Here is a 144,179-nt window from a genome sequence, read left to right as displayed (position 1 = left end):
GCACAACAAGCCCTTCACCCAGAGAATCATCCTCCCTCTTTCGACAAAACTGCTTGTGTTGAACTCTGTTTCTAGGTAAAATGAAGAGATGTTAGTCAGGAAGAGAAAATGAAAAGGCTAATTTTCTTTTCTAACACTCATTACCAATTTGGTAACAGATAAACCTGTGGTTTGCCTCCATTCTTTTCAGAATGATTCATCCAGCTCGGTTCCTCAACCCACCTGCTTAGAAACAGGGCTTCCTTTCCTGTTCTTACAGCGTGACAGCCATGTTTGAAACCATGAGGAAGGCCCGATACCAGGAGAAGGGTGACGGGCAGATATCCTGCTCATGATCTACACAATGTGGTCATCCTTTAAGGCCATTCACTGCACAGAGAGCTCAGGTAGATTTGTGATATAAAGCACCCCCCCACACACACACACACACACATACTCCCAAGAGAACAATTCCTTATGCCCAAGGGTCTTGAGCCGGCTAGGTAAGAACTTAGTGGTCCCTTCCCTGAAGACTGCAATGAGTTTGAGGTTTTTCTTTCCTTTCAAGTTTTTCAGAGCAGCCCAACATTGAAAGGGAAGCTTCACCCAGCAAAATGCACATGAAATGGAAATCGGCCTGCTTTTCCCAAGTTCCCTCGTGTGCGGGACCACCTTCGCTGGCTCCCACTTCCCTCATGTGCGGGACTACCTTCGCTCTCTCCCACTTCCCTCGTGTGAGGGACACCACCTTCGCTCGCACCCACTTCCCTCATGTGCGGGACCACCTTCGCTGGCTCCCACTTCCCTCGTGTGCGGGACCACCTTTGCTCGCTCCCACTTCCCTCGTGTGCGGGACCACCTTCCCTCGCTCCCACTTCCCTCCTTCCCTCGTGTGCGGGACCACCTTCGCTCGCTCCCACTTCCCTCGTGTGCGGGACCACCTTCCCTCGCTCCCACTTCCCTCCTTCCCTCGTGTGCGGGACCACCTTCGCTCGCTCCCACTTCCCTCGTGTGCGGGACCACCTTCGCTCGCTCCCACTTCCCTTCTTGCCCATTGCCTCGGTCTCACTTTTTTCTTTAAGTTCCCCATGAGTTAATTCACATTTCCTGATTGGCAAACCCCCGACTCCCACCTCCTTTTTCTTGGGTAAAACTTCCTGAGTTGACATTAAAGAGAACTCTTACCTCACCAGAGCTGTAAGGCCTAAAACAGCATTTAGGTTTAATTACACAAAGGCCTATGGCAGTTACCACTTTGTAAAAGTCAGGGAACGTTCTCCCCGCCCCACACTCCTTGCCTTCCAAAGTTGGCTGGAGACCTTAGGTAGCAACCAGCAGAGCAAAAGAGGGCCTTCTGTCCTTGGCTGGAAGCAGGAGCATGATGAGTCTTTTCCGGCCTCGGAAAAGAAGCCTATAGCAGAGAGAGGCCGAGATCTCCGAGGCCATTTCGGAAGTTAAGAAAAAGAGGGCCTAAGCAACATTGATCCAGGGTTCTAGTTCCATTTCTGTTGCTGTGATAAAGCCAGCTTAGGGGGAAAGGTATTTGTAGCTCACAATTTGAAGTCACCACCTATCACTGCGATGAAGTCAAAGCGGCAGGGACTTCAAACAACTAGCCATAGAACATCCACAGCCAAAGATGAAGAGAAAGGACCTGCTCACTGGCTTGTTTGTGCTCAACCTGATCTCTCCACTCCTATGTGATCTGGTACCTCTGGTCTAGGGAATGGTGCCACCCACAGTGGTCTAGGTCTTCCCATATCTATTAACTTAATTAAAACAAGCTCCTAGCTGTGTGGCAGTGGCACAAGCCTTTAATCCCAGCACTCGGGAGGCAGAGACAGGTGGATCTTTGTGAGTTCGAAGCCAGCCTGGTCTACAAGAGGTAGTTCCATGACAGCCAGAGCCACTACACAGAGAAACCCTGTCTTGGAAAATCAATCAATCAATCAAACAATAAGCTCTCTACCCCAGACACACCCACAGGCCAAGCCAATGTAGACAGCCCCTCACTGAGACGCTGTTCCCTACACTGTTGACAATGAAAGCTAAGTTCAGGGAAGAAGTACCCTGGAGTCCATCTGTTCCCAGAATGGTCCATATCTTTTACAGAAAACTTGCACAGTCTATGCTGGCAGCTCTTCATACAGTTGTCACCCCACCTCCTAGGCTCTCGGGGAGACTGGAAAGTGGGAAAGATGTTCTCGAGAGTCAGACCACAGCCTGTCAGAGCTCAGGTCACCAACAGTTCTCACCTCTGTGAAAACCAAGCACAGCCCAGACACAAGATTTCCACTTGTATATTCCTGCGACTCTGTCCGGCCTTTCCTTCTCTTGGCCGTGCTATGTCGTCTGTGGTTGAGGGAATGCGTTTGTTCATGGTCCACTCCCCCACCACCCAGGGGTCTTTACTTAGATGTAGTTCTCCTACTCACACACAGATCCATCCCAGTTGTTCACTCCTCCTTTTCTCTGGCTTATTTCCCTGGAGTCTTTGTCATCTCCTAACCTTCTTTCTACATTCATTTACAGGTTTCTTTGTGGCTTCTACGCACTGCCCTTTCCCATACGCAAACTCAGCTTTTAAAAAAGCAGCCCCCAAGAGCAGGAATGTGGATCGCTTTGCCCATTGCTGTATTCTTAGCGCCTAGAAAAAGTGTGCAATAGTGTTCTGTAGGTATTTGTTGGACAATGGGGGAAACTGGAAACAGAACTGTGTTCTAATCCCAGCTCTGCTGGGACAGAATGGCAGGATGGGAGTAGACAGGATTCTGTTTTCCCTGGAGGTAACATCGAGCATTCTGGAGCTATTTCCTCCTTCCCCCAGCCTGGTAAGGTTGTTAAGAGAACAGTGTTCATGATGCTGAAGAAGAGATTAAAACCAGTAGGATGAGGATTCGTCATGAGGTTAAACTACAAGGCAAGACAGTGGCCGGGAGGAAAACCACCCCGGCAGGAGGTGTCATGACAGATGACAGATGCCACCTCCTCTTCTGACCACAGTTCCTATGACCCCAAAGAGATGCTAAGAATGACACACTAATGTGAATGCTGTTGTTAATTTGAAAAGTTGACTTTGGGGTCTGGGTGCATGTAGCTTAGTAGTAGGTGTATGCTTAGCCCAGCATTCGTAAGGGCCTGGGTTCAAGTCCCAGCACTATTAATAATGTCAACAACTCCTAAAGTCCTGCACTTAAAAACACCTTTCCTTCAGGTGACAGAAACGAAGCTCTAGGGAACAGGAGTTGCCACCCGGGCTCTGGAGGTTCTGTGTCCTTGCACAGGCTGGGCTGTCTGGGTGTGAGTATGGATACTACATCTTTTAGTGAAACTACCTCCCTGAAGCAACACAATCTACAGGAATCTATAAAGACTATCTGTGAAGCAACACAATCTACAGGAATCTATAAAGACTATCTGTGGGAAGCCTACTGTGACGGAGGTTCCAGATACACACTTGCTTTGCTTTTAACATGTCAAAACTCCTTTGATTTCCCACCCATGGACTTGCTGACTTGCAGAATAGAGTAATTTAAATGAGATAAAAATACTTATCTTTGACTCATCATAACTTCTTATATATAGCAAGTATTTGATTGGTGTTTAAATGTGGTGGTTTGAATGAGAATGGCCCCCATAGGCTTATAGACTTAACTACTTGGTCATCAGGGTGTGGCACTATTTGAAAAGATTAGGAGGTGTGTCCTTGCTGAAGTAGGTGTGGCCTTTTTAGAAGACAGAGGGCATTGGGAGTGGACTTTGGGATTTCAGAAACCTAAGACAGGACCGATCCAAATGTAGAACTCTCAGTTCCTTCTCCAGCATCATGTCTACCTGCAGCTGCCATGCTTCCTGCCAATCTGATGATGGACTAAACCTCTGAAACTGTAAGCAAGCCCTAATTGAATGCTTTCAATGATAAGGGTTGCAGTGATTACGGTGTCTCTTCACAGCAATAAAACCCTGACTAAGACAACCGAGTGCACTATATTAAAGGGAGGGAAAAACAACCTTGGGGGCTAGGGATGGATGTAGCTCAGTGTTAGTAGAGTGCTTGGCTAGCATGCCTTAGTACCTGGGTTCCATCCACAGCACCCCATAAGCTATACATGGTGATATATTATCTGTGATGCTGGCACTATGGAGGTGAAAGTAGGAGAATCACATGTTGAAGGCCATCCTGGGTTATATAGCAAGATTAAGACCAGCCTGGTCTACATAAAACTCTAGTAAAACAAAAATCAATCAAAATAACAACAACAAAAACCTTGTCAGGCTTCGTGTCCCTGTTAGTGCCTTTAGAGAGTCCCCTTTTCCTTTGTGACAAAGGTGGTTGGATAGCCCTGTCCTTCAGTCTATGAAGCTGCATATGATTTTGCCTTACTAGTTGGTACAGTGTATTTGTTGGTACATCATTTTCTGCAAGAAACCATACTTGACAAAATTTTGTTCTAGCCCCCCTCTGTAAGGCTAACAGCCATGAAAACCAAACACAAACACTGATGGAATTGACAAGTTTATGATTTAGGGATTTCTGCCAGGCTGCCTACCCCAACCAGACACGAGCCTCTCTCCTCTCCTGGGACCAGTCTTGGGCTCTAAGCCTGAAGGCTGTGGGCCAGGGCTTGCCAATAGCTGGCCTTTGTGGGTTTCCCCTGGGAGTAGGGAAGGTCAAGTACCAGCCTGGCCAAGCCATGAGTTCCCAAGAAAGTCAGGCCCACGCCGTGGAAAATGTGATGTGTGAGCACGTGCACCCTTAAAGGACGCAGAAGGCCTGCCCTCCTCCCCAGGAGGACAGTGATGAAGGAGGGACCAGCCAGTCACTGTTGGTGTGCTGTTTATCCTTACCAGCTCTTGCTTCTCCCCTCAGAGACGTACCCTCATGACCTCGCTCACAAAGCCGGGAGGAAGGGCTATGCAGGCCTCGTTAGTCTTTATTTCCCCAAAGCCATCAATCGGGCTTTTAAAAGTTGGACTCAGAGCTGTGTTAACTTTCCAAGTTATTTTCATGTGATGTCTTCATGTTTTCCTCTTAGCGCAGAGAGAGAGAGAGAGAGAGAGAGAGAGAGAGAGAGAGAGAGAGAGGAGTGTGTGTGTGTGTGTGTGTGTGTGTGTGTGTTTGTCTGTGTGTCTTGGTTTCCAACTGAGCGCCTTTGCAGAGTATCTACTAAGCACCTGCTGCATGCTAGGGACTATATATAAATAAGACTGCCACAACACCAACCCTCTAAACAGGAATTCCAAAAAAATCCCCAGGTTTTTTTAAAATCACAACTTCAGGTTCATCTTCAATTTTTCACCGAAAGATAGGCTACTAAATGTAACTTTCTAGAAGCAAAAATCACAAGTCTCGCCGGGCGGTGGTGGCGCACGCCTTTAATCCCAGCACTCGGGAGGCAGAGGCAGGCGGATCTCTGAGTTCGAGGCCAGCCTGGTCTACAAGAGCTAGTTCCAGGACAGGCTCTAGAAACTACAGGGAAACCCTTTCTCGAAAAAAAAAAAAAATCACAAGTCTCCCCCAAATATGAAAATGGACTTGCCCAAAAGAATTCATTCAACTCACTAATTCATGAGCAGCCCAGTGATTCTGGGGACATTGTGAAGAACAGATGCAAACGCATGAAATCAGCCATGCTGAAAGGAATTACAGTGATACATGAACCGCTGGCTAATAGCACGCCGAGCCAAATGGGTAATGTTTCAAGTTGTCTACCCAAAACAATGAGATGAATTGCATGTGTGTTTCCAGAGCAAGAGTCATGGGAGCTGCCACGGACAGGACATGCCTGTACCGCTAGCAGTTTTCTACAGTCTGATATTTGTCCCTCTAAAAATGATAAAAACAAGGCAGTCTGACCCAGACAGTCAGAGGGGTACACCCTCATAGGCTCAAAATTTTCCCAGGAAGTCTGTGCCATAGCACCTATGATTCCAGTGAAGGATCTTCAAGGTCTTTTTCCCAACTCTTGGTTATTTTCCCCAATGGACTTTACAAGAGAAAATTCCACTCTGTTCCTATTCCTGTCTCCAGGAGCTTGTGTGTATTAGGCATGCACCCCATCACCGAGCTATAACCCCCAGCTCTCTCTCTCTTATAACTCCTCCCTCCCTCCCTCCCTCCCTCCCTCCCTCCCTCCCTCCTACCCTCCCTTCCTCCCTTCCTTCTTTCCTTTCTTCCTTTTTTCTATTTACCTTTGAGGCAGATTCCCAGTAAATTTTTTGGGACTAGATCTGAGTTTAGTCTTAAATCTGGCCCAGACTTGAATTTAGGATCCTTCCAGCTGAAGCCTCCTGTAGCTAGGGCTATAGGCTTGTGCACCAGGTCTAGCTGGTTTGTATCATTAAAGAGACTCTTTTGGGAGCTTCGCTTACGTGACAACTGATGGACGTCAAGAAGTTTGGTGGGTGGGAGGAGTATATAATCTCCACAATAGAACTCTGGTTTTAGGGACCCCAGGTGGTAGTGGCACACACCTTTTTCATCCCAGCACACAGGGGGGCAGAGGCGGGCAGATTTCTGAATTCGAAACCAGTCTACACAGAGAGTTCCAGGACAGCCAGGGCTACACAGAGAAGCCCTGTCTTGAGAAACAAACACAAACAACAATAACAGAAAAGGAGTGAGGGGAGAGAGAGGGGAGAGGAGAGAGAAGTATGGGGTGTGTGTGTACCCATGGTGGCCATCAGAGATGGGTCTCTCCCCTTCCACTACGTGTGTTCTGGAGACCAAATTCAGGTAGTCAGGCTTGGTGGCAAATGCCTTTACCAGATGAGTCACCTCAGCGGCCCCCACTGATGGGCTCTTATGCAAACTTCACACACGGTTTCATCAAGCAAGAGTTCTACAAGATGTAACTAATTATCTTCCTCCTAACCTTCCTCTCCCCGCACTACCCAATGCAATCTCTACTATGAATCATCTATAAAGGAGTTGGCAGTGGGCAGGATCATGTCACTGGGACAAATAAAGCCTTGAGAAGAAACACGTCTGAGTCTGGTGAGTTTCTTTCTAGAATAACCTTTCCAGCCTGGGTCAAAATCCTCCTACCACTGAGGTCACACTTGAATTTTAAGTTCCATCTTTAAGTAAGGAGATGTAAATTTTTCTTAATCTGTTAAAAAAAAAAAAAGGTGAGAGACGGAGGACGGACGTATTCCAATTCAAATAAGCATTTAAGAAATGTAAGTTATCCTGGGCGTGGTGGTCCACACCTTTGATCCTAGAACTCTTTGGGAGGCAGAGGCAGGTGAATCTCTGAGAGTTTGAGACCAGCCTGATTTACATAGTGAGTTCCAAGACAGGCAAAGCTGTGTAGAGGCCCTGTTTCAAACCATCCTCCCCCACGCCAAAAAATATTTCAAATTATGACATATAAAATCAACTTTATTTAACATGTTTTATATTAGAATAGAAGTAAAGATTTGGCTGTTTTCTTTCTTTTTTTATTTTGGCTGTTTTCAGAATATAAATTTTTCTTTTTTGTTTTGTTTTGTTTTTCAGACAAGGTTTCTGCGTGTAACCTTGGCTGTCCTGGAACTCACTCTTTAAACCAGGCTGGCCTCAGACTCCCAGATATCCACCTGCTTCTGCCTCCCCAGTGCTGAGATTAAAGGCATGTACTACCATTGCTTTCTTTTTCTTCTTTTTAAAGACATGCTTTTTATACACAGATGGATGGTCTTTGTACATTTGTGTGTGTGTGTGTGTGTCCATGCATGTGGGCGGTCAGAGGACAACTTGCGGGAGGTGGTTCTCGGTACTCTCTGCTAGTCAGAAACTTGCCAGCATCCTGCCTCAGCTTCATAGGCTGCTGGATTACAGCCTGTGCCTCTAATTCTAGTTTGCTTTACATTGCTACGATAAAATACCAGGGCCAAATGTGGGGAGGAAAGGGTTTACAGCTTACACTTCCATATCACAGTGTGTGTGAAAGAGACCTAACCTACTCCTTCATTCATTGTGTGTTGTTTAGATTGGGTCAACCTTACCACAGAGTATCTGGAATACCGGCACTAACAATTCCGGAGCAATCCTGCTTAGCCATTATTTCCCTATTTAGGGAATCAACAGCATTAACATCTCTATTAAGAAAGAGGAAATGGGATCAGGTGGCTTTTGTCAGGATATTCAGCAAATTCTTTCTTAAGGCAGGGTCTCACTGTAGCCCAAGCTGACTTGGAATTTACTACCCATTCCTCACTAGACTGGAACTTGTGGCATCTGCTTCCCAAATGTTGGCTCGTAGGTAAGAACTACCACATCTTTATAGTGTGAATTTTATTTTCAACTTCTCAAACAGAGGTTCTCAATCTGGGGATTGTGACCTCTTTGGGGGTGGGGGTTCCTATATCTGATATCCTGCATATCAGATAATGTACATTACAATTCATAACAGTTGCGAATTTACAGCGATTAGTGGCGATGAAAATAATTTTATGGTTGGGGTCAGCACAACACGAGGAACTGAAGGGTTGCGGCGTTAGGAAGGTGGAAAGCCACTGCGCTAAAACTACTCGGGACAGTCTATAAGCTTTTCCGTAAAAAGCGGGAAGACGGGCGGTGGTGGCACACGCCTTTAATCCCAGCACTCGGGAGGCAGAGGCAGGTGGATCTCTGTGAGTTTGAGACCAGCCTGGTCTACAAGAGCTAGCTCCAGGACAGGCTCTAAAGCTGCAGAGAAACCCTGTCTCGAAAAACCAAAAAAAAAAAAAAAAAAAAAAAAAAAAAAACGGGAAGAGTTTCCAGGCATGTGAGTTGATCGGATTACAACACCTGACCATGAATTTGGTTCCTTTTTTTTTTCCCCTGGGGGAGAAGGTGGAGAAAGAAACAGTGGTAGGTGACAGGGATTTCCCGTTCTTACAAGCGTGAGCAGCCAACGGTCCTTGTCTGGATCCGGAGTCAATAGGAGCCCTTAGTCAGCATCTGCAGTCAAGCTTACCGCCGCATTCTTTCTTATCTTTTAATTTTCTATTCATTTAAAAACCAACCACAGTTCCCCCTCTCTCCCCTCCACCTGCTCCCCCCACACACCTTTCTTACCACCCTGCCCATCATCCACTCCACAGAAAGGGTTAGTAAGGTCTCCCATGGGGAGTCAACAAAGCCTAGCACATCAAATTAAGGCAGGATCAAGGCCCTCCCCACTGCATCAAGGTTGAGCAAGACATTCCACCGTAGGGAATGGGCTCCAAAAGCCCAGCTCATGCACCAGGGATGCATCGTGGTCCCACTGCCAGGAACCCTACAAACAGACCAAGCCGTACAATTGTCACCCACATGCGGACAGCCTAGTTAGGTCCCATGCAGGCTCCCCAGCTGTTGGTCCAGAGTCCATGAGCTGCCACGAGTTCGGGTCAGCTGTCTGGGTGGATTTCCCCGTTATGATCTTGATGATTCCCTGCTTATATAAGCCTTTTTCCTTCTCTTCATCTGGACTCCCGGAGCTTGGCCTAGTTATAGCAGGCATTCCTATACCAACCTGAAATAATACCAAAGAGGATGTGCTTTGCCTATCATTTGGTAGGTAAATTTGAACAAGAGATTGAGGAAATACAGCCTGGGCCCCTTGTCTTCTAATTGCTTTCTAAACTGAGAAATAGTTTGAGAGGATACATCTGAATGAGTGGCTAATCTAGCTGCTGGGCCATCCCAAGTAACAAAGAACTGTTAGGTCTTATTTAACTTGGCATCCTCTATTAAGAATTTCTAATTCAAATGTTCTTTATCACCCCTTTAATTGAGGGCTTTGGATATCTAGTCTCATGGAACAAGGAAGACTAGTGTAATGTTATAGGAAAATGTCAAATTATAAGTTGAACCACAAAAATTCTAATATATATATATGCTACAATTTTGCAACTTTACGAACGAGACACCAATATGCTCCTTTACTTCAGCCTACTTTGGCCTCCTGTGAGAAGCAATGTTATACCAAAGCCTTGCCCAACATTTTCCCCTTAAAAGGAATTTCAAATATACTCAAGCTTCTGTGATGACTTGAAACCAAAGCTTTATATCCCATGTTATAGGATCCTGGGATGGATAACGATAGCCTGAAAATGAAGGGAAGGCAGATGCAAACAGCTGTCCTTTTGGCCAGAAGAAAACTCAAATGGAGCCCCACAAACAATATGCCCTCTCTGGAGCACCCACATTCTGTCAGCTTCACAGTTCGCCAAAAAGTACACCCTAGACAGTCCCCAGCAGTAGATGGTTTAATATATTTTCTCTTAGATTTATAGTGACTACAAATGTTCCTATTTATTTTGGAATCTCCTTTGTTCAGAATAGAATTCTAAATGAAAAAAACATACGCTAGCTCTTTTATTTGTTTGAGGCCAGTTGGTCATCTTTCAAGGATACAGGCAGATAGTAAAGAAAATAACCCTTCATGAAAAAAACAGAAGAAATCCCCTTGAACACAGTTTGTCTTAAGCAAATAAGTATTTGTTTAAAATGTTTTTGCTTTCTGCTGATGACTTCTATGTTGGTAATTTATGATTGAGAAGAGTTGCAGAGAAGCAAATGAATGCATATGGAAAAGGCAGAAAATGAACATGAATCTTTCTGGAATAATCCAGAGTCCAGAAGCAATCAGGGTTGAAGAAGCTGATGTGGAGAGGCATTGTATCCCTGTTCTTGTCTGGGATGTGGGTTAAGGTGCCGCTAATAGACTTGTTCAATATGACCTTTTAAAAATGATTTATTTTTTCGTAATTTTACTCATGTACTTTGATCAAACACGCACCTTACCCTCTCTTATTTCTTTCTCCCTCCAACTGAACCCCTTTGCTCCCCCAACAAATCTCTCCTAATTTGATACCTTTCTGCTTTGTGCCCCACTGTACTTAATCAGGGTGGCTTGATGACTTGAGCATGGGGCTATTGACTTGAGCAAGAGCAACTTACCAGTGACTATACCAAGAAGCCCCAGTCTCCTAGCAACCATTAAACCATTAATTGCCTGTATAGCTCCTCAAGGAAGGGAGGGGTTTCATGAGCCTTCCTTCCATCCATGGTAAATGTTGATGCTCCCAGTCTTATGCAGTAACAACTGCTGCCCTGAGTTCATATTTGAAAATCTATGTCATGTCTAGAAGACAGTCTCATAGAATTCCCCTCAGGCTTATACCTTCTTTCTGCCCCCTCTTCAGTGATGTTCCCTGGCTTTTGATGGGTTGATACTGATGTCCCATTTAGAGCTGAGCACTCAAAAGCCATTTATTCTCAACACTTTGACCAGTTATGAGTCTTCGCATTAAAACTGCCACCCACTGCACACAGGAGTTTCTCTGACCAAATCTGAGAGCAGCACTAATCTGTGGATCACCTCCCAACACACTCTCACACACACACACACACACACACACACACACACAGAGAGAGAGAGAGAGAGAGAGAGAGAGAGAGAGAGAGAGAGAGAGAATTAAGGGAGAATTAAGAACTTCAAATGGGGTGGGGAAATATATTCTGAGGAATTGCATGAATTGAATAGTCGCTGGGAGGACACCCTGGCTATGGTCCTCCATTCAGAGGAAATAGATGGTAGAACATGTAGGTACCCCTAAATTTATGGTTGGTGGAAGTTTTATGCTTCTTTTGTTTGGTTGGTTTGGATTTTTTTCTCTGAGTAGCCCTGGCTGCCCTGAAACTCTGTAGACCAGGCTGGAAATCCACTTGCCTTTGACTCCTGGGTGCAGGGATCAAAGAAGTGTATCACCCCCACCCCTCCCACACCTCCCCCAATCCCCTCTTGCTTTGTTTGTTTTTTAAGGTTTTACTTTTTTTTTCCCCTAGCCTTGTTTAGAGAGAATTGTCAATTTGTGCAGTTTTGATGTATACCATTTGATGGTTTATTGTGCATGTATATTATGAAATAATCACCAAAATCACATTAGTTATCAGATCTGTCACCTCACAGTGGCACTGAGGACAACTTCTCCCTATTCCCTTAGCAAACTTCAAATGCACAACACAGCCTGTTTAGCTCTGGTTACTACGCTACACCTTGCGCCCAAAAAACTTGCTCATTTTCTTTTCTGTTTTTGCTGTATCTTTTGAGACAGTAATATTTTTGGGGGGGAGGGACAGGGTTTTTCTGGGTAGTCCTGGCTGGCCTGGTACTCACTCTGTAGACCAGGCTGGCTTCAAAATCACAGAGATTCACTTGCCTCTGCCTCCTGAGTGCTAGGCTTAAAGGCATGCACCACCACTGCCCTGCTGAGATTGTAATTTAATTAAAGCATTTCTCCATTTCTTTCCTCCCTCCAAACCTTTCCGTATCCACCCACTCCCCCATCCACCCATTCCCACCTCACCCCTTCTCCTGCAAATGCATTAATTCTTGTTTGTTGTCTTAGGGAAAGTGTGTACCTTCGATAACGTCTGCCAGGGCCCTCAGCCCTTCCCACTGCCTCTTTACCCTCTGTGTCTCTGAGTCCAGCCTTTATGAGCCCCCAGGTAAATGTTGGACAGTATTTGCTTCCCTCTGCCTGTATTATTTGTGTATTATTGTGGTTTTAGATGTAGGGTCTCAAGTAGGTTGGCCTTCAGTGTTGGGATTATAGGTGTGTGCCACCAATCACTTAGTATAATGCTTTCAAGGTTCATCTTTGCCATTTCTTTCTGTTTGTTTGTTTGTTTTGAGGCAGTGTTTCTCTTTGTAGCCCTGGCTGTCCTGGAACTAGCTCTGTAGACCATGCTGGCTTCAAACTCACATAAAGCTGCCTGCCTCTGCCTCCTGAGGACTGGAATTAAAGGTATATGCCACCACCACCCTGCCATCTTTGTTGTTTCAAGTATTAGGATCTACTGATTGTTTTGTTTGTTAGGGTCTATTTGTTTATTTTTTGGTTTGGTTTTTATACAAGGTCTCACTATGTATTCCAGTCTTACTATGTAGCTCAGGCTGGCCTGGAGCTTCGAATAATGCTTTTACTTCTTCTACCTTCTAAGGGCTAGGATTACAGGCTTGAGCCCCTCATGTCCTGAGTTTTATAGAGAAATAATATTCTGGCTGTGTGTGTCCTATCTCTCCCTGTATGAAGACTTACATAGTAATATAGACAGAGAAATGGTGTACAGTTGTTTGGTCTGGGGTGTGTCTGAGTATTGCTGTGGGTTGGACCTAGAGCTTCATGTGTGTTAGGTAAACTCTCTCACCAGCTACATCCCCATACAAATGGCACAATTCCTTTCTCTCAGCTTCCACCGCACTGCTCGTATGTCTTAACTACCATGGACTAAACAGCAGTAAACTCAGAGGAGCAGCTGCCTCTTTGAAATATTGGTTTTCTTTCCTCGGAATACACAATCAGGAATGGAAAAGTTGGGTCCTACGGCACACAGCACATTTGAATTTGTTCCTGGGTATTTGGTGGGGTCAGAGCATAAATTACAAGGAGGAGAGTGGACAAGAAACCCGAGGCTGAAGAGAAGGCCAGAAACCACACCTCCAAGGGTCTCACAGGCCTCTTAAGGTCTTCTATAAGGGACCCTCAGGAATCAATTGGGTCTGAGCAATCTCCCTGTCTTCCCTGGCCACAGATGCCCAGGCTGCTCAGTCTTCGCTCAGCCAGCTGTCGTGATCTACCCTATCTCTGGCATCTGGAAATGTGCCCTGGACTTCCAGCCTCCTTGTTTCCTGTAAAACACATGGTCTTTTTGTTAACAGATTCTCAATGCTAATTATGTGGCGGCACAATGCTTGGGAAATGACAAAATAATAGACACATGTATGGGAAGTTTTAAATTTAAGAGTAACATGAAATCTTATGTTTCTCTCTTTCTGTGTGTGCATGGGGGCGTTAGATTTTACTGTGAAGTCAGGCATACCTTAAACCCTTCATTTCTGGGGTAGAACCAGAAGGAAAGGGAGATTCTCGTCTGTTGAGATCCTTTGGGGAGAAGGGAATGACCACAGCTGAGAACATCTTCTTTCAAGCTTCTTCTGGGGCTGGTGGTCCAGGCAGTGAAGCTCCTTGGAGGTCAGGCCAGTCATAAACTCTATTTCCCTATCTGTATAACCAAATTCATTGTCAAGCCTGGAAATATGAAGGGCAGTGCCCATCCCATCATCAGAACAAAAGAAGAGTGGAAGTCACTGCTAAATTCTCAAGACATAGCCTGGTTCTCAGTGTAGACCAGTGTGCCCTTTAGGAGACCTTTTCATGCTGTCTTCACTACCCACCACCAACAGATTTATTTTTATTTCATGTGCGTGTGAGTCTTACCCGTATGTGTAGGTGTCACATGAATGCCTGGAGCTCAAGGAAGCCAGAAGAGGGCATCAGGTTCCCTGGAACTGTAGCTATAGTTGATTGTGAATCACCATTGGGTGTTGGAAATCAAACCCAGGTCTTCTGGAAGAGCAGGCAGTGCTCTTAACTTCTGTACTACTGCTATACCCCCAAGAGACTCTCAGGAATCTGAGTTTATATACAAAAGCAAAGAGTCCTTATTGCAACCTCAAGCTTGGGATCTCTATCCATTCCAACACAGCAGTTGGGTCAGGGAGGGCCTTGAGCTCAGCTATGGCAGTGTTTTTAAGGAGTAAAGGATGGGGGTGGGTGGATTTCAGATTCATAAGAGGGTTGAACTCCTGACCGGGTAGGAGTGTGGTAATGGAAGTCTTGTCAAACAGGGATTGGTCCTGGCATTGCTGTAAGAAAATTAGCAACCTATATACAAGTTAGGTAAGCTATTTTTAATGTTCTGGAACATTTAGTGCTTGTTTGTCTCAGCTCTGATTGGTCTCCCCAAAGGTAAAGTCTGTGGCTTTTCCTGGTTATTGTAATGGCGAGGCCTAGTCTCAGTATCATTAGTTTGTAGCCTGTCATGGCTGAACCGACATTAAGTTAGGCCTCTTTAGCCACTACTCCAGTCTCTTCACTACCTCCTTTGGAGACTTTGTCTAAATGTCAGGTCAGATACACAACGGACCCTATTGGGGCAGACACATAATTGGCCATACCAGGGAGTTTACCAGTGAGCTCAGTTTTACTACCTAGCCCTCAGCCTAATCAGTACCAGCAGCTACCAGAATGACAGTCCAGTCATTTCCACAGTGCCACCAGCAGTCTTCTAAGGGACAGTGATATCTTAGACCATGGTTATGAATTCCTTCATGATGCCAAAATTGTCATGGATGACTGGCTGGGAATGCTGAGAAACTGGCGGTACAAAATGCACCGTTGGTGACCATGAGGAATTGATCACAACTTGCACGCATCTCCAACACGGACATCAGCAAAGGGACAAAATGTTGGATATTTGGCTCCACACTTTCAAATGAATGCAGCTTTCTCCATGGTAGTAGAAATGCCAGAGAGATTTCCCCAATGTATTCAGCACCATTATCTCCTCCCCACCCCATTGTTTGATGAAGGCAGGGCCTTATTTCTTAAGATGCATGTGAGTTTCCCCTTGAAGACAGGCTTCCTGTTCTCAGCCTTGGCTGTGCCATTATACACATTATACCATCGGTGGAATCACATTAGAGTATTATATCATGCAGTTGAGGTTAATTAAGGGTCACTGACGGCCACAATGTCCCCTTTGCTGTAGTCACACAGTGCTGGTGGTGACCAGCTCCCCTTCTGGACAAATCTGCTACTCTGAGCTTGGGAGCTGCTCAAAAGAAGAAGATATGATTGTCAAACAGGGAGTGGTGATTAGACAGTTCACATTTTTCAAAGATCATTCCAGATGTCCTGGAGAGCTGGGGGTAGTGACACACACCCGTAATCTCAGAACTGAGAAGTTATACTATATTTTGTTTGTTTGTTTTGAGACAGGGTTTCTCTGTGTAGCTTTGGAGCCTGTCCTGGCACTAGCTCTTGTAGACCAGGCTGGCCTCGGACTCACGGAGATCCACCTGCCTTCCGGTGCTGGGATTAACGCTGTGAGCCACCAACACCCAGTGAGAACTGGGAAGTTAAAGCAGGAAAACTGAATTTGTGGTTAGTCTGGGCCTAGTGAGACCCTGTTTCCAAAAGGCTAAAGCAAACAAGCAAAAACAGACATACTGTGGAAGACGGGCTGTAGAAGCAGGAGAAAGTGGAAAGGTCAGAACTCCCTAGTAGGTCTACTTGAGTTGCCCATGGGGTGAAACTAGAGGACCGGTATAATTAGATAATGACGGTAACACCTTTCACTACTGCAGTGCTTATCAGACAAGGATAATTGAGAAAATGGGTTCTTCCCACTTAGACCCATTATCAGAGCGCCTGAATTAATGAGCCCGGTAAGTCCAGAAAGACAAATGGAGGCGGTGCTCCTTCCTTCACAGAGGTCTTTTCCTTCGGATGTGGATGTGTTAAAAGCTGAGTTTACAGGAACTGTTTGAGCCCTAGAACTGGCAGTTTCAGTAACTGCACCTTTAGAACAGAAAATGTGAGTAATACTTAGCATAGCGATCTCCCACTGTAGTTACAGGAACGCAAGGCCATCACATCCTACCTACCTCAATTCTGTCAGTGCCCCCCTTTGTTTTTTTTTTTTTTTCAGCATTAAGTAGTTGGGAGGATAATTTAGCATGGAGCTCCACTGTTGAAGCCTGCAGCTGTGGATGGTGTTCTTATTTGGGGACTGTGTTAAGTTCAAAACTAGTCAATAGTTTAGCAAATAAGGGTAAGTAGTATTTCTTTTCTAATGCTTTATAAAAGCTTTAAGGAGGTTTGCCATAGAGAACAGTTAAATATCTCCATCCGATACCAATTTTTAAAATGTTTTTAATCCTATTTTTCCCTAAGTAGAGTATTTTCCTTTGCACCTATGATAAACTTGGTATTTGCAGTTGGTTCCCTACCACACCCTCTCTGATGATTAAGGTCAACAATAAAATAAACCCTTAATTCGGAGGCTGCAGCTCATTCTGTTAACAAGAAACAGCCATTGAAAGGAGCCCTGGTGCCTTCCAGATTGGGTTGTTATTCAAGCAGCGACTGAATGCGATCGCTTTCTTGGCGGACTCCTCAGCCCGAATGTAAGATGTGTTGTGGGCAACTGTCTGCTTATTTTCTTTCCTAGACAAGTGGTTAGCCATGTTGGATATCCTGTGTTTATGGAATTCCAGAAAGGCTATGTCATAGAAATCACTGGTGTGCGCGTGCGAGCGTGCGGACGATTTATGGAGAGAGAGTATAGGGAAACAGCTTGCGGAGAAATCCACCCGAGAGTGGTGCCGCCGGCCCGAGGTGTTCGCCAGAGACGCTGGCCCGCATTCCCAAGTTGTCTACTTCTCAAGTAGCAGAAAGCAAACAATAGATCCAAGTGTCAAAAGCTGAGGAGCCAGGACAGAAAAGTCATGAAAGCCAGACACGCCAGTTTATTGTCTATCATTTGAAACATTAAAAAAAAAAATCTTGAAGCTGTAATTAAATGCAAGGAACCTTAACTTATATTTAAAAGTTCACTGTTTCCCATAAAGTCTCAGAGGGTTCCCAAATTAGCATCATCATAGAAAATAAACAAAGACCACAAGGGAAAAGCCTAGAATTTAATAGAAAGAAAGAGTCCTATAAAAGCTTTTATATATTTTTTTTAACTTTTAAAAAAGTTCTGCTGCCCTGTTCATTTCGGTGAACTTGACTTTGTGTGAGGAAGGAGACAGTCTTAATGGTCCAGGGTTTTGTCTGTGATTTTAACATAATGATTCACACGAGCACTAAAGAAACTGTTTCTTCTGGTTTCCATAAACCCGCTTACTGCCTTAATTCACCTGAACCAACCACTGACTGCTACAGGCCATTTTGGAACAACTTTCCCTAATTATTAAAGGTAGCATGTGCTTCTCATTCTTTCAAATGCTGATCCTTGGAACAAAAACAAAAACATACCTTTCTCCTGTTTTCTATCCACTGCTGACTGTTGTAATGTAAGCAGGGCCTCTTTGGGGGAAAATGAAAATGGAGTTTAACCCACAATTGAGTTTTACATCCTGTGGTCTTGGAATTTTAAAATTTCATTCAAAACACACATTATAAACAAACTCTCCCAAATGACCATCTAGAGAAGAATGTGGCAGAAGTCCAGAAACAATTGTAATATTTGGACCAAGCATGAGCACAAATAGCCAGTGTGAGTTTTCATGAGGGGATTATGGTTTGCTGTTTCACGAACCCTACAGGGGATTTGTAGATGGGCAGAGCTAAATTTCATGTCGGCTGAGTGTCTCCAGAAGAAAACAATCCCTTGACAGTTACTGAAGAAAAGCTCATAAAAGGATCTTCTTTGTTAGAAGCTGTGCTGGGGTGTGCGTGCGTGCGTGCGTGCGTGCGTGCGTGCGTGCGTGCGTGTGTGCGTGCCTGTGTGTGTGTGCGTGTGCGTGTGTGTGTGTGTGTGTGCGCGCGCGCGCGCGCATGAAACTCAGTGTAATGGTCTGTCCTGTCCCTTTAAGAGACAAATCACGCCCCCCTCAGCTGAGGCAAGCTGATCTTCAGTTTGAAACATCAGAGGAAACTTCCTGGCTTTTAAATGCCCATCAAGCAAGCTCAAAACTGTATGACCTGACACCCCATATTTAGCACAACAGTGGAAGACTGATTCAGGGGAGAAGGGTGATGGTGAAAGGACCACAGACATTGTTACATCATTGAAGCAGGAACATAGCTGCAGAAGCAGAGACACAAGTAGTGTCATTGAGAGCCCTCCTAGCAGTATTCAGGAGGGCGGGTGCTGAAGATGGTTTCAATGAAGATGAAGTCCAGCCGTGTAGCAGGGTCAGGCCACAAAGATCAAAGGTGGAACGAAGAAGCTGTAGAGAACCTTTTAAGTGTGCACACTGCCCTACGGGAGCAGTTCATCTCTAACCCAGAAAAGGACTGGAAAGAAACACTAAAATACTTTCACACACACACACACACACACACACACACACACACACACACACACACGCACACGCACGCACGCACGCGCACTCCAGCAGCAGCATGAGAGAGGGAAGAGCAAGAAGCCAGAATCATTTCAAAATGGCTCCTCCTCTTTACCACCCTAGCAGAGTTTAATGTGACGATACCTTGTGATTTCTCATTTTAGCCCCCAGTAAAATTTAGTGGTCTGTGAATTCATCAGCTCTTCACGATTTGTTCGGCAGAACAGCATTATAGAGATTGACCCCAAATCTCATGCCTGTTTTTAATAGCATCAACACTCAGAATAGCTCTACAGCAACTGATAGGATCGTCTACTCTATAGTGAACAGCCTGTGAGTCGACCTTCCCACCTCCATAAAGCTTCGGTTTCGATTTTAATACACGATTCTGAGAAGCCTGGGTGGACTAATATAGCATCATAGGCCGTTTGGGTTTTAATCATCATGAAAATGCATCATATCACCGGGAGGGACGAAGGAAAATAGAGGTGGTTCTTAGGAGCCCTATGAAGCTCGCCAGGCACAAGCAGGAAACAGTGAGCGTCTTCTCAGAAGACAGAGCCAAGGCTGCCTTAGAGTGATCTGGTACTTATCATGAAAACGATAATTATCTCTGAATATTAGCACTGATGATGTGTGACCTACGAGGCAAATATGAGGCAAAAGGGAGTGGGTTACAGTACTGTCGCGCCTGAACCAGCGCGGAGCAGTTCTGCCATAACTCACATGACCCGCTCCTCGGACTGCATTTCTTCATTTAGTCTTATGTAGGTTATTTAATGCAAAGGCAGGCTTTGGGAAGCAGTGAAATGGCACAAAGGGGTTTTGGACTCAGAAGATGGTTTCAAATTGTCTCTCTGTCTCTGTCCTTCCCTCTCCTCTCTCCTCTCTGAAATCCTGGACCTTATCTTTTACCAAGGAGCTAGCTCTGCACAGGTCCTTTATATGTCTACATCTGACCTGGGTAGCCTGGGGCAGATCAGTTGAATTTTGGATTTTATTTACCTTTCAGATAGTGATAAAAATTATCCCACTTGCAGAGCAGGGGTTGTTTGTATTACAAATTCAAGGGAGTGTGTATTACAAATGCTAATGGTTGGTACTGAGGCAAATAACATTTCTTTCCCTTTCCTGCATAGCTTACAACCAAAGAACAGCAAAAATATTTGAATCTATACTCCTGAAAGAGTCTCGTATCTACTGAGTGCGGAGTTTGCCAGGGGACCCGAAAACTGAGGGCTATTGTTTTCTGCTTGTGGATTTGACAGCTTTCCTATTGGAATTCAGACTTTGTTCATATTAACTGAGTCAGATTCACTGTTAAGTAAAAGAAATTTTTATGATGAAGCCAGTGGCCGATGTGAAGTGGGTTTCCCTCTCTCCTGAGCATTTACCATTGCTGTTTAATTTTTGCAAGGCTTTTTTTTTTATCACTACTGAAAATCCCTTACATTTGCTGTTCTTGATTTTCTGTCTTCATATTTGAATTCTTAATGCAAGTTCCCCAAGGACAGCCTCACCTCTGGTTCGGCCCTGTCCTCCCTAGTTCCTGACTCATAGTAGATATTCAGCAAATATTTTTTTCGAGTTTATGAATGGCAGGGGGAGGTTTAATAAGATGAAAGGGAGGTAAGCTAAATGAAGCCATAAGGTTCTTGAATGAGGTGCATATTTGGTAAAACTGCCTAATGGTAACTTCAGAAGGTTGTGCTGAGATACAGTGAGTTTATCTGGTCCATGATCCTAGGAAGATATCTTCACCACTAACCTTTAGAGAAAGTCACCCTAAAACATCCAGACAGAAAGGGATCACTGATCTACTGACTGCTTTGTACCAGACGTGTGAGCTATGTATAATTGTTACTATCCCAGCTTACACATGATCTCAGGAGTTACAGCATATAAGCAAAGTTCCCAACAGCCATCAACTAAAATCTGACTTTCTTCCCTGCATCACAACCTTCTGTTGGGTTCCATGACTAAAAACAGCATCATTGCAATTTTCAGGTGTGTTGCGTGCACGTGCACGGTTTTATTTTGTTTTCTCTTTGGATTCTTTGATTGCTGTAGGTGAAAGTTGCCTATTCTGTCCTGGGACTGATTGCTAGAAACCAAATTGCTTATAGAATACGCCTGGAAGCAGAGTATTATTGCTTATGGCCTTTAATCCCAGCACTCAAGAGACAGAGGAAGGCGAATCTCTGAGTTCAAAGTCAGCCTCATCTACAGAGTTAGTGCCAGGATGTCTAGGACTATACAGAGAAACCCTGTTGTGAAAAACAAAACAAAACAAACAAAACTATTCCTGGAATGCTATTTACAAAACTCATACTAGGATTTTCTTCTTCTGGGGCAGAACATGGCGAGAGAGAGTCTGACTTTTCTGTGCATTGAATGTGGCCCAGATAAAAAACAATATTAAACTTTCCTTTCAACTGCAGGGAGCTGTAACTCAGGGCTAGGGTACTTGACCAACTTGTGAGATCTTAGGTTTAAACCTTGGTTGTGAAATACACAAATGAATAAGTAAATAAATAATTGAGACAAAGAGCAAAATATTCTTAGTGTAAGTGTCAATAAAACATGGGACAAATGTAGACTATCAAGAAAAAATAATTTAAAATGAAATAACATTGATTCTGGGCACTTGAAGTTAAGAAGCCATTGTTAACCAGATCCCAGAGACTTTTCTGCACATGAACCTTTGAACTGAGCTAAAGAAAACTCCTTGCAGGCCAGTTGATCTTTGACATGTGTTAGCCTCTCTAGACCACCTGCACGAGGAACTCTGTCTGCAACCCTCAAAGCCTATGACCACGTATGTTCAAACCCTTATTTAGAAGGCAGCTTAACTTCTGCCAGCACCAAACACGCTTTCTCAGCAGAAAGCAATGTAGTCACAAGCACCATGACCAACAGATGTAAGCTTCGCTACTGCTTTGGAAAGCCTCACGCACATTTTAAAGCAGTCTTGAGTCTGTGTTTTTCTATATTACAATCCCAATTGATCCCAAAGTGAAGAAAATGTCTTTGATCTCAACTAGGCTGTGGTCTTGTTCTAGAAAAAAAAAAAAACACAACAAAAACAAATCATTCAATTCCAGTGACCAAAAAAAAAAAAAAAAAAACAAAACCTCACTAAAGGTGCACATGACATTTCAATATTCAAATGTAAATCTTGTGCTTTTGTTAAATCTAGCAAATATGAATGTTCTCTTCTATAAATTTAAATTTTCCATGTGCACATATTGCCCATTTAAATGTAATTGAGATTTAAAAAGTAAAGTTTTGTGTGTGTGTGTGTGTGTATGTGTGTTTACTGTAATCGTGGCATTGTTAGAAGCAACATTGTCATAAGACTGGAACTCTATGGAATGAACGGAAGTTAAAGGATACTTAAAAAAAATAATCATTAGGGCTGGAGAGATGGCTCAGAGGTTAAGAGCACTGGCTGCTCTTTAGAGGTCCTGAGTTCAATTCCCAGCAACCACACAATAGCTCAAAATACCTATGATGAGATCTGGTACCCTCTTCCAGTGTGCAGGCACACAAGCATGCAGAATTCTTTTTTTTTTTTTTTTTTTTTTTTTTTTTTTTGGTTTTTCGAGACAGGGTTTCTCTGTGGCTTTGGAGCCTGTCCTGGAACTAGCTCTGTAGACCAGGCTGGTCTTGAACTCACAGAGATCCGCCTGCCTCTGCCTCCAGAGTGCTGGGATTAAAGGCGTGCGCCACCATCGCCCGGCCTGTAGAATTCTGTATACATAATAAATAAATCTAAAAAAAAATCATTAAAGGGCTAAGTTTGCAAAGACAACTTTGACATGTGCACTGGTGGAGGGTACAGTAAAGAGGAGAAAGTTGGAAAATATATTTCCTAAGAAAATTGTAGTCAAGGGAACTCTCAGAGTTCTCTTTGGGCCTGGAGCCTCAAGAGAAGAAAACAAAGGTCTCTGGAATCCAGAATATTTAACTTCCAGGCTGAACCTTAAAGGCACTGTTGACTCCATCTTCCCCTTCTTACCTTCCACATTTAAAAATATAAGAATTCCGTGTCCCCTCCATTTCCGCTGTCATTCCTTTTTTTTGTTCTTTCCCAGAAGCAACAGCTTCCAGAAGTAGCCTAGACTGGTCTTCAAGGGAACTTTAGCACAGCCTGTGTAATTCCCCTTCAAATCACCCCTCCCCCAGTCCTCTGGGCTATACTAAAAGGTGACAAAGAGAAAGGACAGTAGTAGGCCACCCATTGGGCTACAGAGAAAGGTTAGAACACAGCATTCAAACTGGAGCTATCCGGAACCATTTGTGAGTGTTTAGGAAATGTTACTTCATTTCTCTGGGTCATAGCTTCCTTCCTTAATTTCTCTGAGCCATAACTTCCTTAAAAGGGTTGCAGAAGTCTTAGGGATGAAGAAGGAGCCACAAAGATTACGTCGATTAAAACTACTAGAATTAAGGTGGTAATTTATACTCCCACCCATTAATTTTTCTTCTTATGATAAGCTGAGGAGGTGGTTCAGTCAATAAAGTCCTGGCCAAGAGAGCTTGAGGTCTTGAATTCTATCCCAAGCACCCACATAAAACAGCCAGGTGCCATGGTGTGTGGCCAACACCTGTAATTTCAGGGCTGGGGAGGCAGCAAGGAAGGATCCCTGGGGTTTGATAAGCAGCAGGTCTCTCCAGAGCTGTGATCTCCGTGTTCAGAGAGAGACTGTCTCAGAAAATCACGGCGAACAGTCGAGGAAGATGCCTGAAGTCTACCTCCAACTCCACCTGTACGCGCGTGCACAGGCATCGCACAAGTAAGACCATGCCACTTCTGAAGGGGTAAAGAATCTGTCTGGAAAACAATCTCAATTTTAGTGTGAGGATCAGGGACAGATCAACAAAGTGATGGCTGTGTTCTGGGTTTTCTGTGGAGTTCCTTTTATTATTTATTGTCCCTACTTGGATATTTGTATCAGCGCACACCTCACCTAGGCAAAGCCTATGATGACACCGGAAACAATTTAGTTGAATGAAATATAATCTCCCCTCCCCCTCTTCTCCCTTCCTCTTTTTTTGCCTGTCCTCTTAACAACTTTATTAAGATGTATAAGCTGTATAACTGAATGATTTAAAGTGCATATTCAGGGCTAGGACATAGCTCAGTTGGTAGAATACTCACTGAGCATGCACAAGCTCAAAGTTCAGTCCCAGCACTGCAAACTGGGTGTGGTGGCACATGCTCGTAACTCCAGGGCTCTGAAGACGAGGCAGGGGGATCAGGAGCTGAAGTCAGGTTCAGGCACAGAGTGAGTTCCAGGCCAGCCTGGGGTTTGTGAAACACTGTTTCACAAGACAAAACAAACAAACCAGCAAGCGTGCACATTCAGGGACTCTTAGTGTGTTCCCACAGTTGTGCACTAGTCATCACAGATGATGTTCACTTCTCCCCCCCCCCCTCACACCCTGCACCCTTTGGCAATTACTTTCTTTGCATACATCCTCAGGTCGAGACAGCCAGTCTCCTGTCTCTTTATCAATCTACTGTCTTTACAGACTTCTCTTTTTCTAGACATTTGAATCACAGTATACAGTATCTTGTGATTTGCTTCTTACTCTAGAGCATAGGTTTTGAAGTTTGTAATGACTAGCAGTAATCACTTTTTTTTTTTAAGTAGCATCGTAGTCTATTTCTGGACACACTGAGCTTCGTTTGTGGATTCATCGGTTGGTGTGCATTTTCAGTTTCACACATTTAGATATCACCAGTCAGGCTGCCATGAACATTTATGCTTTTTGTATGGACAAACATTTCATGTTTTCAGTTCTCCTTGGTTACATACCTGAGCGTGAACTCCGTGAGTCATTTAGAAAGTCTGCCTTAGCCTTTTGAGGAACTGCCAGTGTTTTTCAAAATGGCGCATCACTTTCCATCCCTATCAGCTGGGTATGGGGGTTTCAATCCTTGTCAGTCTTTGGTCCTTGTTATTATCTCTTTTTTCTTTGGTTGCTTTCTTAGTAGGTATGAGGGGGGTGTGGTTTTGATTTCTGTCTCACTGATGTTGCCAATGGCATTAAACACTTAAAAAATATGTTTAATAGTTATTTACATATTTTTGGAAGAATTTCTAGTCATGTCTTTTCTTTTGGGATGCTAGGAATTGAACCCAAGGCCTGGCACACACCAAGCAAGGGTGCTATCACCAGTCATAGCTCCAACTCCACTTCCTCTTCCTTCTTTCTCCTCTCCGCCTTCCTTCTGCATAGGGATTAAACCTAGGGCTTCCTGCACACTAGGCAAATACTCAACCGACTAAGCTGTATTCCCTAAGCTCTCTTTGCCCACTTTTAAATTGAATTGTCTTTTTCAAATGTGTGTGTGTGTGTGTGTGTGTGCATGCGTGTGTGCGCACGCGTGTGTGTGCCACGGCACAAATGTAGAGGTCAGAGGACAGCTTGAGGGAGTCAGTTCACTGCTTTTACCAGGTGAGCACTGGAAACTTAACTCAGGTCTTTGGGCTTGGTGGCAGGTGCCTTTCCTCACTGGGCTATCTCACCAGTGTGAGTGAGAGTTGTCTTTTTATTATTCACTTTTAAGAACCCTTTACTTATTTTCTATACTAGGCTCATATCAAAAAATGTTTTGTGTTTTCACTTTCTATTTATTTTTTTTTTGTGTGTAGTATATGCATCTGTGTGGGAGCACTGGTGTGTGAAGACCAGAGAGAATCACGTGTTTTCTTCAATCTTGCTCCTTTTTCTTTCTTAATGTGTAACTAAAAATGTTGACACATTTATTTTGTGCTGGTATAGTTCTTAGAGTAAAAATTGAATAAGTAACACTGGTATTATTTTGGCATACTATAAATCTAAGTTTTTTTCTTTTTCTCCTTTTTTTGTTTTCTTTGAGACAGAGTTTTTCTGTAGCTTTGGAGCTTCTCCTGGAACTCTCTGTAGACCAGACTAGCCTTGAACTCACAAAGATCTACCTGCTTCTGCCTCCTGTGTACTGGGATTGAATGTGTGCTCCATCACCGTCCGGCTCAGTTTATATATTTGTATGGATATGATTTCAGAGCTGACCACTTGGTATTAAATCACCAACCAGAAGGCTCTTACCTAGGGAAGACTATTTGTCCCTCTCTATTCTCACTAATCCAGGGCATTCCTTAGTGCCCTGGAGTTCTTAGTAGAGGACTGAGGCCTTATGAGCCTTCCCCCTCCATGTTAACATGTCTGTTACTGGTGCCATCCTTGTTCACATCTTGTTTAAACAGTCAAGTTGATGAAACTTCATGAGTGTGGCTTCTACCTTACTTTGTGGACAGGTTTTCACTAACATTGGAGCTTACTAATTCTCAGCTAGACTGGCTGGCCAGGGAGCCTTCAGAAACAGCTTGTTCTTCATTGTCCCTGTCCTGGGATGGAATCACAGACTCCTGGCTTTTCACATGGGTGCCATGTCTGGAGCTGGGTCTTAGGCTTGCCACAGGAAGCACAGTACCCACCGAGCTTTCTACCTAGTCCCCGTTTTCCTGTCTTGAGAGCATCCTCTGAAGCATAAAAGGTTCTAATTTGGATGAAATCCAATCTGATTTTGCTTTTCATTGTTGTTGCTTGGCTTTTGTTTTTGGGATAGGTTCTCACATAGCACAGGCTGGTGTGTTATGTAGCCCAGGTTGGACTGAAATTCCTGGGTAACATCATCAAACCATCGCTAATCCAGAGTCCTGAGGGTTTTCCAAATGATTTCTTTTATGAGTGTGTGAGTTTGAGAATGTATGTTCACATATGGTCCAATTTTTAAGACTTATTTTTACTTATGTGTATATGTTTATGAATGCTGTGTGTGTGTGTGTGTGTGTGTGTGTGACTGAAGATGCTAGAAGGAGGGCTTTAAGTCCCCTAGAGTTGGAGTTAAAGGTGGTTATAAGTCGGCCAGCATGAAAGCTAGGAACCGAACTTGATCCTCCTCAAGAACAGTTGAGTTGTCTCTCCAGCCCCCAGTTTCACCCTTTTGTATATAGATATCCACATAATATTCCTGTTCATTTATAATAAAATAACTTACGTGTCTATAGTCCCTAAATAAAGGATTGTCTTTGAGTCATAGATTCTACTTCTAAGAGTAGAATGAGCATGAGTTATATTTTCTGAGAGTAATCTCTGAAAAAGAAGAAAGTTCCTTACTCTTGGTATTGTCCTGAGGATTGAACGTGATGACTGGTATCCTTGAGAAGGCCTCAGACAATGAAGATGCAATGATGTTTATTAAGTTCACAAATTATATAACAAAGCATGCATTTATTATTTACTGCAGTGTTCGGGATTGAGCCCAGGGCCTCATACATAACCACCCATGTACTCTACCACCACCCAGTCACATGCCCAGCCCTGGCATCTTTTAGAACAGAAAGCAGTTGCAGGTTTGGCACACATCCTTTTGGAAACCCTGTACTGCGTAAAACGAAATACTTCTGCATGTAACCTGTTCTTTAGAAGTTATCTTTCGGTTTTTACGTCCTACTCTTTTTGCCTAGATTCTATGATTATTGTTTATTTTGGGAACTTGGAAAGTACCATGCAAATATAGATATAGCTACGCTAGTTAAAAATAAAAGGCTTAGATTTGCTGCTGAAGGAAAATATGATGCTCTCTGTAGGTATAACTGCTTGATGAACACCAGATTTGCATTTCATAAGAACATTTCTGGAGAAATTGAGAGTACATTGAAAACTAGGAGCCAAATGCTTTTCCCAGACAGTAATTTATAACTCTCAGTGAAGTCAAAAGTAATTCTGAGGGTAGAGTTTAGGCCACGTGTTTGGAAAACTGGAAGAAAAAAAAAGCATGAATAAATTTCCAAATCTTTCCAAAGTACTTAGAAGGGAGGCAATTTGTAGTTATGAGCTTGAGAAATGTTTTTTCCACTGGTGGAATATTCCTTCCATTTCGGTATAATTTATTTTACCTTTTACAGGATGCTAATCATGATAAAATTTAAAGAATCACTTAAGCAGCAAAAATTACATAGGATCATACCAGTTACAAATCCTAACACAGTCCTTAATGATTCTTTTAAATCAATTCTCTAATGCATTTTCCAATGTCCTTATCATTAGAAGTAGCTGAAGGTTTTCAAACATGCCTACTATATGTCAGGATGTCTGTGCTCATGGTTTATCCATAGTTCAATCGGAAATTACCAGAGACTTTTCCTTTTCTTCTTTTGCCTTCTGTTTTTACAAAAGTTTAAAGAACTCAAAAAAAAAAAACAAAAACAAAAACAAAAAACCTTATTTCCCCAAAACTTTGGAGGCAGCGGCATGTGGATCTCTGAGTTTGAGGCCAGCCTGGTCTACAAAGTGAGTTTCCAGGATAGCTAGGGCCACTCAGAGAAACCCCATCTTAAAAACCAAACCCAACCAAACAAACAAATATCCCTACATGTTGGAGCTGGAGCGATGGCTCAGATGTTAAGAGCATTTGTTCTCCTATGGGCACTGGGCATGTTTGTGGTACACACACACACACATACACACGCGCGCGCGCGCGCGTCCATGTACATAAAGTAAAAATAAACTAAATATAGTGGGGTCGTGGTGGCACACACATTTAATCCCAGCAGTCAGGAGGCTGAGGCAGGTAAATCTCTAAGTTTGAGGCCAGGCTGGTCTACAGAGTGAGTTCCAGGATGCCAGAGCTACACAGAGTAACCATGTCTTGAAAAACAAAAAACAAATCAAATCTAAAAATAATTTTAAAAAATCCCTACATGTTGATGTCATGACAGTTTAAAGTAGTTAATATCTAAAACTAGCATAGTGTCAACAGCAACTATTGAAGGTGACAATACACAACTCTGATAGTGATGTTTGAGGGGGGGGGGCGATAGATTACTGAGCTAACTTTGACAGTGAGAATTTCAGAGGAATTATTTGAAAAGTCACTATTTGTTATTGCTTAAATAGATGGTTTCCAAAGCTAAGCTTATTTACTCAGTCTGTTTGGACAAAGATGTTAGCCACAATATCTGCAGGTTGATGCTTATCATTAACTACACAATATACACGCACGCATAGAACCTTTCTGGTGGGCTTGCCTTGACACTTTAACAGAGACCACTCTATGTTCAAGATAGAAGCTTAATAGTGACACAGTCCATAGAAGAAAATGGAAGGTTTGTTTTTTATTATAATGAGTAACTTTATAACCACAGGTAACCTTTCAAAAACCCTTTTTTTTCTGTGTGTGTAAGTGATTGTCTGTGTGTTGGAGGTGTTTGTGCATGTTTGTGTTTGCATGTGCATTGGGAGGCCCCAGGTTTATGTCAGGGATCGCCCACTATTGCTCTTCCACAATCTTCCTTGAAGCAGCCTATGGGTCAAACCCAGGGCTCACCGACATGGCCAGGCTCCTGGCCAGCTTGTTCTGGGGATCCCCCTGCTCTGCTGTCAGAAGCTAGAATTACAGATGGGACACTAGGCCTCCCTGGCATTTATTTGCATGGGTTTATGGGGGATCCAAACTCTGATTCTCATACTGTACTGACAAGCACTTAACCGCTAAGCCAATGTCCTAGCCCCAGAGTCGACTTTTCAAAAGCAAATGTGCCAATTGAGAAATTAAGTGCCATGACCTTACCTAAGGTCAATTGTTTCTATTAAATTGCTTACAATTATCTAACTTGATGCATGCTACAGAACACTAATGCAGGTGATAGTTCATCTAAGGGTTCAGAAAACAGAATGTGGAGAAATTCCCAGGGTTAGAAGCTTCCTGTGTACCTGGTAAATTCATAAACAATTTCAAACCCTATGTTCCCTGTTTGCAGATTAGGAAAAAATGAATCTGTTCACAGTGGGCCAGCTGGTTAGTGTGAAGGCCTTGATTCCAGATTTCTTTCCCTCTCTCTCCCTCTCTGTCTCTCTCTGTCTCTCTCTGTCTCTCTCTCTGTCTCTCTCTCTGTCTCTCTCTCTCTCTCTGTCTCTCTCTCTGTCTCTCTCTCTCTTTCTCTCTCTTTGGTTTTTCGAGACAGGGTTTCTCTGCAGCTTTTTTAGAGCCTGTCCTGGAACTAGCTCTTGTAGACCAGGCTGGCCTCAAACTCACAGAGATCCGCCTGCCTCTGCCTCCCGAGTGCTGGGATTAAAGGCGTGCGCCACCACCGCCCGGCTTCTCTCTCTCTTTTTGTTTGGTTTTTAGAGCAGGGTTTCTCTGTGGCTTTGAAGCCTGAACAGCTCTTGTAGACCAGGCTGGTCTTGAACTCACAGAGATCCACCTGCCTCTGCCTCCCGAGTGCCACCACTGCCCGGCTCCAGCTGTTTCTTCATACTGGATATTTAACACTGACATAATGCAAATACCTTAACTAGTGCAATATATGATACATGACAAAGGGGGAACGTCTGTGAAGTTAGAATTTTAATATATGCCTCTATGAATGAGAAACTGGAATTTTATGATTCCCATGGTATGATTTTTTTGTTTAGTGTTAACTGCCTTTATATTACTTATATTAAAAAAATGAAAAAACGGGGGCTGGAGAGATGGCTCAGTGGTTAAAAGCATTGACTGTTCCTTTCAGAGGACTCAGGTTCAATTCCCAATACCCACATGACAGCTCACAACTGTCTGTAATTTCAGTTCCAGGGGACCTGACACCCATGACAAGATACTAATACATAAAAAAAAAAAAACTAAACACATCAACCACACATGGAAACATTTTATTCCTATTAATTTGCTGTTGAAAGCTCTGGCAGATTTTGAGATTTGTACATACACTTTACATACATTTGATCCATTCATGCTGCACTTAGCTAGAGCAAATGACCTGCTTTCCTACTTGGCCTCCCAGTATTGCTGCACCTTAACAAGCTGAGCAAAAAATGCAAACCAGGCCCACAAAAAAAGTCAAATTGCTAGGGTCAAAGAATCTTGTAAAAACTCAAATATAACTTGAAAGAAAGCATGGGCATTTGCTTTCCTTTCTCAGACTCACCTGAAGCCTTTTTCTCAAGCTCATTTCGTGACTCGCTTCCAGTGTTCCAGTACTCTCCTTATGGTTTTCTTTTATCCAAAACAGGGTTTTTGTGTGTAGTCCTGGCTGTCCTTGAACTCACTCTGTAGATGAGGCTGGCCATGAGCTCAGAGATCCACCTGCCTCTGCCTCCTTCAGTGCTGGGATCAAAGGTGTGCTCCACCACTGCCTGGCTTCCTTATTCTTTTTTAATCTTGGAGTTAAAACTCATGTTCCTTATAGACTTGCACAGTTTAATACCATCTACCACGCTCTTGCAACCTTCTGAGAATCTGATTAACATACACTAGGACACAACAGAGATGCTGCTATAAACACAAGGGTAAAGGATGAGGGAAAAATAGGATATGTGTACATACGTGTGTGTGTGTGTGTGTGTGTGTGTGTGTGTGCGTGCATATATGCACACTTGGAAGCCAGTGCTTGACATTAGGTGACCTTCTCAGTTGCTTCCCATCTCAGGGTCTCTTTCTGAATGTGGAACTTGCTGATTCCCATAGACTCACTGGCTAGCATTCATGTTGTTCCTTCCTTCCCAGCTGGGATTACCTGTGTGTGGGGGAGCATGCTCTACCTTTACACGGGTACTGTGGTATTGAACTCAGATCCTCGTGATGTCTGGCAAACTAACTGAGCTATCCCCTAGCCCCAGGGAGTCTTCTTTTATGCATGTTGTCACCATCCCATGTGATTGATGGCAGAATGCCGTTTTATGTATATACTCAGAAGTACCCCCTGGCTACAAGGGTTTTTTTCTCAATTACTTGAGGTATGTGAGTCTTTTTGAAATACTAAACAACTGTCATTTCTGAATGGGCTGTGCTAAAGAAAGAAACTACCACTTATCTGGATAGTTAGCTATGTTAAAATGGGTTTTTGAGACGCTCAAGCGACACTTTGTGCTTAAGAAGGATTTCGGCAAGAAAGCGAGTCGTGGACTTGCTGATGAATAGTGACTTGCTCTCATGGCATTGCTCACGTACAGGGACACTGAATCTCCCGAACAACTCTACGAGTTGGGCACTATCACCTACATTTTACAGGTGAGAGAGAGGTCTTGGAGGTTAAACCCATTCTCTAAGAGCTCAGTGTTGGGGGTAAGGTTCGTTAATGTGGGAATCTTAATTCGAATCTTAATTCGACTTGATTTTAGGTTAAAAGCTCCATCAGCCTTGTTGGGAGGCAAAAGGAGACTTGTTAGAAGTTCAGAGGAGGCTTGGTTCACACAGTGAGCCCCAGCCAGTCAGGACTCTGTAGTGACACCCTGCTGAGACAGAGAAGGCATAAAAGCAGTACTGAAGGTGATCTGTGTTAGTAAGCTACACCTGCTTCAACTGCTCACTGGGTGTGTGCTCTTCCTAACTCATTCCTTTCTTATTTAAATGTTTCATTTATTGGGTTAAAAAAAAGAAATGATATACAATCACTCCTGGAATGAAAACCTCTGGGGGAAAGGTGGTGCTCACGCTTTGTTAGAAATACCTTTTTAAGGTATTTAATCCCAGCTCTCGGAAGGCAGAGTCAGGCAGATCTCTGTGAGTTTGAGACCAGCCTGGTCTACAAGAGCTAGTTCCAGGACAGGCTCCAAAGCTTCAGAGAAGCTCTGCCTCAAAAAATAAAGAAAGGAAGGAAGAAAGGAAGGAAGGAAGGAAGGAAGGAAGGAAGAAGAAATACTTTTTTCCTTTTCTTTTTTCCTTTTTTTTGAGGCAGGGTTTCTCAGTGTAGCCTTGACTGTCCTAGAATTCACTCTAACTCAGAGATTTGCCTGCCTCTGCCTCCTGAGTGCTGGGATTAAAGGTGTGCGCTACCACTGCCCAGTTAGAATTACTTTCAAGCTGGAGTCAGCCACTACATCAGCATGCCTGGCATCTCTGGTACAGTCTGTTCAGTTTGCTATATACACCTGTTCCATGACACAGGCTACTAAACTCACATTTAGAGTTTCAGCAATGCACACTAAACATTTTTTTAACGTGTGTAGGTAGTTTGCCTGTATGTATGTATGTACACCATCTGTGAGCTTTGTGCCTGAGGAGGCTAGACGAGGGCATTCTCTTCTAGACATGCAATTGCAGAGAGAGCATTGGGAACTGAACCCAGGGCCTCTGGAAGAACATCCAGTGCTCTTAAGCCCTGAGACATCTCTCCAGCCCCCTTCCCACCCCTTTACAATTAAAACCTTCTAACTTTGGGATAGATAATACTGGATTTCATTATGGTGATTTCAAATAAAATTTATTTTTGCTAACTCTTCTCCTCCCTCCTCTGGCCTCCCAGTCCCCATGATCTGTGCTTCTCAACTACCTTCTCACTTTGATATTATGGGTATCTTACTGCCTGCCCCTCCTCTGCCTCTTCAACGTCTCCTTTTCTCATCACCTGGTCTCCTTTCTAATTTCATCTTGTATGCCCACACTCATACCCAGTGATATGCATATGTATAAATATAAGCTAGGAGCCACATAGGAAAATTTCAATATTTGTCTTTGAGTTTGGGTTGCCTCATGTAATCTATTTTCTAGACCCAGGAAGAGGTTCCCAGTATTTATCATCAGAAGTGTTGTAATATATAGGTAGCCTAACAAACGGGTTTATACTTGTAGCATAAACAACACAGAGTTATATGATTAACACATAGGGGCAAATATACCCAAACAGTTTCCACAGAGACTGTATTTTTAATCCCACAAGCCACCCATGAAAACATCTATTTCTTTATTATCCATTTACAGCATTTTCCTTTCCTGAGGGGCTCACATCGAGAGCAGGAAACTCTTAAGTAACGTTTCATTTACTGGTCTACGTCAAAATGGTTTTCTTTCCTCCCCTCTCAAACACCTTCCTCCCATCACTTACAGTCGTCTCCACTCTGCCCTGTGAGAGACGCGTTATCTCTCCTCCATCCCCCTGCACATACTGAGTATCAGGCGAAGTTCCAGGAGCTGAGGCTTGAAGAATGACTAGAAGTGATCAAAGTCCTTATTTCCAACAGTCGTTATCACTGGGAGAGTCGGACCATAAACAACACACCAAGTGTCATCGGTGGGGCTTCAGATTGTGATGCCTTGAGGAAAACAAAGGACGTGAGAAGCAAGAACCATGGCAGCCACTCTAGTGAAGGGCGGCCAAAAAAGACCAGGGTACGACATTTACCTAAAGAGTTCAAAGGAGTCTTTCTTCCTCCTGTGTGCGTAAGGGGAGAGCATTGCAGGTCATGGAAAGGGCACAGGACTGGAGCTGAGGGTGTTTAATATGCCCCGAGAGTTTCAAGGAGGGCAGCAGGCTAGGGCTTCCACTAAAGGAAGAGAGTACCGGCTGGAGTCAAGGAGGTCGAAGGATTGGGCAGTGAGCCAAATGCTAAATTCTCACAGTCAAATGGGAAAACCACTGGAGTCCTTAGAGGATGATGAGGATTAACCCACTGAGAAGAGTGGGAGGGAAGCATGCATGGAAGAAAAGGAGGGTCCCTTAGGAGACAGCCTGTAAACCATGTGGGGAAACACGAGTGAGGCAAGGCCCTAGCTAAGGAGCTAAGGAGGTCGAGGAGGTTAGGATCTAGGTCTGTTTTGAAGATACAGCACTGTGCTTTGAACATAGCTCACCTGTGATCCCAAGTTCATTTGTAGTCTTGGTCTCCTGTAGTAATTTGAGAAGTGGTTGAACTTTTATGAAGTTGGGTAATTAGGGCATCGAGTCTGGCAACCAAAGAATGATCCCTGGAACCCACATACTAGGAGAGAATGGGTTCAGCAAGTTGTCCTCTGACCTCCACATGTATGCTATGACTTGTGCACACCCACACACATAAAAAGGTTACCTTACTAAAAAAAAAGTCATTCTAGAGACAAGCGTTGGTCCTTCTGTCTTTGGTTTCCAGTCTCCCAGTTGATGTGACCTCTTCTGTAGGCACATACTCCTGCTGTTGTGACACCATCTGTTAAGGAGGACTGTTCACAGCCAAGCAGATGTTAGCATCACGCTCCTGCACCCTCCAAAGCTGGAGCAATTGCCTTCCTTTCCTTACATATTGCTGATTTGAAAATAGACTAATAGATGTAACTAGCATGATTTTTCTTGCTGACTCAATTCTGGGTGAGCGATAAAAGGTAAAAGTAATTTCAAGGTCCTCCCCTTAAGTGAGAGCTAAGGAGTTGCCTTTATTGAGAAAGGAAAACACGGTAGGTGGAGCTGATGGGTTGAGATTAGGTTTATGACTAACAGGGTTTTCCAGCATTAGTGTCACAGACCTCACTATGTCTGCACATCCTTGGGAAGATGGCTCAGAGGACATGTTTATAGGCTTTTCCTTCTGTTCTAGATGAGGCTTCCTCTGACACAGCACATTAAAAAGCTATACATTCCTTTTTACGCGAATAAGCAAAGAAATAGGCAAACCCACACCGCACACCCCCACAAGCCTTCAAAACGCAAAAGCTTGATTTTTCCATCCATAGTATAACCAGGAGACATTAGCTATTGGGGGCTCGCTGTCCTTTAAATGTCAAAACGCAGTTCAAGTCCGTATTTGTGAGTCTATGATGCCTGTAAGACACTAGTCCTACACAGTGCCAATTTGAAAAGTGACTAACTGAAGAATATTCTGACACCTTGGGCAGATAAATAATCTTGAAAGAAAGGATGCATGGAAAACAGCAGCCACTAACGTAACTGATGAAACTACCTAAAATAGGATGCTCACTACAAATGCATAGAAAGCTGAAGGAAACAAAGCCGGCATCTTAAGTCGTATGGAGGAGAGAGGCGGTAGAAACTGGCTTGTAGGGATTCCTTTAAAGGGTTAGGAACAGACTAAAGGAAAGATACTTCAGATCGTGTCCTAGTAAGACAATGCAAACATAGCCAAGTTCAGTTTTCCCGGAGCCTTGCCCGGCTCACAAAGCCAAAAAGACAACTGTACAGAAAAACCACCCATTGGTAGTTAAGGGAATCTAAAGTTGTTGTAAAGCAAGTGGAGTGGAGGCCAGACTAGGTGACTCAGATGCATGACTCAAAGCCGACACGGGGGCTGTCTGTCAGCTCCCAGAGGCGGGGGGCACTGCGTCTGGCACATTTCAGGAAAGTACCAGGCTCGGGAGGGCGGCAGGAAGCCTGCCCGGCGCGTGCGTGAGTGTGCCAGGGCGGCCTCCGCCCGCCTCTCCCCGCCACGCGCCCACCGCCCCGCCTTACGGGCCAGCCCGACCCTGCCTTCCACGCCCGGGCACGAGCGCTGGAGTCGCACGAGACGGACACCTGTCGGGCCCCGCTTGGCGAGATTTAGGGCGCACCCCGAGCCGCCCGAGGATGGGGAGAGATGTTGGGGGGGAGCCCGTTCTCGCGAGGTTTGGGAAATTTCCCACGGCCAGTGTTGTGTCTGAGCCGAGCGCTGGAAGGCGGTCGGAAGGAGGTGTAGCGTGAGACTCGGCTGCCCGCATTGCGCACATGCGCAGTGGCTCAGGCGCGCGCCGCGCCAATCCTGCGGCGCCTCGGAGCGGGTTTCGGGCAGCGGAGTCCAGTTGTCCGGGTTTTGCGGCTCCCTGCGGGAGGCAGCCCTGGAACTGGGAATCTCTAGGAAAGGGAGGGCGGGGGATGGGGGGGGGGGAGGGAGCGGGGAGGACAGCAGGTAGGGGAGGGGCGGGGCTCGGGCCTGCACCCGGCTGGGAGCAGTCGCGAGCTCGCTGCGGGGGACAGTGCCAGGCCACCGGCGGAGAGGCTGCTCCGCAGTCCCCAGCGCGCCGCAGCTCCCGCGAGCTGGCCAGGCAGCCTGAGCTCGGCGGGAAGCTCCCTCCCGACTGCTGGGGCTTGAAGTGTGGCTCGGAGCGGTGGCTCTGGGGAGAAACATTCGGGGACTCTGATGTGTGGCCGCGCGGTGGACGTCTGGTGGCGCCTTTGCCCGAGGCTGACCTCCTATTGCATCGGGGAGAAGCGGCTAAGACCACAGAGCTGACTCCCCGAAGCTTTCAGTCAGCAGAGCACGGGCAAGGGTCGGGCCAGGCTGTAACCATGCCCGTGTCCCCAAGTGTGCGGGGAGCGCAGGGGCAAATGAATGGAGACTGCTACTGGCTGGTCACTGGATCCGGATCTCGGTCCGGTCTCCGCCGCTCTGGCACCTGATCCTGACATTAGCATAAAGGAGGTGTCCAATGAACGGCTGAATGAATGAATAGGGATGGGAACCCGCCGCGAGCGGGAAGCCACTTGGAAAACACCCACTTGAGGAGGCGTCTCGTCTAGGCCTGTGAAACGCTCACATTTTCCCAGGACCCCTCCTCCCGGCCCCGGGGCCCCGCCTCCTGACCCCTCCAGTCCTTGTCCCCGTAGTAATCCCCTCCGGTTTTCCTCAGTCTCCACGTACGTCCCCCGATGGCGCGTCTCAAAACCCGGATAACCGGAGCGCTCCCCATGGACTACACGGAGGGCTCGCCTGCGGAGGAGCGGCCTGCGCATGCTCCATCGCCGGGGTAGGTTTCCAGGGAAGGCAGCGAACAGGATCCCCTAGTCCGCGGGCGGCGCGAGGTGGCAGGCTCCCGGCGGCGGCGGAGCGGGGAAAGGCGGCGCGGGGGCCGGGTGGCAGCGATCCGCGAGGCCGAGGGAAGGGGCGGGGGAGAGGAGCAGGGAAAGGCGGCGGGGGGAATCTCGCGAGGGTTGGAGTTTTGGCGAGAGTTTGTGGAAGATGGCGCCTGTTGTGACAGGGTAAGTCTGAGGGGGCAGCGAGTGCTGGGAACCGGGAAAGTTGCGGGCGTCTGACTGCCCGTGGCAGGCGGCGGGCCCGGGCTGCGCGGCGCGCCTCGGCTCGGGAGGGGGGCGCGGACGGCGACGCGGTGTCGTGGGCCGGTGCGGGACTCGCCGTGCGCCGCGGTGGAGCGGGCTCCGGCGCGTGAGGACGGGCGGTGACGAGGCCGGCGGCTGCGGGCGGACTGCGGTCGGCGCGCGGGGCCGTGGGCGCCGTGCCCGCCGCGCGCCCCCTCGGCGGGCCTGGCGGGGAGCCAGCGCAGCTTTGTTCCCGGCGGCCCGCGTCGCCTGTCCGCACCGCCGCTGTCCCCGGAGCCCGGGCGCTTTGTCTCCGCGCGCTGCCCCCCGCGACTCTGCCCCCGGCCCTTTGTTCCGCCGCCTTAGGCGCTCGGTGGGAGCCGCTGCGCGCCCCGCATCCCGTCTGCATCTCCACTTCGCTGTCCTTCCTCCCGTGCCCCTTTGTTGTCTCCCTCTCCTTCGTAGCCGGGTGACCTGCCACAGCCCAGGCACCAGATTCCTGCCCCTCTTTCTTCCATTGTCTTTCTCCTGTATCCCTTCTCACCTTTTTCTGTTTGGTCCTTAGTCACCCCCAGAGGCTTTGTCTCCCCTATCTAGTGGCTCACTCGCCTAGCATCCCCTTCCTCTCGCGTCACTGCTTGCTTGATTTATCCACTGCCCACTGTGTCTGTTGAACTGTCTCAGCCCCGGGGACTCCATCTGGTGCTTCGAAGTGCGCACAGACTCTACGGTTTGCTTTTGTTGTTGGAGTCTGGTAGATGCTTGGGGAATAACTTAAGTTTGTTCCTCCGCGCCCCTCCTTTGCTTCGCACCCCTTTCTTTCGGGATCACCCCAACACCACTCCCACGCTCCCTCCCCCTCTCCCCCGTGCGCCGTTCTCCTGGGATTAAAAAGACTCCGATTTTCTTTGCCATCTTTCTGGACCCGTGATTGTTTTGCTTGGTAGCAGTAGTGCTGGAAAAAGAGCTAGATTCTTGATGGTTATTGCCTTTCATTATTGCTTCTGCTGGCTCAGGCCAAGGGCATCCGTAGTAGCGTTGCACTTGGGTTACCCGAGGATTGATGAAGGGTATATTGTAAGACTGTTAGAAGTAGACGCAAAGGTATTCCTTTTTTTTCTTCTCCTGCTGGTGTTCGAGAATAGTTCAAATATTCACAATGGATATTCATTTGGTGTGAGTAGGAGGTGAGTGAATTTTGATGTTGAAAACTTGTGAATGTTGGGGTGGAGAATTGTATCCCACCCACCACCTACCACCCCCGGAATCTGGATCTACAGTTTAATTGTTTTCTTACTCCTTTATAAGGAAGAGACATCTCGCTTTTGGTAAATGGCTTGCTTCTTAATTTAAATTAGAGTTTACCATTTATTATTGTTTGACTTTGCAGTTCTTGATTTTTTTTACTTCTGAATGTGTGGCACCTTGGGATCAGGTGCGGGAGAGCAGAGGGCAGTTTTGGTTTGATGAATACTGACTGCTTTTAGGATCTTTGTGGAATACATTAATTGTTGGTAGTCAAAAGACAGTGATAGCTTTTAGTTTGGTTATCTTAAAGGTACTTCCTTCAGTTACAGGAGCTTTAAGTTGTTTTCAGCTCTTATTGTTATGGTGATGTTAAAAGCTTGGGGTGATGCCTAGGGGGTGTGGTGTAGGTTATTGTATACTAATGGCCTGAATTATTGTGCTAAGATTAATGTATCAGGGTTGTTAATACTGAATGTATTGTTCAGGAATTTTTTTTTCCTGCTAGTTGGATCACTACTTTTAGAAGATACATTGCCCATAGAGCCATAGGCAGCTTCATCTCTTTAAAGTTGTACACAAAGGGCTGTTGATGAGGTTGTAGAAGATGAGGTCTAAGGAATGTTGGCACTTTTTAAAAACGTGGTGATTAGAATTGGTAGGCTGAAGTTTTTTCAGGGGAAGTCATTTTTTTTTTATGAATGATACATGAAGTTTTCTTGTGAGAATTTTCATTTGTCTCCTATTTAGTGCATAACTATGGAGGTTAAAATCAGGCACACACTGGTTCTGACCTAAAGCACAGTGTAAATGCTATGTAATAACGGAATGTAGTTTGCTCTGATTTGTGCATTTAAGAATGATCACATACAGCCTGGTCTACAAGAGAGTTCCAAGACTGGCTCCAGGCTCCAGAGAAACCCTGTCTCAGAAAAAGAATGATCACATAAAGACACCATAACGTGAGTTTTACATTAGAGTTGTGTTGTTTCTAAGCATGGGAAACTTTATCTTAGCCAAAAGGCTGAGAGAAGTGATCATTTAAGAATTTTAATAAAATAAAAAACAGCACCTTAACTTAGCAGTATATTTAGAAATATTCAGGATGGACTGTGGCTGAGTATTGACAATTTTAGCTTTAAATTTATTATCCCCAATGTTTGTAGGGAAACTGAGACTGGTTTGTAGTGTTTTTTAGATTTATTGCACACTTCTAGAGCAGTCACAGTTAAATTTATGTAAAAACCACTTCTTGTCATATACTCACAGATTTCTCCTATTAAATGGATAAGGTAAAAAAAGGGTATACTGATATTGCCAGATGTAATTCATTAGATAACCCTTGGTATCATGGATGAGTAAGGCATTAGAAGAAAATGATTGTTTTAAAGTTCTTATATGTTTTAATTCTGAGGTTCACTTCATTTTTAGAAATAAAACTTGGCTTGAAAGCATTATTTTGCATTTTGCTTCCTCCCAATACTACATTCATGTTGTTTCAGCTAGGGGCAGTATTTTCTCATGGATTGACTAAAAGTTGTTATTTTTGGCATCTGGCTTTGTGATTATTTCCAAGTTATTCTATTTCCTCTGCCAGTTTCCTAACTCTGTAGAATGGGAATGGAATAACTTGCCACATCTGCAGAGATGCACCCTGGGGTTTTCAGAACCCCCTTGGATGAACAGTGTGCTTAAGATCTAGGAACTGTTATTGAAATGAGCTGATGTGAAGTAGGTCATATTTTATAGGAAGTCAAGTAGGAGGTTATGAACTAAGTTCTTGGCAAGTTATAGGAGTGACAGTAGAATGAAAAGAAAACCCAACCATGTATTACAGTTTGTATAAAAGATACATCTTTCTTATAAATTTAGAGGGAGAGGGTCAAGCAAAATAAACTTGTGTAAGAGATTGAAGCTCTATTAAACCAAAGTGTAATGACACATTGTAAAATCATGGGGTGCCTTTTTTGATTTCTGCATGTAGTAATACTTTTTAAAAGATAGTAAAGAATGTTTTCACTGTACTCTTAGCCAAGTCTGTTAATAGTAATGACAACTTTTATATTTGGCCTACATTTTTTGATGTTTTGTCATGCTTTCAAGAATATTTTCTGACCACTAAGACGTAAGTTTAGACTTGACTCTTGGTTTTAGGGAAGGTTTGTTTCTTTTTTTGCACTTGAAACCCATTGCTCCTTTTGACAGCTCCTTTTGTCAGTCAGGTGTCATCTGGTCCCCCTAGCAAAGTTAGGCTTCCACTTAAGATGGAAGGTTTTTAGTAAGCTAAAAACCTTTACTTCTGAACCAGTGAGAGAAGGTTGCACCATTCAGCCTAGGCTGGCCTGGTGGTTAAGATACTCCTGCCTAAACCTCCCCAGTGCTGGAATTACATGTGTGCACACAGCTGAGCCTTTCCTTCTTTCTAATTACTAAGAACTGATAGTTTTACAGCCTAAACAGGCCCTTTACTCTGTCTTGTCCTTAATGCCACAATGCATGCTGACATCACTTCTCACCTATTTTTACCACAGGCCTCTTTCCCCTTCTAGATTTACCTCTAGATTCTCTAGCTTCTCCATGGCCAGAGCAGTGTTTCTGAACAGTAAATCAATCACTCTAGTTTAAAAAGCTTTCAATAGCTCCCCCTACAGCCTTCACTAGGAGAGGCAGCTCTCTCTGTGTTGGGTTCCAATTCTGCTTTTCTTTTCCCTTAAATCTCTGTAATAGAATCTGGCCTATCCTTTCCTCGACCATCAGTTGCAAGGTAATTATTCCTAATTCAGAGGGTTGTGAAGGTTAAGTGAGATAATAGGTGAAAGCATTTATACAATTCAAGGTATATACTTAAATCTTTGCAAGTGTTTCATAGCAGGATCTCTATAGCTATTTATTTCATAGATGCCTTCTTCATCTTCAAAGCTCATATTTAAGAACATGGAGTGTTCCTGCATAGGCTCAACCGTTTAATGCCTCCCTAAACTTGAAAAATAGGTTATTCTTTGAGACTGAGGTCAAGAGACTAGTCTAACGAAGATATATCGGGCTAAGTTCCTTCCATTCCCCTGCTGTGTTGTTAAAAGATGGATGTAATTCATTTGGAAGTATATTACTAAATTGTGATGTAATTATATTCAGATACTGTTAGTTACTTGGTGACAGATACCATTTTCTCTTAATCATTTATATATCTCAGGACTTGATAGGGAGTAGCCGAAAAAAATTTCAAACAGAAGACTTACATTACTTTGAAACATGAATATACTGTGACTATATAATCTAAAGTTAGTATATATAAATTTCTCATATAATAAAGATACTTATGTATCTCTCACTTATAATTCTGTTAAGAAACTGTTGCTGATGAACCTAAAGGAATTTTTAGCCTCGGGCTGTCACATAGTATTAGAGAACATGGTGAGGAGCTGGGCAGTGGTGGCACATGCCTTTAATCAGTACTGGGGCGGTAAAGGCAGGCGGATCTCTGTGAGTTTGAGGCCAGCCTGGTCTACAAGAGCTAGTTTCAGGATAGGCCCTAAAGCTACAGAGAAACCCTGTCTTGAAAAAACAGAACAAAATCCAGAAAAGGCCTGCTGCTGCTTTAGTGAATGAAATGATAGTCTTTTTTTTTTTTTTTTTTTTTTTTTTTTTTGGTTTTTCGAGACAGGGTTTCTCTGTAGCTTTGGAGCCTGTCCTGGAACTAGCTCTTGTAGACCAGGCTACAATAGTGAGGCTTATGGAAGGACATTGTATGTACACTGCTGTAAATTGTTCAAGAATGACAAATATAAATTTCACATTGTGTTTTTATATGGTTGGTTATCAAGTAGCTCTCTCAATAGGTTATTTAGGTTATTTATTTAAAGACGAGATTTTTGGCCTGGGAGAGATAGCTTAGGTTTTAGTGCTTAGGATGTGAATTTGAGTCCCAAATGCTGACATCCCAAGTCTGGGGAGGTTGAGACAGTGGATCTTTGGAGCCTGTAGTAAGGCTCCCCACTAGGTCATCCTAACCTCCTTGGTGAGTTCCAGGCCCCAGAGAGAGAGACCTTGTCTCCAAAAAAGAAAGAAAAAGAAAAATGGACAGTGACTGAAGAATGACACCAGATGTCCTCAGGCCTCCACACATGTATCCACATAGAACACACTCTCTCTGTGCCCAGGCTGGCCTCAAAGTCGCAATATTCAATCTCTGTGAGTTCGAGGCCAACCTGGTTTATACCCAGGACTGTAACAGAGAAACCCTGACTCGAAAATAAACAAAACCCATGATAATCCATGGGATTATGAATATGTAACCACCATGTCCAGCTGGTTTCATTATTTTTAAGTGTTTCAATTACTTCTCAGATGCATAAAAATGTTCATGAAACCTTAGGGCATTGTATACTGCTTTGTTTTTGATCCATGCAAGGAATCAAATTAATGATTTACAGGAAAACTCATTTTTAGGAAGGATTATTTACTGGTTACTTATAGTTTCTTCATCAGATTCTGTCTTTATAAAAAGTAGGGAGTAATGCTTTCATTGTATGTATCTGCCAGGAACATTGTGACTATGTTACATGTGAAATTATAAAGGTCCAATAAAACAAGGTGTGAGTGATTTGTAAATAGTAAAATATGGAGCTATTTTACTGTCAGTTCCCTTGGTAACCTCTCATGGACAAGGCTCAAGATACACTTTTCTATTGCATCCTGTGGTTTGTGGGTCATGTTTTAGGAAGGCAGCAGTGTGTTTAGTACATAGGACCGCAGCCCTTGAGATACATGCTTTGACATTTTGAGCAGGCATATTTGGTAAATTACTGATTCACCAGGGATGTTGTCATTGAGTCATTCCCAACTTTGGGATTTACTTCTTGCTGCTCATGGATCTGCTTGGACAACCACAATAATAAAGGAATGTTGACTGCCCAGCTGCTGCTATCTTTCAGACACTGTTGGCATTTTGGATGCCTCTTACAGTCTGACATTACATCATGATGTTGCTTATGCCTCATTAGGCCTGCTGCTGCTTTAGTGAATGAAATGATAGTCTTTTTTTTTTTTTTTTTGGTTTTTCGAGACAGGGTTTTTCTGTAGCTTTGGAGCCCGTCCTGGAACTAGCTCTTGTAGACCAGGCTGGTCTCGAACTCACAGAGATCCGCCTGCCTCTGCCTCCCGAGTGCTGGGATTAAAGGCGTGCGCCACCGCCGCCCGGCGATAGTCTTAATGTGTTTTTCAAACATACACAACAGATTTATGGGGGTGGAGGAAGTATAAGTGATGGTAATTGTCTATCTCTATAAATATTTTTGTTTGTTTGTTTTGGTTTTTTGAGACAGGGTTTCTCTGTGTAATAGCTCTGACTGCCCTGGAACTCAATGTGTAGACCAGGCTGCCCTCGAACTCACAGAGGTCCCCCTGCGTCTTCTTCCTGAGTGCTTCAATTAAAGGCATATGTTACCACTGCCTCGCCTGTATAAATATTTGTGTAAATTTGTTGGGTTGAGAAAACGCACAGAGGTACACACAGCATCTGTTGAGTCAGATTGGTGAGGTCTCTGGCATTATTGGGGACAGTTAAACTGTTTTAGGCTTATATATGAAAAGAAAAGACAGAAACCATTTTTAGGCATCGTAAGTTACAAAGACTTGAACTGAACATGCTGCCTGCATCTGATGGATGTGAGAAAATACACTAGAAAATCCCTCTGCCATGATTCCTATTTCCTTTAGTATGTTTAGTTGACACTAGAGCTAATTTGCACTCTTAGTTTGATGATACTCTGAATTGTTAGAATAGTTTCTAACAGTTGTTGAGCACTCCTCAGTAAAGAACTCCACTGTGACAGTCTCTTAAAAGTATCCAGCGTGCTGTGTTGGATATGATATAGTGGAAAGTGTTCAGATAACTAAAGTTTAAGAGAAAAAGTGGTGAGTGCTGAGACACATGGATAGTGTTGGTAGGCACACTGGCATCATTGATTATGTTCAATTGAAGGGGTGTTTCTATAAAGATGGGTGGTAAAGGGGAGTTTTAGTTAAGCCAGAAATGTGGTTTAGGACTCTTTGGAGAAACTTAATCAAACTAAGTCAGGGATGCATAGAATACCAGCAGGTTTTAGTTGATCCAAGGTTTGTTGTAAAGTAGATTGAAATTGGTGGTGATCATAAGAGAAACATAATAGAGGTCCATTTTGGGGATAGGCCTAGGAATGGAAAGTCAAAACAGTGTAGTATTGGGAACTGTGGAGTCAGTGTTCTCTCTGTTACTAAAGTAGATCTTTGGTAATGAGCATGTTAGTTAATTTCAGTTCTCATGGTATTTATTTGAGGATTGAATACAGTAAGGGATATAAAATAACCTTTCTCAGTTTTGGAAGTAGTAGACACTTAAGAAATAGTTCAGTCCCTATCAGACTAGGAATGAGCAGTGAATGCAGCAGCTGGTGACCCGTTTCAGATTCATTCCCCATACTTTTCTTGTGATATCTGTGCACTGATTTTGCTTTATAATAAATGTGAAGTATCCTTTAGGGTGTGGTGGAAAGAAATGGTTCAGTATCTACCCCTCCCACCCCCCCTTTTTGTACTGTGGAATTTTCAGGTAATGAGAAGGGGATATGGAAAAGAAGGGAGGAAAAAATCTACATGTTTAAGACATATATGTTGACATAATGGAAGAGTGAATGAAGTGAAAAAATTTAAGAGAACCTATATATAAAAGTGTTATTTAATTGATATCAGAATACTTATGCATATTTCTGCTGTGACAGTTAACCCTGCTCTACAGATGTTGATTTGTCTGAGTTACATCTCTCTACTCTTTCTGTGAACTCTTAAAGCCATTTTATTTGTAATCATCACATAGACCATCTCCCAGATTACTACTTGCTGGATGAGTGACTGTGCCTGAAAAGGATTTAATAATATGTAACACTTGCCACTAGGTGGCATTTGTTTTAAGTGATAAATCTGGCATTCTGCATAGAGTGGATTTTCTACTAATATAATCCATATAGAAATTGACTCATTAGATTCACCATTCTGCATTTCTGTACTGTATTTTTGAAGTAGAATATGAAAATATAATATAGAAAATCCAGAGTGTTAAAAATTAGAAAACTAAACAGTGTTAGACTATATCCCGTAGATACAGACTTATTGTAGGAGAATTTTTTTTTTTTTTTTTTTTTTTTTTTTTTTTTTTTTTTTTGTAAAACAACATTAGTAAGATTTCTTTAGAGGAGAGTGTGGCAGTGTGTTTCTTAGAGGATTTGTTGACAGATGGTGAAGTGTAGTCTGTCCTGGGTTTTTTGTTTTTTGTTTTTTTTTGACTCACCAGTTCTGAATTCTCATTACTGTTCTAGTAGTCTCTGTGTTGCTCAGCAGTATGCCATTTGATGGTAGCTGTATCCTGGGCGGTATACATTATCTATAGAATCCATTAGATTCAGGGAACTTAAGAGCTGCTGAAGACCTTACTAATTTCAGGTTCTAAAATACTCATTTTAAAAGTCATAGGCAGTTAGATAGTTCACAGGTGGTTAGGCAGAGGTTCAGTGACTGAGATCTTTTTGTTTGTTTTTTTGGGGGGGGGCATATGCTTGTGTTGCTTTCACTCTTTTCTCGTTATTTATGCCACTGAGCCATCTGTTACTGTCTCCAGCTCTTTCTTTGTGTAGACCAAGAATGCAAGCAAGGTCTCTAGCCCCCCAGGCCCAGTGGAGTGCCACTGCCAGCTGTCAGGTCTTTCTCCTTTGCTGCCGTCCTATTTCGTGTTTTCTTTTTTGAAACAGGGTCTCAATGTATAGTTCAAGTTGGCCTTGAATTGATTTTTAGCCCAGGCTGCCTCAAATTCACTGCAGTCCTTCCTCAGCCTCCCACTTACTGGGATTACAGTCCTTTACCTCTATACCTTCTGTTTGTATTGTGACAGAATTTACTATATAGCTTTGGCTGGCTTTGAGTTGCTACTGTAGTGTAGTCTGATCTTTTACTTTTCCTCCTGCCTTACTTAGTTTGTCCAGTATCAGTTTATAAGCGCTAATCACCATATCCAAGCGATCTTTTATTCTTGATACTACTTACAATGCATTGTCTATTTCTCACTGAATAGGCAGCCTCCTAGGAGGGGCATGGTCTCCTTACTGCATACCTTCTTACCCACTGAGGACATAGTTACTCATGCCTCATTCCCCTCCTCTCTATCATTTTACTTAGTTTGCACCTGGCTTTTCTTGGGAGAAGATGGAAGGGCAGAGGGTGACAAGAAAGATTTGCACATGGGAAAAAATGCTACAACTTTAAATTTCATGCTGAAAGGATGATTGCTTATAGACTTGATAATGAGTATGTAGTCATTAATCTGATGTATATGCTAAGACAATACTCTTAATTACGGAGTTATTAAATCTTTTGTGTCTGTCATTTCTGCTTATGCAGATGTCAAGGAAGTGAAAAATTCATTTTGACATTCAAAGAGTGGTGATAAGATTTTCTCATTCACTTACAGCTTAATAATGAATGCCTTTATTTGATTAAATAGATTGCTAGTTCACTGGAGTAATTTTTTTTAAACAATCAGACTTGCAGGGGTTATTTATTCCATGAATATTGGCAATTCATTCTAACCTAGCCTTATCTGTTATATTCAGTGTACATTTTGCACACAGAGTTTAGTGGCATGTCATTTATTTAAATCTATAGTTTCTCAATTTTATACCTAAAGTTTCTCAATCTTATCTCCTGGAAATTGTCAGTTGGTAAATTAGGTGCTTGTTAAATTCTATAAGAACTCACTGTAGACCAGACTGGCCTGGAACTCAGATCCTCCTGCCTCTGAAGGCGTGCACCACCACCGCCCACCACCACCTGGCTGATTTTAAACCTAAATTATTTGATAGTTGTGCCTTGGCTTTTTCCATAGTTACTTTGTGTTGCAGAACCTTTTCCTTCCTTTCAAACGCCTGGCCTTGTGACTGTGAGGCAAGCATTCTACAAGCTACATTCCTAGCCATAGATGTTTTTCTTAAGGATTAATGTCACATCAGTATGTACTTGATTCATTCTGATTGAAAAAAGTTACAAAAGTGTAAAAACTTATATAAATGTATCTTATAAAGAGAGCCATTACAGTTTTATAGCAAGAAATAACTATTGTTAATATTTGAGTATTCTTATTTATTTTTATAAATACAAATGTTAACATTATGTTTTATATTAACTTGTCAACAGATGTTGGAGGAGGCCGTTAGTTGTTCCTGACCGTTTAGCCCTGAAATAATCACACAGAAACTATATTATTTAAACTACTGTTTGGCCCATTAGTTCTAACTTCTTATTGGCTAATTTATATCTTAATTTTGCTCCATTAATCTGTGTCACCACGAGATCGTTGCCTACCAGCAAAGTTTCAGCATGTCTGTCTGCAGTGGCAGCTCCATGGCTTCCTCCTTCTCCCAGCATTCAGTTAGTCCCCCACCCCCGCCTACCTAAGTTCTGCCCTATCAACAGGCCAAGGCAGTTCTTTTATTAACCAATGATATTCACAGCATATAGAGGAGACTCTCACATCAAACAGATACTAAAAAAGATGGGGTTGGGGGACTGGAGAGATGGCTCAGTTATTAAGAGCGCCTGTTACTGCTTTGGACCGGGATTTGATTTCCAGCAACTACAGGTGGCTCACAAACATCTTTAAATCCAGTTCCAGGGGTGCTTGCCCTCTTCTGACCTTCATTTGCAGCAGGAACAAGTGATGTACAGATGTACCTACTGGCAACACACCCATACAGTACAATACAGTAATGATAATAAAAGGATCAGGGACTTGTTGAAGAGTCTTCAAATAAAGTCAGTCCTTAAGTACAGGTTGTATCTCTGTCTCATGGAAGTTTAAGGTCAGAGTTGTTTAACTTCACCCTCTGCTTTGCTTCTACATTTGGGTTGCACTTCCCCACCCTGTACGGACTGGCTTTGTATTTGTTTTTCCACTTGAATGTTTTCATGCTGCTACGAGGGATAAGGCAGTTCCGGGTTTAAGTAAATGTGGTAGAAAACTTTAAGGAAGGGTGATAGTATTTTCTATTAGATTGCTGTAAAATTAACCTTTCTAGAAATGCATTTAAAGTTTAGATTAGTGTTTATACTAGAAAAGTTCTGAGTAACAGAGCTGATCTTTAAATTTTCTATTTAAAAAGTTTAAGATAAGTGTTAAGCATTCTTGACATCCTGTTTCATTAGCTAATGCTTTTCTATTTTGTTTTCAGATCCACCCCTCCTCCCAAATAACTCATTTTCTGCAGATAGATCAGTTTCTGGACTTGTAACTATTGTGTATAGATAGAGGGTGGTCTTGGGTAAGAATGACTGACTTGCTTTGTGACTAAAATTTCTGCACTTGAGAAATGGAGAAAAAGCAGTTCTTGCAAGGACCGAACACACTGTGAAGGGCCTGCAGCAAGAGGCTGGCCCTGCGGAACTGCTTATGTCCATCTTCTTTTCATCCCCTTATTTGAGGGGAAGCAGTTGCTGCCTCCTCTTTCTGGTACCTTGTGACATTGTGGTCTCCTCTTTATACTCCTTAACTTGATAAGTGTTAAAATCCAGTTTTTGTGTGTTGTGTGTGTGTATATATGTGTGTGGCGGCAGCGGTTGTGTGTGTGGAGGAGTGTTGGTTAGCTTTTATATCTTTGACTGCAGAAGACTCTACTGCTTGTATATAATCTTTCCTTTGGTACTCCTCTATTTTCAAAAATATTATTAATTTTCCTTGTTCCCTCTTTGCTTTGTTACTTTGTGTCTTACTGCTTTTGGTGTTAGATCTGTATTTCTAAAACTCCTGTTGTCTTCTCTGCAAACCAAGTTTGTTGAATACACTTCATGCATCCATGTCTACCATCTAGTAAACTGCATACCTCATAATAGTAATGTTGTCCTGACTGTTCCCTGGCTGGGGACTGCTTCCTGGGAAGCATTATCTCCTGTCTCTATGTGTAACTTCCTTCTGTTCTCATTTTTCCTTTTTTTGTTGATGGCCAAATCTTGTTGTAGCCTTCAGGTGTTTCTTACTTTTGTAAGAGTAAGCATATTTTTTTTCTCGCTACTGCAGCTGCCTTATTAATGAGGTTTGCCTCATCCTGCAGTTAGTTAACTGTCACTTTCTTAACTACCTCCGCCATCCCTACTGTCACCCCAAGTTATTTCATTCTATAGTCTGTGGCTATGGACAGCTTTTCTCCATTTAGCATTTTGGGGGTGATAGTGATACTTTTTAACCTAGTTTTGTTGTAGACTGTGTCCATGAATTTTGGCTTGGCCATCTAGTTGTTGCCTTGTATGGTGAGAGATGGCAAAATTATGTGACTGCTATTTTCATTCTGAAGTTTTGAGTTTTTAAAAAGGTATGAGGGGGAGGTGTGACTAGAGAGATGGCTTAGAGGTTAAGAGCACTCACTTCCAGAGGTCCTGAGTTCAATTCCCAGCAACCACATGGTAGCTCACAACCATCTATAGTGAGATCTGGTGCCCTCTTCTGTTGTGCAGGTAGAACACTGCACATATAACAAACAAACAAATATTTTAAAAAATAAAAAGGTATCAGATATGTGTATTAACTATAAACCAAGTCGTGAAATATATAAAGTTGTTTCTCTACACAGTGTAAGTCCCAACCCTCAGAAGACAGCATGCTAAATGTAGGTGGGATAACTTTCTTTCCAACTTAGAAATTATTTTCTTGACATGTCTAGTGTCGAGTTATAGGTTTTATAATTATTCTTACTTTTTAATTTTTATTTCAAGACAGGATTCTTTAGCTCAGGCTGACCTGAAGCTAATGGTTGCCCTAGGGGTGGTTTCGAACTGGCATCCTTCCGCATTGCTGTGGTTACAATGTGAGCCACTGTGTCTGAGTGTTTTTTGACTTAGAGGTTTGAGTAAACTGTATGTGTTGAATAAATTCAACACATCTGGTATTAAAAACTAATAAAATATAAAAAGAAAAATTCATAATCTTAAGTTAAACACAAGTAACATATATATATTATATATTATAATACATATTATATATATATGTGTATATATATATATATATATATATATGGCAATTGTAGAGCCAAGGAAGGTTTCCCTTGTCTCTGCCCTGTAGATGGCCCTTGTTTACAGTTTGAAGTAGTTTTCTAGACTTCTGTGGCATGTATTGACTTGTATAAGTTATCTTCTCAAATTATGTGTTCTGTTGGTCCTTGCTCTGTTTCTTAAATTGTAGAGTATTAATTAGGCAGCACATTGTTCTTCCACTTGGGTCATTAAGCAGTAGTCTATGTTGATGTTGGCTGTCTGGGAGGTGTGGTTTCCCATCATTCTTAATGGCTGCTTGGAATTACTTTCTAGCTATCTTATTTCTTTTATTTATTATATATACAACATTCTGCCTCCATGTATGCCCGCATACCGGAGGAGGGTGTCAGATCTCATTACAGATGGTTGTGAGCTACCATGTGGTTGCTGGGAATTGAACTCAGGACCTCTGGAAGAGCAGCCAGTGCTCTTAACCACTGAACCATCTCTCCAGCCCTAGCTATCTTATTTCTTTACATCTGTGCATGCATGGAAATGAAAAGCATGGATTTTTTTAAGGTATTTAATGTCCATTTACATTTTATTTATGAATTACATTTATAACTGTATTTTTCTTTTGAAGTCTTTTTTTCCTCAATTTGTTTGAGAACTTTTCTTTTTCCAAGTGTAACTGTTTTTCTAGAAAGTTTTTCTGTGTAGTCTTGGCTGGCCTTGAATTCTAGACTAGGCTGGCCTTGAACTCAGATCCTCCTCCTTCTGCCTCCTGATTAAAGGTGTGTGCCTTTACCTGGCTGCTTTCTTTTAGCTTTTTACTTAACTGATTTTATTTTTGTAAGATGTTTTTATGTAGTCAGGAGTTTTGTGTTTTATCTCCTTTACCCTAGGATTATGAAAGCATTCTTTTCTTACTGCCCCCATGCCTTTTCACAGTTAAAGAAATCCATCCCTTGAAACTGTTTGGGGAGGCATTTATTGATTGATTGTTTGGTTTATTTAGATAGGTATTACAGGGTTTAGGATCTAACTTCTTTTTTATTTTATATGCATTGATGGTTTGCCCAAATGTATGTCTGTGTGAGGGTATTGGATCCCCTGGAATTGGAGCTGCCATGTGGGTGCTGGGAATTGAACCTGGGTCCTCTGGAAGAGCAAACTGCTCTGAGCCACTAGACCATCTCTTCACCCCAGGATCTAACTTTTTAAGAGGATAATCAGGTATACAGCATTTCTAGGTCAGGGTCATTTAGAAACTTGACAGAAATGCAAACTTTGAATTTTACCCTATACTTCTTGTATCAGAAACTTGAGGGTCTACTGCCTGCTTCAGCAGATCCTCAAGAAGACGCAATACATGCTGCAGTTTGCAGACTCTTGGAGAGCTTCAAAGATTAAGTTGATTTTGTGCCCTAGAAGCCTTGTCTACCTTGTCTAGGTTAAGACATTGGTCTCAGCAGCTCCTTCCTGCTTTCTCCATCCCAGTTTTTACCTTCTTGATGAAGTAGTCTTTACCGTGTCTACTTCTGCTGCTGTTCTGTGCACCCTCCTCTCTGGTTCCCACCACTCCTCCAGAAATGACCAGTTTTCCAGTTCTCTTCACGTGGTGGCACTTCAGTAGCGGACATGCTCTCCGATCTGGTTTAACTTATCTTTTGTACTTGGAGTCTTGGGTCAATTGGGGGGCAGGGATATTGGGAGATTGATTTTTGAGAAATTGAGATTCCTTCTTCCATGTGGGTTTTGGGGCTTGAACTCAGGTTTGGTAGCAAGTGCCCTCACCCACTGAGTTGTCTTGCCTGTATACCTTGTGGGGTTTAGTTACTTATTTTTCATTTCTTTTTTTAAAGACTTTAAAAATTTTTGTGTCTTGTACATTTAACAAATTCTTATTATTTTATTTAGAAATTAGGACTCATTCTTAGTCTGATCTGCTAAAATCTTTTTTTTTTTTTTTTGTTTTTTGTTTTCCGAGATGAGGTTTCTCTGTGTAGCTTTGGAGCCTATGCTGGAACTTGCTCTGTAGGTCAGGCTGGCCTTGAAGTCACAGAGATCTACCTGTCTCTGTATCCAGAGTGCTGGAATTAAAAAGCGTGCATCACCATAACCACCATCACCTGGTGACTCGCTAAATTCTTTTTTTTCTGACTCGCTAAATTCTATAATATAATTTGTAATATATAAAATGAAAATTTTCTGATCTTTTGAATGTAGCTGTTTTCATTTTTTAAACTTTTTATTGACTTTTTTCATATTATACTTTTTGTGTTTTCCTCTTCAAGTCTTTTCCAGATCCTCCCCACATCCCTACCTACCCAACTTTATGCTCTTTCTCTCTTTAAAGCAAATCTAAAACAAATAAGAATCCCCCCAAATGAAAATCAAAATGAGAAAAACATTGATAAGAAAAAAGTCAAAACAAGAAATGAAATGAAACAAAAACAAATATGGAATAAAATGCCCACAAAAATACCATTGAGTTCTTATGTTGGCCAGCATGAGTCCTGTCCTGAGGTGTAGCTAATGCCCACTTGAGAAAACTGCTTTTTCCTTTTCCTGTGGGTATTAGTTGTAGATAGCCTCTTGGTTAGATGTGGGAGCCCATGTCTACGTCCCCTTCCCAGTGCTGGGACCCCTTCTGTCTTGAACCTGTGCAGATGCTGTGCCTGCTGCCTCAGGTTTTTGAGTTCATCTGTATATAGCCCTAGTTTGTCATCCATCACTTCTGGCTCTTTCCAGTCTTCCTTTTTTATAGGTCTCTGAGCCTTGAGGGGAAGGAGTTTGATGAAGACATCCCATTTAGGGACCAGGTGCTCCAAAGACTTTTTGCATATTGTGCAGTTGTGGGTCTTAGTGTTAGTTTTATTTTTATTAGTTTTATTTATTTAGATTTATTTTTAATTATATGTACATGTGCGTGGAGAGAGGATACATGCACACATATACACATATGTATATGTGATGAGCTGAGCCCGGTAGTGATAAGCCTTTGTGGAATGCAAATGCCTGAGGAGTCCAGAAGAGGGTGTTGGATTTCCTGGACCTGGAGTTATAGGCAGCGTTAGCAATCTGACATGGGTGCTGGGAACTGAATTTGGGTCCTTTGCAGGAGCAGTGCATGCCCTTAACCACTGAACCATTGCTCCAACTTCTTTGTTTATTAATTTTTTTTTATTTTTGCATTTCAGTATGAGTTTTAGAGTCCATTTTGTGGCAAGAACATAAGTGTATAGTCATGAGAAACATTTTGCACCCAACTATTGGTTAAGGCATGATAAGGAGCTTCTATAGAAAGTACTTCGAATAGCATCTAAGTTAACGGTATTACTATGAAGAGTCATTCAGTGTTTGATACTGTACGTATCATTAATGACTTCTATTGCTGTTTAGAGATGTGTGTGTGTGTGCATGTGTGTTTAAGTTAGTTCAGGCTAGCCACAGATTTATGTGCCACTATGCCTGTCTACCATTGATTCTCTCAGTTACTGAAGTGTTTTTAATTTTAGTTGTATCTAAAACTGTTTTATACATGTCATTTTAAAGTCTTTGTTTTTATAAGACAGCAGCTGTGGATGTGGCTTCAAAACTGCTGAGCCCGGTAGTGATAAGCCTTTGTGGAGCAGTGAAAGGCTCCTTACAAACTAGCCACAGCTGCAGTGAATGCTGTGCCTGTGGTTTTGGAGGGAGGGGGGAAGACACTAATCAAGTGAGTGTTTCTGCCTTGGTCATCATAATGCTGCGTTTTTCTTTCTTTGCCTTGGAAAGAATTTGGAACATTTTTTTCTTGATTATTTTAATGATTTTTTTTTTCTATCCAGACATACATATATTGTATGTGTAAAACATTTTGCGGGTATTCTTTCTGTCATCTAGTGGTGATACTCAATAGCTGTGTGTGGTATATAGCATTATGAGTGACAAACACTACCTGTGTCCACTATGCAGTTATAAACATTGAGTTATTTGGAACTGTTTTTCTATTTGAAAAGAAAAATCACTGTGATGGCTAATATGACTTCTTAGACCTCAGGGATTGAAAGATTGGGGTTTCACCATGAATTTTTTTAATCAAAGTAGTTGCTGTTACTTTTATTATATATATTTTATATTTATGTCAAAATAGGATACAATTTTCCCAAATTAAAAGAATCATAGAATTTATTTATTATCTGTTTGTTTATTTATAATCATACATCTGTTTTTGAGACAGGGCCTCATTGTGTAGACCTGACTGGTTTGGAACTCACCATGTAGATCAGGCTGGCCTTGAATTTACAAAGATCTGTGTTTCTGCCTCCAGAGTGCTGGGATCAAAAGATTTTGCTGCCATACGTATCCACCCTTCCTCTAGAACACACACACACACACACACACACACACACACACACACGACTGTGTTTACTGTTTGTGAAAACCTTAGATTATATGCAGAGCCAGAGCTTAACATGACTTCAAACTGTAAAAATACTCAGTACTGAACATATTCTGGAAATAGATTATAAAGGAAAATAGAGGTTATAATTATTTAAATGTCTAACTTAATTTAATTTTTGGTGTGTTAGTCTCGAACCCAGGATGTTGCACATGCTAGGCAAGCACTCTGTTATTGAACTGTACCATAAAACCTCCTCCCTTCCTTTCTTTTTAAATAAATAAAATTAGTCTTATCTTTCCTAGTAATTACAATGACTGACATTTATGTTACATTGTGTGAGATAGGTTTACAGAAGGATTATGGTGGAGGGGCAGTTGAGACAGGGTTTCTCTGTGTAACAGCCCTGGCTGTCCTGGAACTAGCTCTTGTAGACCAGGCTGGCCTTGAACTCACAAAGATCCACCTGTCTTTGCCTGGGAGTGCTGGAATTAAAGGTGTGTATCACCACTGCCTGGCTACAGAAGGGTTTTTAAATTCCTTATAAAATGAACAATTTTGTGACTTGTATTTGTTAACCATACTTTTAGATACAAAAGCATTCCCAGTGAGTTACTTGTCATTCATTATCAAATTTTAACAACGGCAGTAGACTAGAAATGAGAATAATTAGCCAGAAAATATTAACAGGGTAGAGATTCCTTTGTGTAACATTTAACTTTAATTTCCTGGCCAGATTATGTGAATATTTAAAAATTTTGAAGCAGTTAAGATTGTGCTGTTGTGGTTGATTCCCTGCTCTCACCAGGGAAGTTGAAATACTATTTCCATCAAGCAGATGACTTTCCTTCTGCTGTTTCTGAGAAATACCTCCTCGAGTTCATGTTTGTGTCGGTGATTTCCCAGCCATACACTCAGTGTTCTTTGGGGTGACTATGCACGGTAACAGAATATGATGCAGCTGTGTGCTTCCACAGTTGGAATTGTGCACACTTAATCATGCTCCAGGGGAAGGAAGGCCACTCCTTCCCCTAATGGACAAACATCTTCTTCATCCCAGGTTACTCTTCCTTCCTCTCGTCATCCTTTATAAACCCCTTCGCTCCTTGTTCCAGCGTTTTACTTTCGTCATCAACCTCCTTGTCAGCCTCAGCTGGGCTTTGAGTTTGGGGTCCTCTCGCCTCGGCGCCCTGAGTGCTAGGATTATAGGCCTATTGCTGTCACTGTGCTATTTTCATTTTCTGCTTAATCAGATAACAACTTCTGTTTAGTGTTCTGAGGGTGTCTTGCAATAGAATTAAGATAGGTTTCAGTGTGCTGTGGGAAGGCTTTCAGCATGCAGCCATACTAAAGTTTACAATTACAAAACCTTCTCAGTTCGTAGGAAACTTTGGTAGAAATTTTACTTTAATAAGGTTACTTTACCTAGTTTTCAATGTGCTTGACTTTCTTTTCCTGTGGGAAAACTTTAAAAAAAATTGTAATTTAATCTCAGTACTTGAGACAGGCAGATCTCTGGGAGTTCAAGGCCAGCCTGGTCTGCAAGAGCTAGTTCCAGGACAGGCTCCAAAGCTACAGAGAAACCCTTTCTCAAAAAACCAAAAATAAATAAATAAAATTTAAAAACAAAGTCATTTACGAAGGTTCTAAATCTTGGAGACTAGTTGAAGTAGCAAGAAATGTTGGTTAAACTCCTTTCCTGATGATACCTAAAAGCAATGCAGTGACATTTTGAGATAATATGAAGATGAATTGTATTTTGGGGAGAGATGGTAAGGTTTTATTTCTTTGATATAACTAGTTGGGCCAGTTCTAAGAGTACTCATTAAAGAACTCTTAAAACTTTGTCAAGAAGGAGGAAAATTTTAATGCTTTACATGTGTTCCAAGGGAACACTGGTAATAATATTTACTAGGGTGAGGTGGCACTGAAGTAAGTGGACTGAGTTCAGTTATGTTGGGAGAAGTTTTGGGTTAGTTGACCAAGCGCTTGTTGTTTTGAAGGCTGATTTAAGGGATGTAGGTTTGTGTTCATGGGAAAGAGCGGACAACCCCCCCCCCCCACACACACACATACACAATCATGCAGTGTTGCTCCTCAGGTAACATTTGTAGTTTTTTGTTTGTTTTGGAAGTTTCTCTTGCTGGCCTGGTACTAGCCAAGTAGTCTAAACTGGCTGGCCAGCGATCCCCAAGGATCTATCTGCCTATCACCATTTCCTCAGCAGTAGGATTGCAAGCCTGTGCCACCATGCTTAGCTTTTAGTTTCTTGTATGACATACTTACTGAACTGTCTCCCCAGCCCTGATTTCTATGTTTACGACTTCTTAATGAAACTCTTAAAGGTGGTTTTTGCTCTCATTGCTTAATAGTCGACTGGCCTATAGCTTGACAGAGTAATACATATTTACAGTGTACAAAGATAGTAGTTACACAGCAATGGTGTTTCATAATAGCAGTAGTAAACTAAGACACACCCATCCACATAAAATAAAATTTTAAAAAAAGAACCTTTATGGAGTAACATGTTTTATGTACTGATTTTTAGTTACTTAGGTAAATTATTTAAATTTTTCTTTGCACAATGTTTCCTGCCATTCTGTTGATTAAAAAGTAAAATATTAGCATTTATGTAGATCAATAAATCACAATATTTAGGTAGGGAAAGTGGTTAGAGGGCTGTGAAGTAAAAGACCAATATTATTATGGTAATGGTAAAAATCCAAACAACCTTAGATCTCTGGGAATTGCTTGAGTCAGTTTGTTTGAAAATGCTCTCTGTTGAAAACAGTTAATACTGGATAACAGTCTTTCAAAATCTGTGCTTTCTGTAGCTTTCTCCACTAACTATATGTTTCTTTCTATATGGGCTTCTGGTGTTTTTTTAATGCAAATGTGATGTGTGCACACATGTTCATGTGTGTGTGTGAGGGGTTATGCTTGCCAATATTTATGTGTATTAAGGCAAGAGGTAGACATAGGGTGTCCTCCTCTCTCTCTGCACCTGATTTCTTGAGACAGTCTTTCACAGAGCTCGGAGCTCACTTTTCCCACTAGACTGGCTTGTGAGCTTCTAGAATCCTCCTGTTTCTTCCTCCACCAGCACTCCTGTTTCTGTGCCCATTTCTCACATGAGTGCCGGGATCCACACCGAGGTTCACATTCTTGGGCAGCAAGTAATTTACCTGCTAGCTTCAGCCCCAGCCCCCAGCTCCCACTAGCTCCTTGTTTTGGTAGTGTGTTTATATATTTAAGACACACATGCTTATAGGCCCATTGACTTAAATAGATTATGGATAGATCACTTTAGTATTAACTCTTCTTGTTCTATTAGGAGATGGCATATATTAAGAACTGCCTTATGTATGTGAGTAGAGTGGGCGAGTTCTTCATACTTTGTTAGGGTCACAAGTTATTTTGAATTCAGAGTAACTGAATTTGTCTTAATGGTAGACATTTTAATGTATTTTCTAAGTAGAGTTGGAGTTTGCCACACTGTCCCAATCTACTGGGGCTACCATAACAAAACTCCATAAACAAAGTGCTCTAAAATCAACAGGCACTTGTCATAGTTGCTGTGTCTGGAAATTCCAAGGTCAGGGAGCTAGCAGATTCAGTGTCTGATGAGGGCTCCGTATCTAGTTCAGACCACGCTTGCAGTGCAAAGGCTCTAGGACCTCTCTTGTAAGGGCTCCAATTTATTCTTGAGAGCTCTATCCTTAGGACTTAAAGAGTTCTCAACATCCCACTCCCCACCCCACTTCAGCACCTCCCTTAACCTTTACCACTACCCTGCCTTGTTGGTGAGGATTTCACTAATACATTTTGAGGAAATATTTAGACCAAAGCATTCACACCATATAAAGAAAAAAAAAAAAGCAGAACTGTGAATAAAACAAAAGCAAAAGACGTTTTCCTGCCATGGTAGTTATATTATAGAAACTAACACTTGTTTTATCTAATGGAGTATGTAGTGCTATTTTATTTGTATTTTAATAAATAAAGCTTACTTGAAGATCAGAGTGCAAAATTAAGCCACTAGAAGCCAGGAAATGGTTGCACACACAACTTTAATCCCAGTACTAGTGAGGGAGATGGATCTCTGACTTCAAGGCTATCCTGGGTTATACAAAATCAATCCAGAAACAGATCCAGATGGTGATGGCGCACACCTTTAATCCCAGCACTCGGGAGTAGAAGCAGGCGAATCTGTGAGTTTGAAGCCAACTTTGTCTATAAGAGCTAGTTCCAGGATAGGCTCCAAAGCTACAGCGAAACCCTGTCCCAAAAAACCAATAATAAATAATTAAATAGAATAAAAGAAAAATGTCCTAAAATGGGCATGCTATAGACACCATAGTGGTCAGAGGTGCAGTGTAAAGTTAGCTGGACTTGGGAGACCTGGAATTTTTTACTCACTCTGTATCCTCTCGTGAGGAGTATTTCTGGTGAAGTGCCTGCTTGTTCCTGATTAGTGTTACCTATACCAATTGTGAAATGCTCGAACCCTAATACTCTGGTGGTTAGATGTTTCTCTTTTAATTTACAATGAAAACGGTGACCTAAGAAGAGGAATCCAGCAGATATTCTTTTCTTAAATTTGTCCCTACCTGGAAGTCACACGCACTTTTAGAGTGAGTTTAAGGCCAGACTCAACAATTAACTGAGACACTGATTTTTGTTTTGTTCTAAGAAGATTGGAGATACAGCTCATTGGTAGAGAACCTGCTTAGTGTGCCCCAGATTCATTAGCACTGCATGGGGGATGTGTATATTTGGTTTCGATTTTTTGAGACAGCATCTGAGTAGCCCAAGCTGGCCTAGAACATAATTAGCTGAGGCTAGCCTTGAGTTTATGTGATTGCCTTGTTCACCTTCTGAGTCCCAAAATTACAGGCATTCTTATTTTTATTTTTTATCATATGATTTTTGTATTACTTTTTGGCAGGGGTGGTGGTGGTGATGATGTTCATATTCTTGCTATGTAACCTAGGCAGCCTTCAGACATAAAAACCTTTTTCTTCAACTTACGTATTGCTGAGATTATAGTAATGTGCCACCATGGCCAACTCTGTCACCTTTTAATGGTCTCTAAAGAATGTTTTATATTGAGATTCATGGAGGATGAAGATTGAAGAAAATTTGAAAGACTAACAAAACTTAGAGGCAAGTTATTGTGTAGTATTTTCTGACTTTATTTGCTTGCTTTAGTGGTTAAATTTTCTTTTCCTTTCTGTTTTTTATTAGTGGTTAAATTTTTCTTGCCCGTTATAAAGAAAAATATAATCAAAGGTCATAGGCTTACACAGTCTACATTTAAATAAGTCCATGCTGTGCTAGAGTAAGGTACATACATCAGTATAGTGTAGATTGGGGTGTGATGCACATTTAGAACTTCTGAGCTATAGTAGTCAGAGTTTGAAAAATCCTGTTTTGTGCTTTTTTCCCCTTAATTCTCACTGACATTTCTATGTGTATGTAAGAACAGTCCCGTCACTTCTGACCTTCCCTGCTGGCTGACTTCTGTCTCGTACTCTGCTACTACTCTGTGCCGGGGGTATAATGCTGTCTGTGGAATCCTGTTTTTCTCTGCTGCTCTGTGAATACTGCCCTCACCCCAGGTTTTCAGGAGAAAGTATGGTACCTAAAAGGTGACTAAAGTACTAGAGGCTCATTAGTTTAGGACAGCCTTGTGTGAAAGACCTGGGATTTAGTCGCAGGCTGCTCTTGAGAGGCTATTCTTGTAGCTACTTTTACTGCCACTCTGACACTTTTTGGAGTGCTGGAGGTACAGGAATAAATATAACTGATACGCTTCTTGATTTTACGGGACTTAAATGTATTTATAATTTTGTATTCTGGATAGTCTAATAAACAATATGCACTTTGGAAAAACATGATATATAGCTAGGTAATCTTGTATCTAGCATAACATGATATATAGCATGTTAATGTCATTATTACTTAAAAGCTGCTTTCATTTTGGGTGTACCATAATTCAACCAACTCCCCTTTGCTGGCAAGAATTTCTCAGGTCTATTCTAGTCAGTTTGAAGTCCAGAGAGGATTTTAGTGCTCTGGCAAAGTTGGTAATTTTGTTCTTGGTGGAAGAGTTATGACTTTATTTTAAGAAATTTGGAGTCTGTTTTCCTAAGTTTTGTATTGAGTTTTCTTTATCTTGACAGGTTGTAAGAATAACATGGGAAACAGAAAAGCTATATAGTATAATTTATATTTGATAGTTAAATAATTGCATTCAAATGAAGGGTTTGGCAATAAAAATCATTGGTAGATAGACAGTGACAATGACAATTATTAAATTAGGACCCTTGGGGTATAGTTATCTGTTTTATCCTGAAATTGTCACTTTTCCCAGTGATCTTACAGCTAAAACTCGTCATAGGATTGGTATTTTCAGTTCCAGCTTTTGTTCTGGCTCTTCTGTTTTATAGCCACAAAGTCCTTATGAGTGGTATTGGTTTTGCTTTGCTGGAAAAGAAATGACCAGAGTATGTTTGTCTGCTTGTGATTTTTATTGTTATGTATACTATATCCTCAATATCGCTTGCAGGGATCTCCTTACACACACGCATGTACATGCGCATACATACGTTAATAAGTTATAGGAGTCTATGGGGAGTAGAAGAGAATGGGAACACAGTGCAACAGTGCTTGATGTTAACCAGGCTGTCTTAGGTACCATTCTCTCTCTTTCCTCCCCTGCCCCTGCCAGTCTCAGTCTCTCTCTCTCTCTCTCTCTCTCTCTCTCTCTCTCTCTCTCTCTCTCTCTCTCTCTCTCTCTCACACACACACACACACACACACACACACAGTGAGAGAGAACTTGCATGCAGAGATCAGAGAGAGAGAGAACATTTGAACACTTGCATGCAGAGATCAGAGGGCAACTTTATAGAGTCAGTCCTTCCCTTCTGTCATGTGGGTCCAGGAGATGCAACTCAAATCATCAAGCTTGTCACAGCAAGCACCTTTATCTCCTGAGCCACCTCACTGGCTCTTGGCTCTTGTCAGACTTTTGTTTCAAGGACATATGTAGGTACTGGATTATAGAAACCTAAGTTCTAATAATGTCAAGCTGGGAAGCCGATGAAAGTCTGTGTATTTGTTGCCAAGCTGCTGTCAGGCTCCAAAGCTTGCAGGTAGCTCAGACAGGTATTAGTGAATGCACTGTCTTATCTGGAAAGAGTTAGATATTAACTAGAAGATCATGTTTTCTTGTTTCATTTTTGTCTGCTGTTATGTATTTTGTCTGTTGTTATGTTTGCCCTAATAAATATTCAGAGATACATCATTATAAGACATTTGTAACATTTACTAGTTATAATTTGCTCTTTCATTTATGTAAATGGAACATAGAGTTAAATTTTCAAGGAAACCCTCATTTATTTTTTCTTTTGATATATAAGGAATGGTTCATTTAACAAGTGTTTCTTTAATTCAAAAGGTAAAGCTCAGTGTTTAAAAAAATGTCAGTGTTAAAGGTGTTTGAGAAGTTAGAATTTCTGTTTCCATAAAGATTTATATAGCATTTACACATTTTCCTTGGATTAGTAAGTACCTGTGCTTCATAAAAGCACATACTTACTTTATAGACTTATTGAGAATGTTGGTAAATATTTCTAAGTAAATAAAGCTTCAAAGTAGGAAAGTGTCAGGGTAAGTATATTTTACTTTTTATCTAAAATAAAATTATGCTTCCTAGAAAGCAGTAAACAGTAAAGGTTGAAGACTTCTGATGTTGTTTCACAGGAGTGCATTTGTTTTCTATACTAGAGAGTTGGAAAAAAGGGAAGGATTCTTTGTCAGGAGACAGAGATAACCAACATAACTCATCTTTCTCTGCAAGTTCTTAGAAATTGAGCTGAAAGATAGGGTTTCTTCTCTGAGTTGTGTATGATGTACCCCTTAGGAGTACTGTTTTGAAATTGTAGACGAATAAGTAATTTCCCAGCCAGTGGATTAGTTGCCCTGTTAATGGTGGTGGTTGTGGAATGCTGGCCTCTGAGCACTAATAACTATCATCTTCATCAAACAGCTGTGACTACTTTCAAGCCTCAAGATGGGGCTTCCTGATGTTTCTTTATAGAAGAACGGAGGGAAGATCATCAGAAACTTACTTGGGATTCCAGCCGTTCCTTCCTCCATCTCAGTCCCAGCTGCATGTGTCTTAAAGCCTGGGAGCTAGAGTATATAAAGGTGGAAGGCTGTCTAAAGGGGAGACACCATCTCTCTGTGCTGCTATGGAGAAGTTATTATGCATGCTGGCATTGGACTTTACTATTGTACAGCTGTTTAGGGGTTATCCTCATTCTTGTAAGTCACTGCGTGCCCATCCTTTATAAGTAAGTCCAAGAAACTCACTGGTTTGCCAATTTGGACTTTGGAGTCATGCTTTAGACTACCATTGGTTGACTTTCTGGTGGAATAGACATTTGTTCAAATTTCTCCTCAGCTGTTGCCTACACAGGAGTGTGCAAACATTGTTAGTAGGGAGATAGTGAGATAGTGAATGCTGAGAGCATATGTGTTTGGGGTTTGGAAGAGTTCAGTTTGTTTCTTCTTTTCCTCCAAATTTCTCCATAGTCTAGCTGTCTCTTGTCTCCAGATGATGCCCCCTTTCAGTAGCATTGCTTAGCTTTTCAACATGAAGATCACCATGTTCTGCTTCATGATACTGGAAGCTATGGCATTTGCATCTTCAGAAATATGTCCCTTTTCTTTGGTATCATCTTGTGTATTATTTCAGTGAGCGTGTCCTTTCTGGCACACAGCTGAAGACAATAAAGTATAGTCTAACTTAATGGGTTCGGTGATTAAACTCAACAGAACTCCGTCATCTTTAAGATAAAAAGAGCATACTCCTACTGGGCAGTGGTGGTGCACGCTCTTAATCCCATTAGAGATTCCACAGAGATCTACCTGTCTCTGCCTCCCTAGTGTACCACCACCACCACCTGGCCTAATTTTTTTATAATTTATTTATCATTATTTTATGTGTTTTGCCTGCAGGTGTGTCAATGTGAGTGAGCCAGATCCCCTAGAATGGAGTTATAGACAGTTGTGAGCGCCCATGTAGGTGCTGGGAATTGAACACAGTCCTCTAGAGCAGACAGTGCTCTTAACCTCTAAGCCATCTCTACAGCCCCTAAAAATACCTTAAAAATATTTATTTTTGCTTATTCAATTTTTTTTGTTTTTACATCCCAACCAAAGTTTGCAGTTCTCTTTCCAGTTCCTTCCCTTCCTCCCTTCTACCCCTCTCTACAAAAGAAATTTTAAGATAACACAACTTTTAAAGTGTTCTGAGTAAGTGATGATGTTGTCATTAAGGCACAGTTTTAACTATGCTGGATTTAATTTCTTTTAAAGATAGTACTGTTTTAGATGTTTGGATATAGGATAACTCAAAAAGGACTTATTCACAGAACCCAGTTGATAAGTGGAATATGTTGGGTCAGGTCACTTTCTGTGAAGGAAATAAGGGAACAAGAAAAATTGGCACTTCTGAAAAATTCAGTGATGAAGCATGATTAATAAAAACTCGAGAGAGAAATTGGAGTTCAACTTGAAGATCTGAAAAACAAAACAGCCAGCCACTGACTCTTACCTTGACCACAGTTCGAAATGGTGATTCTGCCCCCAGGAATCTCAGAATGATACTGTGTGTTGAGAGCTGTTTCCTCCCGTTTTATAATCCTCACTAGGGCTGGGATTAAAGGTGTGTACTATTGGGATTAAAGTCATGCCCCACTTGGTTTCTACGGCAACTAGTGTGGCTACTGGGATTACAGGTGTGTGTCACCACTGCCTGGTAGTAAGCCTGATCAGTGGGGCTGTTTTACTCTCTGATCTGCAAGCTTTGTTTATTAAAATAAAAATAAAATGCCACTATGCAGTGAAGCTGCTCTTTTGTGAGCTGTCAAACTGCTAGGACATGAGGAAAGGACAGATAAACAGGAAGTAGATGAGCTTGTGTTCTTCACAGTGCCAAACTCCTAGCTAAGATGAGCAAGTACAGTTTTCATTGGTGATGAAGCCAAGTTCTCATACAGCCAGAGGGGCTCAAGTGCCATGAGCCCATTATGGGGAAGCTGCAAAGAAATACCATGAAACGTCAGGTGACATTGCTATTCTGTTAATACAGAATCTTTAAAAACTGTGACTGTAAGAATGCAACATTGGAAAATAGTCGTTAGGGAGAGCACAGCTGCCCCTCCCCCCCTCTCTGTACTCATGATTATTGTAAATTGGGAATCCTGGGGCAGAACTGTAGGGTGGCAAGACGAGATAGAATTCTTTTTCTATCTATCACAGTAGTGGGGATGAAGGTGATGGTAGCAGTTGAGCAACTAAATTAACTAAAATTATTACTTTAGCTTTATTAAGATTTCTATGTTCATATTCCTGTGAAAAAGCCTGTGGGTGAGTGACAGAATAGAGTCACTGGGGTCAGTGACTGAATAGAGGCAGACAGCATCCATAGCACGTCCACAAGAGGGTGAGGGGCAAATCTATCCATTTGAAAATTTCACTAGCTCCCTCTTCAAAAGTTTTTAATCCTAGCCCTAGTTCCCAAACTTATTCTGTACCCATTAACAGATCTTATTCTGTTAATTCCCATGGTCCTGTTCCTGGTGAATAAGTGTTTACAAAATAAGTACATTTTTAATGATGGGTAAATTTTTATAATAAACACCTATCTTATCATGGGGTAAGAGTCCATTCTCTTATTTGATCAATGTTTGATTTTCAGATTGAATGACAAAATATTTGAAAAGGTTTCTTGTTTTTGAAACAGTCTTTGTTTCTACAGATGCATTATTCTTATGAGTTAGATGCTGGTGGTCTGAAACAGCAGTTCTCAACCTGGGGGTCGGACAGCCCTTTCACAGGGGCCACCTAAGGCCATTGGAAAACACAGATATTTGCATTACCATTCATAGCAGTTATGAAGTAACAGTGAAAATAATTTTATGGCTGGGGATCATCACAGCATGAGTATTAAAGGATTACGGAGAACCACTGGTCTGAAGGCTAGAAAGTCTTCAGTCCTGACAGAAAGTGCTGCGCTCCTTGCTATGCATGTGCTTTGCTTATGTTAACCCATGCATCACACTGATTCAGCATCCCATTTTACAAAAATGGAGACTGAAATTATAGAATAACTGAAAACACTGGGAAAACAAGGTCTTTGCAGCAAAATGTAGTAACTGGAGCTTTTTTTCACAGTGAAAAGATAGCCAAGTATGAGATTATTTATAGGGAAACTGATCTTTTTTTCACATCCCACAGAAGAAAAACTAAACTAAAACATTTCCATATTTGGTATGGACAGTTGTCATTTTTATGGCTACTGGATTCTCCATTACTTTTCTGCTTCCTTTGACTTAGTGGCTCTGGCACTCCCCAAAGCAGTCCTTTTCTCCTGTCTTTTGTTGTTGCTCTCTTGGCTCTAGTGCCTCTGTTTCTTTTCCTGTATCTTCTCTTTGTACTCTCTAGCCCCACCCATCCCATTACTTACAATTTAAACAAACAAAAGACTTTGCTCTAAATTCTTCCTGTAGATGAATACTGTGAACATAACTGAGGTCACAGAACCAGGCAGGTCAAATGAGAAGTGAGTATACCAACAAGAGGCGGTCATGAGGATGCTAGGAAAATACCATAAATCTTTAATGCTAGAAGATTGACCCACGACAGAACATCTCCCATTTGTTTGTTTGTTTGTTTGTTTTTGCCGGTCTGTCTTGGTGTGTCTTTTGCAACTTTGGGTGCAGAAAGAGGAAGCTGAAACTCCTGTCTCCTCCAAGGTCTTGTGTCTGGTGTTTTGATGGGAAGAAGGCAAATGGCCTTGGGTTCTTGGACTAATAGGATTATTCTCAGCTGTACAAGAACCAAACCAAGGACCAGTGGAATGTCTTATTCTATTTTATATGTATTTCAGTCAGAGTTTAATGTGGCTAAGACAAGCTTATAATACTGTTAGTTTGTCTCAGTGTACATGTCTGCTTTAAAACTTGGGCAGCTTAAAAGGATAGCCTATGGTTCCATGTCTGGCTTATTGTGGAGACAGTATTGTCTTTGTTTCTAGGCTTCTTGCAGTTATTTAGAATTTGTATTTGACTAACTATTAAAGCCAGTACCACAGTCATTCCTCTCCCCCCCCCTCCCCATTTATTTAACCAGATGCCAGTCTTCATATTTTCCAACTGAATTACTATAATTGATCCTTGGAATGCAGTTTTCATTTACTGACAAATGCTTTATTGGTTAAGAAGAGCTCCCCTCCCCCCAAAAAATATTGAACAAGATACACGGGGTGGTTGATACAATGGGAAAAGCAAATGAACATTATCACAAAGAGAAAAAAAGAACATTTTGGGGCAGAAAAACTAAAGAGAAACAAAGAACATGGCTTCCTTATAGACTTTATGTGGGACTTTCTCATTGTCTATGCATGATTTGTAAGTAGAAGTTGGGGGATAGCTGGGCTGGAGAGATGTCTCAGTAGTTAGGAGCACTTGCTGCCACATTTGGTGACTCACAACTGCCTATAACTCTAGTGATAGGGGATTTGATTCCCTCTTCTGGCCTCTTTGAGAGCCAGGTGTACATGGTGCGCATACATGCACATATACAAAACACTCACACATAAATTAAAAATAATCTTTAAAAAGATGTAGGGGAAAGTTCTGCTTTGTAAGTTAAAAATACTACCAACTTTGAGGAGTGTTGATGAAGCTTAAATGAAAGTCCATGTAAAGATAGATTCTCTCTGTTGCTTTTCTTTCTGTTTACTCTGCTGTAAGAGGCCAAGTTAGGAAACAGTGGGAGGAGATAACAAGGAGAAATTCATCTAATCTTAAAGCGGCAAAGAATGGAGATAAAGAATTAATAATGGCCTTTGTCAGTAAATTGCTGTTGTAGAAGTGTTGGGTGTTCTTGTTCGTTCTTTTCATGTACTAACCATGTGAATTTTTGCAAAAAATCCTGTTTAGAAGTACTTCCTTTTATGTCTTCATTTGAGAACACTGAACCTGTAGTTGCTTTCTTTTGTTTTTTGTTTCTTTTTTGAGACAGGGTTTCTCTGTTTATTTTGCCTGCCCTGGAGCTTTTTTAGACCAGGTTCGCCTGGAACGGAAGTTGCTTTCTTGTTCTAGGTCATGCTACTAGTTTGTACTGGAGTTAGCACAGAGCCCTTTCCATGACCAACAATACCACATCAGATGGCACTTTCAGGTCTGCACACTGACTGCCCTACTCTCCCACAGAGATTATCTTTCTTCTGTCCAGAGAGTGAGAGGATAGGAAAAGGCAAGTTTTTAGATTAGCAAACCATGGCCAAAATTCCTAGAGGCACATGGAAAAAAGCAGTTCATAAGATGAAGTAAATTTTCTGAAGAAGTTATTAACAAGTTTATGAGCAGAATCTCTTTAATTTTTTTATTTAACATGTTTCTTTATTGAATCTTGGGAATCTCACATCAGTCACCCCAATTCTGCTCACTTCTAGTCTCTCCATGTCCCCCCCACCACAGCCCCCCAATTGAAAATTTAAAAAAAAAACCGAACAAGCAAGGAAGCAAACAAAAAAACAAAAGAAAACAACAACAACAAAATCTCTTCTCCATCTTTCCCACCTTCTCCAACACCTCTTCATTCATCCTGGTGGCATTAGGAGCTTTGGTGTGTCACATCATATACCCTTTTGCAGTCAGCTTTATTTGCATGTTCATCACAACGTGTCACTGGTTTGGCCTTTGGTTTCTGGAACAGTCTCATTGCTGTATTCTCACCAAAACTCCTCTCGGATATCTGGCGGCTGCCCCAAGTCATGGAGATCCTGTGTCTTTAATGCTTAAGTTGTATTGTATTTCTACTTATGGAAATGTTAAAGTTTTCCATGAATAAGGACTTGAATAATGTTTTTGTAGTCTGGCAAAATTCTTTCAAGAATGGTTTGAGTACCTTTCGTCTTGCTGGATACCTCCATCAAACTGAAGATAGACAAAAAGAAAATCTCACATCCTTTGTAATACATTGTAGAACAAATGGGATTTTTATTGTTGACACTGATAATTGTGTGTAAGTCTTATGTAGGTGTGTTATGTCTATACTCATAGAATGATTTAAAAATGTGTACCTCATTCGGGATTAATGCTCCATATTGTGTATGTGTACAATCATACATGGGAACTGCTATGTAACCAGTGGATTTCTCACTATACATGCAGTTTGGAGATTCTTTTATTGATGTAGATAATGTTTCATTGGATATCTTTATGAATGTCTTTACATGGACCAAATAAAACTACCTGGATGTAAATTTTTAGCATCGAAAGTCTAGGTCAAAGATACACATCTTGAATTAGAATAGATACTGCCAAAGTGTCTTTCAAAAGATTACCCATATTTAAACGCTTAACTGTATGATAGTTTGCTTCTCTGCATATATCCCAGGCCTGGGTATTAAGCTCTGTACCTACAGCAGTTACTATGTAATTGAACTAATAATATAAAAGTTGTGGCAAGAAACTGTCCACAAAGCCTGTTATGTACCATCTCCACGAATAGTTTCTGACAGTTTTCACAACCAAATTATGCAGTCAGCAGAGTCAGGCCAACAACTTGATGAAACGGTGATTACCTCTCTGGGCCTGGCCTTTTGTTCTGCTGTGATACCAGTTCTCTGAATAGTCTAACGATTATTACAGTAGTCACCTGGATACCTCAAATGAAAACATTGGGTATATATATATGTGTGTGTATATATATATATCTGTGTGTGCCTATCATATGTATGTGGATCCATACATACATATGATAGGCACACACAGATGATCCTTGAATCATATGAAGATTAGATGTCAGCATCTTATTTTTCTCTTAAACACTACGGTGAGTAGTTCTAGAAGTGAGAACATTCCTCTACATGGTTACTGTATAGTAATCAAAATTCAGAAATTAAAATTGATTTTATCTGTTTTGCAGATACTGTTAATTTTCTAAAGTTTTCTATTGTTGAAATACATTGCAAACTATATGTTTCATGCTCCTGTTTTTTGTGTCTTTAACTGGGTCAGTTTCTTATTTTGTCTATTTCAGAATTTGAATTTGTTCCTCATGTTTGGATTCAAGCTCTACATTTTCACCATAGTAGTATAAAAATGATAGTTTCTTAGTGCTTTCTATAAGTGGCATTCAGCATGATTTTTTTGTTGTTGTTTATTTTTTGTTTTTAACTCAGTCTCATTCAGTCTTTCTCTTTCCTTTATGGGGAACTGGCTTTCTGGGCATGAACCCAGGGTTTCATACATGCTAAGTACACATCCTGCCACTGAGCTACACTCTGCTTCATTCAGTGATATAATTGGAGGAGTTTTCCTAGATTATGATAAATACTTCTTTTTGAGGCTACAAATTTGAAGATTTTCATTGTAAGGGCATACTTTTTTTTAAGCCCCCACCTATCCACCCCTGCCACAAGAACTTTCACTAACCTCCTGTAGAGATACTTGCAGAGTGCAGTTGAGGATGATGGTCTTAAGCATATATCTCTTTCCACTCCAGTGCATTGACACAGATTGCTGGCAAGTTGTTAAAAGATGTTTGTAGTTGTTTTAAATTCAAAGAGCAAAAGTAGAAGAGTTTTTTGTTTTGTTTTAAAAATATTTATTTACTTATTTATTATGTATACAATATTCTGTCTGTGTGTATGCCTACAGGCCAGAAGAGGGCACCAGACCTCATTACAGATGGTTATGAGCCACCATGTGGTTGCTGGGAATTGAACTCAGGACCTTTGGAAGAGCAGACAATGCTCTTAACCACTGAGCCATCTCTCCAGCCCCAGTAGAAGAGTTTTTAAAAATTAAGAAAAAAGTGCCTTTTAAGTGTTCTGCACAGTCTGCATAATAAGAAGGGTGGCATGCCTTCATCTGTTGGATTCTTCTTCCTGTCTTTGTCATCAACCCAAGGGATGCTTGTTCTATTAGGAATGTTCTTAGTAAACATGATGGTTCAGGAGGACCTTGATCGTCTTGATCATATTTGTTATATTACCCAGAACCAGTGGTTATACTGAGCCAAATTCTAGCACTGTTGCTTTTAAATTGACTTTTAAGGTAAGACCTGATTCAAAGTAAGTTTGAAAGAGGCTAACACACCCTTCTCTAGTTGGAGCCTAGGATCAGATAGCCAGGGTATTGAGATCTCTCTATACTATAGCTCTCCATGAGTATCTTTCTCAAAGGATACATGACTTAATAGGCTGTTTTTTGCACCTTTAGGTAAAAAAAAAAATGAGTAAACTGTTTAAAGATAAATCACATGTTTACTTAAAATGTATTTTTAAGGCCGGGGATATTACCAGTTGGTAGAGTATACACAAAGAAACTTTTGCTTTTATGAATTATGAATATGAATACATTAACATATCTCACTGTCCATTTGCCCTGATTTTGCCAAAGTTCCATAAGGGCATGAGTTTGTTTAGTACCTTGTGTCCATTGATGTTTGGGCATACCTGTACTTGGTCCCTAGTAGCTGCTCAATAAATAACTGGTGATGGACAAATCTGGTGCAAACATTACATGTGCTGATGCTGGTGACCTGTGGTTTCCCATCAGTTACCGAGCACCTTCCCAGTCGGTACTGGCCTCATTTGTGTTTTATGCCATTTGTTATCACAGAATGTATACTGATGTATATCATGTAGTCAGTTTCTCTTACTGGTTGTTGGTCAATGCCTTGAAGATGTGAATTAGGCATCCCTGTCCAGCACTTTCTTTCTCTTAAGTCATTGTTCAGAAACCCCAGTGCTTTATTATAATTTAATACTGTTTATAGAAGTTTGGGTTGTAATGTTTTCTACTTTCTCCTGCAAGTAATTTGTTGGTATTAGTTGCATTGAATTCTTTTTAATCCCATTTCAACATGAAGCAAACAGTAAAATTAATAAAAATAGAATTACTTTAAGCCCTAGGATCCCATTGAGAGATTTCCCCATGTTTTACGCCTGTTTTTTAATTCATTAATATTCTTCCAAAACCATAGTGCTATTGCCCAACATTGGCTTAGTGGTATGATTACTAAATTGTTCTGTACGCATAGCATTTTTTCTTGTTTTTTGTTTTTTTCTCCTTTCTTGTTTTGATATTTGAATTGGTTTGGTTTTGCTTTTGTTGTTGTTTTTAATGGGCATTATCTTTAGGCCAGAAAAGATGTTAAGATGCTGAGATTCGGTAACTTTTACCCTTTTTGTACATTTGTGGTTGTACATTACCTTAAAACATTGGTGAATATAGAAAGAAGGGGATCTGGTGTGGGAGGAAACTTCTTACCTCTCTCAGCAGAAAGGAAGTATGTGCAAATGGAATGGGTTTACAGGTTTCTCTATTAGAAATTCTAAAGGATTGGAGGCTATACAAGAAAAACTTAGCACTTCGTGCCCAACCCCCTTGGGTTTTGTGTGGCTTAACGTTATACAAATCTTATGCCTGCTGTCAACTCTGCAAGGTTGTATATGAGTCAGTTCTTTTATGTATGGAAGAGACTTTTTTCCTTTGAGTTATCGTCTATGTTTTTACAATAATTCCTCCTCTTTGGCGTAGATCCCTGAGCTTTGAGGGGAGGGAGTTCATAAAGACATTGCATTTAGGGTTGAGTGCTGCACATTGTCTAATTTGTGAGTCACTGTGTTAATTACCATCTAGAAGAAGCTTCTTGTCCCTAAACAAGAAGCTATTTGTAAGTGATATCTCCTGGGAGAGGAAAAATCAGTGTTCTCTAGTGGAGTCTTCCGGAGTATATCATGTAGCTTGGGCTACATGAGAAGCGGGTACGTGTGAACTTCAGAGTTAGAAATGTGAACTGTTATATATTTTATTGGATTTTTTCAGAAAACCCTCTCCAATAAATGCAGCAGTGGCATATCCATTAAAGAAGATCATGGTTGCATGCAACTATGATTGGATCTTTATTTTATACCAAGCATAACAGCAAGGTTGAATGATGTGTGTTTTTTGTGTAAAATGTTACCAGGCCCATCAGGCTCCTTTTTTGTTTGTTTGTTTGTTTGTTTGGTTGGTTGGTTGGTTGGTTGGTTGGTTGGTTTTTCAAAACAGGGTATCTCTTAGTAGCCTTGACTGTCCTGGAATTCTCCTTCTCTCTGGCCTTCAGCTCAGAGATCCTCCTTCCTCTGCCTCCTGAATGCTGGGATTCGAGGTGTGTTAAACCACTGCTGCCCATAAAATATATTTTTAGTTAAGATATAATTATATCACTTCCCTACCCTCCCAATTCCTCTCCCTCCAACTTCTTCCTTGTCCCCTTCCTCACTCTCAAATTAGCAGACTCAAATTTCCCTGATTATTTATGGTTTACACACATACATACACATCTCTACACATGTATGTATGAATGTATGTATGTATGTATGTCTATAATGTAAATACGTGTGCAAGTATATAAATGCAACCTTCTGAGTTGTTTTTGTTGATTGTGAATATATGTTTTCAGGGCCTGACACTTTGCACTGGACAACCAGTTAGGAGTCTCAGCCCCTGGGAGAAGCTAATTCTCCCAATCAACAGTCATCAGTTGCTTGTGGTTCCTTCTCTAGGAGTGTGATCCCATAAGATTTCCCCCCTTTGGTGTTGTCATGTCTTGATATTGTCATTATTTAGGCCTTGTTTATGCATCCATTTCTGTGAGAGACTTTCACAGAAGGCTTCCTGGTGTCTGACTCTTAAAAAATCTTTCTGCCCCATTTTCTGAAATGATCTTTGAACCATAGATAGAGGAGCTGTGACATAGATGTGTCCTTCAGGACTAGGTTCCCTACAATCTGTGATATGGTTTTCTGTGATAGTCTCTATGGTGAGAGATGCTATATGCTTATCTGTGGGTATATACTTATAAGTGTAAGGATAAAATTTAGAATATAGTTACTGATTATTCAGCAGGCAATTGTATTGCATGATCTTTTTTCACATTTCTTATGGGGAGCAGGCGTGATGTTATATTAGCATGCTATATTGATATTGTCATTGACATGATCTAGTGAGTATTTATAGAAGGGGTGGGTTAAGTACTCTGACTGATATTTACTTGTTAATCTAGTTTCGGCAGAATTACATTGTACCTAGGAATAAAATTAGAATTAGAATTTTTAGTGCAGTGATTCTCTTACTACTTTATCATATAATTAACTTTTGTTAGATCCCGAAGAGTACTTGCTGGTTTAGAATATTAGATTTGGTACACGGTGGTTATTAAAATATTTTATTTTATTCCCCATTTTTTCTATTTATAAAGTTTTTACTATTTTAATATATCAGTAGACTTTGGTAATTTCTCACTTGTTTCTGTAAGCTATATAAACTTTGTGGTTTTTGCAGCGTGCCCTGTCTGAATCAGCTCCCATTTATTGCACCGACATGACATAATGGTGCATTTGATTACAATCTTTGGTTTAAAAAAAATCCTCTGTGGAAAAGAATCCAGGAGCATATTTTTGCCTTATACTCTGTAGCTGTAATTCATGAGTAGTAATCAACAAAAATAATTCTATTTACGAAATCTTGGAGTTCTAATGTACAGCTTATGACTTGGTTCTCTCTTTCCACTATGTGGGTTCCAGGGATTGAACTCAGCCCATCAGGCTTGGTAGCAGGTGCTTTAATCCATTTCACCTCAGGTCTGAGTTGTTTTTCTGTAAGATGCTTCTAAAGTTTGATGTTGACCTCATTTGATCATGACTCAGTAGATTTGTAAAGTGTGCCATTAGTTTTTTGTTTTGTCTTTAGATTTATTATATGTGTATGAGTGTTTGCCTGCACATATGTATTAGTACCACATTTATGCCTGGTAGCTAAGGAGGTCAGAAGACTTTGGACTCCCTGGAACTAGACTTACTGTTGATTGTGAGCTGATGTGTAGGTGCTAGGTATTGAATCATGTCTTCTGCAAGAGCAGTAAGAGTTTTAACTGCTTTGCTAATCTCTCTGGCCCCACTGACTGCTATTGTTTTTAAGAACCTTGTATTGTGTGTTTGTTATTTCTGGGCACAGATGATAGTTGGGATTTCTCTATTCACTGTTCATCGAGATTGTTAAGTCATAAGGGACACTTTCTGGTGCCTTATAACTTACTGTGGTATCTATCAGACAGCTTATTTACTTTATTTCTTTAATTGTTTTCCAGGAAGTTTGGTGAGCGGCCTCCACCTAAGCGACTCACTAGGTAAGCATTATACTAGCATTTAAACATTGTGTTTGGAGATTCTGTCATTTTAAACACTAATATGAATAGCTCTTAGAAATCATCCAGATATTGGTAATTACATCTTGATCTTATTTCCACCCCTCTACTTCCTTCTCTCTTAAGGGGAGAAAAATAAGACTAAAAGAATATACTTTAAAAATGAAAAGGTGAAGTCTTTTTAGAAACCTATGTAATAGATTGTGAAAATAACAGCTGCAGCTGTGTTTTACCAATCACACTTTGATATTTAAGGCGAGAGTTGAGAGATTGCATAGATGCTTTTTGAAATGAATATTTCTTTTTCCCATTTTAAAGAAAACCTAAGATTCACTAATGTTCATGATATACAGTGTTTTAGCTATGTAACTTAATTTCTCAATCATATTTCAAAGAATTAATTTAAAACTCATAAAAAATTTATTGGGTTGATAAATAAGGAAACCCAGTGGTCTTAGACCCAGTGTTGGCCTTTTCTTCCTTCTAATTAATCTTTTAAGACAGAGGTGTTTGTGTGTGTATGTGTGTTTTCTTTTGAACCTAAACTGGGCCCCATTTCATTATTGCTCTGCATCCTTTCATCTTCATAATGCATCATGTCACTGTAGACTTCGGAGTTCTAGCCACATCCTTCTGGTTCACAGTGATGACTGTTAAGGCTGTTTATTACCAAATAATTACTACTATTAACATATTTATTAAAAACAATTGTGGGCCGTACACTGTGGTGCACACTTTTATTCCATATTGTACTCAGGAGGCAGAGGCAGCCAGATCTCTGTGAGTTCAAGGCCAAACTAAGGCAAGGCCAATCACCTAAGTCCCACACCAGCCAAGGCTTTATAGTGAGGCCCTGTCTCAAGAAAGAAGGAAGGAAAGAAGGAAAAAGGGAGGAAGGGAAAGGAAATTGTATTTAAGAATGATGAACATTGGGCTAGTGATGGAGGACTCTCATTGGTTAATAAAGAAACTGCCTTGGCTTTTTGATAGGGCAGGATTTAGGTGGGTGGAGTAGACAGAACAGAATGCTGGGAAGAAGGGAAGTTAGTCTGACTCCATGCCTCTCCTCTCTGAGACAGTCGCCATGAAGTCAGCCACCAGGTCAGGCATGCTGAATCTTTCCTGGTAAGACACCACTTCGTGGTGCTACACAGATATTAGAATGGGTTAATCAAGATGTGAGAATTAGACAGTAAGAGGCTGGAACTAATGGGCAAGGCAGTGTTTAAATGAATACAGTTTGTGTGTTGTTATTTTGGGGCATAAGCTAGCCAGGTGGCTGGGATCCGGGCAGCAGGAATGCTGCCCGCAGCTCCTCACTACAGGCTAGATGGCTCAGAGGTCTTGTAAGAGCACTAACTGCTCTTCCAGAGGTCCTGAGTTCAATTCCCAGCAACCACATGGTGGCTCACAACCATCCATAATAAGATCTGGCACCCAGTTCTGGCCTGCAGGTGTAGATGCAGACAGAACACTGTATACATAATAAATAAATAAATAAATCTTTTTTTCTCTCATTTTTTTATTAAAAATTTCCATCTCCTCCCCTCCTCCTCCCCCTTCCCTCCCCTCCCTTCCACCCATACCCCCACTCCACCCCTCTCCAGGTCAAAGAGCCATCAGGGTTCCCTTCACTATGTTAAGTCCAAGGTCCTCCCAGCACCCCCTAAGTCCAGGAAGGTGAGCAACCAAACTGACAAGGCTCACAGTTGAGCCCGTCCATGCTGTAGAGTTCATGCTCATCACCGTTGTCCTTGGTTTCTCAGTCCTCCTCCACCGTCAGCCACACTCAGAGAGTCCGGTTTGGTCCCCTGTTCCATCAGTCCCATTCCAACTGGACTTGGTGGTCTCCCGTTAGATCTGTCCCACCGTCTCAATGGGTAAATGCACTCCTCACATTCCTGACTTCCTTGCTCATGATCTCCCTCCTTTTGCTCCTCATCAGGACCTTGGGAGCTCAGTCCGGTGCTCCTGTGTGGGGCTCTGTCATTTTCTCCATCCAATGCCAGGTGGAGGTTCTATGGTGATATGCAAGATATTCATGAGTATGGCAATAGGATATGGACATTTCTGGCACCCTCTCCTCAGCTGCCCAAGAAACTAGCTGGGGGCGTCTTCCTGGACACCTGGGAACCCCTCTAGAGTCAAGTCTCTGCCAACCCTAGAATGGCTCCCTTAATTAAGATATATAATTCCTTGTTCCCATATCCACCCTTCCTATATCCCAACCATCCTATTCCCCCAAGCTCTTCCCATCCTCCACTTCACACTTTTCTCTCCCCATCCCACCCCACCCCCGTGTTCCCATTTTTTTGTCCGGCAATCTTGTCTACTTCCAATATCCAGGAGGATAACTATATGTTTTTCTTTGGGTTCACCTTCTTATATAGCTTCTCTAGGATTTTTTACGAATTATAGGCTCGATGTCCTTTATTTATGGCTAAAAACCAATTATGAGTGAGTACATCCCATGTTCATCTTTTTGGGCCTGGGTTACCTCACTCAGGATGGTGTTTTCTATTTCCATCCATTTGCATGCAAAATTCAAGATGTCATTGTTTTTTACTGCCGAGTAGTACTCTAATACGTATATATTCCACACTTTCTTCATCCATTCTTCCACTGAAGGGCATCTAGGTTGTTTCCAGGTTCTGGCTATTACAAATAATGTTGCTATAAACATAGTTGAACAAATGCTTTTGTAATATGATTGGGCATCTCTTGGGTAAATTCCCAAGAGTGGGATTGCTAGGTCCTGGGGTAGGTTGATCCCATATTTCCTGAGAAACCTCCACACTGCTTTCCAAAGCGGTTGCATAAGTTTGCATTCCCACCAGCAATGGATGAGTGTACCCCTTAACTCCACATCCTCTCCAGCAAAGGCTATCATTGGTGTTTTGATTTTAGCCAATCTGACAGGTGTAAGATGGTATCTCAACGTTGTTTTGATTTGCATTTCCCTGATTGCTAAGGAGGTTGAGCATGCCCTTAAGTGTCTTTTGGCCATTCGGACTTCTTCTGTTGAGAATTCTCTGTTCAGTTCAGTGCTCCATTTTTAAATTAGGTTAATTAGCATTTTAAAGTCTAGTCTCTCGAGTTCCATATATATTTTGGAGATCAGACCTTTGTCTGTTGCGGGGTTGGTGAAGATCTTTTCCCAGTCAGTAGGCTGCCTTTTTGTCTTAGTGACAGTGTTCTTTGCTTTACAGAAGCTGTTCAGCTTCAGGAGGTCCCATTTATTCAATGTTGCCCTTAATGTCTGTGCTGCTGGCACAGACATTAAGATCTGGCACCCAGTTCTGGCCTGCAGGTGTAGATGCAGACAGAACACTGTATACATAATAAATAAATAAATCTTTTAAAGAAAAAAGTTCTAGAAAATGCAGGCTGCCCTTACTGACAGAATACAGATGAGTTGTTCTTTCTAACTGGGGAAGAGCAGAAAGGATTTCAGACTCTGAAGGACGACTTTGGGGAACTGAGAATTTCTGGTGGTGGTGGTGGTGGTGTGGCGCACTCAGGCTAACACCACCATAAGGTATGCCGATTAGATCTCAGTAAAACTTTTGACATTTTAGTAACCTTTTTACATATTAAGATATCCTGGGAGAGAAGCATATCTGCTGTGGGAGAATTCCACTAAGCTTTATTTCTCTTAAAAACAAACAAACTGCAGATATCTTCATTGCTGATACAAACTTAGCAAAACCCTCTAATGGCAAATGCAAATTGAAAACCAGTAACCAATTCTGTGGTAAATTAGTTTATATTGAGTACAAACTTGGAATTGGGTTTTTTGTTGTTAATTTCTTTCTTTTTTTTTTTTTTTTTTTTTTTTTTTTTTTTTTTTTTGGTTTTTCGAGACAGGGTTTCTCTGTAGCTTTGGAGCCTGTCCTGGAACTAGCTCTTGTAGACCAGGCTGGTCTCGAACTCACAGAGATCCGCCTGCCTCTGCCTCCCGAGTGCTGGGATTAAAGGCGTGCGCCACCGCCGCCCGGCTTGTTGTTAATTTCTATACTAAAATTAGAGCCATCTGATACTTGGAAATTGTATTTTTTTTGTTTCTCCTTTGAAGTAATTCTGCTTTAGGAAAACAGTGTCTTATTTGGGTAAAAATATTTTAAGGAGTTGTCTCCACTGGGTATAAAGAGTATAATGTGGGGGCCATGTCTTCTCTTATAAGGAACTTCCTAAGCCTATCCTGGGCTGTTCTTTTGTTTACCAATGTAAACAGTTTTGGTGGGAGAATCTCTCATTGGCGACGGGGGAGTTCTTCCTATAAAATTTAAATTTTTAATTAAAAGCATAAATAAATGGAGTTAAGGACTATGGCACTATTCAGCATGACTAAATTTGCCTTTTTAAGAATTAAATTTACTGTGTGTGTGTGTGTGTGTGTGTGTGTGTGTGTACGTGCGTATGTGCTTGTGTGTGTGCATGCATATGTTACACTGTACTTGTGGAAGTGAGAAGTCAACTTGAGAAAGGAGTATCTTCTCACCTTCCTTAGGAGGGTCCCAGGGATAGAAAGCTACACAATTCTTTCAGAGATAGTTTTGCTAGTTTTTCCTCCTATAGCTGCAGACTAGTAGCTGCTAACTCATTCTTGCTAGAGTTTAACAGAGGGTCTCCTTTGTACGATTTGCCATGATTTTAAAAGTTATGTAATTGTTAGAATGACTGTTTGTTATTCTCTTGCTCAGAATATCTTTTGTTTTTATTTAATACTTTTTAGAGAGCCTATCTCCTTTTGCTCTTACAGTAACATTGCTCTGTTCTTAAAAATCCTATGTGTGAGACATACAAACTGTGTATTTTTGTTGACTCAAGCTAAGTCGATACCTGTTTTGAACAGTTTCTTAGTAGTCACTATTCTCTTTGTCTATTTAGTTTGTTATTGGGAAGGGGATGTCATGCATCAGTGGCACATGTCTGGAGATGAGAGGACAGCTTTCAGGAGTAGGTTAATCTTTTGTTAGGCTTGCAAGGCAGTCTCTATTTACTGAGTCATTTCCTTCACTTTCTCTATATTTTTACATAGTAAGATGCTACTCTTTTATATTTTTACATCGTAGGATGTTTTAATCCATTCTTTCTCCTAGTAAGACAATCTTGTACAAATGTGATTATAAACTTGATAAATATGCCGTGTGTGGCTGGATGAAACAGCTCTCACTTTGAAGGAATAACAGACAAGTTATACATATATAAATTTATGAATATATAAAGTTATAAAATATAAATGACCATGACTCAGAACATTAATATAGGTCTTTCCAAATACAACATTCCAATGTGTTCCCCGCAACCATCTCTAATGAGATCTGTTGCCCTCTTCTGGCCTGCAGGCATACATGGAGCAGAACACTGTATTCATTAAAGAAAAATAGTAGGGAGCTTCATTTTGTGAGTGCAAAATGGAGCTCGAGGTACCCATCTTGGATCAGTACAATCTCAACTTTTCTTTCTTCAAGTCCAATTTTGAGAACAACAGAAAAAACAAAAAAGTTGTTAAGGTTATTGTCAAGTATATAATATAATTTGCTGATTTAAGGTATATATCTCGTGTGTGTGTGTGTGTATAGACACACATACACATACATTGTTTTGTGACTTCTGTTTTGAAATGTTTAATTGTTTTATTGCTTAATAGATCAGCAAACTTTTAAGTGCTCTTGGTGAAAATTTCATAGACCATGTACTGGCCTTCAGCAGATAGTTCTTTCATTTAAATGTTTTTATTTTTCAAGAATTTCATGTGTACATAGAATGTATTTTGATCATTTTCCCTACCTGATTCTTCCCAGATCCTTCACTCACTCCAGAGTTTGTTTTTAAATGAAGAATAATCCATCCCCTCTTATCCATGAGGATGATTCCAAGACCCCCTCCCCCCAGTGGATTCCTGAACCTAAGGATACTACTGCATCCTCATGTGCTGTTTTTCCTGCATGCACACACTTAGGAAGAGACTAAAGGGGACAATTACAGTCAGTGTTTTAATAAGCTGTGGAAATTCTCGTCTTCTTAAAGAGTTGATGAGTACTAGTATTTTGAGATCTCAATGAAGGTGTACTGGTAAAATTGCAGAAAGCAGACCTAGATACAAGTAGACTGATTCTGGTCTTGAGCTCCTGTAGCAAGGTTTTCAGTTGACTTGACCTCCTTTTCTCCCTAAAAGACAGTAGGTGGTAGGTAACCTTTTATTGGAATATTTTTGACTTGTGGTTTTCAGCCTAGGTGACAGCCTCATTCCCCACCCTCTACCTCAGTCTTTGTGAGTATTAGGAGATCTTTTATTGGCATCTGCTGAGTAGAAGAAGGCAGATGTGGTGTCTTTAAGCATCCTTAAATGCAGGGCCTAAGTCTGCACAGCTGAGGTGTCTAGGATGTCAGTAGTGCAAGATAGAATCCCTGCTATATTTGGTGAACTATGTGTGGATTTTACTATGTGTGTTTCTTTGGAGTACACCATCACTTTTTTAAATGGCTTAATTTACAGAAAATAAGTTACTAAGCATTAATTGCCAGATAGCATTAATATTAATGATTAACATTCAGTTAGTACATTTTAATACTCAATACTCTTTTCTGTTGCTGTGGTGAACACCATGACAAGCAACTTGGGAAAGAAAGATTTGTTTTATTTTACATGTTTAGGAAGTTAGGGCAGGAGCTCAAGGCAGAAACCTGGCGACAGGAAATGAAGCAGAGACCATGGAGGAACTGACTTGCTTCTCATGACTTACTGAGCTACTTTTCTTACACAGCCTGGCCCACCCACATGATCTGAACTCTGAAGGATTAATAAAATACCCCACAGACATTCCCTCAGACCAGTCTAATGAGGCCTTTCCTAAATTTGAGGTTCCCTCTTTCTAGGCATGGCTAAGTTTGTGTCAAGTTGACAAAAAGTAACTGACATATTTTATTTATTATTATTGTTGTTGTTTTTGTGAAAGCTGTTTGGCAAATCCCTGTTGCAGACAACTGTTACTAATGATTACTACTAGACTCTAGTTACTATTCTGTTTGTGTTCTAAGTACTCAATGAAGGGAAAAAAGAAAAACTTAAGCTGCCTCATGCAGCCATAACACCGAGGTACTAATAGTCGCTTTTAGTACTAAACAGTTGTACAATGCCAAGCGCCTAGATGCAGGAGCTCTTAGTACGTCCTAGATGAAAAGATGGATAGGTGTGCTATCAGAAATAATTCTGTTCAAGTTTGATAAAATGCTCAGTAACACAACACTCCTAAGTCCTTTATCCACCATGCCTGCAAAGCTTTTGTGGAAGTCCCCATCCTGATTCTCTCCTGCAGCCTGTATAGTTAAGAGCTTGGAATGGCTTTTAAAAAAGAAAACAGTACTGATATCTGTAACTTGCTTATATGAATTGCTTGTCAGTAAGGAGTTAACTTACTTTGAGGTATGTTTTCCCTTCTTCCAGTAGCTTCACAGAGGAGAAAAACCTCAGATTCATTAAGTGGCAAAGTAAAGATTCAGACCCTGTTCTGTTTCATAGCAAAAGCTATTTCTTAGCCAGTTTACTACCTGTAAATAGTACAGCTTTGTCTTTGAGGTAGCTAAACTACCCAGCTTTGAGTCCTGACTCTTCTGTATCAATTCAGGAAAGTTACTCAACTTTTCCTCATTTCTAAGATGTGCTTGGTCATATATCATCCTCAAGGTTGTTGGTTATATTATTAATACTTGCTTAGAAAATTAACTAGCGCAGCCTCACTGCTCAGTGTTTGTCTTTTTCTCTGTGTAACAGTCCTAGCTGTCCTGGAACTAGTTCTTGTAGACCAGGCTGGCCTCGAACTCACAGAGATCCACCTGCTTCTGCCTCCCTAATGCTGGTATTAAAAAGGTGTGGGCCACTACCGCCCAGCTCAGTGTCAGGCTTTTAACAATGATATCTTTGTAGAAAGAATCTGTACCTCTCAAGTTCTTTTACTTGAAGCTTTTATAGTCTGTCTGAGAAGATAGGAAACCACAGCCTCATAAGCATTAGCAAATAACCATTGTGATATAACTGAGACTGTAAATATTAATAGAATTAATAGAATTCCCAAATTAATAGTTTGGGAAAATAGACTTGTAGTCAAAACTTTCCAAGAATATAGCTGCTTTTCAAGTTTCCTGCTTGAAACGTTTGTACAAATTTTGATAAGATGTTGGCTTTGTCTTGACTTTATGTTTTTATCTTGTTTTGTTTGTTTATGTTTTTGCCTTTTTTCATGTATGTTAGGAAATCTTCCTCAGTCTTCCACTTTATTCGTTTAGGCCAGGGTCCTTTAATCAAACCTCAAACTTGCTAGTATGACTGGTCTTACTCCAAGGATCTCTTGGTTCTGCCTTCAAGGTTGGAATTCTAGGTGGGTTATCATACTTACCTGGCATTTAAATGAATTCTGGGAATCCAACCCTCTTGCAAAGGTTTTAATCACTGAGCCACATTTCCAGCCCCCTTGTTTTATTTTTTGCCGCCCCCTCCCCCCCCAGTCTTACTCTCTGAACTATCAGTCACCTGCAATTGCAACATCTTTAATCCCTTGCTATGGCCAGCTTGTCCAGCCCCTGGTCATTTAAGGGCTTACTTCAGTGCATGATCTTTGATTCCCCTACTCCTTGACCTAGGTAGACACCATGTTTCAGCAATAGAGATCCATTCTCTTTGCCTACACTGTGGTATCACTTGCCATGCCTTGCAATCTAAAAGATTTTTTTCTCAGTAAGAATACATCATTAAGGTTATCTCATTTGACCCCTTTAGCCACCCAGAGCTAAGTGGGTTGTGTTAGCTCCTCTTTTCAGATATGAAAATAAAAGCTGGGTGAGGCTCGGTGGCATATCCAGGCAATTTCATATGCAAGTGACAGAAATATATAATTCCCTACATTTAATAACTTTTGACAGTTGACAGCTTAGTATTATCATTTGGGTATCCATCTGTTTGGAATGTAAGTAGAATAATTAAAATTAAGTAAGAATATTTGATTTTCCTGACTTTATTTGTTTTGTTTTTTGAGACAGGGTTTCTCTCTATAGCCCTGTCTGTCCTAGAACTAGCTCTGTAGACCAGTGTCTTAGTTAGGGCTTCTTATGGCAACTCTTATAAAGGAAAATTGGGGGGGGGGGCAATTACATTTTCAGAGGTTTAGTCCATTATCCTTATGGTGTGTTGTAAAGGGCCGCTTGTTTGTTTCCCGGCTGCCTGGCAGCTCAGACCCAAAATAATCACACAGAAACTATATTATTTAAAACACTGCTTGGCCATTATCTCTAGCTTCTTATTGGCTAACACTTATATCTTAATTTAACCCATTTCTAGTAATCTATTTATCGCCATGTGGTTGTGGCTTACTGGGTAAAATTCCCAGCATCTGTCTCCAGTGGGGCTACATAGGTTCTCTCTAACTCCTTCCTCCCAGCATTCAGTTTAGTTTTCCCTGCCTAGCTCTGTTGTACCCTATCAGGCCAAGCCAGTTTTCTTTATTCATTAATGGTAATCACAGCATACAGAGGGGAATCCCACACCAATGGTGCAACGTGGTGGCATGCAGGTGGACATGGTGCTGGAGACAGAGCTGGGGACTTGCAGGAAACTGGAAGTGGTCTGAGATACTGGGCTGTATCTTGATCATAGGAGACCTAAAAACCTGTCCATCCCCACAATGACACACTTCTTTCCATAAGGCCACACCTCCTAATAGTGCCACTCCCTTTGGGGGCCACTTTTCTTCAAACCATCACAGCCAGCCTGGCCTAGAACTCAGATATCTGCGGGCCTTGGCCTCCCAGAGTACTAGGTTTAAAGTATATGTCATCACTGCCCAGCGACTTTTAATTTTGTAATGTGTAAAACTATTCAAGAATTGAACTTCTGCTTAAACCCAGAGGTTTTTTTGTTTGGTTTGGTTTGGTTTGGTTTTTTCCTCTGTGTGGCACTTAGCTTGGTAGGATGATTAAGTGAATTAATGTACATTGATGTTTTTATAAACCTTTGCTTAATAAGCATGTTACAGTTTTAATTTGATGTAATATTGAATTCTTTTAAAGTTTAATACAATTTACAGCAATTTCAATTAGTTTCTATGAATCAATACTTTTAACAACATCCTTTGGGCAATTGTATATGTTTGTGTATAGGTGACAGGCCTTTCTAAATCCTTACATGGGACTGTTAGTTTGGGATCAGGCAATAGCAATTTGGGTGATTTGATGTTTTGTTGTAACTCAAGTGTAAAGCTAGACGATCAAGGTAAGCTATAGCAGTGTAAATTTTCATTTGGCGGGGGGGGGGTGTGTTTCTAGAACACATAGTTTTTTTGTGTAATAATAGCCTTGGCTGTACTGGAACTCATTTTGTAGAGCAGGCTGGCCTCAAACTCAAAAAGATCTACCTGCCTGCATCTGCCTCCGAAGTGCTGGGACTAAAGGTGTGCACCACCACATTCAGCTGTCAATCTTAATTTTAACAACCAAAATGCAGAGTGAACGTGGGTATGTATTATCCTTTACACAGCGTTCTTTAAGGTAGGTCATGTTTTTGTTTCTGTTTCGTTTGCTTATTTAAAAAAAATGTTCATGAGCATTCCTCTCATCACAGATATAGTGAAAGATTTTGTCAGAAATACTATCCCAACAATAATAATATTTATATTTGATTTCAGAGAAGCTATGCGAAATTATTTAAAAGAACGAGGGGATCAAACAGTACTCATTCTTCACGCAAAAGTTGCGCAGAAGTCGTATGGAAATGAAAAACGGTAAGATTACTGGGGATTTTTGAGCAAATAGGTACTTATATTTATATTATATTTATATCTGAGGCTATATTTATTACTGGGCTTATTTTCATTGAAGAAAATGAAGAGAAGACTTCTTAAAGGGGATAAACAGTGAACTGTGACATGTTCAAGTCAAAAATTTAGCGAAGACTATCTGGGCACATCCCTAATTTTAGAAAATTTAGAAAATGTTTTCTTTGGGACTGTGTTCCACTGAGGTGGCACATTAGCTCATTTGCAAAGCAGTTTTCCTTTGGGGATAATGTGTAATTTGATAAACAACTGCAACCTCCCCTCCCCTTGGTGCCATTTTAAAAAGAGGCAGTTGTGACACAATTCTGTAATCTTGTAATTTTGTAAGCAAAGTACTCCTGCTGAGGCAGGAGGATGACAAGTTCAAAGCTTCTCTGGGTTACAAGGTGAGTGCAAGTGCCTGTGCGAGTAACTTTGACTCTGATTCAGGAAAGTCTAGGGCTGGGGCTGGAGTGATGGCTCAGCAGGTAAGAGCACTTGCTGATCTTACAGTGTACCTCGAAGTTCAACTGAACAGTGTCTGCACTGGCTCTAAGGGGAACTGGCATCCTCTTCTGGCCTCTATGGCTACCTTACATATGTGGCTTACACACACACATGTGCACGCACACACATCTTTTTTTTATGAGGTCTAGGGATACAGTTTAGTGATAGAGGGTGTGCTGGCACACACAGGGCTCTGAGTTCAGTTTCCACTGCTGTAGTAGTTAGGTAGGCAGGCAGGCAAGCATATAGTTGCACAGATAATAATACATAAGTAAAGGCTAAAAAATTATAACTGTAAATGTATCTTGAGGTCAGGTTAAGTTGAGCTTCGGAACCATTGTAAAGAGCTCCCAACTTAACCCTATCTATACCTGATAGTTAAGTAAGTTTACCCACCGCATAAACTGCGAATGGCAGCAGTGTACATCTATAGACCCACCTGCTTTAGAGGCCAAGTCAAGATGGTTACTTGAGCCCAAGAATTCCTGAGCTACCTTGCAAGGTCCATTTAAAAAAAAGAAATAAAAATCTCTTTCATAGCCGGGCGGTGGTGGCGCACGCCTTTAATCCCAGCACTCGGGAGGCAGAGGCAGGCGGATCTCTGAGTTCGAGACCAGCCTGGTCTACAAGAGCTAGTTCCAGGACAGGCTCTAGAAACTACAGGGAAACCCTGTCTCGAAAAACCAAAAAAAAAAAAAAAAACTCTTTCATGCTCAAACATAAGTGACCACTATAGAAATTACCTGTAAAGGTAACTAGTGAATGTTATTTCTGTGTTCTTTTTTATGAAAATTCATATATCTCATTGTGTTTGGCTTAAGAATTTCTTGTTAGTTTGTTTTTTGTTTTGTTTTTTAAATTGGTGTTAGAGCTCAAACCCAGGGTTTCATGCATAAAGTGCACATGGTCTACCACTTGGTCACATCCTCGTTCAACATAATTCACTCAGCTGCAGTTATCACAGGGCGGGGCAAGGCAGTGAACAGAACCTGAACCTCATCCCTGTTGTTTTACTTGATTCCAGGAATTCTAAAGCACTGTCTTTCAGACAGCATTTTCTGTGAAGCATTTATGAGTAAAGATAACATGCTTGGGAGCTGGTACCAAACTTTGTGGTTAGGGAGGATGCCTAACTATAGCAGAAGTTATTAAAAAGTTTGGAGACTGGGTTGAAAAAAGTGGAAGAAATCTTAGAATGTGTGACAAATAAAGTGACATGAGCAAAATAGGAAAATATAAATGTATAATTAAATACGGACTGCTGTGGCTTATCAAGTTATTGTAAGCATTTTAACGACTGCTTTTTACTGCAGCAGCCTGTTTTTACCTTCTGTTATTTACTATGATGTAGTCGGTCCATACCCCTGTTAAACACTTGAAGAATCTTAGCTTTTGATCCCCCGCAACAAAACCAAAACAAAACAAAAAAATTTTGATGTTTATAGTAACTACTCTCCCATATATTTTGAATCATGTGTTCTGTTAATGCTTCCAAGGTCAACGTGCTACTTCACAATACAGGAGGAACCCTATTGACTTACTTTGTGTGTGTAAGGCGCTAAGGCCCTCTTTAGTGCTTTACAGGATAGGAGATAATCAGGAAGTTTCTTCCTTGATCTCTGAGCTGAAAAGAAAATAAAGCTATTGAATTGATAATTATGACTAGTGTAAACAGTATTTAGGATCTATACATCCTCCTGTTATAATTATTATTCAGCTGTCCCAGGTGTCTGCAGTCTGGGGTGGTGGGATGGTAGGGTAGAATCCCAGGCCTTTCTCACAGTAAGCAGGATCTCTAAAGAGCTACAACCCGAGCCCTATTTTGTTTTAAGTGACATGTGAAACTTGACCACTGATTTGTAACTAAACAGAAGTCGATGTGAATAACCAACTCAAGCTAAATGCCCTTTGTTCATGAAGTTGGCACTAGAAATTCAGGTTTGGGTATGTGTGTAGGTATGTATGTATATTTGAAGTAGGGTTTCTCTGTATAGCCTTGGCTCTCCTGGAACTAGCTCTGTAGACCAGACTGACCTCAAACTTGTCAGGTTCAGGTTTTTAAATAATGAAATTTTGTGTATATGTGTACTGTTTAGCAGAAAACAGTTCTTAATTCTAGAGCCAAGCATCAGTGGTCATGGTTCAGGAACACAGATTAAGGTTGCCTCAAATGCTGTGTTCTGGTGTGAATATGATTTGTCAGTTTTACAGCTATATAACAAAAAGTCATAAGTCAAAAAAAAAACTTCATGGTTAGTGGGCTACAGGAAAGGTTATACTGCTGTCTGATGACATTCTTAGCTATTGGATTGGTGAAATCTAGTGCTGTAATAATAACGTTCTAGCAGGTGTTACATAATAGTTATAGGACTCTTAAGTCAGGCACTGGTGGGCAGTGAGTGGCTGTTGAGGAAACTGAAGATAGCCCAAGAGAATTTGGCCCTGAATGTGCACTGACATCCCAGCTCTCCACAGTCTTTGCATTCTACTCAGTCAGGCAGCCTGGTGACAGGGGTGGGACCCTTTTCTGGGTACTTTAGTTCACACTGGCCAGTTCTTTTCTAAGGAAAACAGGAGTGCTTCTCTGCTGAAGAATGCTGTGCAAGGCCAGTTGTGCATTTTGGTGGGAAATAGAGAGCTTGTTTAGCAGCTCCACTGACCCAGAGAAGAGCTCTACCAATATTAGGGTGGATAATTTTAAGGGAAATGAAGATAAGTGACTCTAAATATGCCTTTGCGCCCGTTGGTTAGTTTCTTTGGCACCAGAATTGCAATTCTACAACTTTGTCTAATTCTAGGGGTTTTTCCCCCTTTAGTTCTGTAGTTTAAAAAAAAAAATACAAACTCACATTTTTATTTTCCCATTAAGTAAAATCCCGAAGGAGTATGTTATCACTTGGATTCAGTGTTAATGCTGACTTATATTTTACTAAGTTAGCATCTGAGTCAGCAGTGTCGGGATCGAGGAATTGAAGATGCTGAGAAAAGTGTAATCCTCTTGAACATCAGTCAGTCTCACCCATCCTTCCCATTGATTAGATGAAAGGAGACTAGGCCTCACTGAAGCGTGAGGTGAACTTGCTAATGACACGGCTCCAAACATGGGTAGTGCTGGTTCTGCTTTTCATTCTCTGGTATTTTGACAAAGCATCATGCCAATTTCTTCATTTACTCTTTTAATTGTTTGTTTTAGGTGCTAGTGCAAGAGGATCTATAAAAAAATCATTGTGGCATTTAATTTTATGGTAAATGACTGAGACCTAGTGAAGTAATAAAAGGGTTTTTTAGTCTCTGTAAGAATTACAGAACCACAGGACTGCAGTGGCTTATCAAGTTATTGTAAACATTTTATGACTGTCTTTTATTGTAGTAGCCTGTTTTTTACCACCTTTTATTTGACCATGACTTAGTCAGTCCATAACCCCAGTTAAACACTTGAAGAATCTTAGCTTTTGAGGCCCCCCCCCCATATATAAATTAAAAGAATGGGGAAAAAAAATACTTGATGTTATAGTAACTACTCTCCAATATCTTTTGAATCCTGTGTATTAATGTTTCCAAGCTAAATGTTCTACTTTACAATACAGGAAGAACCCTATTGGCTTACATTGTGTATATGGCACTAAGGCCTTGTGTGTAAGGTACAAATACACTCCTGTGATGGGCTAGTTGTTCTGAGGTTCCCTTGTGGGTTAAAAGAGGTGGTGGGTCTGGTCTCCACTCTCTGGAATGAGGAAGGAAGGTTTATCTTCTTGCTGATCTAGGTTCAGTTCTTCAAAAGAGTTGCTAAGGCATGGGGTAACCTGGGGACATGACCACAGACACTTTGGCCATGTTGCTGTCATCAAAAATAATTTCAGTGACTAATGCTAAAAATATCTGGCCAGGAAATTTCACTTACTAAGCTTAAATTATTCTTTGTGCCTCATATTTAGTACACCCATTGAGAGTTGTCATCTGTTTTACTTTTTCATTAAAGGTCAGTATGATTCTTAAAAGATGAAACTTTCTAGAAAGATTGTGTTCTCTGAAGGCTGTGTTCTTGCCTTATGATATTAATATTGAGCATTGTCTCCTGGTGAGCAAGCAGCTATACTAGAGTTGCTCTGGGGACAACTACTAACTAGACACTTAGACTCTGATTCTAAAGTTACACTAAGGACTGTGTTAACTGCAGTAATCTGTTCAGGTGATGTCAGTGACAAGTTTGGGTTTTGTCTAACCAAACTTAATTGTCATATCAAGTTAAATAAAAGCCCATTTTGAAACTATAGTTTTTTCCCCATGTGTGTTCTCAGGATTTGAGGGGAAAAAAATGTTAAATCATTCACTAAATGAATGACTAAATTTTAAAATGAATAAAATCTTAAGTGTGTACATATCGCCACCAAGTGGGAGAGAACAGCATTGCTTGTCAGTTGAAATGCTGAAAAAGAAGAAAAGCTACATTGTTCTGCAGCATACATTTTATAGCAGCTATTGAAAGTCAGTTTCAAACACAGAAATTCACCTTAATTTTTCTTTGGTTAGCTATTTGGGTATCTATTCCATACTCCCTTTAATTTCCTTTATCTTCATTTTTATATATATATTTATATTTTATCTGATTATTGTATTACTACTAAACTGTATGGAAATAAAATTTTAGTTAATTTGCTTTTAGGAGTGACAATTTGGGGAATATTAAAGCTGTGATTTCATCGGGATCTTACAAAAGAATCTCTGTTTCAGTTCTGATGAATTTATTCTTTTGTTATTTTGAATAATTATAGTGGCCATAGAAAAATAAACAGGGCAAGCTCATAGGGTAGTGTAGAGTCTTCATTTTTCTTGTATTGTATGCTTGAAAAATTTTCAGGGTGGAATCTTGTTCAGTGGTTTTGGGGGATTTTTTTGTGTCTTTTGGGGGTTGTTTGTTTTGTTTTAGCCTTGGCTGTGCTGTTCTGGAAGTCACTACATAGACCAGACTGTCCTTGAACTCACAGATCTGACAGATCTTTGCCTATGAGAACTCGAAGTAACATGAGGACCTTTTTTTTTTTTTTAAAGGAAGAGGGCAAGAAAGCTAGTTATTTGAATAAAAGATATTCCTGCCTTTTAATTATATACCTGGCTCATTCATTTATTCAATTTGCCTAGTTACTATAGTCATTTGAGTTTTCAGGCCCCTTAAAGAGACAGGACCTAAACGTTTTAAGGTATGTATATGTCCATGGGCAAAAGTATATTATATATCATTGAATAAGTACATTATGCTCTACATAAGGATGAATTCATAGTTTGGACTCTGCTTTTTGTTTGTTAGGTTAAGATAAAGTCATTTTATATGGAGAGAACTTGGGAACATGTATTTTTGGCACACAGCAGAACAAATCTGTTATAGTCATGGGCTGAAAGAATACAGTGTATTTGTTCTTTTGGTTCAAGATGTTTCTCAGTCATGCATAGCAGGTGTTCAGGGGCGAAGATACATAGAACATGGTCTCATTGTAGAGCTCATATCAAGTAACCTACTTATCTTTTCCTTAGTTGCCTCACTTGAACTATTGTTTTAATGCTATTTTCCAGGGTTATTGCCAAATAAAGTTAAATGTAATATACCAAGAATAACATTAAGATTAATGATGCTGTTTTCTTGATTTGAACTTAATTTGTAATCACAGATTCTCTCGTGGTTATTGTGCTTAGTGTCTTGCATTTGTCAAATTCCATTAGAGTAGCTGAGAGCCTTGAGCTGTGAGTTTTCAAAGGTAAGCTGCTCAAAGCAGGAGTAATCTAACTGAAGGTGTAACTCTCAGATTTTATTAGAGCAGATAAGAAAGTCTTGATTTCAGTCCTTTTGACAAAATGATTTGTTTTATAGATGACTTCACCAAAATGCTTTGTTAGGAATGAACTTCGTTGAAGTATGATTTCTGAACTCATATGAAATATATGAATTCATATATTTTTTAAAAAATGAAGTATGATCTTGAATTTAATTTTTCCCTGCCCCTCCTTTTATTTACAGATTTTTTTGTCCTCCTCCTTGTGTGTATCTTATGGGCAGTGGTTGGAAGAAAAAAAAAGAACAAATGGAAAGAGATGGTTGTTCGGAACAAGAGTCACAACCCTGTGCATTTATTGGAATAGGAAATAGTGACCAAGAAATGCAGCAGCTGAATTTGGAAGGGAAGGTAAATTCAAAATATGCATATTGCACTCATTTTTGCTGTATTTATTTTAGTTGTTTTTGTATCAGTGTTTATTGTATTTTTTAAGTGTTTTTAAAAACAGTTGCTTAAATGTATATTATTAGAATCAAAAGTATACCTGCTGGACAGGTGTGGTCCGGTGACTCATGGAGCTTTTGTGTTAGCATCTAAAGGCAGCACCAGGACACTTCCCACCTTCGTGGCTGCCTTAGCTGTAAGTCAGACTTCATTAGAAGCTAATAGTTTAGGGAACAAGTCTCTCATTTTCTGTCTGGCAGGACTGTGGTACTCAGATATTAATGAAAATATGTCCCTCAGCTTTGGTTTTCTCTATCCTCTCAAGCTTCATCTCTCGCTGAAAAGTGACTGCTGACACAGGGTAGATAGAGCGTGGATCCTGGGTACAGTGACCCTTTGCTAACCAACCAACACCAGCGCACCAGTGCAGGATACACGTTACTCAGAGAATGCTCTGTCTACTGTCAGCAAAGCCAGTAAACATGTAGTGTGGAGCTGCGGGCAGGCCTGCTTTTCATCCCACCCGGCTCCTGCATGGTTAGCTTTACACCGAAATAACAACACACAAATTGTATTCTTTTAAACACTGTCTGGCCCATTAATTCCAGCCTCTTTCTCACATCTTGACTAACCCATATCTAATAATCTGTGTAATACCACAAATGGTATCTTATCAGGAAAGATTCAGCACGTCTGACCTGGCGGCTGGCTTCATCGCAACTCTCTCCCTGAGCAGAGGCATGGCAGTCTGTCTAACTCAGGAGAGGCGTGGCATCTGACTGAGCCATCTACCTCACTTCCTTCTTCCTGTTCTGTCTACTCCACCCACCTAAGGGCCGGTCTATCAGATGGGCCAGGCAGTTTCTTTATTAATTATCCAATGAAATCATCAGATAGATAGAAGGCACACCTACATCATAAACAGACCGTTCTCTGAGTCTGAACAAAAGCGTCACAGTTCAGGAAGATAGTTTGTTCATTTATTATACCTCCTAATGTTCACTATTTTTAATATTTAGAAAATGCTTATGATCTCAAGAGACTACCTAGTTTCTTAAATAGCATATTAAAAGGTATTTTCTTATTTAGTAATAACTTTTTTTGCTAGCTTGGTGTTTATGTTTTATATTTGACACTAGGATAGGATGATCCACAATATTGAGGGTCGTGAGTTAAGTATTAGCATTACTAAGAAGCCATAAAGCTAACCTTCAAATCTGGCTATTTGTATGTCATTACGTTTTTATAGTTTTTAATTAAATGAGGCATGTTGACCATGGGTTTTAAATTAGGTTTGGTATCATGTTTATTATAATAGTGAATGCTTATTGTAAAAGAAAATAGAGCTGTTAAGCCATTTTAAATTATGACTGTTGAGCTTAAAAAATATTTTACAGAGGGATTGATTTATTCTCCTGGAGCACACTATATACCTAGATATTCAATTCTTTAATGAGTAGATCAGTAATAAAAAGCCAAGGATATAGCTACCATATGTGTAACTGTGTTGATTGAGCTTCATTCTCATTTTACCCAGTTCTATCTTATACCAGTTCTGGACATTGGTAGGATGCAAGCACACATGTGCATATGAGGAGGTAAAGGACTACTCAAAGGAGTCCGTCTCTGCTCTCTCCTGCTACAGTGCAGGACCCAGGGGCTGATCTGCCTTTACTCATGGAGCTGTCTCACCAGCTCTGTTCACCTGCTTCATTGACACTAGGCAGTATCTTCTCTTGCTTGATGTAGACTGTACCCAATTATTTTGGCACTCAAAATTAAGTGCTTTTTTTTTTTTAAAGCTTTCCCACTAGGATGTCGTCCCCTTGTTTAGATACATATCTCATTTTGTTCTGTGACTGTTTTGGTACATTGACTTTATCCTATGTTTCAAAGCAGAACAGTTTCAGATTTGACCTTTAGCTAGTATTTAAAAAATACAGTGGGCCTATGTATGAACCTGGATTCTATATTTCAGTACAGAAGATAGCTACTGCAAAGGGCTATTGTGTTTTGATTTTCTTACTGTTGTCTTATTTTGCCTTTTACACAACAAGACCTTCCAAAATTCAGAATATTCAGGATCACATTTAAATTTTCTTATGTAACTTTGTTATAGAGACATAAACTACTGCAGTATTTTTATCTTATACTAACCGTACATAATTAGTCAATTTTAAGGATAAGAACTTAGAATTCATTACTTTCTGGCGAGTCATATTCATTTTAAAAGGAACACACAGCAGAAGTAGTTGAAATGAATTTTGGACATCATTTACCCTGTTTGGTAAAGGATATCAGTATTTTAGCCTGGGCCCCCACTGTTCTCGGTGATCAAGGGAATAAAGTGAGTTTTAGAACCATCATATACAAGTGAAGCAGTAGCATTTCAAAGTATTGCTGCTTTTCTGCAACTAAGTGTTTTCTCTTGTATCTTTAAACTTGGTTCCAGTGATAATGGTATGATAAAGTGTATCTATTTTTAAAATAGTTCCTTAGTATATTCTTGAAGATAGGTAAGATGTTTAATGCTCCCTTTCAGCCTAGCCCTTGTTACCACAGCATTCAGTCATATAAAGAGAAACATTGTAGGAGCTAGTTTGAAAACTACAACCAAAAGTTTTTTACACAATTCTACTAAGTTATGATAGTCTTATTACCTTTGTTGCAGATAATCATCAGCTTTTAAGTACAAAAGTCAAATCATTGCTGTAAAATTGAGTGTTGATTCTGTGAAACACATAAAGCTATATAAAACAAAGACTTTAAAGAGTAAATATGGATCATAGGTTTTTTTGGGCTTTGTAGAGTAAATGTTGGAGTCATTTTTGTGTATAACTAAAACTGAGGTATTCAAATTAATGCCTTTGCTGGTGAGTGTCTGCCTATGTTGCATGTTCTGCTTTTCTTGGTCCAGATGATCTTGTCAGAGCCAGCCACAACCATCTCTGTGGATCTTCTCTCACAGTTACACTTGGGAAGACCAAGTCCTCAAGCACCGCTTTCTTTGACCGTAGTTGTCAGAGCTTGACCCCTAGATACTTGGATTATCTTCTGTGCAACTTTTTTGAGTTGATTTAGGCAATGCTTGCTTCCCTGTACTATGTGGACCTGAATTTTCTAAAAAACAATTCAAGTTGAGGAACTGGAATAATAGATGTAATAGTTTTCTAACCACCCTGAGGGCAGCTTTGTTAATGGTTGTAATATTCAGCTCCTATAGCTGAACACAGATTCACATTCATGTCCAGCTCCAGAAGAGTCTAGGAGACACTGGACTTAAGTCCAACTTTCTGGACTAAGCTTCCTATTCTTGTCACTTAAGTTTGGTCTCTCCTTGCTGACCGCTATCTTCTGAGGAGGCTCACCTTTCATGAATTTGTCATTCCCCATTGTTTGTTTTGAAAACTCCAAAAGAAATTCTCTTTAGAGAGCAATGTTAGCAGTTCATTGGGTGATCCATCAGCGTGATACTCATGCTGGGACCATACCATTCTGAGCTGAAGGTGCATAACCTCAAGGCTTTGCTATTAACACCATTTTTCTTTTTGTTCACAGAACTACTGCACAGCTAAAACATTGTACATATCTGATTCAGACAAGAGAAAGCATTTCATGTTGTCTGTAAAAATGTTCTATGGCAACAGTGATGACATTGGTGTGTTCCTCAGCAAGCGGATAAAAGTCATTTCCAAACCTTCCAAAAAGAAGCAGTCATTGAAAAATGCTGACTGTATGTATGCTTGAGTTTCTTTACTTGTTCTCAATTCTCACATTACATTAATGATGCAAACTTTTTAGAACTTAAAGGTTGTTTTGTCAGTAGCCAGTTCATTGATTACCACTATTCTTTTTTCAATTAATTAATTTATTTATTAAAAATTTCCACCTCCTCCCTACCTCCCACTCCCCCTATTCCCTCTCTCCCTCCCTCTCCAGTCCTAAGAGCAGTCAGGGTTCCCTGCCCCATGGGAAGTCCAAGGTCTTCCCCGCTCCATCCAGGTCTAGGAAGGTGAGGATCCAAACAAACAAACCAGGCTCCCACAAAGCCAGTCCATGCAGTAGAATCAAAACCCAGTGCCATTGTCCTTGGCTTCTCAGTCAGCCCTCATTGACAGCCACGTTCAGAGAGTCCGGTTTGATCACATGCTCCATCAGTCCCAGTCCAGCTGGCCTTGATGAGCTCCCATTAGATCAGTCCCACAATCTCAGTGGGTGGATGCACCCCTTGCGGTGCTGACTTCTTTGTTCATGTTCTCCCTCCTTCTGCTCCTCATTTGGATCTTGGGAGCTCAGTCCAGTGTTCCAATGTGGGTCTCTGTCTCTGTCTCCATCCATCGCCAGATGAAGGTTCTATGGTGACATGCAAGATATTCATCAGTGTGGCTATGGGACAAGGCCAGTTCAGGCACCCTCTTCTCTGCTGCCCAAGGAACTAGCTGGGGACATCTCCTTGGCCCTGGGAATCCCTCTAGAGTCAAGTCTTGCCAACCCTAAAATGACTCCCTTAATTAAGATATCTACTTCCCTGCTCCCATATCCACCCTTCCTCCATCCCAACCATCCCATTCCCCCAAGCTCCTCCCAATCCTCCCCTTCTCCCTTCTCTCTCTCCATCTCCCCTTACACCCACCCCGGTTACCACTATTCTTTTGGCCTTTCTGTGTTTCAAATTTAAGTGGAAAATAAGTAGTGTCTGGCCTAATGAAGTGATTCATTGTCAATTAGTGTTCTGAGAATCTTAGTTACTTCATTAGAATTATCTTAGAGTGGTTTCTTACTGTTCCAGGGAAATGGAAGTTATTTTCTTATTTTGTCACAGTGACTGGGAGGGAAGATAATGTTAAACACCTGACGTGATGCTAAATGCCCTACAGTGCCCAAGGTAGTTCCCATTCCAAAAGAATCTGTCCTTCCAGAATGACAGAAGTACCCATTTCAAAAAACATTATAGCGAATTCTGGGAAGCCAGGTAAGACAGACACTAAACCAAGTGTCTAAAGGCCTCTGCAGCAGGAACTGCTGTCTCATTGGCAGATTGTTAAACTTCAAGGCTATGTACTGTCTGTGAGTAGTCTACATTTCAACACGTTTGAAACTGGTTGGCTGACTTTCCTTAATTTTGTTGCATAAACTTTGAAATTATGGAAAAGAAAGAAAGTAGGATGATGCAGCAATCTCCCCAACCTCAGTAACTTCACTAATTTTGTTTTGTGGTCAGTCACAAACAGCACCTCTTCTGTTTCTAACTGCTGGAGTATTTTGATGTAAATCTCCAACATCCTATCCTCTCAACTAACATTTCTGTAATAGTGACTCTTTCTTAATGCATAACTTTTGTTTTTTTAAAGCATATCTCACAAAGTTGACATTCCTTTAATGTAATTTAATATTCATGAGTAGATTAATCATAGTATTTCAGCAATGTCTTTTTCTATAATTGGTTGTTATGTTTTGTTCCACTTTTAGTTAGCCTGTTCAAACAAACCCCATAAATTAAGCCACATAAATTTTAATCTATGATAGTTTCTCTATTCTTCTCTCCCTGCCCCCTTTGTTATGTTACTTATTAAAGAAGTTGGATCATTTTAAATCCTATAGAATTTCTATACTCTGAATTTGACTTGTCCCTTGTTCCTCTTCCTCCTGTTTTTCTGTGGCTTGGTGATGAAAGACTTGTAAAATTAGCTGGTCATTCTTAGTGCCCTAGAAATCTTAGAGATCTGGTTACCCCTCTTTTTGTTACACTAAGACTATAGTAAGTTCAGCAGTTTAATTTACTCCTAATGCTCCTGAGAAACCTGTAAACCAGTGGTTCAGTGACTGTTACTTCATTGAGGACACAAAGTACTAATTTTCTAATTCTTTTATATAGCTTCCACATATTTAGATAAAGGGGTTTTCAGTGAAGAACTTCAATATAACAACTGTTAGAGATTTGATAAACAAATGATTGCTTGCTTACTAATTTTTAGATTAATAATATTTGATAGTGGCCAGTGAATTTTTTTTTAAAGAAAAGATCATTTCTCAGCCTTTGACTAAAATCAAGCATATAAACTTGTAGATTTTTATGTTATATGTATTTTACCCCATTCAGTCTTTGTTCCTATCATTTATTTAATGTGGAAAATTCTAGACACACTAAAGCAAACAGAATTACACAATAAATGGAAATCCTAGCTTCAATAGTGACCTTAATTTCTGGCCAGTGTTATTTCATCATGAATTTCATCATAATTCATTCTTTTGCTTCAGTCTGCTTTCCTCTCATTTTCAGTTTGATGTTATCTCAGACCTATTTGCTTCATATATAAATATTATTGTGTGGCTACAAAAGGTAGAAATTCTTATTTTTTTTAATAGTACCATGATCATAAGAAAATAACATACAAAGCAAGCATAAGCAGAAATACTTCTAGTGTCATCTAATGTCCTGTCAGAGTTCAAATTTGGAATGGTCTAAAATAATTGAATTTTTAACCAGGTGAGTCAAAATTCAAATTTACTGGATAGTAAAATAAGTAGACAACATTGACATCTACATGGGTAGTCTTTAATCTGTGTTCCCATGCAGTTAACCTTAGGCATTAGGAATATCTGCATTCAGATTTTTTAATTTTATTCTTTTGGTATAGTTCAATGTATGTTCTATAAATTGGTATTGTTTAGAAGAAGCAACACTAGCGATAAGTGGAAAGACAGACTTCACTTAGTACTGTTTTAGAAGAAGAGACTTTAGCATAGAGTCATCTTTACTTTCAATATAACAACAGGAAGTTCCAGTTTTCAGCCAAGGAGGAAAATGAGGGGCTCAATGGATGGAACAATTATTAAGAGAGGAAAAAAGGAGGGAGAGGGACAAGGACAAGGGAGTTTTTGCTAAAGCAACTTAATAGGAGTCCTGCTAATGATAGCCTGAGTGATCCTATATCAAGGGAAGAGAAGGGCATAACTGATTTGCTACTGCCTTTGAGAAGGTGGTGATGATGCCCCAAGATGAAAACTGATAGAAAGGAATGCTGGGAGGAGCCCCTCTGAAGTTGGTTCAGGGCATGTTTGTCATGGTCAGATTGTTCTTTCTCTGTTTTGGAAAGGTAAGGCTTCATTGATGGCCGTATGCTCTTGTGTTCCAGGTCATGTGACATCTTGTACTCAGGCAGTTTGCCAGTTCAGATTGCAGAGGGTTGAGGTTTTGGTTCGGGTAGGGGTTGCTGTTCTCTTTCTTTTTTATATTTTTAACTTTTAAGGGTTTGTATTGATAGTTTTGTAATGCAAAGAACATATTTTACTTTTAGAATATTTTCTTAAGTAGATGTGCTTTCCATATCTAAAGTACATCTTTATTTTTTTAACTTTACTCATTTTATACATTATACAACAGGTATTGTTTTCATACAGTACAACACTTTATGGTATTTGGGAGGTAGCAGAATTCTTAAAGTCGTAATGTAGCTGTCTGCTTTGGTAAACATGCTTCTAGAGACCTTGCTACACATATTTTACAGAGTGGGATGAAAGCATGTGGAGGCACTCCTGCGTTCACACAGAAATGTGTATGATGCTTAGTAGGAACACAGTGTGTAGAGTTGGCCTTTTCATTCAGTAATATTCCAAGAATTTATGTGTAATAATTTAAATGGGGGAATATTGTTATAGTCAATTTAATCAAATGTCTAACATTAGACATTTGTTTTAAAAATAATTTTTTAACTAATAATCATCACTGCATTAAGTGTACTGTGTAACTCTCTTGAGTAAGGTGTTAAAAAAGTTCTTTGCATTTTTTTTTTATTTCTATCTTTTGTAAAGCCTAAACTAAGTTTAAAAAATAAAATTAATTAGAAAAGAAATGAAGCTAGCCGGCAATGGTGGCTAATACCAATACTCAGGAGACAGAGGCAGGTGGATCTCAGGGTTTGAGGCCAACCTAGTCTACGGAGAGAGTTCCAGGACAGCCGGGGCTTCAGGAGAAACCCTGTCTTGAAAAATCAACAAAACAAACAAGACAAGACTGAAACTAGTTTAAAAAAAAAAAAAAGAAGTCCGACCATTTAAAACTCTTTATATCATTAAGACCTTGTTTTCTTTGTCTTCTTTTTGCTATCTTCTGTCTTAGAAAGCTAAATAAAATATTTGCCAACAGAATCTGTCCATTGTTTGTATTATGATTTGCCAAGCAGAAGTCCTTTGTTTTGTGAACCTCTGCCCCAGTCATATAATATAGGAATCTCCTTGTCTTTGCAGTGTGCATTGCCTCAGGAACAAAGGTGGCTTTGTTTAATCGGCTTAGATCCCAGACAGTTAGTACCAGATACCTGCATGTAGAAGGAGGAAACTTCCATGCTAGTTCACAACAGTGGGGAGCATTTTATATTCATCTCTGTGAGTATAAAAATGTGCATCTGATATTTTTAGTGTAAAAATAATATTCTCTTTGGGGCATAAAATGTATGAATAGTCATTTTGTTGTTTTCTTAAGCATGTACTAAATTTTAAAAGATAGCAATTTTGTCTATTTTTGCACCCGCTCTAGTGGATGACGATGAATCAGAAGGAGAGGAGTTCACAGTCCGAGATGGTTACATCCACTATGGACAGACTGTCAAACTTGTGTGCTCAGTTACTGGCATGGCACTCCCAAGATTGGTAAGACTTGGCTTTACCTCAATGAATATGAGGTAGAAACCAAACAGAAAGGGTGGAGTTCAGTTTTTGTACTTTTTACCATGAAAATAATAGTATCTTGATTATTCTCGTGTTAGCCATTGCCTTGGTTTTTGATGGAGGACTCTCACTGGTTAATAAAGAAACTACCTTGGCTTTTTGATAGGGCAGGATTTAGATAGGTGGAGTAGACAGAACAGAATGCTGGGAAGAAGGGAAGTTAGTCAGATGCCATGCCTCTCCTCAGTGAGACAGACACCATGGAGCCAGCCACCAGGTTAGACATGCTGAATCTTTCCCAGTAAGACACCACCTCGTGGTGCTACACACATTACTAAATATGGGTTAATCAAAATGTGAGAATTAGCTAATAAGAGGCTGAAACTAATGGGCCAGGCAGTGTTTAAATGAATACAGTTTGTGTGTTGTTATTTTGGGGCATAAGCTAGCCAGGCAGCCGGGAGCCGGGTGAAAAGCAGGCCTCTCACTACATAATGGTGCCCAACGTGGATAACTGAATCCACAGAAAGCTTGGGAAAGAATAGAGTAAAGCATGTTTTCTTGGTAGCAGTAATTTCTCAGGTCTGCTCTGCTTGCAAGCAAGTACTCTCATCTAAGAGAGGCTTCCTGACTCAGCTTTAGCTGCCAAACCCTGGAGCTCTTTTAAGAGATCCTGTAAATGGTGTTGATGAAAAAGCTGTGCGTATGTTTTTCGGTTTTTAGCCGTAGCAGGAAAAAAAGCTGTGCCTTTTTTAAATGCTGGCTTTCTGGGCCGTCCTGCCAGGACAAACTCTGACTCTTTCAGGCAGGCAGTCTGACTGAGTGTGGTCTGTGAGCAGAATGCTGCAGCTTGCTTGCTGGCAGGGACCTTGAAACGCCATAGAGTTGTGGCAATAAAAATGCTTACAGCCGGTACCTCCTCCATGAGGCTGGAAAGCTAAGGAATGGGCTGGATCCAGTCATCAAAGCCACGGCTTTAACCCTCTCCTCAAAGATTCATATAGTCAGAAAAAGAGAGATATACAGTAAAGAGAGATTCAAAAAAAAAAAACCTCTAAATTGTTTACAGTGTTAAAAATATATGCAGGCTAAAGGTTAAAGTTCTTAAAAGTAAAAAAGAAAAAAGGGAGTAGTTGGGTGTGGTGGTACACACCTTTAATCCCAACACTTGGGAGGCAGAGGTAGATTGACCTCTGTGACTTCAAGGTGTGGCAGGACACACCTTTAATCTCAATGCTTTGGGGGCAGAGACAGCCTGGTCTACAGGGTTATTCCAGGACAAAGAGATGCAGAGAACCTGTCTCAAAAAATAAAAGTAAAAATAAGTGAAATAGAGGTTAAAACAAAGCCGCACAAAGATGGAAAATACACAGAGAATCTTGATACTGTGTGCTATTATGTAAGTGCTCCTGGAGAATTAATTAGTTTGTTAAAAGTGCATTGCTGATGTCAGTCTCATGCACAATTTTGAATGAATTGATGTCGGTTTCCTTTTTAACTGTGTGTCTGTCATTTTTTTCTTTAATGTTGCAGTTATACTATAGTTTTTTGTGTTATCTGCTGTAGCTGAATATAGGACCAAGTTTTCAAAAACCTACAAATACAAGCATAATTTTTATTAGGCTGCTTGACTAATACATTTGTTTAAAATTAGGTAGAGTTGGTATTTCTTGCTTTAGAAAAATGCACAGGATTTGTGCCTTTTTTCTTCATTAGGTTGTAAAACTGTAAAGACATTATTTTTCCCCTAACTTGAAAAATTCCAAAATTCTGCTTTCTAGAACAGTAAGTTTAAGATGCATATTAAATATCATAAATGGAAATGTTGACTAGGTGTGACATGTAATGTCACTATAAAAAGTCTGATAGACCAGATATAGCTCTAGGAAAAATGTCCAAGTCAGGTGCTTCAGAGTTTGTGAAGTACTGTGGTGAAGAAATGTACGAGGTCACCACTCTGGAGGTTCTTGGTCTAGTGGTGGCCTTGGAAACTGGAAACTTCGAGGCAAAAGGTCATAGAGCAGTGGTTCTTAAAATCTGTGTGGTGGCCTCATGGGGGTTCCATGTCAGATATTTACATTATAATTCATAAATAGCAAATTAGTTATGAAGTAACAATGAAATGATTTTATGGTTGGGGTCACCACAACATGAGGAACTATATTAAAGGGCTTCAGCTTTAGGAAGGTTAAGAGCCACTGTTTTAGAGGCTTCAGAAGACTGGCCTGTGAGGACAATATCTTTCTCAAGAACCGAGAAAAAGGCTTAGGAAGAGGAAAGGAAGATGGATGAGACTTACTGTTGATTTTGAGATGAGTGTGTAAATGTGCTTGTATGCTGTTGGGAACAAGCAGCAGTTTCTCTCCATGGAACTTAGTGACCACCTTTTGTGTGTTGTGTCATGTAATGCTTGCTCACACACAATCTTTCACGTACCTCATGGGTTCTGTAGACTATCTTAAGACTGGTGGTTCTCAGCCTGTGTGGTGCGACCCCCAGGAATTGTCAAGTGGAAGACCATCAGAAAACACATTATTTACATTATAATTCATAGTGGTAGCAAAATTACAGTTATGAAATAGTAATGAAAGTAATTTGATGGTTGGAGGGTCAGGTCACCACAGTGTGAAGAACTGTATTGAAGGGTCGCAGCATTGGGAGGTTGAGAGCCACTGATCTAGATTATAAAAGTTCTAGAGTATAAAAGAGGTGTGATCAGAGAGCCTGCTTTGGGTTCCCACTCTCTTCTCTCAGTTATTAAAATGCGGACTTTAAGGACTTTGCTACTTCTCTGAGTCTGTTTTCTGATGAGTGTGTTTGTTTTGAAATATGAAATATTTGATCCTGCCACAATGTCTGTCTCCTTTAACTAGGACACTCAACAGTAGCTTACTGTAGATGTTCCTTGTGGCATTAAATTTGTTTATTATTAAAAAGTTCAACAGAAAGTGACAATGAAAATACTTCTGTCCATTACCAACATTCACAACACCCATTTGTTAGAAATGCAGTATATTGAGCCCCAAATGAGTCATGGTGGCTTAGGCATTTTTAGTCAAGGTCTCCAGACAATTTTAGTGTACATTAATGTTTAAAAAGCTCTAGTCTAGACAAAAAAATAACAGGCTGTTCTATTTCTTAATGTATTCTTTGAAGGTGTGAATTCCACATTATATGTTTATAAAATTTATATTGATACCTTATGCTTATAAATCTTTTTTAATATGTAGGTATAAAATATATGACTGATACATTATTATGTAGTATCTTCTATGGACAGTGTACAAAATAAAAACTGCATGCAGATGACTTACTTTTTTAAATTGTTGAAATACAGATAATTAGAAAAGTTGATAAGCAGACAGCATTACTGGATGCAGATGACCCCGTATCACAACTCCACAAATGTGCATTTTACCTTAAGGATACTGAAAGAATGTACTTGTGCCTTTCTCAAGAAAGAATAATCCAATTTCAGGTATGTTATACAATGACTGAAATCCAAACTATACAAATAAGGCTGGGGATACTGCCCAACTCTGCGTTCAGTCCCCAGCATTGACTGTAAAATTTGCTGAAAAACTGCTGGATTAGCCATTTATGGAGACATACTTCTTATTGGCTGTTAATTATATCCACTTCCGAGAAGATGGGTTCTTATGTTTATCTTAGGTCATTTATCCTTAACACACTACTCTCAAGCATGCCCATGACCTATCTCAAAAATAACTCAAAACTAAGAATATTCTTAGAGAAGTTTGTTTACAAGTTCTAGGATTTTTAATCTGCTATTCAGAGAGCCTCGGGATATCTAATAGTAGAGCATTGTGAATCCTCCAAAATGATGTATAGAAACACACACTGTGTATATAAAGCATTTAGCAAGAGAGTTCAAATCTTCATCCACTTTACAGTAGGGCCCCCCAGTAGTAAGACTGACATGAATTAAGTGCTAATACTCAATTGCATTTACTCAGAAACTTTCAAGAGGACACTTCTGACATGGATTGATGCTGTAGTAGGATAGCTGTGGTTTCATGCAGAGGGATGGCTCCATACCACACCGATAGCTGTACAGGGTCCCAGGCCAGGTTTTGGGGCTGCTAGTTCAGACTTTGTTTCCTCTTGCTGGAAGTTCCAAAGCTCCTGACTAATAGTTCTGCATGCTCAAGGATCTCCCATGGTTCCCTTTCTTTGGGAGTTCCCTTGCATTTCACATCACAGGTACCGATCTGTTAGTGAAATTATATAGTAATGGACCGCTTAGTGATTACACGTGCCTTTAATCCCAGTACTCTGGAGGCAGAGGCAGGTGGATCTCGGAGTTCAAGGCCTCATCCACAGAGAGAGCTCTAGGACAGCCAGAACTCCACAGTGAAACCCTGTCTTGAAAAACAAGCAAAAACAAAAAAGAAAGAAAGAACGAAAATAAAGAAATTCTATAGGAATAGTATACTCTTGAATGATTTCTAAGACTCATTACTTAATTTTTCACTGAAGAGTTTGTGGTCTAACAAAAATTACTGCCTGTGGGGCTTCATATTAATTTAGGAATGTTGGGGATTAAGTGTATTAGGATGTTCCCAGATTTCCCCCCCTAAATTCTCTCGTTGTTAACTGAAGTCTGTGAATGAATGTTACTTGGTAAATTTTCGTATACTGCTACTTATATAAAACCAATATATGGACATTTGTTTTTCTTAAGGCCACTCCATGTCCGAAAGAACCAAATAAAGAAATGATAAATGATGGAGCTTCCTGGACAATCATTAGCACAGATAAGGCAGAGTATACATTCTATGAGGGAATGGGCCCTGTCCTTGCCCCAGTCACTCCTGTGCCTGTCGTAGAAAGTCTTCAGGTGAGCCCACTTAGTCACAAAGTGACTTTTGCCTTTACTGATGTTCTTAGAATAACCTGCTGTTAACTTACTGCGTTATGATGCTGATTATTCTGTAAATTGACTCTGTACTATTGATAGGAAATAAAAATGGAAGCAGCATGTTTACATGGAAAAAAGTTTAAATCACATTGAATGTTGAAATAGTTTCAAAGTTGTGTCATTTAACAGAAATGTTTTATAAATCTGAACTTAAATTAACCTTTATGAAAATGAAAGTAAGTATAACCCAAGTTGTGTTTATTGGAAGTAAAAAGCTGTCTCAATGTTATGGTTTCTCTGATTTGCAGTTGAATGGCGGCGGGGACGTAGCAATGCTTGAACTTACAGGACAGAATTTTACTCCAAATTTACGAGTATGGTTTGGGGATGTAGAAGCCGAAACAATGTACAGGTACTACTAGAGCCTGTTCTGTCGCCCAGGATTGGGAGGGTATGGCAATGCAGAACTGCGCTTTGCTTTGAAAATGCTTCTAAGTGGTGTGTGTTTCCTCCTCAGATGTGGAGAGAGCATGCTCTGTGTGGTCCCAGACATTTCTGCATTCCGAGAAGGTTGGAGATGGGTCCGGCAGCCAGTCCAGGTTCCAGTAACTTTGGTCCGTAATGATGGAATCATTTATTCTACCAGCCTTACCTTTACCTACACACCAGAACCAGGGCCGAGGCCACACTGCAGCGCAGCAGGAGCGATCCTCAGAGCCAACTCAAGCCAAGTGCCCACCAACGAGTCAAACACAAACAGCGAGGGAAGTTACACAAACGCCAGCACAAATTCTACCAGTGTCACATCGTCCACAGCAACCGTGGTGTCCTAACCACCGTCTTTTTGCTAGGACTTAAACTGACTTGAATGTGGCAAAAAGTTGAAAAAACAAAAAAAGGAAAGAAAGAAGAAAGAAAGGCAAGGATAAAATGAACAATCTTTTGTGGGTTCTTGGGAAAACTTTTCATACCAGGTGATCTATTCAAAACCCCATTACCTGCAAGTGCTGATGTGAAACGCAGAAGCCACAGTAAAACGGAAACCATCAAAATGTACAAACTGTTGGAAATCACGGTTTTCAGCTGTCTCTCTCTCACACACACCCCTTTTTGGTTGGTTTTTGATTGGTTTTGATTAAATGGTCAAGAAATAGATATGTGGCTGGAGTACAGGTTAAGCTAGAAGACACAAATCTTAACGTAGTTTTTATGGACCAAGGGACTTGCATAAGCTTTAGTAAAAGGTACATTTTCACCATGCCTTTTTTATATCACAGTATGTAGTACACCTTATTACCAGTAGGTTGCACTCTCCACCCTTTTGAGCTTTGGCTCTAAAGTACATTCAGGTTCAAGCCTGACCATGCTTGTTCAATCTGAGTACCGAACACTTCCAGGTTCTTTTGGTCTAAGGCTGGAACTTTTTTAAGCTGAAGTCTTATGACTTTTTCATAAGTTGGAATTATTTTGATTTCAGCAAATCAAATTTTGTAAAGGCCTGCATATTTTTTTTAAGATTATATGAAGTCTGTGCAAAAGCTTTAAAAAATGCCTCTGCCTTGCCTGCAATACATGCAATGTATGTTAACTTAGTCTATTCTCAGATACTGTTGGTAGTTATTTCTGTTTTCCTTTTTTTAAAAAAAAATGTATTTATAGTGGTAATCCAAGAGATTCTAACATTGACGTGGAGTTCAGTGTGACCATTTAGTCATTTCTGAGTTAATGGCACAGAACATCACCATTTGAAGGGTTTGCGCCTCTTTGCCTGTTCATCAGTTTATCTGTGTTCCAGGGTTTGTTCAGGTTTCCTTCCTTTCCCAAATCTTGTACATAACTTGTATTATGTGTAAGTTAAACATTTTATCTTTAACTTGGAATGTTCCCAGTGCTTACATTTAACAGGGTGTTTCCCACCTTGTTGGCAAATGACAAAAAATATCATGAGAATTATTTGCTGCCAAGATGGTGCCCTTAGGGTAAAATGAGGAAAGTCTCTGCAAGATGATCTATTGTACTTCATTTTCCTTTTTTTAGCCTAGGCCAGAACTTCATAATTCTGAACATAAGATCATAAAATGGCTTTTATTAGATGATAACTAAATAAACTGAACTAAATAAAATAGCCAGAAGACAGTACCTTAGAAACAGATAGTTGTAAGTTTATAAAAATACAAATGTAACTTATATTTTCATTTCCCATTTTGCCCTTTGTTTATTTTTCCCTAGTAGAAATGTTCTGTCCAATTTTTATTCTTTTCTGTTAAACTTTGATTGCATTCAGGCTTGTGTGTCAGCCTCCTGTGCTAATATTGCCTGTTTTATTTTGCTTCCATTCCTGCTCTTTGGTGATGCCTTGTTCAGTTTCTTGGGAATTGCAGCAGACTCATTGGGCTACATTTAGTACAGGAACCACACATGTGTGTTAAAGGACACAGTCTAGTGATGCCATTCTCTTTTGTAGAGTAAAAACTACCTCTAGATTGTGGTAAGCTTTTACTGTCCCTTAAAACAGGAGCCACAAGTACCTTCTGATGCAAACTGTAACTTCTCCAGCATTTTTGGTGTCTTTCTGACTCCCTGGACTTCTGAAAGTTTTCATGTAGACTTGTTAAGAATCCTTTGTCAGAGCCTTGTTTCCATCTCTGCTGCTTTGTTACCCACTGTTTCCTGAAGACTGCTACTGTAAATGCCACTCTGAACATCTTTAAGCTGCCTCCTCCTTGGTTTTTCAAGGGGAAGGCCATCTGTAAAATGTGCTGGTTAAATCTGTGGCTGCGGCTCTCTGTTACTGCCAGCCTTCTTAATCACCCCCAGGCTGTGCCCTGCTCACCATTTCTCTTCAGATCTGCTCCAGCCAGTGTCCTCCCTTCCTTATACCTTCATTCTGCCTCAGTGGTCAAGGGCAGAGCTCGCTGTGGCCTTACCTCTGCAGTAACTCTCTCATCTTCCTCCAAGCACCACTCCTCGCTTGCGGTGGAAGCAGCACCTCAGGCTGTTCAGAGCTTGAGCGGTCTCCGTGCCGCTGTGCTGTCCCAGGTCACACATCTCTCCTCCTGGATTTGGGGTTTAGTTAAGAAAGCATTAAGTTAACTGAGAGCAGATGAGATGCTTTTGAAGAACAAACTATTCCTTACCCAGGTTTGTAGCTTACAGTAACTGTTCAAGTTCATGGCTTTATTAAAATGAACTTTGACTTTTTTAAATGTTTATATCTTATTTCGGTTCTTTTGTTTTATTTTGATAAGAATTGAAATAACTAGACTATAAGTCATTTTCCGGTTTTCTTTTTTTACAAAGTCCAAGAATGTAACAATAAAGGCATCTTTCCTATGGTTCTATGCCAGAGTCCTACCACAGAATAGAGTGAACTGATGTCTGTTTTACCATGTTATTGATAGTTCTTTTGTCAGCTGCTTTCATTAAAAGTCATTTTTGTGGATTTGTAAATCATTTTTAATACATGATGTATAGGAGTCTTGCCCCCCCCACCCCCATTTACTCGGAATGTTTCCTCCCAGATGATGCTGTTACAGATGCTGGGTATTTGCCCTCATGAAGACGTCTTAGAATGGGATTTCTTCAGTTGCAGTGTTGGTTTGTGTTTCCATTCTGTTTAGAATGAGTCTGCACAGCTTCTCCAAACATGCCTAGGTGCAGAACCTGAGACCCAGCATATCTTTTAGCTCCTTAAATTTGTCAAGAGATTGGGAGGTAGGCTAAAAACTGAAAGTATGGGACAGGGGATGCCCTTTATATGATTGTAGAGCTGAGCACAGTGGGATTTTGAGCGGACTGCTCTTAAACCATCGCAGCTTCCTCGTGCTCAGCTGACTAGTGGGGTCATCTGTCACTCTTGCTGCTGTCTTTTACCGTTCTGTACCTTTCTGTTTTGTGTGGTACTGGGGTCAAATCCCAGGCCTCAAGCATAGTTGCTAAGGCTTTTTTGTTTGTTTTTTCCATGAGACAAGGATCTCACCCATGCCCCTCAGGGCATTCTTGAACTTTCCTGCCTTAGTGTCTAGGTGCTGGGATGCCAGGTATGGCAGGATGCCACCACTGCTTTTGTCTTGAGAGAAACTAACTGGTCTATCTGTCCAACCACAAAGAAATTCTAATGTGATTTTTATTACCCCAACTAGTTATTTAATCAGAAAATCTGTTGGCGGGGATTCCTATTTGAAAGAAAATGCTATTTGATTATTAACCAGGTGGACATTGTTTTCCAAAGCAGCTGTGTTTCTGGTGAGTACTGAACAAATGTGTGGTTTTCTGTGTCACTTTGGTTTTATTTTTCAAGCACTGTATCTTGGGATGGATGGTTAGAAACAATAATATATGAGGGTTTCTACTTAACCCATTCAGGACTGAGCTGTGTCACCTGTTAATTTCTCCCTGTGTTGTGATGTTTGCCAGCGTTCAGTACTGTGTCAGTCCCGATGTAGGTTTATGTGAAAGCTCAGTTTTAGCTTATTTCTTGTACCTTGCAGCATGCTACACATTCAGTCCTTAAGGGGTTTACTTTACAAACTGTGCGCCTGTAAGGGTTATTAGCAATAAGATAGAAAATTGAGCAAGTTTATACCATAATTTTGTAGAAAAAGAATCTGCTCAATTCCATATTTCATCCATGAAAAATCTGCAATAGGGCAGTTTCTAGGAATAAATAAAAAGGAAATGTAAACCGTTGTAAATGTCTTCTGTGGGATGTGCCTGATGCATGTATCATCGTCTTTGATTTCAGAATACTTCGCAATGGTAAAATTAAATTCTTTATTACAGTTTGTGGACTTAGAATGTTACCTTGTCTTTTAGATGACATTGAAGTAATAATTAGGTTAAATTAGTTTCCTTTTCAGTGTTTTTAAGAGTGATTCTTGTGTTTGGGAGTTACTCAATTGGCACATCTCTCAAGCCAACCCCAACAAAACTGGAGACTGCTTTTATCAGTGGCTTGCTTTTCTAGTACAGAGTTGTCATTTTGTATAGAACACCAAAGAAATATAATGGCAGTTTATGCTTTTGGGGGCTCCCCAAAATAGGGCTGAATATATTTACTTTATGTATTATTGAGGCAAATATAAAGGAAGAAATTATACAGTTTCTGATCTCAGGTTTAGTGCTTCCTTGACCTTCAAAAAAGGAGTTGTAAGAATTTTGATAAAGAAACCTTGCTATAATTGTTTCTTTCTATCTTAAGAAGTAATTTAGTTGAAATTTGCATTGTGAAGTCTTTAAAGGTTGAGACTGTCAGTGGGCCGTTTTGCTTTATAATTTAGAGTAGCAAGCTTGTGGTCCATACTGTGAATTTAGTATGTGATCTCTTCCTGAGCAATCTTGAAAAGATTGGTTTTAATATATTGTGTCTTTAGCTATTGATTCCTAAATGGTCCCTGATTACAACGGTACAGAAGGCAAGCTATGTTACATTGCACATACAATAATATTATGTGATCATAGAGGGAAATCTCAAAAAATAAATAACATACAAATTGTACACCATAAAAGAGTCCCTTAAAAATGTTTAGCAATAGAAAACAGCTGATAAAGACAGATGACACCGTCACATATCTAACGCCCATGAGTGACTGACTCACTCCAACCCAGCGCAGGGCCAAGAGAAAACCATGAGGAAGGAGCCCCTGTGCACAGACTCTTTGGGGTAGGATCACTGACACTCCTGAAGTAGGAGTGTTCATCAGGACTAACGTCTGTAGATGCAGGAAACATGGTGAGTTTTAGTTTCTTAACCCAAGAACTGCAGATAAGCTGTAATACAAGAAAAGGTGTGTGAGTGGCATGCAAACTAAATGCAAATAGGTTATCTTACAGCTGTTGGAATTAGTGTTGATGCTCTGTAAGCAGATGTGAGTGGGAGGTAGGTGCAGCATTGAGGTCTTTCTGGCTCAATGAATGTGCCTAGTGTTTACCACCCCCTATGCCACTGCTCGGTACAGGCACACACTGGTCATTGTTCTTTATCCAGACATGCTTCCTGCCAGTGCTGGACAGATTTGGGCTCCATGATTTGCTTAAGTTCCAAACTGTCTAGCTTACCCCCTACACACACACACACACACACACACACACACACACACACACACGTACTAAGGCTGTGACCAGATTATTGTTACAGTGGCCTCTTAAACTGATTTCCTCTGTCACAAATTCTCAATGGCATAATAATGTTTTGGGAAATAATTGGAGGTTTGGGGACAGTTGGACAATTGGCATTGAGAGATAGATGCTCTACTCTTGGTATTTATTTTCCGAGAGAGCAGTGCCAATTCATGAATTGTGAGTGTGCTGGTGGCTTACAGGTTCCAAAGGCACAAACGGTGTAATCCTTTGTAAATGGAGACTGAGCTTTTGTTTCAGTCTCAGACCCAAATAAAACAGAAACTATATTAGTTATAACACTCTTTGGCCCAATGGCTCAGGCGTATTTCTAGCTAGCTCTTGCATCTTAAATTAACCCATTTGTATTGATCTATGTATGGCCATGAGGTTGTGGCTTCCCAGTAATTAATGTTCTGGCATCTTTCTCCTTGGGTGGCTACATGGCGTCTTCTCCCTAGCTTTACTCTGATAAACTATTGGCCAAAACAATAAACCAATAAAAACAACACATATTCACAGCATACAGAAGAACATCCCTCAAATTCTTGGGAAGCGCTTCAGAGAAAGGGTAAGGGAAAAAATGTGTAGTCACTTATCAGAAGGGGTATTCATTTATTTATTTCGCTTTTGTTTGGGGGTCTCATGTAGCCTAAACTCATGTTGAAGATGGGCTTAAACTCCTGGTGCTAATTCCATGTTTAAGATTACTGGCATGTGCTACTATGCCTGGCCTCCCAGTATTAAGACTTATCTTTTAGTAACCAGGGCTTGGTTCTGTAACATTCCAGGCTCAGAGCTCAACTATGGTGCAGTCATCTTCTGGAGATGACTCTACCAAGTACTGCTGCTGTTGACAGATCCCTATAGATGAAGTATCAGTGTTGGAGAATGGTTCTCCAGCTTTAGAAATTGGAAGTCCAAGACCAAGGAGCCAGCACAGTTGGATGCTGGTGAGGTCTCTTTCAGGCTTTCAGATAGCCAGTTTCACTGTGCTCTTAAACCAAGAGAGAACAGTCAAAAGCTCCATCCATAGGGCCTTATTTAACATAGTTTCTCCCTGAAGACTTGCCTCCAGATACACACTTTTAGCTGTTTAGATGATAAATTATCTGTCTGCTGATGACATTTACTTCCTGCCTCTTTAAAACCTAGTTGAGGTTTCTCAGTACATTAAGATAGTGTATAAACGTGGGCCGAAGGGACAAGGAGATAGGCAGGCTTTATGGAGAAGAGTGGAGATACTGTTGAGTGGCAGAATGCTTCCCTAGTGTGCTTGATGCCCGGCATGCTCCAGGACAATGAGGAAAGTGGTAGGGCAAGTCACATTCATTGCCACTTATGAATTGGAAAGTTACTTTCCTAACCAACTTGAGCCAGAATGCCTGTTTTAGAGAGGAGACTAGCTGGGAACTGTTAGTTTTCTCAAGGTCAGATTTAAGTTAGCTGGGGTGTCACAATTGCATCAAGATCTTCCAGAGATACCCTCCAAAGTATCACACTAGGTTTTTTCCACCTCAGTTGTCAGAGCCAGGGACCCGGGGTGACTCCAGATGGTGGTGTGGAGAGTTGTGGCGTCTTTATGGAGATGGACTGTTCAGTTTGAGCCTTCGCATCTCACCGGTGAAGAACACTGGCCTAGAGAAGCTGAAGTGTGCTCCTGTCGAGGCAGATTCAAAACTGCCTTTTAGTAGTGCTGCTTGTGTTTTGATACTCTGGCCTCTGTTCAGGTCTTAGACATAAATACATGTGGCACACACATGGAGTGGTCCCCAACATCTCAGCACATCTCTGTTCTCTGGTGAAAATAGCAGGTTGTCATCAGAAAACAGGTACTAACTGGAGGTAGCCATCCCATGTTGCTCAACTTCATGTTGGCTTTAGGAAAATCAAAACAAAACCCTACCAATCTACCATCATGTATTTTCTACCATTCATCTAGCATATGAAGTTTAGATGAGTCTCTCTCCACGAGACTTTGTCTCGTGGAGGTGGAGGGCAATGTAGTTGAAAATATGCTGGAGACTGCTCTGTTCTGGCCTGTGCTCTGGCTGCTGGGTTTAAGATTCTACTTGACCTAGGTCTAGGGTAGTGTGACTCTAGAGTGCAGGGCAGATGTCTGCTGTTTCTTTTTCCCTCAAAAAGAATGATAATGTTGGTTTTTGCATGTGATACTGCAGGTTAAAAAAAAAGCCCTGGTCACTCGAAATCATCTTGTAAAGGATAGAGGGTCACTCACTCCTATCCTTCAGTCACCTCGGGATTCACCAGGGTAGGTGAGAGAAATGAGCCGATCGAGCCTCTAGGGGCTGACTAGTTTCTGTGGGAGGCTAGGGTTTCCAGTTGTGGGTGGGAAAATGCTGAGGTTGCTAAGGTAAGAGACTGTTTCGTGCTGGAGTTCCTGTGAACCAATAGACCATGCAGCTTATGGAAAGGAGACCCAGGTCTAAAGGCACATGCTGAAACTGCCCGTGCCTCCCAGCTTTCTCCACAAATGTCCCTTCTGCATACAGTAGTCCCTTGGCAGTGCTGGCGTGCATGCATTCCCCTGATTGTAGCTGGCAGATGAGACCCATAAGTGACTAAGCTGGAGCAAACTTGAGAAGTCAAAGTTGGCCTGAGACTCAGAAAGAAATGTCACGGGAAGGATGAAAGACAACAGAGTCATCCCGATTCCAACCTCTGAGGTTATTGTGTGTAAGATTCCATAGTCAGATTCCTGGTCTCTGCTATCTACACAGCATCGGCTATTTTTAGACCTGGTTTATTTCTAAGCAGTACCACAGCCAGGTGCTTCAGATCCAGCCAGCAGCACTGCAGATCCCTGCCTGGCACAGCTGCTTGTCTGTGGAGACTCAGGAATTTCTAGGGGGGAAGGCAGCACATAACTGAACCACACAGTCACCTATTGGGCTATGAAGAAGGAGGAAAAAAGGTTACAGTTTAAGCCCTGCATTGCCTGTCCAGAAATGACTCCAGTATGTGTAGAGGAATCCCCAGGAGGGAAGGATTAACTGCAGATTCTCAGAAATGAAAACCTAGTGGTCCTAGGCAGAAGCAGGACTGGTTGATAGAACAAAGGAAAGCACTTCACTGTCTAATAGTTTCAAATAATGTTTTCTAAATCACTTCAAAGTAGGTAACAGCCAGTTTGAAATTCACAAGAGAAGGCCTCATATCCTTAGCTAGTCCGTCTCCAGGGCTATGGACATTGCCTTTCTAAAAATTATTCATTCTTATGCACAACCAGTTAGGTGACCCAAGTGTCAAGACACCACAGCTGTTTAGTATCTGAATGGGAAGTACCCAGAAGTTAAAGCAAAACATCATCTCTATTGTAACTGGATTTCTTTTTCATGAGGGCAGTTTTTACTAACTTAAAGTCTATGCAGTAAGAGTACATTGGCTGAGCCATGTCCGAGGTAGGGATACTATTGGTGTGAGAAGACACCATGACCCAAAAAATCAACTTGAGAGAATGGTTTATTTTCTTAATTGAGGTTTCTTTTCTCTCAGATAACTTGAGCTTCTGTCAGGTTGACATAAAAGTAGCCAGAACAGCATGGCTGTCTGATACAGGGTAGGGTTGGGGTGGGGGCTGCACAGGATTCGCCTTGCGGCCTGGTGCTTGGAAGGCCATGTGTATTCCCTTCACAGAAGTATGGGCATCTAGATGACAAGAACCTCAGGATGGTGTAGAGATGCCTGGTGAGCTGAAAAGCAGAATCTGAGGCAGTAAAGGGGCTGACAGAAGAGAACTGAATTGGAAAACACAGAAACACACACACATCCAAACCACTGCATGTCATGGAGGCCTGCTCTGAGCATGAACACAGCTAAGGGGTCTTTTGGAATGGAATATATTGACCTTTTCCATTACCTGGCTTGAACAATGACTTCTCACCGTGGACCAGCAGTAAGACCTGGCAGGTGCTGATACTGAAGCCCAGGGCACCTGAATCAGATATTTCTAGAGACTGAAGCATATGAGGTATGTGTACTTTTGAAGTGCTGGGGCAGGGGAGCTGCAAACCCCTGATGTGGTAGCCATAGAGTAACACGTTACAGAAATCAGTTTGATGTACTATGACTAGCCTGGGGGTTCACTGTAACACTTCCCCACAGCCTGCACAGTCCTTTCCCCCTCTGCTCCCCTGCAACACTGCTCCCAGGGTGACTCCTCTCTGCTTGACCTGCTAGAGCACTGTACGTATAGGAGCGACTCTCAAATTCCTGGGTCCTGCCCAGGTACTAGCATTACTGGAGTGTTCGTCGATAAGACTGCAGTGGGCGGTAAAAGTGGAGATGAGCTACTCTAAGATGGGGACAGTGTCTGCTTTGTCGTATGTGAACAACCACTTACGACTGGGGTTGGTTAGCACATTACCTTGGATTGGACAGTCAGCGCTCATACCACCACGGTCTCCATGTGGAAGAAGCCTATGAAAGGAGACATGAGTGCAGTCTCATCAGCAGGCCTCCACGCTACGTCGTAATTCAGTGTTTTGACAAAACACCCAACACCAACTTAAATGAGCCAAAATTTGGGTTCTTGGCGATTTCTGTCCATTATCCTTGGCCATGTTGATTTGATGCCTATGATAGTCTTAAGTCTGTCACACACACCCCTGGGCACCTGCCAAATACATTTCCACACTTGTGCAATGTTTTACTCTTCTGGCTTTTTGAGGGGCCCACCATCCAGCTCCCAAATAATTCACACACAGTCTTATTCCTATTTATTAATGCCTGGCCTTAGCTTGGCTTCTTTCCAGCTTTTAAAAATTAAATTATCTTGACTACCTGTTGCCTCTGGGCTTTTTCCTTTTGTTACTTCTGTGTATCTTTCACTCTTACTCCTTGGTTTGCCAGGTGGCTGGCCCCTGATGTCCTCCTTCCCTTGTTCTCTCATTGCTGCTTCTCTGCCTTTCTCTTTATATTAATAGCCCCGCTAGCCCCGCCTGTCCTTGCTCCTGCCTTGCTATTGGCCATTCAGTGCGTTATTAGAACCATCAGTTGTTTTAGACAGGCAAAGAAATCACAGTTTCCCAGAGTTAAGTGCAGCATAAACAAAAGTCACACACCTGAAAATAATATTCCCCAACACAAACCCCTTTGTCCCTGTCTGTACGCTTGACCAACTCATAGCATTTGTTGCACCTGACTTTATCTGTATTCACTTGAGCTGTTTCTCTTACAACTAGTGTTAAAGCTTCTTGGGACTGGAGACATCTTTGTTCCTCGTGTCTCCAAACTCCAGCCCAGTACATGGCACATGGCAGATGTCCCTTAAATATCACACCAACTTCACGAGCACATGTTTCTAGGATGGTAGGGCTCATCAGATATGACATCCCATTTTGCTTGCTTAATAAAGAAACTACCCTGTAGTGCTTCAGTGGCAGAAGCATGTATTTGTGTCACCAGTCGCCCAAGTGCAAGAACACAGAGCAGACGGACAAGGATATAAACACTGGGAGTGAGCTGGGTGGTGGTGGCACACACCTTTAATCCCAGCACTCGGGGGGCAGAGACTGGCAGATCTCTGTGAGGCCAGCCTGGTCTGCAGAGCTAGTTTCAGGACACACTCCAAAGCTACACAGAGAAACCCTGTCGAGAAAAAAGAAAAAGAGTGAAGGGATTCTTGTCAGTCAAGGACATAGGAACTCTTGGTGGTTGTGGTAAAGAGGATGTCTGAATTAAGTGAGAGAACCGGGTAAGGGTCCCATACCTGGAGGAATAGTTGACTTAGTTTTATTGGCTTTATTCTTTCCTGGGGGGTAATTTCCAGTTACTACTTGAAAGGAAGTAGGGTTTTGGGGTGTTTTCACAGAAGCCAGTTGCTATTTTGGGCAGAGCTTTCGAGAGCAACAGAACTGACAAATATATGTACTAAAAGAGAATTTATTAGGTTGACTTACACAGGGCCTGGGCGATCTGACAACAGACTGTCTACCCAGTGGGGAGCCAGAGAATCCAAATCCACCAGCTGCTCCATTCAGGAGTCTAGATGCCTCAGTAGTCCCAAGCTGGTGCTGAAGGCCTGGAGGATTCAGGAAAGGAAGCTTGGGTGACTGATGTCAGTGAGGATGGCAGGTGCAGTGAAATGAACAGGCAGACGACAGCCATGTTGGGCAGGTCACAACCATCTGTAACTCCAGGGATCCAATATCTCTACTAGCCTGCAAGAGCACCTGTGCACATGTACAGACACACACAGACACATCACTAATAAACTTTTTCTTTTTTTTTTTCGGTTTTTCGAGACAGGGTTTCTCTGCAGCTTTTTTAGAGCCTGTCCTGGAGCTAGCTCTTGTAGACCAGGCTGGCCTCGAACTCACAGAGATCCGCCTGCCTCTGCCTCCCGAGTGCTGGGATTAAAGGCGTGCGCCACCACCGCCCGGCTTAATAAACTTTTTCTTTAAAAAAGTTATTTTAAAACAATTCTTTTATATAATTTTGCTAATTTTAGATTATTTTAAATATGATTGTTTTGCCTACATGTACATATGTGTATCATGTGTGTGCCTGGTGCTTGTGAAGTTCAGAAGAGGGCATCTGATCTGGAACTACAGTTATGGATGGATCTTAATGCTAAATTTTACTCTTTAGTACACATTATGGCAAATTTGCATAATAATTGATATGCTTGTTTATTTTTACATAAGTATTAAATATCTGAATATTTGATACTGTAGGATGCAGAGCATCGCCAAGGCTTTTCAGGCCTGACTGATGTTTTGATATTATGATAGTCAATACTGAGAACATTGCTATACATAACTACATGGTAAAATAGCAGAAGCATTTCAGAAAGTGTTGGAAACGGTGTCCCAGTCCCAAGCCAAAAGTTATTTAATGATTTTGTTGTTAACCTCAAGTCAGCAGCTCAAACAGCAATATTTTAACATGTGTTTACTGTGTATGTAAGCATGGGGTGGGGGTTGTCATAGCCACAGCCTAAGCGTGGAGGTCAGAGGACAACTTGCAGGAGTTAATTCCTCCCTTCCATCAAGTGGACTCCGGGGATTGAACTCAGGTTATTGGATTTGGTGGCAAGTGCCTTTACCCTCTGTGCTATCTTGTGGGCCCTACAAATGACAATGTTCAAAATCAAGCATTCTAACCTAATAAAATTCAAAGTTATATTAGTTTGACACTTCTATGTTGAGGAATGGTGATAGACATGAGACTTTGCTCCCCATAATTAGATGTCCATGTGAGCAGAAAGCCTTGTATGCACAGTAAGAACACTGCAGTTCTGAGTGCACAGTGGTCTTCGGTCTGAGGCAGTGTTTCAGGCAGAGTTTGTTGACTTCACGTGATATTGACATGAACAGGGCTAAGCTTGCATGTTGTATATTCAAGAACACAGCTGCTGAAGCAACACAGAAACACCCAGATTCCTTACATATTGGATTTTGAATTAAGCTTTGCTTGTTACACATCCAAAAACCCTTTCCTGTTGCTCACTTTCTATCAACCCCACATCCAGTTACATGACCCCGTCTGGAACTGCCACCCACAGTCCAGTGACTGCATTCTAGGTTCTGTATGTATCATCAGTGCTCATCCGTCATAGTCATAAATGACAGCTCTCTGTGCCTGAGCCCTGTTCCCATCCCCCTCCTTCCTTTTCTCCACAGTTCAGACAACTTTTGTTTAAGTAATTAGTCAAAACCCATGGATTTATTCTGCTGTTCATTCTCGATAGTAGAGAAGACTAATTGAGACTCTGAAAACTTAGAATAAAATTAAGAGATACTTTAAGATTGGGGCAGGCACAAAATTTTTAGTAGGACACTGATAGAAGAGAAACTAGCCCCAAGTATCAACAGGTGGGGCTATATCAAAATAAAAGGTTTCTGCTGGGCAGTGGTGGCACATACCTTTAATCCTAGGACTCCTGAGGCAGAGGCAGGCAAATCTCTGTGAGTTCGAGGCCAGCCTGGTCTACAGAGTGAGTTCCAGGACAGCCAGAACTACTCAAAGAAACCCTGTCTCTTGAAACAAACAAAGGTTTCTGCCCAACAGAGAAAGCAGTCAGCAGAACAGACAGCCCACAGAAAGGGAGAGATTCTTAACCAGCTACCCTTAAGACCAGGTTAATGCGTAGAGTTTACAAAGAATTGCAGAAAGTCAATACCAAGGGAATAAAATGGCCAATCAACAAATGGGGAAGTGAACTGAATAGACAGTCTTCAAAAAATGGAAGACAAATGGTCAATCAATGGCTCTCTTAAAAAGTGCTCAACATCCTAGATCATCAGGGGATCACGAATGGAAACAACTTTGAGATTACCACTTCACCCCAGTCAGAATGGCTTCATCAACAAATCTGACAAGGAGTATTGGAGAGGTTGTGGAGAGAAGGGAACCCTACTCACTGTGGGAGGGGTGCAAAGTGATACAGCCATTATAGATATCACTTTGAAAATTTCTTAAGAAATTAGAAATAGAACTACCATATGACCCAGTTCTTTCCCTGGGCATATATGTTCAGGGAACTCCATACCCCACCGTTAGAGATATTTGCACCCTTATGTTTGCTGCTGCTTTATTCAATATAGCAAAGAACTGGAATCAGCTTCACTGCCCATCAACAGATGGATGAATGGATATTAAAAATTTAGTATATATATATATTATATTTATATTAAATGATACATAAAATATGAATATATACCACTCCACTCTAAAGAAAATGAAGTTTAAAAGTTTGTAAGAAAATGCATGGACTTAGAATGTGTAAGGTCACATGATCTCAGAAATAAACCTACATGTTCTATTGTACGTGCAGAATCTGACCAATACTATACACACATATGTAAGCAAAAGTGCATATGGCTAGAGCGTAGCATGAAGAGAAGAGAGCAAGAAAGTCTAAGTGTAAGGGGTGAGTAAGGACAGCAGGTGACAGACAAGAGCTATAAAAGAGGATATGGAGCTGATTGCTTTTCTAGTTCTAATTCGATCATGGATGATTTTATTTTGGTGGTGGGCGAGTGCATAAAATATATTTGATACTGAAAGTCTGAAGTTGAATGGGAAGCTTCACAGCTTCCATGTTTTTCTTTTCTTGCGGGGAGCCGATTTGCTGGCCGCCATTACAAGATGGCGCAGAGCCCCTGCACCACCGAGTAAACAACTCCATATTAGGCAAGGCTGTAGACGGAACCTCTCGCATGCGCAGTAGTGCGCAGTAATCTTGGCCAATCCCCTGGCCGGGGGCATCGAAAGCCAAGCGAGTAGCCAATCCAGGCACGACCCGTGTCCGCTCTCCCTATATAAGCGGCTGTTGTTTAGTGCTCTGGGCCCTTTGCTTCCTGCTCTCCCTTCAACCAAGAGGCTCCAATAAAGCGTGATTTGAGAAGAATCCTCGACTCGGTGGTCGTTCTTCCCTGCTGGCCAGGGGGGTTCGCCGCATTTTCTTTTTTTCTTCTCTCATACATTACATCCAGACTGCAATTCCCCCTCATTTCCTCCCCCTAGTCTGTCCCCATCCCACCTCCCCTTCCCCCCATATCTATCCACTTCCGTAAGAAAAGTACAGGCCTCCTAGGGACATCAACCAAACATGGCATATGAAGCCACAATAAGACCAGGCATATACCATCACTTCAAGGCTCGATGAGGCAACCCAGTAGGAGGAAAAGAGTCCCACAAGCAGGCAAAAGAGTCAGAGAGAGCCCTGCTCCCACTGTTAGGAATCCCACAAGCATACCAAGCTATTTGGTCATACAAATATGCAGAGGACCTAGGCCAGACCCCTGCAGGCTCCCTGATCTCTGCGAGCCCTATGAGGCCTGGTCAATTGATTCTCTGGGCCATGTTCTCATGACGTCCCTGACCTCTCTTGTTCCTCTTATCCTCACTCCATTTTCCTCAGGATTCCCTGAACTTCACCTAATGTTTGGCTGTGGACTCTGTGTCTGCTCCCATCAGTTGCTGGATGCAGTCTCTCTGGTCTCTGTGATGACTGTCCTCCTAGGCTCTGGTCCCAGAACAGCCTGCTGGCAGGATGTATTGTGGGTCGAAGGTTTGGTGGCTGGGTTGGTGTCCCAGTCCCTCCACTTGAGGCCTTGCCTGGTTACAGAAGATGCCCAGCCCAGGCTCCAGGTCCCCCGTTACTAGGGGTCTTTCCCTGAAAGTATGAAAACAAAACAGAGTAGTACATAGGGTGCACTGTGATTAGATTACCTTTAAAAAAATATTTTTTGCCTTTTCTGAAGTTCTTGAGTGCATTGCTTTTCTTTGGTCCATTTCCTCCACAACCAACTCTTTATTTCAGAATGCTCCATCAGATCCAAAATCCAAAGTCACTGTGTGTGTCTGACATGTCTTAGTGCTGGAGATCAGTAGTGAACACCTTACACTTGGTTAAAAATCTACCATACCTGCTTTCCAAATACTTAGATGTAGACCAAGAGTCATTGTACATGTTTTCTTTCCTTTTCTTATGCAGATTCTCCCTCCCAGAGCCCCTGATTTTCTGTCCTGCACCCTGTGTGTGGCTTGGGCTTTGTTTTCACAGTTTAGTCCTTTGTTTGGATTTGTATTTTCTTCTCTGGAAGGTTTTAGGATATTTAAAAGAAAATTCTTGTGTTTTTTTTTATATGCATGGTGATATATATTATTTGTGTTTCTATACATCCCACTCCCAACACAGGTCCGGACAGTCACTGGGAGTGTGAGAATTTCAGCGATGGGACCTCTTGTTGCTTCACTGAATGATTCTTGTTTTTTCTGTTTCTGGACTTCCTACCAGCCAGATCCCTGCTCCCACCCGCTCCATCCTGGGTTATCCTCTTTTTTCTCATCTTCCTCGTGTCTTCCATTTCTTTTTTCTTTTTATTTCATGCCCGAAGAATTTTCCTTTAATGGTGTTTAGATATCACCCCCTTCCATTTTCCCTGTCTCTCCTCTTTATTCCCAAAGTATGGATGGGCTGGGCGGGGCTTGGTTTACTGAAGTCCATATCTGGATTTACTAACTGATGCCAGATGGGTGGGGGAGATGGGGACCCCCGTTTCAGGTGTCGGAACAAACAGCAAATTCTTTCCCCAGCCTTGAGTTTGCTCAAGCAGGCACTTCCTGGGAGGAAGGTCATCCTGAGGCTGTGACTTTGAGTGGTAGGAACTGCTAGTGTTTGCTCAGCTCCATGTAGGTCAACGGGAGGCCTGCGGGAGAAGACAGCTGAGGGCTTGGCTAAGGGTTGGCTCAAATAGAGCCTTTGTCGCCCTCATTTAACCTTTGACCTTTGTTGGCAGCTCTGTGTGTGCCTCATTTCTCACCTCTCCATGTCTGGTTGACCCTTTAGTTTCACAAGTGACTGGGAAAAGTACATTTTAAGCGAAGCCCAAAGTCAGAGATTTGGGGTGACATTTTTGCAAGAAAAAAATAAATGGCAGAAAACTTTAATTAGTGGACACAGTCTCAAAGGAAAGGCCTTGGCCCAGTATAAAAAGATCAAGAAATTAATAATGTATGTTTGTTAAATTAAAACATTACACCTTAAATTTTACCCACCTTAGCGAAATCTTTTTCTTTCGTTTTCCCTGATCCTGGTTTGATTGACAAGCACAGGACTCACCTGGAGTGACAGTGTGTCGCCCATGTCCTGAGGATCATCAGGCACTGGTGAGAGCCTCCGATGCTACCCTCCTCAGCCTCCTGAGCAGCACCCGAGGCAGGAGCTGGTACTTCTCTGCACAGGGAAAAGTACTGCCTTGAGTACTTCCTGGCAGACGCTACGGCATAGATGCAGTGCAGACCTAGGCTGGTGCAGGTCCAAAATTTGTTGCTTCCTTCATACCGACGTGCTCATTTGTATGCCTGTGTACGTGTGTGCGGAGGCCGGAGATCCATTCTGCCTGTCTTCCTTGTTAACACTCCACCTTATGTTTTTGAGACAGGGTCTCTCATTGAACCTGGAGCTTGCCTATTTGTCTACAATGTCCGGCCAGCTTGTCCCAGGGATTCCTCTTGTCTCTGCTTCCCCAGTGCTGAGATCGTAGACATGTGCCCATGGCCATTCATTCATTCATTCATTTATTCATTCAGTTTTCTTCTTATGTGAGTGGTGGGGACTGAGTCAGGTCCTCATGGTTGTGTGGTGAACATTTTATTTACTGAGCCAGCTCCCCAGTCCCTACCGGAACGTCCCCAGTCCCTACTGGAACGTTTTCGTTGTAATAGGACAACAGCTTCACGAGGTCGGTGCCTCCCAAGTCCCCTGACCATTCCCAAGTTTTGTTCTCAATCCAAGCCCACTTTGCCAGGTCAAGTTGCCCTTTTAGGTTTGTTCATTCCATAATTTTGTTATCTTGGGATGGGCACCTGGATCCCAAGAAGAATCATCCAATCCCTGTACAGGGTTCAGGTTTTGAGCACCATTTTAGAAATGGCACTAGTTGTGAACAGGGTGATTGAATCCAGGCAGGTTAGTCTTGCTCCCTGTGGGCTCTCACCTGACTCTCTGCTGCCTCCCTGTGGACTGTAGTGGGGACGATTGTCCCTGTGCTGTGCTGAGCCGGACTCAGGGCAGTCACGAACCATCAGTGACGTCACATTGAGTATGGATGGAGAGCTTGGACACGAAGCAGATGTTTGCCCCCACTTACCCTAGACTGGCAGTTACCAGACCTGACCTGTGGAGTCACATGAGGTTAGACAACAGGTTTCCAGGATTTGTTTGCACAGTGTCTGATGCAGGAAGGATGTTGGATCAAAGAAGTGACATTTTAGAGATGTTCCAGGTGGTGCTGATGCTGGACCAAGAAGCCCCACATCTCAGGGTGCTGGCCCATGTCAACCTTCTCAAAAATCTTTCAGCTGTGACTTGGTACACTTTGTGACTCCCTTCTCCCAAGAAAATACAGAACCACCTACAGTATGTGGAGAAGCATAAGGGGCATGACATTGAAATGGATCTTTCTTTCAAAGGCCAGCCCTGTTGGTATGGAAAGTAGTTCCTCACATATGTGTGTTATTATACATGTTCTCATTTATTCCCCCACCCCGCCCCATTGCCTGCACCTGAACCCCCAGCCTGGTTCTTTCCCCTCCCACAGTTAGCCTCCCCTTCTGCTCTCTTATCATAGATACGCTATTGCCTGTTTCCCACCTCCGCAGGCTCTCTTCCCACCCTCACACGATTGTCTTTCTAGTTTCCTGACCTATGCATACACTGTGAAGTACATGCGTGTGTATTTACATACTGTTCTGATTAGTGCTTTGTCAGCTTGACGCAGGCTGCTCAAGTTATCCAGGAAGAGTGGTCTCAGATGAGAAAATGCCTTTATCAGATTCCCCAGGGCAGGTCCGTGAGGCATTTCTTTTTAAAATTTTAATTAATTAACTAGTTAATTAATTAACTTTGGTTTTTGAGACAGGGTTTCTCTGTGTAGCTCTGACTGTTCTGGAACTCACTCTGTAGACCAGGCTGGTCTCGAACTCCCAGAGATACACCTCCCTCTGTCTCCCAAGTGCTGGAATTAAAGGTGTGCACCACCACTGCTGGCCTGAGGTATTTTCTTGATAAATGATGGATGTGGAATAGCCCAGCCCAGTGGGGGTGGTACCACCCCTGGTCCTGGCTGCTCTAAGAAAGCAAACTGAACAAGTCCTTGAGAGCGATCAGTAAGTAGCATTCCTCCATGGCGTCTGTTCTAGTTCGTGCCTCCAGGTTTGTGCCTTCTCCCAGTGATGACTACAATACAGGTGTGTTAGCCACAGAAACCCTTTCCTCCGCAGGCTGCTTTTGGTCGTGGTGCTTCACTACAGGAATAGAAACCAAACTGACACACACACACACACACACACACACAATTTTAAATATAAGTTCCACATATGATAGAAAACATGTGGGTTTTGGGTTTTATCTCTCTGGGCCTACCTTATTTCTCTTAACAGGGTTTTGTTTTCTACCCATTTTCCTGTAAATGTTCAGTTTCATTTTCTTTATACAACATAGATTCCACTGTGTATATATGCCACATTATCTTTCTCTGTTCACCAAATGATGGGCAACTGGGTCAGATCCATTCCCTGGCCGTTATGAATATGCAGATAAAGACACACTGTGCAGGTGTCCCTGGTGTATATTGACTCAAATCTCTTCAGCTCTGTACCTAAGGAGTGGTATAAATGGGTCATCTAGTAGTTTTGTTTTTCAGGATTTTAAAAAAGTAACCCCTATAGTCACTACACCACTACAAAGGCAGAGACAGGTGATCTCTCTGCGTTCCAAGACTCTCAGGATTACATCGAGAGACCCTGTCTCAAAAAGCAAACAACATACAAAGGAGAGTTCCTCTTTCCCTACATCCTCCCTAGCATTGGTTTTCTCGGTGACAACCATTCCAACTAGGGTGGGATGGAATCTCAAGGTTGTTTGAAGTTCCTCATGGATAAGGATATTAAATATTTTTTCCCGAATATTTCTTGGCCAGTGTATTTCTTTTGAATAGACAACATTTTGAGGGTTGTCGATTCAGCTCACTAATCCATTTGTTGGTTGGTTTGGTTTTCTGATGATCGATTCTTGCAGCTCTTTCTACAGCTGGATATTTGTGTCCTGTCTGCTGTCAGCGGACAGATCATTTCCCTTGCTGCAGCCCACCTCTTCACTCCGCTGATGGTGTCCTTTTCTGTGGAGAAGCTCAAAAGTCAGCGCGAACAACGTTGACTCTGAACTGGAGTCAGAAGCATGAGTGTGGATGTGGGAGACCGAGTTTCAGACCCAATTGTTCCCTCTTGCTTTTTTCTGACCAGAGGCAGGTCAGAGAGCAGAGATGACAAACACCAAGCTCAGGGGAAGGACAACAGGCATGCCTTCTCTGGTGTACATAGACAATCTGCTCCCAGGAAGATGTGCTCAGATTTTGAATTTCTGAGAACATACACATTTCACCCCACAGTTACCCCTCGGTGGAAGTGTTTTCACTTGAGTCCTGGGGGCTGAGGGGGTGTGACGTGAGGCAGAACTTCCAATTGAGTGCAGCCCAGAGACAGGCTTCAGCTGCTACTGATAAAGCCCACCTGTCAAAGACACAGACTATCCAGAGCCCTGGAGTTGGTATAAGGAGAGGAGGAAATGGAAACTATCCAAGGCCCTTGCCCTCCAATGAGAGCCTTCCACCTATAGGGAAGGAGACCACCTTCCCGGGGGAGAAGGTGAGGTGACCAGCAACCACTTAAACAATAATATCATTGACTTCTTCACCTGGAACTCAAAGGTGTGCTAGTTCACATATGATAAGACGGGCTTGAGGGAACACAGGTGTGTGAGATCCCACAGATGCAGAAGCAATTAGAGTCCAGGCCCTGCATGCGGTGGTTCTCACACAGGGCAAGGACTTGAGAGCAAATAACGACAAAGATAAATTTTCAAAGAGTCCCAAAAGCAAATGTTGATGTTAGTCAGATTCCTTTGAACCAGCAGGAGGAAGTGTGCAGCCAAACACACGAGACCGCATGTCGGCTGGGCATCCGAAGCGATTAGACATATTGATTGTTCATTTACTATTTTTTTTTAGATAATCAGGTTGCAGGTTGATCATACATTTCATCTCAATGAGCAGAGCCTTAAATCTGGGGATGAGGAGCTGAAGTTCTGTAGGTAGGCACCTGAAGATACAAGGAGATGAGAAAGATCCTAACTCCATCCTCTGGTTTCTGGGCCAGGTACTCTAGCATCCGAGAAAGTGGTGTCTTATAGTCCGAGAGCCACTTGCCTGTCGCGTCTTAATGACCAGCACCCTCCCTTATGAGGCGCTTTCTTGAGATGCCATGAATGGTCCAGCCCTGTCACTTCTAGGTACCCGTGCAGGATCCATGACAGTCATACAACTGGGAGGTAAAGGTAAAAGCTTTTCTGAACCTACATGGCCATCCTGTTGAGCTGAACATCTCTTGTCTTTTTCCAAGGTCACTAACATCCAAATCTCCATCACTTCTTGCACGGGGTTCTCCAAGCTCCTGTTTGTTTGTTTGTTTGTTTGTTGTTTGTTTGTTTGTGTATATTCATTTTACATTCCAACCACAGGTCTCCCACCCCTCCTCCTGCCCCCTCTTATCTTCCCCCAAGCCCAACCCCCATCTACTCCTGGCAAAGGGTAAGGTCTCTCATGGGGAGTCAACAAACCCTGGCACATTAAGTTGAGACCAGACCAAGACCACTGCGCCCCTCCTCTCCGCTGCGCATCAAAGCTGAGCATGGCCTCCCTCCGCAGGGAATGGGCTCCAATAAGCTAGCTCAGAAGCTCAGATCCTCAGATCCTGGCCCTACTGCTGGGGCCCCTCAAACAGACCAAGTTACACAGCTGTCTCCCACATGCCGAGGGCCTAGTTAGGCGCCATGCAGCCTCCACAGCTGTTGCTCTAGAGTTCGTGAGTTCCCGCGAGTTTGGCTCAGCTGTCTCCGTAGAGCTCCCCGTTGTGGTCCAGTCCTCTCCTTGCTCATTTAGTCCCTCCTCCCTCTCTTCGACTGGATTCCTGGAGCTTGGCCCGGTGCTTGGCTGTGGATCTCTGCATCTGTTTCCGTCAGTTACTGCATGAAGGCTATGCATGCATGATGTCTATGATGACAGTTAGGGTGGTCGCCAATCTGATTACAGGGGGAGGCCACTTCAGGCACCCTCTCTACTATGGCTAGGAGTCTTAGCTGAGATCATCCTTGTGGATTCCTGGGAATTTCCCTATCACCAGGTTTCTCCCTAACCCCATAATGGCTTCTTCTATCAACCTATCTCTTTCATTGCTCTCCCACTCTGTCCCTCCCCCAACTCGACAATCCTGTTCCCTCATGTTCTCATTCCTCATCCCCTCCCCTCTACTGTTCCCCTCACTCCCCCAGTTTACCCAGGAGATCTCATCTAATATCCCCTTCCCAAGGCGATCCGTGCTTCACTCTTAGGGGCCTCCTTGTTACCTAGCTTCTCTGATCTATGGATTGTGGTCTCTTTATCCTTTGCTTTACATCTAGTATCCACTTATGAGTGAGAACACACATGCTTGTCTTTCTGAGTCTGGGTTACCTCACTCAGGATGTTTTTTTCTAGTTCCACACATTTGCCTGCAAATTTCATGATGTCATTGTTTTCTACAGCTGAGTAGTACTTCATTGTGTAAATGGACCACATTTTCTTTATCCATTCTTCAGTTGAGGGGCATCTAGGTTGTTTCCAGGTTCTGGCTATTATGAATAGTACTGCTATGAACATTGTTGAGCAAGTGTCCTTGTGGTATGATTGAGCATCCTTTGGGTATATGCCCAAGAGTGGTATCACTGGGTCTTGAGGTAGATTGATTTCCAATTTTCTATGAAGTCACCATATTGATTTCCAGAGTGGCTGTAAAAGTTTGCACTTCCACCAGCAGTGAGGGAGTGTTCCCCTTACTCCGTGTTCTCTCCAACATAAGCTGTCTTTAGTATTTTTGATGATAGTCATTCTGACAGGTTTAAGATGGTATCTCAGAGTTGTTTTGATTTACATTTCCCTGATAATTAAGGATGTTGAGCAATTCCTTAAAAGTTTTTTGGCCATTTGAGGGTCTTCTGTCGAGAATTCTCTGTTTAGATCTGAATCCTGTTTTTTTTTTTTTTTTAAATTGGATTTGGTATTGTGATGTCTAGTTTCTTGAGTTTTTATATATTTTGGAGGTCAGCCCTCTGTCAGATGTAAAGTTGGTGAAGATCTTTTCTCATTCTGTAGGCTGTCGTTTTGTCCTGTTGACTGTGTCCTTTGCCTTACAAAAGCTTTTCAGTTTCAGGAGGTCCCATTTATTGATTGTTGCTCTCAGTGTCTGTGCTACTGGAGTTGAATTTAGCAAGCGGTCTCCTATGCCAATGCATCCAAGGCTACTTCCCACTTTCTCTTCTATGAGGTTCATACCCCTACCTGCCCCTGTCAGTTCCTCTTCTGTCTGTTGTGTCCTTTGCTTCTGATGGGAATGCCTATTCCCTCATCTCTGTCATCTTTAATCTAGCATGATATACTGAGCTTGGCCCAAATGTCACATTCTCTGCAAACTCCTGGCTGCCTCTCTGATGCCCAATGTCACTCCAGCTTTCCTCTCTTTCCTCACATGCCCCTCCTCAGGTAGATGCATGCCATTTGCTTCATTTCTGATTCTTCCGAGTCTCAAGTGCCTTTGAGAATGGGTAGGCTTCTTGGGGGGAGAGAGGTGGTGGTGATGGAGGGTCTTAGTTCATCTGTTTTCAAACCTATAGGGCCTGCACGAGGGACTAAGCAGTAGTATTTGGTAATTACTTAAATAAGCGCTAGTGGAGAGGTGAGTGGGGCAGGGAGGGGTGAGTTCATGAATGAAACATACTGTGTGGGTCTCACCCTTGCTTGCCACTGTCAGCAGTACAGCCCCAGGATCCAGTGGTAAAGCCTCATCCAGCAGATGAGGCTTGCTTGCTTCAAGCCTGGCCAACACCCAGCTGTTGCCTGGAGACACCAGGGACCAGGGAGGACTCATTCCAGGGAGCCACAGAACCTCCCTGTCCCTGGAACTATGGGGACCCTGACCCTCACTCTTCTGGCCAGGGTCTGCTTAGACTTACAGCAAGGGACCCTAGAAGAAACCCCCAGTGTGGCTCAATACACACTCACCGAAGGCAGTTTTGTCAGACAAGAGAAGGCAGGAAACACGATGGAAATCACTCAGAAATGGAGCTGTTAGAATATTGCTGACTGAGGTAAAGGACTCAGGACAAAGAAGAATCTGCTCTCAGGTGGGGAGGAGCCTGGTTTATTTGTTGTTTGTTGGTTTAGTTTTATTTTTCTGCTCGAGACAGGATCTAGCTCTGCAACCAAGCTGGTGTGGAGCTCGAGATCTTTCTGCCTCAGTCTCCCCGCTATCAGCATCATGGGCGTGTGCTACCACACCTCGCTCAGGAGTGGCTATTCCTTCCAGTTATGGCCCCTTATTTTCTTTCTTCTAAAGGTAAGCATGAGTGAGCCTCTCTCCGCAGAGGACAAAGTAATACACAGTGTTTTCCCCACAATCAAACCACTTAAAAAGCATCCCATCAATGTAAGAAAATGCCTGAGATAATCAGCCTAACAAGAGGAAAGGCTTAGTTTGGCTTCTACTTGTGAAGGCTTTAGACCCGGGCTGCTAAGGTGCCCTGGACCCGTGATAAGGTGGAGCATCATGAAGGGAGCATGAGGCATAAGAAGCCTGCCCACTCATGGCTACTGCGGAGAAATAGAGAAGGGAGTCAGAGCCCCAATAGCTCCTTCAAAGGCACAGCTCCCAATGACTTATAGCTTTCCTTTTGTTTTTATGAGATAAGATTTCTCTGTGTGGCCCGACTGTCCTGAAACTCGCTCTGTAGACCTGGCCGGCCTCAAACTCACAGAGATCCACCTGCCTGTGCCTCCTGAGTGCTGCGATTAAAGGTGTGTGCCACCACCACCTGGTCTGACTTATAGCTTCCTCCTACAGAGCCTCATCCTTGGGAAGTTTCACCATCTCCCATGGTGTCTCACTCTGCTGACTAATGCTCTAGCATGGGCCTTTGCGGGCCACCTACTGAAGGCAGGGAAGGCTCTCTCCTGCAGATTTGCTCTGGCCCTTGTTCCCTGCTGTGTCTGCAGGGCTTCCTCCTACAATGAGCATTTACTGCCTTTCTCATCCACTGGAAGACAAGACCTCTAGACAGCGAGCATCGTCTCTCTGCCCTACCATAGTACCGTTCCGGAGTCCAGAAGAGTGTCTGTCCAGACTTCATGCAAGCTCACTGGGGTAGCTCCAGTGGTCAAATAAAGACCCTTAAGAGACTGTTCCCCTCACTGTCTCTCGCGTGCTCATTCCCAGAGACTTTACATCTAGTTTTAGATGAGGGGATATCCCCTGGACCACAACACAGCCTTCCCACCTGACCCCGACCAGAGAGCAGTTTCTGTGGGTCTGTGAAACAGCAGCAGCAGGAATCACTTGGCACCCCATTTGCATGTGCAATCAGGGTCTGGTCCAGAGCTATTCATTCTGAATGACCATTTCTAAACTGCACGAAGTCTCCAGAGACTCTGACATGAAAGTTCTCTCTCTCTCCCTCTGTCTCTGTCTCTGCCCCCTCTCTCCCCCTCTGTCTCTGTCTTTCTCTGTCTCTGCCCCCCTCTCTCTCGTTCCATCTGTCTCTGTCTCTGTTTTGTTTCTGGAGTAGTTAAACTTACTAGACTAGACCTTGTTCTGACCTCTGAATGGGAGGGTGCTGTATGAAGGGAGCTGTTTTGCTGCGACATGTATCCATGACAGTTGCATATGCACACATGTACACACGTATGCACATGCGCACACTCACAGGAACTGTCTTTTTGGTGGGGACTGGGCCCACCATTGGGTGCTCCTGGCAAGTCCTGCTCTTCTGAATTCTTGGGCTCAGATTTGAGCATCATCAGGAGGCTGCCTGTGCGTTTGTGTTTTGTTTTGTTTGTTTTTCAAGACAGGGTTTCTCTGTGTAGCCCCAGTTGTCCTGGAACTCACTTTGTAAACCAGGCTGGCCTCAAAATCAGAGATCTACCTGTCTTTGTCTCCCAAGTGCTGGGCTTAAAGGCGTGCGCCACTACCATGCGGCCTCTGTGTTTTTAATTTTTCTTTTTGAGACAAGGGCTGCATTCAGGCTGGTCTCAAACTCTGTGGTGCAGGATGACCTTGAACTTCTGAGCTCTGCCTCCACCTCTCCAGGGCTGTAGGTGTGCGCCAGCCAGAGTGCCTGGCTTTGTGTAGCACTGGGGACGAAACCAAAGTCTCATGAACGCTGGAGGAGAATTCTACCAACTGAGCCATATCTCTGGCCACTTTCTTTGCCATTCAGAGTGTCTTCCTAGATTTACAGCTCTAGTGCCAGGTCCAGGGATAGAGAAGTGTCAACCAGCATTTACTGACTGGAGACTCTTTTGAGCGCTAATTTATAATGTAAGCTTAGAAGAACATTATTTACCAAGCATTGCACATTGTGTCCATCCTTTTGAAAGTAGAATGCTGCGGTGAGTCAGCGGGGAGCCTACAGCGCCATCATTTGCTGCAAGAGCTTTTACAAGTCAACAAGTTTTAAAGTGGAGATAGGTAAAACTCCTATGTTGGCCAGCAGAGGGCAGCAAACTCGAACTTGACCTGGAAAGTAGATTTTTTTTTTTTTTTTTCCTATTTGGAGCATCCAAGTCAGGTCCAGTAAGGCTGGAAAGATGAGCCAGGCCTGGCGATGCGGGGCTGAATTCGCTATTTGGGATGCTGAGACAGGAGGATGATAAGTTCAAGCCCTCCATGGGCTACAGAGTGAGTTTGAGACCATCCTGACAAATTTAGTGAGATCCTGTCTCAAAATACAAAGATAAAAGGAGGGCTGAAGATGTGGTTCAGGGGGAAGCAGCTTCCCCAGCACCAGTGAAGTGTGCGGCCAACCCCCAGCTACACAACAAAGCAAACAGTTTGGGCTGGAACAAGAATGGCAGTGGATTCCTGTCTCAATCGGGGTTCCTATTGCTGTGAAGAGACACCATGACCACAGAAACACACTTCCAAACACCAAGGCCACACCTATTCCAACAAGTCCACACCTCCCAATAGTGCCACTGCCTATGGGCCAAGCATTCAAACAATGAAGCTTTGGGGGCCCGTACCTTTCAGACCACCACACCTCCCACCTCGGCATAATAGTTTCTCTCTAAATCCATGCATTTGAAACCTCTGACACTGTGATCCAAACACTCCCTTTCCTGTGCTACGTGGGCTACCTTGGGTAGTTCGTTATAGCAACAGAGAGCTGACAAGTGTATCCACTTTGTCCAGGTAGGATGGTAATAGCAGAATACCAAGGCCCATTTGGAAGTTATGTTTTAATGCAACCACGTAGCATTGACAACAGGCACACTGAGCTGCAAAGGTGTCATAGAAAGATGTGTGAGATTTTCTTAGCTCACTCTTCTCACCAGCCCAAATGGGAAATGAAAGCCAGTCCTATGCCTCTCAGTAGTTCTTTTTGTGCCAAGTAAGAGAAAAAAAAATTCTGGTAAGTTATATCATAGAAATGAAGAAAAAAATCGCTGTTACCTCTTCTGCTCAGAGTAGGTGAACAGCTGTAGCCAGGCCTGAGAAATGCTTGGTGGGCTAGGAAGGATCTGTCCTTGCTTCTGCCTATACCCTCAGGTTGTGGGTTTGGTGATTGTGCTGGTTAATTTTAACTGTCAGCTTGGCACAACCTTGAGCCACCTGTGAAGAGAGATTCAATTGAGGAATCTGTCTAGATCAGGTTGACTTCTAGGCATGTCCTTGAGGGGTTGCTTTGACTGTTAATTGACATAGGAAAACCTAGCTCATTGCAGATCACATCATCCCCAAGGCAAAGCTTCCTGAACTACAGGACAGATGAAAGCTTGATGAGCAAGCAGGATGGGATTGTTACATTTTTGCTCTTGACTCTGGCTGTGATGGAGCTAGCTGCTTGGGTTCCTGCTGCTGTGACTTCTCTGCAATGATGGAAGTGTAAGCCAATAGCCAATGATGGAAGTGTAAGCCAATAACCAATGATGGAAGTGTAAGTCAATAAACTTGTTTTGTTTGAGATGACCTTACTACAATAGCCCAGGCTAGCCTTTAACTCACAATCCTGCTGCTTCAGCCTCCTGAATGCTGGAATATCACTATGTATGTCACCATGCCCAACTTTCAACCTTCTTTTTGATGATAAGAATGACACGGAGGTAGGAGAGGTGTTCGTTCAACATACAGATCAAGGACTTTCCCTTACAAATTCTGCTCCAGTGTGTCTGCGGGTAGATCTGGGTTCAGTTATAGTCCTCACCTCATCCAAGATCCGTAGAGCTGGCCACTGAGCAGCATTTTGAGCTGCCAGCCATACATACCGTCCTTGTCACCTTTCAGTTATACATGATGCTCTTGTCATTGCAGTGACTCAGGCTTTGCCTGTAGTGGAAGAAATTTGAGATTTCCACAGGATCTGCCATTTGACAGCTTCCCCCTTGACTCAACACAAGTCGTCCCACTTAAACCTCTCCACAGCTGATCTTGTGGGGTGGCCTTGCATCCCCATTGTACATAAAGAATCAGAGAAGCTCAGTGACCTCCCCAGGGTTGAACAATTAACAAGTGAAGGATTTAGGATTCAAGCCAAGATCATACTGGCACAGTAATGCTCAATAATTAGTTATCTAACTAAACATTCCAAAGAGAATTGAATACTGATCCCAGAAGCCATGAGTTTTTAAATGAAAAATCTCAGTGCCAGGCATGGGATGCTTCATTATGAGTTGTTGCCCAGAGAGTCCCTAGAGGCTCCCCAGACAACACAGGCTATTGCTCTTGAATGTGTACCAGAACTGGACGATAAGGCTGATTACTAAAGAGACCACACACTCTAGACACAGAACACAGAGAGATCAAGCTGGTGCTAAGCTGGTAGCTTCTTCCCTGCTGGCTGACTTTTATAATGTCAGAAGGTACTATAGAAGCTGCTGCAGGAGAAAACTCATCAACAATCATCTCCAGCTGTAGACTTGAATACTATATTATGGACCTGCCGAGAAAGACATGCACACTGGTGTGATAGTGGCATTACTGTTTGGGGGTTAACCAACTACTCTCTGACTGGATTTGAGGCCTGCTATTATAAACCTGGTCAGGAAAGTAATATATGCCTGCTTCTGTAAACCTGATCAAGAATCTGTGGCTGGGGAGCTCACAGCTTTCCCTGTCAATGGGGGGAATTCTGCTACTGATGCTTTGATAAATAGACATGATATCAAATTGTCTTCTAAATATTTATGTTTATATCCATAGACTAGAGCTGCTTTCAGCCTTGGTCAGAATAACTTCTTCTTGCAGTGGGCTGAGGTTAATGCAGAGATTCAGCTGATCAAAATTCTGAGATTGTTGTGTCTTCCTACCCCTAAACAAGACATTTGTTTCACCCCATCTGAGGTCTGAGACAGGATGAAAATAGCTGTAAGAGCTGTAAGGTGGGGAGGGGTACCGTGAGATGCTGTCATCTGGACAGGACGTGATTGGTGCAGAAATGAACACCTAGCAGTTATGGCTACCTGTATGAGATCTATACACACATGTTGGCGGAGGCTGCTTGTTTTTTTTTTTTTCTGTTCTATTGCATATCTGAAATCCTTTTCTGACCAGGACCGCTTCTTAAAATGCTAAGTGGCGTGGCTAGGACTAAGATTGCTTTGCCTTTTGGCTCCATCCATTACACATGGCAGAGGTCTGTTCACTGACTCTGGGATTGCTGGGTGGGAGCCATCCTCATCACCTCAACTCTGGATATGCATTGTACAGCATATAAACCCTTAATATCTGGGTAAAAGCTAAATCCGTACACTCCGCAGCCTGGAAATATCTCTGTGCATGGCAGTGGGAATCTGCCATACTCTCCTGCCTGTGAACTCGCTGCAGACCTGATCCTGCTGCCTGTGCAGGCGGGAAGTGCTGAGCTGGAGGCGTGGTCTCAGCTTCTTTCCTCCCAACCCCCCCCCCCAGTGGGCAGGCAAGCTTCCAGACCTGAAGTGGGTGGTAGGCATCAAAAAAGAGCCAGAGCCATTCCTGTAACTAGCACAAACCAGGAAGCCTTCCCTTAAAGAAACCTTGCAGTTTTTGCCACTAAAGCTGAGTCAGGAAACCTATTAAAGGAGCCACATCTCTGCTTTTCACCAGCAAACAGAGCAAGAAGCTGTATTAAAGTCTGCTTTTTGTGTGTCTAGAATTCATTTTAAAGCTACCTCATGTAGTGGATTTAGTTGACCACATTGGTGCCAATTTGTTGGCAGAGACTGCATGTTCATTTCCCAGCTACCCAGATCAAAAAAAAAAAAAAAAAAAAAAAAAACCACAGAAACTGTGTTAATTAAAACACCACTTGGCCAATCACTTAAGTGTATTGCTAGCTAGCTCTTATGACTTAAATCAACCTATTTCTATTAATTTGTGTATTGCCATGTAGCTGTGTCTTACTGGGCAAAGTTCCAGCATCTGTCTCCTCACGGCTACATGGCTTCCCACTGACTCCACCTTCTTTCTCCCAGCATTCAGTTTAGTTTACCTGCCTAGCTCTACTCTGCCCTATCACAGGCCAAAACAGCTTCTCTATTCATTAACCAATAAAAGCAACACATACACAGAAGGACTTCTCACATCACATCACACACACACACACACACACACACACACACACACACACACACACACACCCAGAGTCATCAGAGTGGGAGGGAATAAGAAAGGGTTAAGGAGAAGTGAATATGTCCACAATGCATCATATACATATATAAATACATGTACGAAATTGCCAGAGACAAAATAATCAAGACATCATAGAAGACAAACAAATTCACGAATTGAACACCATACTGTAGTGCTAAGGAACACAAGTCCTGTGGTGTTACTAGTTAAGCAGGAAAAGACACAATGAAAACCATTCCTGAACCTGTGACTTCCCTTCTGGCCCACGACCCCTCATCTCTTGTGTATAGGATTGAAACAATCTTGTCCTCGTGTCTAGAAGACTCTCTCCTGGACCTTTACATAGCTGCTTGCTTCCACTCCAATCTCTCTGGCTCCACGAGGTGGTGTGTAGCCTGGTAGATAAAAGTGTAGCTGGTGGCCACAGTACCTGGACCTGCCTTCCAGCTCCTCATGCGTCATTAGCTGTGTGATACAGATGGAGTTACCTAGCCTTTCTGTGTATCAGTATCTTCAGCTGCAGAAGGGGACGTGAGAATTCGTAAGACTGCGTGTATTGTGTCTGTCAGACAGTTAGCTCCACGCGACATCCCCTTACTGCTCCTTGTCACCCTCACCTAACTGGGTGCACTCTTTTTTCACAAGGAACCACATCACCTGTTCTGTTTGTTTTCCAGCCTGTTCACAGACTGCCTACAGCATAGCAATGTGCTTTCTAAACCAGAAGACACAGGACATTTTCAGGTTCTCCATGTGTGACAGCATCTTGCTACTTACAAAGGATTGAGTAGAGGCATGTGAGAATTCTAGGGGTGATGGGTGGACACACCGAGCCTCTATAGCCCAGGTGGGGGCCTTGCCTGGTACACAGTGCTCACCCTGGCACAAAACCCATGACCTTCGTCTTTACTATTCATAGTATTGATGGACAGAAATGGATGGTTCTCTTGGCCAGTGCTGACCTCTTCTTCAGAATCCTGGGCCTTCCTGAAAAAACAAACAAACCTCCCCCCAAAAAACCAATCAAAAACAGAGCAATTGTCAGAGACTTTAAGCCTTCGAGTCAAAGCTTGAAGAACACCTAGTTTTTCAAGGTTAGGGCTGGCAGTCTGCTTTGGATCCGTCAGTCTGTGTCATACCCTTGACATTATATTTAAACATGGTTTTCTTGATTTAATAAACAGAAGGGCCCCGAGAGGTTCTCTGGAGTCTTCTGTGAACATTAATCACCTCCCTGAATGCGTTCTGCCATTTGGACTGGGAAGCTGGCCAGAGATGGAGCAGGGACAGGGAGGAGATGTTGTTATCTACTGGCTGGGGGTGCCACCATGCTCCCACCTTCTCCCAGCAACAAGAGGCTGAGAAAGATGCATGGCGTTTGCTGAGCTTCCCTTGTAGGATTTTGAGTCTTCCTGAAAAATAAAAATCAGCTGTATACTAGAGTTTGCATTACCCTGTGAGTGTGACATCAAGAGACCCAGGAGAAATGCCTGAGTATGTCCATTCTCATCTGTTTGAATATGCATAAATATCTAATAGTAAAGTCTTTCTGTAGAGACAAGTGACTTGAAGAATGTACACAAGGGGGTGGAGAAAGTCTGCAGCTTAAATTTACTCCAAGAGTTAAAGATTTGGCCCAAGATGTTTAGACAGAAAGGTTCTGGTGGAAAGCATGGGAAATATATACAGATAGTAGGAAACAAAGGAAAGACAGTGTACCAGTCAGCTACTGATGTACTGATGCTGTGTAACAAAGCAGACCGAGTTTAGCGGTGTATGTTGAGCTTGGCTTTCTCCTCACATTTCTGTCAACCAATGGTTCAGCAGGCCTGTTTAATGCTCTGTGGACTTAGCTTCAAGTGGCAGGTAAGGCCCAGAGTTGCCCTGGTTTTCACCCTAGGAACAGCTGCTAATGACGATGAATGATGGGGATACTCAAGCCCCCTGACTAGTCAGCTCCTGACTTTCTCGATGCTACTTTTACCCCATTCTTTGGGTCAGAGCAAGCCACACAGTCAGTTGCAATATATATGGAGATCAAGGACCATCTTCAGCAACCTCGGCGATGTCTCCGATTCCGCTTCACACTTTCTTGGGTCCTCCTGGAGTTAGGACAATGAGTCTCAGCGTTCAGAGCCTTTAAGTCATATCATCGCTCATCCCCAAGTCCCTGCTCATGTAACATAATTTTATTCCTCAAATGATCCTCCCTTGTCCACCCCCACCGGTGGTGCTGGAGAGTTCAGGACCTTGTGGATGCTTGGGCATGGATCTCCCGCTGAGCCACAAACATTGCGATAGCCAAAAAGAGGGTGCAATGTAACCTCCACTACCCCAATTATGCAGTTGAATTTACTAAATTTCCTCTCAGGGGTTAACACACTTAGAGTACAATGGATGAACCTCACCCCGAGAAAACCATGTTTCTGGCCAGTGTCTCTCTCCTGTCAGGTAAATACTCACCTGTCTTAATGTTCCTCTACTTTCTACCACCCCAAACTCTAGGGTGCTCACCCCACTGTGCTAAAGTCCATCAGATTCTCCCTTTTTTCTGTCAGGAGCTTTCTGTTCTTGGCTTGCCTCGTGAGGCTAATGTTTTTCTCACCGTAAAAGACCCAGCTGTCCTCCGGTGTCCCTGAATTTCCAAAACTCTACTTGTACACACAAGAGGCCAGCATTTCAGAATCATTTTAATAAGATTATATTTCCCACAGGATACTCAATAATAAGGGTTATTTTTATAACTAATGAACATATTTTGCTTTCGCAAGCTAAAAATGAGACTTTGACAGGCCAAAATGGGCAGAAAGGAAGGTAAGCCTATTTTATTTGGTCAGCCCTCTGTGCACATGCGCAGAACCTCTCGTCTTTGGCGATCATCTTCCCATTTGCTGGTAACAGAGGCCTTATGGGTGAACCTGCAGTCTGCATGAAGAGATAAAGTCCTGGAGTGGAAACCAATAATAGGCAAGGCCAGCGACTCATGGAAGCTTTCCTCTTCCTTGGGTAAAGCTCACTCACAATTACAGCTGGTGTGAACAGGCAACCTTCAGTCTTGTGAGCAGCAGGAACCACATGGCAGGGATTGACCCAGTCAGAGAAGCAGGCAGTTCTTGATGGTTTGTCAATGGACATCCCCAGTCCAGCTTCAGAGGGAGGACTTGAGGCAGGTGCTAGGAGGGTCTGGTGACATTGACCCCATGTCCCTCCCTGTCCATGTAACGTGTGTCTCCTGTTTCACGAGACCTCCAGAACAGAAAAGTTGATTTTTCTTCTCTGCCCTTGACCTCTTTTTAGTCCTTGGTCAGTCCCAGCCTGTGACTCAATCATCTTGGAAGGAACCAGACAGGTCATTCTGTATCTTGGACTTCCAGCTTCAGAAATGCAAGACAGATTTCTTCCTGGAGAACTATGCAGCCAGAGGCCCTTAGTGATAGCAGCCACAGCATTCCCAAACAGTCACAATGTGAATGGTTAGCATCCTCCGACCTTCCACAGTATCCCACAGCCTTCTCTTGGTAGGACTGTGACTGAGACAACACCAACCTCATGGCCGCTCTGGGGTGACTATCTTGAAAGAAGGAGTCTTGCACTAGCTGCCAAAGCTAAGGGAAATCTTGCAAGCAGGTTGGAGTTAGTCTTAGGGCACCAGAGATGTCCCCCAGAAGCCACAGTATTGACTTCAAGGAGGTGTGCTGGCTAAGTGCTATCTATCTAGGTACTTTAGCTCCAAATCCTTATTTCTTCTTCTAATACAACACCCCTTAGCCTCTTAAAACCTCAGTGTCTAGAACTTAGAACCTTGCTTTGCCTGCATGTCCTAGGAACCAGAACTCTAATCAAACCCTGTGTTTTCCCCTCACAGTAACCATGATAAAGTCACAGTTGTTACAGGGGAGAAACACTGTGGTAGGCAGACTAATGGGCCCCACAGATGCTGTTGTGCCCAAGCCGCCAGATCATGTGATTAGGGTGGTTATTCGGGTGAGCTGATGTAGTAACAAGGATTCTTACGAGTGAAGATCAGGAAAGCCAGAGAAGGAACAGTCAGGAAAGTCAGAGAAGGGGGTAGAGAGAGACAGCTCGAGCGAGCAAGACAGAAACATGGAGAGAGGATGCTATGGTGAGAGAAATGGAGAAAACGAGGCAATGAGAGAACAAGAGGAGAGTTTTGAAGATGCTGCAGCATGTGCCTTGGAGATGCAGGAGGAGAGGCCAAGAGCAGGGCATGCAGGCATCCTTAAGAAGCCACAGCAGGGGGGCTGGAGAGATGGCTCAGTGGTTAAGAGCATTGTGTGCTCTTCCAAAGGTCCTGAGTTCAATTCCCGGCAACCACATGGTGGTTCACAACCATCTGTTAAAGAGGTCTGGTGCCCTCTTCTGGCCTGCAGACATGAATGAACACAGACAGAATATTGTATACATAATGAATAAATAAATTTAAAAAAGAAGCCAGAGCAGGTTAAGAACGGACTTTCCTTCTGACGTCGAGTTATCAGTCTGACTTTCAAGAGTAGGAGATAGGGAATCCGTGCTGTCTTGAGTCACTGTTGTGATGGACCTTTGTGGCAGCCATAGGAGATAGGAAAGCCGAGGTTCTTTAACTGAACTCCAGGAAGAGGGCACTAGGCCTGGATGGTAGCTGAGATGTGTGGCCCCCAGGGCAGCCTTTTTATCCCTTTAACAATTGGCTCAAGTATGGTGGGTGGTGGTGTCTGTTGCCCTCTTTGCTGCAGCCATCGGGACAGTGCCTGTTGACGGTTGCTTTCTCTCAGCTCGCTTTCTCCACCACCCTTGATAGCTCACTGAGAATCCCTAGACAGGGCAAATAAAAGCACATGGCTTGGGACATGCTTTAATATAGGGATCACTTATCTCAGATTCACATTAAAGACATTTTGTGTTTCATCTGGCAACTCTAGCCCTGCGCCAGGGAACCACCTGCTGCTTTAAGGGTCTGTGATCTGATCTGTTGGCACCATCCCTGGAGACGGCTGTCAGCTCAGCTGAACCCCAGTTGGAATCCTCACTTAGCAACTTGTTAATTGGCTGTTCTGTCCCCAAGGGGCATTGTTGAGACCAGAGAGCAGGTGGGAAACACAGAGGCTAGTGAGGGAGGGCGGAGCTTAGAACAGGTGTGAGGTTCCCCTCGCAGCTCAGATGTCCTACTGCAAGAATTACCATTGAGCTGCCATCCTCTCTGGCCATCTGGGACTGATAGGAAGCACTCCATATTCTTCAAGGAGGGGAGAAATCATGGCTTGCTAGGGCCACTATACTATAAACAAGTACCAAAGACCAAAGAGCTTAAGTAGCAGAAATTTGTCTCCTCCTACTCCAGAGGCTGTGAGTTCAAGATCAGTGTGCCGCCATCTGATCTCTGGTAAGGTTCTCATCCTGAATGGTTGATGACCATTGTCTTGCTTTCTGTCCACATGGCTCTCTCTTGACATTGTGTTAGCGTCAACAGCACATCCTCATTATACCTTTGTGCCGTGCAAAGTTCTATTTCCAAATAGCCACATAGTGAGGTATCAGTAGTTAGGACTTCAGCATATGAATAATACGGGACCATTTCAGCCTGCATCAGGGAGCTGGCTGCACAAACTTGTAGTGTGAAGCGGCAGGGCTGCGTCCCTCCACCCGGCCGCCGGCTAGCTTTACACCCGAAATAATTACACGGAAACTGTATTCTTTTAAACACTGCCTGGCCCATAGTTTCAGCCTCTTATTGGTTAACTCTCACATCTTCCTTTAACCCATATTTAGTAATCTGGGTAGCACCACGAGGTGTGGCTTACCAGGAGAGATCTTAACCTGCGTCCATCTCGGAGAGGAGCAGCATGGAGACTCCCTCTGGCGACTGCCTGAAGCGTCTCCCCAACTCTACTTCCTTGTTCCCACAATTCTGTTCTGTCTACTCCACCTACCTAATTTTCTGTCTCTTGAAGGGCCAAGGCAGTTTTCTTTATTAATTAACCAATGAAAGAAACATAGACAGATAACTCTCCTCCATCACAAACTATCCCAGCACCTCTCAGAGCCCAGGACTGGGACCCAAGGGAAGGAGTTCACAGAGGCCTTCTGTAAGCTTCCACCAGGGCCAAGGTGTCAGAATGACAGGAAGCTGAGAGGAACCTCAGGCTAGAGAGAGTTAATCTTCCCAGAGGTAGCTTGGTAG

At 41.9% G+C, this 144,179-nt stretch overlaps 1 protein-coding gene, 1 long non-coding RNA gene and 1 pseudogene across 3 annotated transcripts; 1 reads left to right on the top strand and 2 right to left on the bottom strand.

The window, feature by feature from the left end:
- Window positions 1-33,604: 33,604 nt before the first annotated feature.
- LOC119804844 lies at window positions 33,605-34,704 on the bottom strand. Its single transcript, XR_005283851.1, has 3 exons — window positions 34,480-34,704; window positions 34,031-34,172; window positions 33,605-33,941 (listed from the first exon to the last, which is right to left on the bottom strand). It is a non-coding gene; the product is annotated as an uncharacterized LOC119804844 (long non-coding RNA).
- Window positions 34,705-37,315: 2,611 nt separating this feature from the next.
- On the top strand, window positions 37,316-111,349 carry Rbpj (recombination signal binding protein for immunoglobulin kappa J region). Of its 2 annotated transcripts, none has more exons than XM_038340175.1 (11): window positions 37,316-37,335; window positions 75,528-75,566; window positions 86,264-86,359; window positions 92,910-93,075; window positions 96,670-96,844; window positions 101,359-101,496; window positions 101,648-101,760; window positions 105,116-105,256; window positions 106,484-106,639; window positions 106,969-107,072; window positions 107,178-111,349. In XM_038340175.1, the coding sequence occupies exons 3-11, from the start codon at window positions 86,271-86,273 to the stop codon at window positions 107,491-107,493; spliced, it is 1,398 nt and encodes a 465-aa protein (XP_038196103.1). In that variant the 5' UTR covers window positions 37,316-37,335; window positions 75,528-75,566; window positions 86,264-86,270; the 3' UTR covers window positions 107,494-111,349. The 2 variants fall into 2 exon arrangements, with proteins under 2 accessions (XP_038196103.1, XP_038196094.1); XM_038340166.1 differs by lacking the exon at window positions 37,316-37,335 and adding an exon at window positions 37,458-37,567.
- A 28,955-nt stretch (window positions 111,350-140,304) lies between these two features.
- On the bottom strand, window positions 140,305-140,457 carry LOC119806147 (annotated as a pseudogene).
- Between the last annotated feature and the right edge of the window lie 3,722 nt (window positions 140,458-144,179).

Source organism: Arvicola amphibius, chromosome 1 (assembly GCF_903992535.2).
Source record: "Arvicola amphibius chromosome 1, mArvAmp1.2, whole genome shotgun sequence".
Classification (NCBI taxonomy): Eukaryota; Metazoa; Chordata; class Mammalia; order Rodentia; family Cricetidae; genus Arvicola; species Arvicola amphibius.
Note: the sequence above shows the minus strand (reverse complement) of the source record. Positions and strands in the feature narration are given on the sequence as shown.

What these genes read in the sequence shown, in the direction of transcription:
- Rbpj (XM_038340166.1), top strand. Translation starts at nt 37,548, where the DNA reads ATGGCGCCTGTTGTGACAGG. An exon ending in ATGGCGCCTGTTGTGACAGG is followed by an intron (nt 37,568 to 75,527) that starts GTAAGTCTGAGG and finishes ATTGTTTTCCAG; the next exon opens with GAAGTTTGGTGAGCGGCCTC. An exon ending in TCGTATGGAAATGAAAAACG is followed by an intron (nt 86,360 to 92,909) that starts GTAAGATTACTG and finishes TTTTATTTACAG; the next exon opens with ATTTTTTTGTCCTCCTCCTT.